General features: G+C 38.1%; 2 protein-coding genes across 4 annotated transcripts in view; one reads left to right on the top strand and one right to left on the bottom strand.

Annotated features, from left to right (window-relative positions):
* AP2A2 (adaptor related protein complex 2 subunit alpha 2) overlaps positions 1–41,645 on the bottom strand; it is a 44,632-nt gene extending 2,987 nt beyond the window's left edge. Inside the window, exons 1-21 of one of the 2 annotated variants that reach the window (XM_084208808.1) lie at positions 41,482–41,645; positions 27,956–28,024; positions 20,383–20,525; positions 19,582–19,775; positions 17,541–17,670; positions 16,447–16,548; positions 14,978–15,086; positions 14,336–14,486; positions 13,756–13,924; positions 12,527–12,664; positions 11,091–11,273; positions 10,666–10,763; positions 10,264–10,495; positions 9,346–9,519; positions 7,277–7,440; positions 4,523–4,605; positions 3,665–3,754; positions 2,889–3,012; positions 2,021–2,137; positions 1,773–1,842; positions 442–576 (exon numbers count right to left, since the gene is read on the bottom strand). In XM_084208808.1, coding sequence (XP_084064934.1) covers positions 442–576; positions 1,773–1,842; positions 2,021–2,137; positions 2,889–3,012; positions 3,665–3,754; positions 4,523–4,605; positions 7,277–7,440; positions 9,346–9,519; positions 10,264–10,495; positions 10,666–10,763; positions 11,091–11,273; positions 12,527–12,664; positions 13,756–13,924; positions 14,336–14,486; positions 14,978–15,086; positions 16,447–16,548; positions 17,541–17,670; positions 19,582–19,775; positions 20,383–20,525; positions 27,956–28,024; positions 41,482–41,548 — 2,742 coding nt within the window. In that variant the 5' untranslated portion in view covers positions 41,549–41,645. The remainder of the gene's footprint in view (positions 1–441; positions 577–1,772; positions 1,843–2,020; positions 2,138–2,888; positions 3,013–3,664; positions 3,755–4,522; positions 4,606–7,276; positions 7,441–9,345; positions 9,520–10,263; positions 10,496–10,665; positions 10,764–11,090; positions 11,274–12,526; positions 12,665–13,755; positions 13,925–14,335; positions 14,487–14,977; positions 15,087–16,446; positions 16,549–17,540; positions 17,671–19,581; positions 19,776–20,382; positions 20,526–27,955; positions 28,025–41,481) is intronic. The other variant, XM_084208809.1, reaches the window with a different exon arrangement.
* A 7,631-nt stretch (positions 41,646–49,276) lies between these two features.
* Positions 49,277–143,558, top strand: CHID1 (chitinase domain containing 1). Of its 2 annotated transcripts, XM_084208304.1 has the most exons (12): positions 49,277–49,420; positions 50,589–50,738; positions 52,089–52,221; positions 53,169–53,213; positions 54,546–54,652; positions 55,948–56,009; positions 65,318–65,410; positions 83,037–83,138; positions 84,364–84,519; positions 138,924–139,004; positions 141,321–141,363; positions 143,388–143,558. In XM_084208304.1, exons 1-12 carry the CDS (start codon positions 49,295–49,297, stop codon positions 143,484–143,486), a joined length of 1,197 nt encoding a protein of 398 aa, XP_084064430.1. In that variant the 5' UTR covers positions 49,277–49,294; the 3' UTR covers positions 143,487–143,558. The 2 variants fall into 2 exon arrangements, with proteins under 2 accessions (XP_084064430.1, XP_084064429.1); XM_084208303.1 differs by lacking the exon at positions 84,364–84,519 and having other exon boundaries at positions 49,283–49,420.
* The last annotated feature ends 621 nt before the right edge of the window (positions 143,559–144,179 follow it).

The raw sequence follows: 144,179 nt of genomic DNA, 5'->3' as shown, positions 1-144,179 counted from the left end.
CACTTCTTCAGGGAACAGAAGACACAACCACCCAAACCCTATTTTTAATCTTCAGTTTTGGTAACACCTCTGTCAAAAAAGCTTTAGTAAAAATACTCTTTAACATTGTACTTGCTTGTTTATGTTTCCTCTTTTAGCCAATTACTCTTTTAATCATTTAAAGTAGCAAAAGGAAGCATGCTTAAACTGGTCTGAAGTGTACAAGACAGTCTGAAATATTATAATGATCTCTTCCAAGAGGAAAAGAGAATTGCTCTGAAGAAGCAGCTTACCCAGCTGGGCCAGGACCAGCTGCTACCATTTAATTTCTTGTTGGAGTCTGCAGTCATAAGCAGCTATTGCAATAGTGATTTTTAAATATCTTAAAGGAGTTTCAGATACACAGAAGTATTTAGTTGAAACGAGAACTTTTATCTAAGCTGGAGATAGTTACACAGATACCTGTGCCTGGAGGTTGGGTTCAAGGCGCAGCAAGCATCCAATCTGAGTGGTTTTTGTGTGTATGATACCAGCACCAACAAAGTTAGCAGGATTGGGATCTACCTCCTCAAGCAGGGCTGATCCAAATCCAATTATCTGTGAAAGAAACCAAGAAGATTTAGATGTGAGGAGAGGAGGACACAAATACCAAGTACACCCAGTCACCATCAAACAGCAAAACAAGGAGGAAACTAATTTTGAAGTCTTCAAGACTACTTCAATACTACAAATTTTTGAAGGCTGACTCTGATAAATAAGCTATTCTGTAAATAAGGCTCTTTTCAAAAGCAACTGAGAAGCAAGTTAAGATTTAACATCAGTCACCCCTGGTTTTGATACAGCCATTCCTGTACACAGTCACTGTTCCTGTTACACATTCCTGTCACACAGTCACTTCTACTTTGCTTAACACAGCCAAAAGTCACTTCCTTTTCTAACCAATACCTCAAGTATAAATTAAGGTTTGAACTATCTACCAGTTCAGCTTTAAGCAGTGAATCAGTGCTTTCTTAAACAGCTTCAAGTCTCCAGCCGCTACTGAAGACTGCATCTAATTCAAACCACAGCTAGAAGCTGTCCATTCAACTCAGCAGTGCCATGACCTATCACATAGCATGGACTCACACCTTCACTGGATGATCCAACTGCCATATAAACAAAAATGCATAAAGTTTGCTTATAACGTGCTAATTTGGGCTGCCATAGAGATAATTTTCTTCTTAGCAGTGGTATGGGGCTGTGTTTTAGATTTCTGCTCGAAAGAGTTGATAACACAGGGATGTTTTAGTTATCACCGAGCAGGAGTTACACAGAGCCAAGGTCTTTTCTGCTCCTCACCCCATGAGTGAGGAAGATGGGATGCACAAAGAGCTGGGACAGGACACAGCCAAGACAGCTGAACATGGGATATCCTATACTGTAAGATGTCCTGGCACAGCATGTAAGGCTGGGAAAAGAAAGGAGCATGTTCACAGTGGTGTTGTTTTGCCTTCCCAAGCAACTGTTAAACCTGACAAAGGCCTGCTACCCTGGGGATGGCCAAACACCTCCCTGCCAATGGGAAGCACTGAATTAATTCTTTGCTTTGCTTGTCTGCATGGCTTTTCCTTTACCTACTGAACTCTCTTAACCTCCACCCACACGTTTTCTCACTTTTACCCTTATTCTCTGTACCATCCCAGTGGGGTAGAGTCAGCAAATGACTGTGTGGTGCTTAGGTGCCAGCTGGGGTGTAAACATGACCTGCCACTGCCCTGTACACTACGAATCAAAAATATCATACCACCACCCACCTTTGCTTTCGTGATCTCAGCATCCATCGGGTGCTTTGCTTTAAAGATATTCTGTACTTCCTGTTTGGGACTGCAAGACAAGGCAAGACAAAGACATTATGAACAGCATTTCCAATAGCAATTAATTCTACTGAGGGAGCTCATGGCTTACAGGATTGAGTATGGGATGAGGCACTGCACCAGCTACATTCACAAAATACCTTTCCCCTCCCTTGTCCACCACAACAGGCCCAAGTACAGAGTCTTACTTGCTCAGCTGCTTCCAACGCTGAAAAAAGTCTTGAGAAGACATCTCTGTTGGCTGGAAAAATTTATTCAGAGTGATAGGTAATTTTACTGAAAGATTTTGAAATGTTCCGCCATACCTGCAGATGGAAGAGAAAAACCACAGTGCATGTGGCAGCCTCAGCAGTAATCAACCAAGCAACTGAGGAACTATTTATGATCAACATCCATCAACTGCACATGACATTTCTAATACACAGTTTCAATCCACTGTTTAATAAATATATTTTCTCTCCTTAGATGGCAAGAGATGAATTGGTAGAATTGCTTATAAGGTTCTCTCAGTTTTAGCATAGGTTTATCCTTCAAGATAGCACCCTAAGGGGCAAAGATACATCCTTGTGAAAACATACCAATAAAAACCAGTTTAGGCTAGAAAAACAGCATGTAGCCCAGAACTCAGGATTTTATAGAGTTGAGCTGATGTTGAGTGGACAGAACAAGATTCTATTTCTGGTTGCATACACTCCAGGCCAAGTTATTTGCAGAAATGTTCTTGGTTTCCAGAAGGGAGAAGTTACTGCGTATATTCCTGTCAAGATTTCTTAAGCAAACAGGAAGACTGCTGTTTTATATAGATAGCAGAGAGAGAAGTCATGGAGACATTTTATCAGTAGCTGCTTCATGACTGTTTGGCTTGGCTGGGGTTTTAAACTACATTGTTCCAAGTGGATTCTCCCTAGCACCTTAAAGCTTAACTAGATCAGATTTTCAAGTTGTCTACCCAAGACAGCTTTTTGTGTCCATATTTTGCATTTCAGTCACAGAGCTATGCCAATTTTAACATCTTTCATGTAATTAATTCACTAACATTTGAATCCTTTGTTTTACCTGAACTGAATGTTCAGGATTGGAGCTTCCATGAAGTCTGACACACATTCGATGTTCACAACCTGCTGAACCTGTGCACCTCCATCCACTGTGGGGTCAACAGGTTTTGTCTGAAGATTCAGGCGTAGAAAAGTAGTTAAGGAAACAGATCAATGAACTGATAACATTAAAAATACAAATCTTCCAAGAAACTCTCTAAGAAATTAACATCATGTTTCCACTCATTCTCTGCGTGCTACTGAACATTTAAAGCTCAGGTTTTTTACCAGGAAAGAGTTTGTGGGGTTTTTTTTTCATTTGTTGGGGTTTTTCATATTGACACATATACAAGGAATAATTCTGAAAATTCTCAGTTACCTGGATATTCTTAAAGAAAGATGCCCGTAAAAAGGTGTGAAGGCAGAGACTTAATAATAAAAGCCACAGGACTATTTTGAACATGACAGAGATGCCTTGACTCAAACAAGCCTGATTACTTAATCTCCCAGAAATCCTTAATGGCAAAAGCTACAGTTCCAGTACATATTTATTCAGCTTAATTTCTTGTTATATCAGAAGTAAAATTTGTGTTTATAACCAGGGCTTTAAGGAAAGAATCTTTGATCCCTGCTCAAGACTTGATCTTCCTATGAGAACTTCAGAGAGCTATCAGCAAGTTTCTCATTTCTTCATGTTCAAGGACACTGTGCCTTGATCCAACAGATTTATTATATTGTGCAGCAATAAACCACAAAAATCTAATAAGAACAGACAACTGCTACTACATTTAAGGATATTTGACTGAAGGTCATCTGAGCAGATTACTGTTGGAGTAAAATTCAAGAACTGTGTTGATGTCTTATTACCATAGAATATGAACATACGACCTGGAAAGAGAAGAACGAGACATCGGAATTTTTAGGTCACGTAATTGCATTGAACTACTTGTGCTTCAATTCCCTAACACATTGTCTTTCTGCCTTTCTTTAAAACCCTTTTAAAGAACAAAAAGGGTTCACTTTTAAGAACAAAATACAGTTTACATGGTTTATCTCACCAAGACATTCACAGTTCAAAATGTAGCAATTTAACCAAGCCATTAGCTCTCTCCTACAGTAGCTGTCACACAGGCAGTTAAATCATCAGTGAAGTCTTTCAATTGCTGGAGAATTTTGTTAAGATGGCACTATGCCACCAAGATTTTTCTCAGAAAGGGAGAAACAAGAAATTCTATTGCTAGCCTGTGTTCAAATTCCATCTCCTTCCTAGATGGTTCCAGTATCTTGTGCATTCAATCTGATCTGAAATGTATTGTGTTTCATATCATAACAATAAGCTATACTGCAAGATACAAATTTTGAGAAGAATGGTCCTTTATAAACCTGGCTGCACCAGCCATACAAACAGGGAGCATGACCTGGAATGCTGGAGCGTAACATTCCTATTTTATATCAGCTATCAAAACAATAAAAAAATTCAGGGAAGCAAGAACCCACACAAAAGCCAGGGATGCACAACAGTGGGAGCTGTAAAACAGCTTAGACCTATAATGCTATTTCCCTCTTCAGCAGCTGAAAAGTGAGTCCTGTCTGGAATATCATGCTGGCATTGTGACTGATGATGCAGACAGCCAGCCACAGCACTACAGATCTTACCCAGGTTCTGTCGAAATTCAGATTTCAAGCCAATTTGTAGCAACTGATTTTCAAATAAGACTCCATTATTTTTACACACAAACCTAGGGGAAGAGAGGGAAAACATGTTTTAAATTGAGCCACATTAAACAATATTTAGAACCACAAAATTCAGGGTTTACACAGAGGATGAAGATTGATGCATTCTAGGTTAACCGCAATCTGTGAGAGAGGCCTTTGCAGAAAACTGCAGTTAGAAAAGACAGTTTTACATCCAGAACCACCACTTGTAGGACACTAAAAGAACTGACATTTTCATTTGATAGGCTGAGAAGCTATGAAGGAAACCACAGTATGCTATATGCACACACACTGTCTAATAAAGGACCAGGCAACAGGACTTTTCTTTTTACTCTTGAGAACTTCTGAAACTCATTAGGTTTGTGCAGAATTGAAAAGTTTGAAGCTTTGACTGTTTAAACCTGAAAGAAAGAAACCCTCCTTGTTTTATGACTTCTGTACCACCTAAGCCAACTAGAGATGTACTTTTTCCATTCTGAGAGAGGAAACCCATTCTCCAGTGATCTCAGTCCTTTCTATCACCCTTCACTTAAAAGTAGAAGAGGTGGTCAGCAAACATCTGCCTTTTGCATCCAAGGTACTTAAAACACACTCCCAAATATCAGTACTTTTGACAAGTACTCTAATTTTTATTTATTTCCAAATAGTTGTAAAAACTGAACATACAACTGGCATTGCCTCATTTTAGAGCAGTGTGTGATAGCACTGACTTGTAAAGAAGACTCTAACCTGTGTATTCATGAGCCTGTCACAAAATCCACAGCATCCACAGAGGTGTTCTAGTCACAAGTCTGACAGTACATGTTTCTCTAGTTTTGCTGGTATTAAGTTAATGAACAATATAGTTTTGCTTTATAACTATATTCTGGAAATTGCCCAGCCTTGCAAGGTTTTAGTATTGCTTACTTGTGAAAAAGCTCATCAGCATCATGCACAGTATCAGCTGGTTCCTCAGAAACTACCTCAGATGAAGCCAGGTCAGGGCTAGTTCAGGCAGCACAAAGGAAGAAAGGCAGTAGCGACAGAGACAGCAGGAGTTAGTAAAGACAGCTTAGAGCTTAGTTACTTCTTTTACCTCCTTCCTCAAAAATGGCACTGCTGAGCTTAATGCACAAGAAATTGATTAGCTGCCCTAGCTCAGTACCCTCGAAAGGTTTTAGGCATTAGGCAATGTTTTCCCCCACTTCTCTCCCCCATCCCACCCCAACTGTTAGAAAACAGTAATCCTTCACGAAGACAGCTGAAGGTGTTCAGTAAATGTAAACCTCTTACAGAACCAAGTCCTTTCAGGTGTTTAGCTGTGACAGCAAAAGTGTTTAAGTTCAAAATCAAAAAGGTAGCTGCATATTAACTACTACAAAGGTATGCTGAAAAGCAGAGGCCTCATCAACCTTAGACGCCCTTCTAATTACAGGTGCACAATCAATACCTAAAAACACACAAGTATTAAGCATAGGCAAGAGTACACAGGCACACAGAGAATGACTTACCCAAGCAACAGATTAGAAACAAAAGTGACAACAGCGTTAAGAAAAGGCAGGAAACTGTAAAAAGCAACTTCTCCCTATCATTAGAGAAGCATTTAATAATCTACAGATCAAGGATTGGGCAATGCTATACTTTCTTCTGCAGAGAGAAAAAACTCTTTTTATGTAACATTTGCTTATGAAACTACTAGCATTGGTTCCTCTTTGTACCCTCTTAAAAAAAAAGAAAAAAAGGCATGAACAAGCTTGTGTAGCTTCCGAAAGCCCTGGTTATTTATTGTATGATCAAGTATCACTTCTGACCTTACAGCAGAAACACAGAATCAAGTATTAATCACTGCAAACCTGCAACAAGGCATTGCCTGAAATAAAATTTTGATGAAAGTGCCAATGATCCAGGCAGATCAGTCCCCCTAATTATGTCTTTTATATTAAGATGCATTGAAAATTTGTTGTGCCAACACTCAAAATTTGCTCCTTGACAACAGTAATACTTTCTTGTCCAGTAAGACAACTAATTTTAAAGACATTCTGTGATTTTATGCCGTTCATTCCCAAAATTTAGCCAAATATTATTTGAGAGTACCCACAGGGACTTTTAACAATAATGGGCTAAATAACACATTGTATCTACACTACACTGGCTAATGTAATTGTAGTATCAAATCCCCTTTAAAAAAAAAAGAAAACCACTTGTTCTTTATCCCCCTTTTCAGACCCCTTTGTCAGACAGTAGCAGAACAATTGAAGTTTTACATTAAAATCTGGGAAGCAGTATCTCTGGATACAATCCATCTCACTGTTTCAGTAGCAGCTTGCCGTAAGTGGAGAGACAAGAATACTTTATGAAAAGAAAATAAGAATAAATGTATTCATATCAGGACAGATAAAACCCACTTCAAGATGTATGGAGATGCACAAGCAGCTTAATTTAACAAAGAAGCAACACCAGCATGAAAACCAGACACTACTGTGTGGCAGATATCCTCAGGTCGAGTACCACAGACTCAGTTCTCCCATTAGAAGAGATATTCAATAAAGACAGAACATCCAGCAGTGTCCAAGAACACCTCTCTTGCTGCAAAACTACCACCCAGGAATGCACTTAAAATGCTGGAACAAAACCAAAAGTTATGTGTGCTTTTTCTTCAATCCTGTTTCAACAGACAAATTCTCCTTCAAATTCCTTTCAGGGTGACTTAATTACCTCGCAAAGTTGTCATCAGAACCAGGAGCAAGAGGTGCAACTGCAGAAGCTGAATCTGAAAATACATCCACGAGCAGGCTACCACTAGAGGAAGGTGGGGGAGCTGAATTGGTGACAGGGGCAGCACCCAGACCCAGCAGATCCGCCGATGGAGAAGGAGTAGACTAAGGAAGACAAGACACTTCGGTGTTACACTGCAAGAAAACTACAACAAAGCTGTCTCATTTGCACAGACAACTAAGCTATGGCAAAGTGCCTCTCCCCACCCCAAATCAAGGTTTGAATGGATGTAAAAGGGTTCACAAATGCAGCAGTTGCCATGCTGAATTTCAACTTAAGGTCATTTACAGGTGTGGTTTTCTTTTTTTCATTTGAAGAGAGTTGTGTCCATCTAACTGTTAAATAAAAGTAAAACCAAAATTCATCTGTCTAAAATCTGGTTCTGCAGAAGAACAATGACAAAGATGACAGTTTTTCCCCCCTTCTCTTTTCCCATTAGTTTCAAGGGAAAGTAAGTACTGTAGGGAATAAAATTCCCATGCTGCTTTTCTTCCATGAAGAATCCATCAAGAAAGCAAGTGGCTTTTACACAAAGCTAAAACACAGGTCATCACAGCATATTTAAAATTGACTATCAGTTTAATCCTGGGTTTCTGAAGCCTAGCAAATCTTAGAAAGAATGCAAACCCAACCAGCAAAAATAGCAGAGCCTGTAGCCAGTTCAAGCTGCAAACAGTAGAGGAAGAGACAAGATGTTTAAAGTGTTTTTTCCTCAAATAGAACAAATCAAGCAGCCAGGACACAGAATCATGCAACAGAGGCTGCATATATCTGCCCAAGTCACATGCAAGTACAAAGCATAGACTGTTAATCAAAATGGCCATTATTAGACATTAGCAGCTTCCCCTATGCCAGATAATCTGAGGATGAGTCATGAGATGCATCTGGATGAATCTGAAATCTTGTTTTAGTAAGCCAACTCCAAGTTATCAGATACTCCATACAGTAAAACGAAAAATTCCCAGGCAAAAGACTTTAAGAAGCCAATCATTAGGACCAACTAAAAACAAAGTTTGGACCTCAAATTTTTAACATTTTTGGAATCCAAACCAGATAAAGCCACTAGTAAAGGTAACACTGTGGAGTTTGTTACATGGCCGCAACCCATAAAGTGAAGCTCGTAAAGCACAATGCAATATTAACTGCCAGTCACCTCAATTTGGCATTCAAAGAAAATTTTGCAACTTTTCTGCTGGAAAGAGATTTCTGTCCAGTCAAAACTGTTGCACTTGGAGTAGCTACTCTTATACACTGCAGTGACTAAGTAGTAAATTATTATGCTTTAACAAACTGAACAGGGAGCATGCTACAGTATTTCCGTCTCTAGGTAATCTTCTACAGCATCTTAAATCTATTTACAAGTTATTCTAGGCATTAAAACCAGAAAGAAATATTACATAATGGGAAAAATTGATCCTACCAGCTTTAACTGACAATAAAATAAGAAGTTCCAGCTCAGAAGAAAAAATCATGTAGACTTGTCAAGCATAACTGAACTCAAATAGTAGTGTCAAATAAAAAGTAACAACTGTATATTGATTTAAGGACATCCTGGTAAAGGTGAGTGTTGTCCACTTCTATTAAAAACAATAGCCCAAACCAAGATGCAAAACATGTTAGACAAAATAGAAAAAACAGCTGATACTCTGAAATTCAAGTTAACTCCTTTTAAATATGTTAATTTTACAATCCCACCCTCAGTGCGATTTCATCAACAAGGAAATTCACATCTCTAAAGTAACAACAACATTTTTCAAGTAACAATGTAAAAGGGATTTTTTTTAGGCTGCAGACAGTTCATCCCCACATACATAAGATTTCCAAAGGAAAACTGAATCAAACCATGCAGCAAGGGGAAAGCAGCTGTACGTCCCCTGCTTTAGAGCAAACACCCACAGCCTTAAGTTTCACATGGGAGATTTTAAATCCCCAAAAAGCCACTTTAGGAAACCAGTCTTTTCTCACTTGCACACCATCTAAATTAGTGAAATAACAGCTTTTAAACTCACAACAACACTGGCATTGACAGAGGCAGGTTCAGCACTTCCATTCATATCAGAGCTCCTCTCCTTTTTGATCTCTTCCAGGTCAGTAACTGTGCCTGGGCCTTTCTTCTTCTTCAGTTTAGCCAAAATGGAAGATTCCCTCTCTGGAAAGGGAGGCATTTCTTCCAACACTGTAGCCTTACCGCAGAATAAAAAAGCATTAGTTAAACTTCACACCCTTATAGACTGCATAAAGCAAAAGCAGAAGTAGTTACCCGCACAGAAAATTATTATGCAGTTTGCTGTAGTGAGGGATTGATCACTTTTTTGAAAGAAAAAATGCTTTAAAACTTTCTGAAGTCCTTCCAAAGCACATGGTTAAGAAAACAGGAGCGTATCACTTCTCTGAAACAGTGATATTAAATTTTTAAAAAAGAATAATTTAAGTAATTAGATCATAGCAGTCCTAATGGTCCTTAAGTAAGGCAGACCTTGACTTAAACCACAGAGAATGCTCATGTTTCTACCCAGATCTAAGCATTTATTAGATGTCAAATGTGCAATGCCCTGCTCAGACCTGAGAACACCAGGTTAAATAACTGAACTTCAAGAGACAAAAAATTACACTTTTCCTGCCCACCATCCTCAAAAGAAAGCCCCAGCCTTTTGGTATCTAAATCCTTTAGGACCCTCTATTGTGCCAGCTTTCCCTGGCTTCTCTGCTCCAGATTAACATGTCTTAATGGTCATATGTCCCACTACAGCAGTAACAACTTGGAACTTAGCTCTAAATTAAAGATGACTACAACAGAATTAAGAAGAATAAAAGAACCAGCATCCATATTGTAATCCTGAGACTTCTGAGCAATCAGGTAAGGTTTAGTTGAGTTTAACTTGCTGACAGAGTACTGCATGATAAAGAAAATAAACCTTTATACCTACCAATATATCAGTACTAGCAATAGTACTGAGCCTCAAATACTCAACAGCCCTCTGCTGCAGCTCAACATCAGCATTCTTTAGCTGACTGTCACTGCGCAGCACATCTTGAATTGTAGTTTTGATTTCTGGAAACAGGTTCACAAACTTGATGTAAGTAGACAGAAGCAGAGCTCGGGTAGGAACACTACAAAGATGAAACTTGGAATGTAGCAAGTTGAACTGGATGAGGGGACTTAAAAGAAGGAAAAAAAAGTTGTTTAGTTTTTGTAGATATGATAATCCTTATTATTGCATTATTAGCAAGAGCTGAATGATTTGTTAAATAGCCTTTAGGAATGCTAGGAATTAAATTCTTTACAAAAACATTACTACTTCAATTCAGTATTTTAGAAGGTGTTTTACCTTGATCTTGGATCACCTGCTATCAGATTTCCAAATTCTCCCAAGATGTAGCCACCTACTTTTACAAGATTCTCGTGGCATGCTGGAGCTTGAAGGGCCTGTAACACATTAATAATCATTGATATGCAATGTACAAAAAGAACCATTCCACTTCCATTCCCAGGTTTCTCATCTACCTTCCTCCAAGAGCAGACTGTGGATCTAGGCACTACAGAGTACTTATGAGAAAAACATCATGGGTGGTATGATTTCACAGAAGACCCTAATGTGAGTATTACTTGATTAAGAGCATTCTTAGACCCATCTAGCAGTACTGTGGACTTTTGATAACAGATAGAGCTCCTTACATTTCCCCTGCTATGTCACATGCTGCTTGCTTAATTCTTAGCTCATTTTGAAAGCGAATTGAAAACAGTTACTCTCACCTCAAAAACAGTCTTTGCTGCATATCCTTGCACATCATCCCTGTTGATGACAATCTGAATAACTCGGTACCACACTTCTTCGCTGACATAGTCACCAGCAATGCGAATCAGATTCAGGATTGTATCCACATACCAGGTATAATCCACTGCATACTTCTCAGCTAGAATTGCAACCTTCAGAACCTGAGCACACAAAAGAGAACACAGAAAGTTGATTAGCTCTTACTATGAGCTGTATACGCCTGGTGATGCCCTACACTGGCCCAGAAGCCACAGTTTCAGATGCATGAGCTTGTTCACTTGTTTCCACAGCCAAGGTGAAAGGTGAACATAGAAATGCTGTGCCAGAATACAGCAGGCACATATTGCTTTCCCCATAATGCATTCAAATATGTTGTATCTTTGTGACTTTCAAATTGTGTACCTAAGTGATCAAGAGCAATTTATAGAACATTTTTTTGCTTGCTATAAAAACACCATCTAAAATACCACTGAGACAGGATCAAATAGGAAATTGGAAACCTCTCAAAAAAAGGCAAAAGCAAACTCAAGATAGCAGAGGCAAATAGAGTCACCAAAGCACAGCTGACTTCTTCAGGTCATACTCATACTTTTGCATCCTGAAGCAAACAATCAGCTTCAGGGGAGACCCCACACAATTTATTATCAGCTGCATTTATTACTCTTAAAAGAACAGGTCAGTATAAGGGAATATAATGAAATTCTCACTATCTGCCAAGTCAGGGGAAATTGCCAACAGCCACCAGACAGCACAGGAGGTAAATCAACAAACACTGCATTCCACATTCACTTCTCCAACCAAGGGACTTCAGCACCTAACTAAGCTAAATAACTACTGTAAGTACAAGTTTTGTTTACAATCCTAAAAAAGTTGAAGTTGACTATTTCAACTTTTATTTTTCTGGTAGGAAGGGGATAAATATCAGGCCTCTTACAAGGCCTAATATTCTATGATTACAAGGTATTGGTTTTGGGAACCCTTAGACTGAACATTCTCAGAACATACAAAGTTCTACCTACAAATAAGTATTCACCACTAATTTTTGAAGCTACTGGACTAGAGTAGGACCTAACCCTCAGATGTAGAGAATGTGTTGGTGGCTCACGTATAAAACTCACTTCACTTTCTATATACACTGTCCTGAGACCAAGATCAGGTCTCAAAGTCTCAAATTTCCAAGGTTCCCTCCTGCCCCCTGGATTAAGTGAACCTAAATTCTTTGCTATTGGACTACTAAATTAGGAGTTTTTTGTTTGTTGGTTTTAGTAGTTTTCTCTAGTTTTTTTTTTTTTTTTAAGCCACCATGAAAAGCAATCTCTATCATAGACTATGCAGCATCATAATCCATAAATTATACTTATGGTACCAAATCCAGCTACAAAACAAGTATTTAAGAAAAACACCAATAGCTTACAATTTCTTCTCTAATGGAATAATCAGCAGTCTCCAGGTAATTGAGCATTTCAGCCACAATCTGCTGGGCATTGCTTCGGTCACACATTGCATACAGGAGATCTACAGCTCTTTGTCGTACACTCACATCTCTCTCAGTCTGCAAAAAGACAGAGAGTCAAAGGTCAAGATGATTTCATCTTTGTTTACATGCAACTTAAAAGATGAAACTTAGTATAATACACAGTTAAATTTTTAAAAAATGAATTTAAATAATTTTTCAGATGCAGAATGAACTCAGATATAACCTTTATTTAAGCTGTGAGTTTCTTATACCATTTCTCACTTTCAGTCACCTAGGAAAAGCTCGGTGGAGACTCAGACAGTTTCCTGCTTTTAAATACTATCACAAAAATTCAAATCGTCAGGTTTTGTTTCTGTAGCATACTTATTCAAATCTGTGCAGGTGCTGAAAAATGCAGGAGTTTGTACAGAACAGTGTTACAGAGAGTAGGGTGGGTGAATTTGTGGCCACTATGCACTAACTGGTACCAGTAACCATAAATGCACCAATAACTGGCTTAAATTGTTACCAGGCCAATGAGCATTTAGCTACCTGCAGGTTTAGTGTCAAGCATGCCTTGTAACAACTGAAGTCCAGCTAGAAAAAATACATATTTTGAACTTAGACAAATGTATTAATATGCTACAGCACAAACTTTGAAGAAAACAAAGCATTTAAACATCCAAGTATGCAAGTAAATTTAGATGCAAATCAGTCTTACTCTTTTGAATTCTGCTTTGTCACAAAAACATGTCATGGGATTGTGTCTTTCTGGTTTCTGGTCTTTACAATTCTGTAGTGCAAGCTGATCTGCTCTACCACTCCCCATAAGCTATTACAGCAAAGGAACAGTGTCCAATACCAGCAAGACAGTGATAAAACTGTTTTCTCAGCATTCTCAATTTTGAAATTCCACATTTTTAAACAATTATGCATCTTCAGCCTACACTTGAGCAGATACCAGCAAGGTGCAAAAATCAACAAAAGCTGACCATTGTAATTGTCAGCACAGCAAGATTTTGCTGCATTGAGGTAAAAAAACTAAGGTAGACTTCAAAGAATAACTTATTTGATTCCTAAGTATTATTAACTTAATTTGGGACAGGGAGCTTGGGGCAGTGGGGGAGAGGGCACTGAGGCAGGGGAGAAGACAACACTCAAACCAGACCACACACTTCAATATTTACCTTCAACGCATTGATAACTGTTTCTATGTGTGTTTTCACAGCCTCATGTGAGAATTCAGAGCTGGCAAGCGTGCACATGCTTTCCAGTGCTAGGTAACGCAAATTAGTTTCTCGGTGCTGCAAGAACTGACCTAGCTGGTTACAGGCACGGACTAGTAGGTTTGGCTCACTGCACAGAACAGGAGAGAAAGTGAAAGGGTTAAAAGCAACAGGTTTGAGAACACTCAATTCAGAATACTATTTCTGCAGTGGAGATTTCTTAAAATGCTTCAAAGTGTTTGCTAAAATGCTTTGCTAGTGAAATGCAAATTCAGATACTGTGAGCAAATAATCTCTGTTGGATTAGAGCAGTGGAGTCAATACAAAACATCAAATAAAGAAGCAGCAAAACCCAAAGCTACACAGCTCATCAACACTGTTCAGTTACATTGCTGTGGCTGTGTTCCAATCTAGCAAGCAATTTTGTGTTCTTTTCCCCTTCACTCCCTCCCCCATTAAAATCTGATTAACTGTTCAAGACACAGCCCCATCTTTTCACTTTAAAAGCCCCTCTGATAACAGAAGTGTTGTCCCAGCTCACCTGTCATGATGTATAATTAAGCTTATTGCCTCAAACAGGACAGCATTCTTTGCATTTGAGTGTTGCACTTTCTTTGACTTTGGTGGCTCCTGTGCTTTGTTGAGGATGGTTTCCAGGCATTCTGTCAGACGGCCACGTACCGCAGGGTCTTCTGGAGAAGAATGAGCCGTTGGACAACTTCGTTTTGCTCCAAACCCTAATCCCTACCTTAGGTTTTCCCCTGGCTAAATCTAAATTAACTAATTTATTCTGAGACATTAAAAACATTTACACTCCCCACCACACATGTGAGAAAAGAATTTTAAGTCACAGTTCTATTTGGGTGAGAACAAAAGGCAAATAATCTGTACTACAACATAGTTGGAGGCTTTAATACAGTTGATAGTATTAACGAATGTTTAAAATGGCAGCTGCCAATGATTTGTACGATGCACACTGTTAGACATTTTCTTAAACACAACATAACTCAAAAGGCCAAGTAGCTTAGAGCTACCAGAAACACTCAAGAGTACAAACTTCAGTTATCTTTGCCTTAAGACAATGTGCTTGCACTCCAAGCTTTGGTAACACTGCAGTGCAGTAGCTCTTTAGCACCAGTGTACTGCATAAGAGAGATGACCAGTGGTGTGATGTGTGCATTACCTGGAGGTGGATAGCACTGTAACAGCCTCAAAAGTTTCACAGATAGCCAGGGAGCAGGAACAAAGTAGTATGTGTAGTCCTGAAGGTCTGTTGATGCAGAAGTTACAATCTGTAAAACAAACAGCCAGCACATCAACTGCTAAAGTTAATTGATTCACAAACATGAAAAGGACCCAAAAGACACTGTAGGTCACCTCTGAGAGAAGCTAAAAAAACTGTGTCACTAGCAAAGTCTAGTTCAGTGGATTAACTAGGTGCAAGCTGCCATACTGTAAGTACACCACAGTAAATGCTACCAATGGAAATCCAGTTTTGTAGATACAGTAGCCTGGAAAGCCTCTTCTGAAAGCCTACTTGCTTTTTTAAAGAATGAAGACAACCATCCTGTAACATCAAAATGTTTAACCAAGTTTGACTTTCTCTGTTCTAACAATTCACAGATTCAGCCAACAGTCTGGTGGCTGCTGACAGGTGAGCCTGCAATTCAAGTACAAGATGCTATGACAGACTGACCTAAAGCAGAAGGATCAACTAACACCTTCAGTAACAAACATACAGCAAAGCGAAACAGAGACGGCATTCACAGAAGAGGTTTATATGCATAATGAAATGTGATAAGGATTAGATTAGATTGCCCCTCTTCATAGATTTATTTTACCCCTTTTATTCTAGGGTAACCATGAGTTTGGCACTAGCTTTGCTCAAAATAATTCTACCTAATTTTTACTGCTCCATTACAGAACAGCCTTTCACTTCCCTCAGCACCCCCTTGCTTTTAAGTATTAGAAAAAAATCTTCATATTTGAGAAGAAAGTAAACAAGTAATTTGGGTATAAGACTGCATAAAACTGGGTGTAAAACACTTTTGTGAAGTAGCAGCCTCCCTTGTCTTGCAAACCTTCCAAAAGGAGGGGGAAAACAAAATCAAACAGAATAGTGACATCAGTTTTCCAGCACAGAAATGTTAACTTACAGACATGTCTCCCCGCTCCTCCCTGCCCCTGCCTAACTCCCTACATCATTTACAGAATATCAGATGCTTATGATTATTAAGTTAGCAGCAGCTCAAAAGAAGGAATAGGAAGGCAATTACCCTTGTGAGAAGCTTAGATAAAGTTAAAGCTACAGTGTGTATTTTTGAGGGGTTTGTGTGAAGTCTGTAAAATCAGTCTTTGATCCAACTATTCTTTGGTATTACAGCAGCAAAGTGAGGATTACTGCTTGGAGCACAGCAGGGATTAAACCAAGAAAGTCTGGGCAAGCCAATACAGCTTTCTGTCCTGGTAAGCAACAAGCATTTAAAGAGGTTACCTGAAGCACCCACATGAAATGACACTGAATCATCTTCACATTTCATGGTACAGTAAACTAATCTGACCCTAGAAAGCTGAACAGGAAGTGAACCTGATCTAGAAAGCTGAGTAAATTAATCGACAGTGAAGTATTATCAGGGTCATCATTGGACTCACTCTGCTTAATCTAGACACTGCCAAGGAGACTGAAGTCTTAAACTCTTCTGGGTTCTTCTGTGCCAAAGTGGTGATCAGACTTGTAGCTGCAGTAACCACACCCTAGGAAAAAACAAAACAAACCACAAAAAAACTCATGTTCAATTTTAGATCAGTTTAGGACACTGCACATTAACACCTTTCAATTCAATTGTTTTTAATATACAAAAAAATGTTTATCCCCATTACAAAGCCCTACAATAAAACAACTCTTATTTGGCTAGCAGGTAGACTAATTACACACATGCAGAATCCAACAGAATTTTCAACAGCATGATACTGCCATGCTTGTAGAGCATTTTATGCTATTTTTTGTATTAGCTTTGTCTCATGTTTGGATAGTACATCTAAAATAAGAGAGCTGTATTAAAATTAAGCCTGGACACAAATTGTCTTATTATACAAGAGAAGCATGAGCAGAAGAAATTCAATGCAGCAGATCATTCAGGAAAGAATTCTTACAACCCAACATGAGGGGAGGGCTTTGTATAACACAAGCACTGGATATTACTACTGCAGACTAAAGCACTCATTACTGTTGAAGCACAGGTATTAACAGCTTTATTTTCATAAAGTAACTGGACTGAGGGAAAAAACCAGGGTATTCTTTTCTCAAGCAAGAGGGTTTTTAAGCATCAAAGTAAGAATGACACGGACGCCACAGGACAAGGATGTCTAAACAATGACAAATCAAGTCTTGAATCTGTAGTGCAGATCTATTCTTAAAAGGCCTAGGGCAATTAATATTACACCTATGCAATGTGACTTAGTGTAACAAGATGTAAGATTAATTAATTTACAGCCAGAGGAAAAGAAGAACTTTCCACTGTAGATATGAGAATAGTATGTAAAAGGTAAAAAAAAGCTTTATTAAAAATTAAAAAATACAGCAAATAAAAAGGGCAACTCTTTCCATTTTTTTTCTCAAAGTCTGAAGACAACAGCAAGCCACTTGCTTGAAAGACTCAAGAAGAAATAAATTGTGTATTTAATAGCAGAAGTCACTTCATTCTCTTTACACACTAGGCTCCAGAAGCATTAAGAGGCTGATTTACCAAGTGCTGGTCATTGAGGAGATGCACCACTCGAGATGTCCAGTCTCCCATGGGAACAAGGTCAGGAGAAGTTCTGTACAAACGCAGCAAGCACAAAGCAGCACTTTGCTTCACACTATCCATAGTGTCTCTGCAAGACATACATACTGATTTAAAATACAGTGGTTAAGGCACAGCAATACCTGCAGGACAGCTTTATGCCAGATTTCACACTGACTCAGCATCCCTGGCCAGGCTGCATCTTTTCAACAGAAGGTCACTGAAGTCTTCTTATGATGAAGTATTTGCTCTTAATTTTTCCAGTAAGTTTACTTAGTCAAGTTTTCAACTATTATAGAGGCTACAAGACATATGTAATGATTCTTTACAAATTGGAGTGACATTTCACATCTTATATGAGAATTGAAAGTTCATCTCTTCTGATCAAAAGAACAAGCTTCTTCCAGGCTGACTGAAATCAGACAGTTCAGATATACTACCTTGTGAATGTGACCAAAGCTGGATCTACTGATAGGTCCTGCATGTCAGATAGAAATCATGAACTACTCAACAGCTTCAGCACCTACAGCTAGAATGTAAGGTGGCTGTCAACAAGCACAAAACCCACACATCTATTCACCTTGCCATCCCTGCTGCTGGTACAGAAATGGACTATTTTAAGAGTGGCAAGCAACTATTCTAGTTCAGTGAACTCCTTTTCACAAAGTTGTTGATTAAGCATTTTGTGTGATGCACAGACAACAGCTATAAAATGTACAGAGCACTACCAGTAAGAGTTTTAAGAGGCAACTTATAAAGTGCAGTCTTGGTTAAATGTTCAGAAACCTCTGTATCCCCAGTAGAAATTCAGCCCAGCTATTCTTGATAAATGTATCAGTTTTCCATGAGATCAAGTTGTACCTCAGTTAAAAACCACAAACCTATTCCTCCCCTGGCTCTAATTTATATTTAAGCCAAGAGAGCTACACTGAACTGGCAAATGTAACCGACAATGCTCATTCTGCCCAGGTCACTTAGACAGGACAGGCACACAAACATGTTTCCTATATATTATCTTAGAAATGCAGAAGGAATGAGACCCTGAAGAGTGATCTCAGAAAACAAACGCAGCTCGAAGTTTAAACACTGACCTGCAGGTGCTGCTCTGTTTGCAATTAGTGACCCCAAATAAAATTTTCAGAATTTTTTAAGGCTATCTTATTAAAACCCCATGACTCATCACTGCAGTATTGTCTCCTCTATGCTACATGGAGAACAGCACCTGGCAATGGCAGTGGCCTGACATTTAGAATACAGTTCTTACACCATATGTCACTTTTTATATTAATGTAAGACAGTTACTTGTTATAAAAAGATCCATGCATATTTTAAAACATTTCATATCCCTAGAGTTTAAATACACTGTTTGCGCTTGGACATTTTAAGTTTCAAAATAAATTAGCCCTACAACCACAGGTCCAACTTTACATTGACTTAACTAGAGTTTCAGACATTTGCCAGGTCTGTTTAGAAACTTTCAGCAATACCAAAATAAGAAAGTTGGTGGTGACTATTTGCCATTTACATGAATTGCTCTTTACATGGTTAGTAGATGAAGAAAGAAAACTCACAAATCAATATTATCATGTTCCTTATGAAGTCAGTACATTTACATAAGAACTTCAGTTTATAACAAAATTTGTAGCATAAACATCTATTTAGGTTCACTTATTTCTTTTTTCATCAGGAGAGGTAAGAAAAGTAAAACATATTCATGTGGTATTCAATACCACAGATTTATCCAAAACAAAAATCAGATCACAACAAGGCTGTACAAGCCTATTCAAGACATGAAAACTCTTAATCTTCACTCTATAGTCTTAACACTCCTTACAAGCAACTCCACACGCAGGCAAGTGAAAGCACCTGCAGGTACTGGAACTGTCATTATCACTGCAAGCCCAGGGCTGCAGAGCCCAAGCACAGATTAAGGTGCTGCAATGGAACCGAGTTGCTGAAAAGTTTGTTGGTATTCTATTTGAAAGAGGCCTGTCACACCTACCCAGCCACAAGAATTTTGGGAATTTCTCCAGCAAATGCTTCTGCCATCTCCCGGCTGCCCACATTGGCAATGCAGTGCAGAGCGAGGCCCATGAAGGTGGGGTTCCGGCTGGCCAGGTCGTTCTTGATGGCATTGTTTATCAGGCGAATGAGCTCGCTGTTGGAGTTCACCAGCACGGAGATGAACAGATAGCCCTGTGAGTCACAACATGGAACATCTATTTGAGCTGACTTCATTTATTGTGGCATTAACAGGAAATATGTTTTCTTTGACACATACACTTCTCTCCAATACCATATGGGCATTTAGAGCGAAGGCTAGAAAGATTGAGTGAATTAAGCAAAACTAGTAAGTTCAAGTGTTACCCTAATTATCTGGTTTTAAGTGTTTTGTCAGTCTATTCTGGCATATACTCAAGATTGTTTTAGATGAATGGGGACCAATCAAGATTTTGGTTTATTATTCAAATACTAATAAGTTACATGCACCTGATAAAGACAGCTTTGCCTAGAGAGATGGAAAAAGAGACATTCAGAAAATTAAAAGGTTCCTTATCTTTTAATGCAAGACTCAAGGCAGTTTCTTAACAAGAGTAATAATTTTATGCAGAATGCACATTTTTTGCAACTAGTTCAAGACTCCCTGTGCACAAAGCTGTTTAGATTTCAGAATCATTCCTAGAGCCAAAATAAGGCTTTAAGCCAGGGCGGGGGGAATGAAGCAAAATTCTTTACAGACTCCACAACTGAGGCAGGATATTAGACAGACCAGTTTATCTTTTTTAGAGCTCAAGTTACTCACAATTTGTTTCTCTGTATATCTATTGGAACTGAGCAGGTTTACAGCCTCCATGTGACCAAAGTCAATGTCATGCCCCAGCAGAAAAATGAAGAGCAGTTTGCAGACATACTTTTTCTTACTGTAACCATCTAGAGCCTTGTCACCTGAAAAACAACGAAACAGACAACAATTAAGTCTATGTTGAGCTTTTACCTTGGTTCCTTAGTGATAATTCCATCTACCATTATCTATGTCCTAAAGGATAGTCAGGAAATAATGCTGTCAGCTAGTCCTTGAAGTATCCTGCAGTGTCTTTGGAGTATGTTTTTACTAAGAGGCAGCACATCCATGTTCGCTCCATTTTCATTTTGCTGTTTCAGTTAAGAACATTTCTGTCTTCCGTACACATTCTTCTCTTAAATCAATAATCAAACCTTTATCTCAGTAAAGGTGTTAACATACTTTTCCAAGTGCACCACTGTAGAGAACTCAGTAGCAACAAAAAAAAAAACCAGCAAGTTGTTTTACAAAGATCGGGTGACAATGGTCTATCCCAAGGACTCCAAGAAACACATGAAATGAGATTACCATGAGAATTTTCAATTTTTGTAAAATGAAAGTATTCACAAGTGTTCTAGTTTCAGAAGAAAAATGCACTTCAAATAGGTTTGGCCATATGTTCAGTACTGCTGATTTTAGAAGCTTGCAGAAGCAATATGGAGCAGTGCAGCTTCCAGTTCATCAGGAGACCATTGCTTTTCCTGAAGGGAAGAGCTACATATGAACATAACACTTTCTGTGTTACATTCCCTCCCTACCTCAAATCAGGAAATAAACAGGTATCCAGTAAATCAGGCAAATACTGACCACTGGGTAGCAAAATTCTGATATATACTGCTGCCTAAAAGACTATATAAGCTCCTTCACCTCAGCATTCTGGGCCTGGAAGAACTCATCTGTCACATCAAGTGTGTATTCCTTAGTGACAGGCAAGCTCAGCCAGAACAGCACTGCATATACTACAGCTTCAATAAGGTATCCCTTACTCATTGCTCTTGCCAATAAAAGCTCTAAACTACCTTTTAATTTGATATTTAGCTGCCTATTACATAAATCTGAAGTTAAAAAAGAATCTTAATAGTACAGAAGTTGCTCCTTCCTTCTCATGAACTGATACAGAGCATATTAAATTTACCAGGCTACATGAATCTACAGTTCCCCTGGATTTCACACTACATTGTACAGACTGGATAAAAACCAAGGAAACCTTATGACTACTAACTTATAGTTAGTGAAGGACTTAAGACTATCATCTGTGTGTGAAGACATGTAACAGTGAACCAACAGAAAGCATACTGGCCCACTGAAGTACACAATACTAAAAAGTTATGTTTACAGACTGCAAATATGCATTTTGGGGGTTGCTTTCTATTTTGACCCTAAAAAATACTTCTATTTAATCTTATTTCAACTGAGATCAATTTAAGCAAACCACTGCTATTTTAATGCAGACAATAATACCCTTCTAATTTGGGTTTTTAGGCACACGTTGATTTTAACCGGCACAGACACTGTTGGCATCAGTTGCCAACAAAAAGCTTCACCTTAAAAGCTATTTTTATGTTGTGCAAAGAGGAGTCATCTTCAGGTCCATACTACAGAAGGCAATATATGTCACATTTTACTTCCATACAGAAGGCAGCACTGAAGATACCCATGGCAGTGAAATTCTGCTGTACTGGGTCCTGTGAGCATCCTCTGACAACAGCCAGCTCTGCAGAAAGCTATGTAAAGACATGTTTTCTTCAAGTCACTTTTACAGTTTGCCATAAGGTTCTTTTCCTGCTGAGTCAGCAAACAAATATAGGGAATTTTGTTCTCCTAGACATCCAAATTACTGTCAAAAGAACCAGAGTAAAACATCCAGTGAGAAATATTTTTTTTCCCTTCTTTGGAAGCAATATAGCCAGAGGAAAGAGAAGATACTCAACTATGTCTGCTTATCTGCTGTGACCTCCAAACTATGATGTAAGCAACAATGGAATATTCTGCATAAATACTTCCTGTTATACTATTTTCCCAATGAAATGGCACTCAAGAGCATAAGCTTCTTCCTATCCCACCATATCCCAGATCAAAGATACCTTTCCTTAGGAGAGGCAAGGAAAAAAACCCCAGAAATAAAACACAGGAAAGGCAGTGACAGCTTTAGTTTTCTAGTATTTTTTCAGCTGCTTAGGAAGAGTTGTAGAAACTCAAGATTTTATTTTAATTGGTCATCTACATAAGATCCAGAAGGAAAAGAAATAATCAGTGAATAAACCAGTGGGTCTTTACATTACCTAGCAACAAAAACCACTCTAACTCCCAACAAGCCAGCTATTCTAGGGGACCAATGAAAGGAACAGGTGATGCTCATTACCATTAGCAGATACTATTGTGACTCACAGAAGGGGGCACTAAATAAGCTGAATCCATTTTAGTCAGTCTAACTCTAGTGGCCAAGCTCTACATAACTGGGGACTTACTATGGTATTGGATAGCATTAATAGCATGAGTTGCTTCTCTGAGACTCAGATACACCAAAAGACATCAGAAAGTAGCTTTCACATGAACTTCACCAGAAGTGAAGACACCCCAACCAATCTCCAACCCCAACTGAATTCCCAGCAGGCCAAGAGGCTGAACTGCAGCTGCCTGTTAGTGTACAATCCGTCAGCAATATACAAAAGTATTAAATCTAATCTCTTATATTCTCAAATGACTGGTGTTGACTTTGTGATACCAGAAAGGAAGGGGTAGTACAGAATGCTGCAACCCAATTGCTTAACGAAGTACACAAGGGATGAAAATATGTATACTTTGAAGCCCATCAACTTTCACAACAAACTATCTGTCAGAGTTTAGCAATTCCTTTTTTAGGTTTAGGACACAGCTATTTAAAACATTATATCCTTCCAGGATCCCAGTATTTAAAGAGCTAAAAGTAGCAAGGTCCTTGGATCTCAGGGTATTTGAAGAATTTTTGATAGAAGCTACGCTTTTGATAGATGCTACTAACAAGCAGCTTCCTTCTCCACCACGAGGTATCAAAGAAAAATATTGTAAAATCAGTACCTGAAACACCTTTTCCGAAGACAGAAAAATGCTACACTGACTGCTTTCAAAAGCACCTGTTCTTTGTATACAGAAGTGAAGGAAATGTGAGAGTTCTCAGGCAAAATTTATAAATTATAAGTTAGAGTTCCTACAGCTCTTCAAAATCTTATTAGATCCCAGCAATAACAGAATATCAGGGGTTTTAAAAATTTTTATTCTTTAATTATCTGAGCAATTTGAAAAAAGAGCACTTCAAAGGTCTCACAGTAGTTGTCTAACTCCAGCTGTGTTTTAAAGAAGTCTGTGACCCTGATTCTTATTGAAATTTTAACTATTCTACTCCCTTCCATGTCACATTTATGGAGAGTTCTGAAGGTTCTATTTTAAACATTACTTACAAGTCTCATTGCTTAAGTATGTGCCAAAATAGTACAGCTTCCCCCAGTCCCAAGCAAACATCCGAACAAGAGCAGAAGGAAATGTCACATGTTGTGTTATCTTTATTGCAATACACAATCATTTCTTTTAACTCAGCTCATTTTCAAATGCTTTTGGGAACATTTGCAAGTGCTGCAAATCAAGTCAGCAGAAACAGGAAGGATTCACAATACATGTCAGCAGGTTTTGAGCACAGTGGGCATTTCAAAGGCTACTTGCCTTTCCTGAAAAATTTATTAGTTATTTGGCTAAAAAAGAAATTAAGAGCTGATTAACAATGAGTACTATTAAGAAACAATTACTATTTCCAAATTTCTGTGTATCACCTCCCTAGCATTTGAACACAGAAGTTTTGGTTTTCCTCACTCATAGATAACTACCACACACCCCTCTGAAAAGAAATAAGGCAAGAAAGTAATTTAAGACCTTTTGGTTCTCAGGCAGCAGCTTCCAGCTCTAGACTGGAACATAAGTTAAAGAACAGCACTTGCTTTTCAATCTAACTCAGCGTACTTAAAAGCCAGTGTACTACACTGTTATTGAGCCCGCTACCAGCAAGAGGGGTCAGGAAAACAGTTTAGTCCTTGAGATGTTCACTGGGGGTAGATAAGGAAGCCTGACAAATCTAATCTCACTAGCTTTCACATGGCCTTAAAATCTTAGCTTTTAAAACCACAATAATGGCCTTTGCAAAATAGAATGCACAACACTGTTTCTTTGCTTCCTTCCTACACTGACCTCTGTTCATGCAGTTGGCAGCAATCCAGGGATACTGTATCAGAAGGCCACTACCAGCTTAGAGGCTGAGAGAACTGAATTTGAGTTTTATGAATGTAGCTACACTTTGAGACAAGATCTGCATTTTTGTAGGGGTGACAGTCCAAGCCCTCAACATCAAATGCTGAATAACTGTGGCAAACAACTCATACAAATCTATAAACTAGTATTTATTTACCATACTACTAGCACCAGAAAAAAGATCAGCCCTACAACTCATACTTGTCATATTTGAAGCCTGATTTTACTTCCAACAATTCAGTTTGTCACTGAAGACACTTTATGATTTTACTGTGTGATTATCTTCACACGTGATCAAAGACAGTGTGACTGTGCAGGCCCATCTTAAATATAAAGCCTATCCTTTCACAGCCTGCCAGGAAAGCAGTTTACTGAGTTCACAGTTACACAGCTTCTGTTTAAAACAGGTATTTAGAGCCTTAGCTTCCTCCAAAGGGCTACCATGTTCTTTGGGAAAATAGAGATAATTTGCTCAAATACAGCAAATCAAGTCAGCAAAAGAAAAAAAAAGAAAAAGAAAGAAAAAAAAAAAAGGCAACAATTAACAACTCACATTTGGCATTTGGGCACTTCTGCATGAGCTGAAAAGAAGATACACAAGCATGTCTGAAATCTAGCAGCCACTCTTGTAACACAAACTCTACTAAGCAATCAAACAAAAGTAAATTCTAATGCCAGAGTAGAAAAAAGGAACAAGTCTGAATCAGGCAGAGAACAAAGTTCCTCTGACCGCAGAAACAACTTACAGATTTGTAGGCAGCTTCATTAATACACAAATTCTGGTTTGAGAGAGCAAAGTGACACAACAATTTAATAAACTGGATATTTTTTCACTCCCAAAGCAGTTACTGCTCTGATGCTGAGACTTCCAGTTTGGTTCAAGCATGGGAGCAAAATCAGCTTACAGTTTGAACATGTAAAACAAAAGGAAAGCATCTCGGCACACTTTACTCCTACAGCTTCTCCTTTATCACACTGGTCTAGTTTCACTCTAGTACATTCTTATCTCAGTTGATGCAGAAGCATTTAAAGCAACTGTCAAGGACACAGTGACCTCAGCAATGGAGCTTCCTCATGCTTAGACAAGAGACACAGTCACCTTAAGTACAGAGATTCTAAATTCCTTCAGAGCTTGGTGCACAAAAGCTGGATCAGAACCCAAAGTCATAGTACAAATTCCATCAGTTGAAGGAAACTATTGCTTGTGCAGAGATGTGAAACTTTATCCCAACCTGTTAAATACAAGGGTACTTTCAACACCAAGTTACCCAAACATTAGGCAGACATCAGGCATGACAGCTACTTGAATGCTAAAACAAAGGTAGAAATATTGAGGCTCTGTCTGCAACAGTGTAAGAATACACCTTGTAAGTTACACAGGATGGGCATCCAGGTAATGCAACATTACTGAAGGCCCAGAGGTAGACCAGACTCCTACACCAGTGTCATGCAAGAGCCTCTCTGTCAAAAGGTCTTGTTTCTTGGACCTTTCCCTGACTACAGCCATGGAGCCAGTCCAAAAGCTGCATCTTTGGCCAAGAAGGGCCAGTAACTCAGGGCACCAGTATTCACCACAGTTATTTAACAAGGGACTTCATCTTAAGTTCATAATCACACATTTGTCTTAATCCAAACTATTTTAAAACATTTTAAGGTCAGAGCTACATGATAAGAGACTACGCTAAACTGAGTAATCTCCATTTAAACCAAGAAAAAAATGCATTTGAAGGTCTCTTAATTTTTATATAAATGTTCTGCAAGGAAGAACCACACAGCATCAAGTCCATGTGGGACTCCTGCAGCCGGAAGATAACACAGCTATCAGCTCCTCACGCTCTCAAGGCCTCAAGCAGTTACACAACAAGTTGTCTAAATACAACTTTTTCCAAATTGTGACATATATGTTTTTGCTCAGGCTTCATCAAGTTATTGTCTTCAGGTAATTAAAATTTTCCACTCAAAATCCATACAGATTTAGTAATAAACCATAATGAAGATCAGCTACAAGAAGGTTTAGCCATCTTCCACTCAAGCTACTGAATGAGCATATAATGACCTTTATTCAAAATTATTTAAATAGTGCTTAAAGGATGCTACACAAGGTATGCAGGCTAAAGTTATGACACTACTTTGCTGAAAGCACCTCTATTCTCTGATCACTGCCTAATTTATGGTTCTACATATCCAGTGATTCCAATGATAATTTCTCCCCTGCTTCACAAGTAAGCAGAGAAGAAACTGTTCATGTACTTTTACCTATTTTTCTAAGAAAAAACTGTAAACAAAGAGGCATGTGATGTCTTTTAATTTTGAAGAATTTCTTGAGTGCCTAGCACTGTGGTTAACTCTTCCCTTCTAAGCTGTTGATGACACCCAGGTTTTTAAGAGACATGCTGCTTAAAATGTAGCCACAGATCATTCGAAGTTCAGGAAAGTTATTTCTAAGCCAGGATAGCCAATTCATTAGTGGTAAATTAATTACTACAAGTCCAGCAGATTCTGAAGGCACATATACGATCTCCACATTACAATACCTTATCTAACTACACACACCACCCCATAACTAAACAAAACTTGCCACAGCCACTACTGTTATAATTTCAAAATGTCCCACCTACCCTCAGAATCTTTAAACTTTGAAACCACATGCACAACTTGAATACAGCTAACAGCATGAGTTTTACTTTGTGTTGTTTAAAAGTTAATTGCTGCCACTTGAAATTAGTTACTGTATATCCTTTGTTTCATATGAATAATTTGTACTGCTGTTGCTTGTGATCAAGATGTATAGCTTCAGCAACTACACATTTTAATTTAATTCTGCTAGAAGACATCCTAACCCATTACTGGCTCAGGGCTGAAGAGGGAGGAAGGAAGAAAAGTTTAAACAGATGCTGTTTTACTGGAAATAATCATGTCCACCCATCTTACTTCAAACTATTCATAGCCTCGCAGCTTTCTGAAAACAAACAAGCTGAGCAGTCACGTGGTTAAGAGGGCAAGTATTAGAAATAGTTTGTGACTAGTAGCCCAATTCTTTGATAGAGGAGGGAGTTCGCTTCTGTTATGGCCAAGAATGACAGGACTGTCACAAAGTTCTATAGTTAAGACAACATTTTCAACAGTAAGTCTAACAGACTGCTCTAGCATTTTGCTTGAGTCAGCAGTTGACAAAAGATGTCCAAGCATGTAAAAGCAAAACCCCATAAAAGGAAGTCATATGGAAATATAAATGGTACAGTATGATCAAGTCACTTACCTTTAAATTTTGACCGAATGTTTGCTAGTTCTTTATTTATCCTCTTTATCTCTGCCTCTTTACTTTTGCCTGAAATGAAAAGAACATGTATCAGGACACAATCCTTTGGACATCCCTCTGCCACCCGAAGCATCTTTTCACCCAAACAGAAACATACATTTGTGAACGTACAAACAACAGGAGTTATAACTCTCCATTTCCATCATTAGAACTAAAGGCAAACAGAGGTAACTTAAGCATCACTTCGTACAGGAATTTGAGAAGCTCTAAGGACCTCCCTGTTTCAAGAAGCTTTGCAGACTTTAGACAGTGTCACTTGCATATAACCTGAGATGCCATAGCTACTGACTTTCAGAAATGCTCCAGTCTTTCTGTTCCTGAAACTGCCCAGAGAAAAGTGAATTTTACTTCCTATGTGATTACTAAGTTGACAGTGCTTTGAAGAAGTGAGTCTCCTAAGCACAATCTTATAAACAAGTAGCTCAGGTTATTCCTCACCTTAAGGACAAGCCAATATATTACTTTTCTGTTGAACGGTCATCCAGCTCAACAGCTTTAAAAACTTTCTTAACAGACTGAAGAAGAAACGCAGTACACTCTCAAGGAGTTCAAAGGCTCAAGACCACACACAGTTAGGATACAAGTTCAGACTTTCAATGTACCTCATGAAAGTCATTTGAAAACCAGAAATATTTAAAATTTGCACTTCATTAGATTACTTGTCAACCTTATGCTTCTCAGCACCATCAGTATTTCATATCAACTTTTGATTCCAAGAATAGGTATTGGGATTTCTAGTACCAATTCAAGTTACATAGAGAAACAGCTGCAGTTTAAATTCTGATAATGCAAACTTATTCAAGTAATATTTGCATTGTCCAAACCAAAAGAGCTTATTACTCTTTAGCATTTTAGTTTTGGGTGACTTGAGATTGTACAGACATCTGGGTCCATTGTCTCCTACAGTAGTAGAAGCACAGAAGGGTAAAACAGCCAGCTCGGGCATTGTGACCAGGTGCCTGTCATTTGAGGGAAGCAAGTGAAGTACTTCCGCAATGCAGATCTGGCCATTTATTTCTGTAGTTAATTTAGACCTGTACCTATTCAAAATTTCAACAGGTCGAAAACTTTTGTCCATTTTCCAAAAGTTTCAAGCAGTTTCAAGTGTTCCAAACATCAACTAGCAGCAGAAAATGACAGCTTCCTTCCCTCTTCATCAAATATATTTGCTACAAGGTTATGAGTAAAAGTCTCCTAGCCCCAATTGAAAATGGTCCAGCCTTATGATCACATGTCCTGTGTTCACACCACACACTTCCCCCCACCACTGGGATCACAGCTACAGCTATGAATGTGCAAGTAGGGGACATGACAAGGCTTGAAGAGCAGATCATGACCAGCATTCCAAAGCACACCTCTCACACCTCTCACACCAATCTCACACCTTTCTTTAACAGAAACATCTCAAGTATTTAAATATCCCACTACATTTGCATATCGAAAAGCCTGTATCATCCTAGGATTGTTAATCCTCCCTTTACTACTCCTTTGGGGAATTTACAGCAGGCCCTATAAAAGGTGACTAAGTAACTCAAGGAAACAAGTGCCTTAGGATAGTTTAACAGCAAAGTATAAAGGAATCCCTTGCCAAGTAGGAATGAATCTAGATTTTGTAATTTCTTGACTTAGACTCAAAAAAAATAAACTGAAGTTAGGCACTTCTGAAACCAACTCTTGCATAAGATGCAGAAACTGCGTTTGTATTAATCTGCCTCTAACAATGGCCACAAAAGAACAGACACAGAGCAGCACACTGTACAAACAGAAATGTTAGGCCCACTACAGAAGCAACTACTTCAGTTTGCCTTGTCCTTTTAACAAAATACCTACAGACCCCACATATTCACTTGAAATGTAATTTTTCCATTCTACAACAGTGTTTTGTAAGCTGCTCAAAAGACTTAAGTGCAGGGTGCCTCAGCAGGCACTCCACAGGACAAAAAACAACCCATAACTTCAGAGCTTAATAATTTACAATACCCGTTCTGAAACAAATTGTAGTTGCTATCTGTATGCACCTTGATTTCCAGATAAAGCAGAAGATAATGTCCACAGTTTTACTTTGACCTAGAAATTCCAATTAATTTCTAGAATGACAAAGCTAGAGAACACAATATAGCTCCCTCCGTTTATAAAGATGCATCTGCTGGAATCACAGTCTAACAAATTTTCACTAATATATTCTGCAACACATGAGTTTTGTTCCAATTTAACTTGTCAATCTAAAGAAAGCTGGTTTTAAAGTAGTAACACTATTTATTGTGTAAATGAGCAGTAGGTTGTACAATCTAAGACCTGAAGTGTCTTCCTTTATAGATTTCAGATTTATCTTAATTGGATTATTTGTCCTGAGCACACAGCAGAGATACTCAAATGTTTGCTTCTAGGGCCCTTGCCAGCATTAGGAGTTCATTACTACACTGAAGCAAGTTGTTAGCTCTGGGGTCCCACTCTCTGACAACCGGGGCCACAGCAACACACCCCGAAAGAGTGCAAATGTTTATGTAAATAAACAATGCTCCAATTTTGTAAGGTATTTCTCTTCAAAGACTTGAAAACACTTCCCTTATTTTCAGCCATACATCTGCTTCTGATGAAAAATTTAATCTCCTAAAGCTATTAGTTTATTTTCCCTTTTACCATGGGAAAAGCACATCTCATTAAGACATAATCACAGAGTCTGGAGATTTTGTACTTCATTTACATTAACAGGGCAGAGAATATAGAGCTCAGTCTGGGACACTGCTAGCCTGAGTAGGATATTTAGTTTTTAAATTTAGAAACCAGGTCTTTACTCTGTATCTTTAACCTATGTTTGTAAGGGAAGTGATTTGCAATATTTACTTTGAATTATTAGCAATTGTTTCTCTAACCTCAGCAAGCGTGGTAATAATCACAATTTTAAAATGTTAAAAATAGGGTGAGGAAAGGGAAACAGTAATACATATCAGCCAGCTTTTCCTAACCTAAGATGACACCAAGGTCACCTTTTTACTTTTTTAAAACCACCAAAACCTCCTGGCAAACCATTCAAGCAGCATAATTTACCTGCTACACTCACAGATTATCATTTACTGCTAGAAATTGGGTTCTTTGTGTCCTAAGCAAGCAACAGAGCATTGAGCAAAGCCTGACTAAAATACTTCAGGAATTTGTGAAGTCAGCACCTTTCGTAGAAATAGTCTGCAGGCTCAGCAACACAAACATGGAAATCCCACCCCTATGCACACAGCTGTAGCAGTGAGATGACAGGAACACCCAGAGTCACATCTGAAGGTTTATCATCTCAACTTTTAAATCTTACTCAGCATATGAACAAAAGTACTTTTCAAATAATTCCTTCAGGCTGTTCTATTTTGAAGGCAGTGTATGTTCTCATCCAGACTATGACCAAACAAACAGCATAGCAATTAGCAGGTTTAACTCATATATTGGAGTTCACATTAAACAATTAAGTTTCCACCTTATTACTAATTACAGTCTATGCAAGCCTGAAATTGTAGTTTTAAAGAACAGCACCAGCACACCAAGTGTTAAATGTCACTGCAGGCAATCACACAATGCTGAGGACAAATGACAAGTTAAAACCAGGCTGAAGTATCTAACCCCCAAATTTCCTCAACTCCAGCAGTTTATATTGTATGGTAACCTTACTCAAACACGATTAACTGCTTATATTAGAGGATGACAAAGCAAAACAAAACCTCACAGTAGAAGGCAGCTTCCATTATAAAGGACAAAAGAAAACAGACGTATCATAAAACAAGAACCAATTTCTAGCTAGATCTGTCCCACTAAGTGTGGAAGGGCACTGTTAAAATGTGTTTGATTACCTGAAGTTTTCATCACATTACTCTGACTTGCCAACATTCACTGAATAATTTCTATAGGCATATTTTATTTTTACCATCACTAGAAACACTCAAGTAGTCTTTAGGACAGTAAAAAGAAAGATGATGATAGCTGAAGGAGTGCTATGCTGCAGGAAAAAAGGCAAACATTTCAGAGCTAACAAAGGCAATTGATCTGCCACACTTACAGGCTCTTACCCAGCCCCCAGTCTCATAAAATTATCAGAGCTGTATACCAACAAAATGTTCTGTAACCACACATCCAGCTTGGAGAGGCTTTAATAAAGGTCATGTCATGTATACAGACTGCTGGGTAGGACAGTGGTTAAGCCAGAGCACAAGAAGATTATGTTCCATATAAGTTCAGGCCGTATCCTTCTCACTTTCACTTACTCAGACTTACCCTTTTAACAGACTATCATTAAATATCTGTAAAAAGTTATTAAAAGAAGTGACTGCAAGTCAGTCAGCTTTGGTTGCTGTTTTGCAGTAAAGACATGTAGTGTTTGTCGCCTTATGGCCTTCCTGTACAAGTGCTGCTTATCATCTCCAAGATGGGTACTGAGCACACAGGTACCAGCCACAACACAGTCCAAGGTGCTTATGAGTGATTACTTCATATTTGGCAGTTTGTCAGACTTCAGACTCCATCATGCTGCCTACTGCCTTCATTAGAGAAGGTAAATTTAGTCTGTAGAGCAGTATTATCTTTAATTACCATCTTGTTTAACAAAGACAGAGTAGGGAACATCGTAAGTCACGCAGCTCATCAAAGAACCAACTACTATTCTTGTATTTCCTAGTAATCCAGGCTACAGTCAGCACTTCAGTACTGCACAAATACACCTCCATTCCTCCGCATTACAACCTAAAGAACGAGAAAATAGAGGTTACAGGAAAGGGGTTTGTTGAGTCCATTTATTTGAAAATAACACCTGACATATCTTAATAGTAACCTCGCAGCAGGGTTGCAAGGTTAAGTAAGTGCTTCAAGGTTAGAATTAGTGGGTTGCTTTGGCTCACTCAGACAGTGACCTGCTCCATCAGGATTAACTTGTTGCTATACTAACTGCAGATTGTTAAAGTCAAGTTTGAGGCATACAACCCCCCTGTGCTAACTAGAACTGCTAATAGTTCTTAATTTCATACAAACCACTTAATATACTTCTGACCAAGCCTACACATTTATTTCCCAGAGGAAGAGAGAAGCATTTTTTCTATCAGCAGCTACACAAATACTGAGCAGAGTAGACTTCTGAAGGAAGGCCTTGAGACACAGGCATACTGTCAACATTTAAAGCAACAAATAAATAAATCACTTTACAAAAGTTTAGATGTTCCCAGTACTCATCTGGCTCCAATCTGCTTAAGGCCAGCAGTCAGTGTAATTGAGCCCAGCCAATAAGTCATTATGAATTTACATACAGGTGAGAACTCATACACTCTTAGCCTTAGCTGTCCTATGGCCATCTGACAATTTATGATTACAGATGCACAACTGCTGGCATGAACTATAAAGCAGAGGATAGGAGCTCTGTTTGCACAAGGAAAAAGCCTGCCACAATTCTGTCATGCTTCTTGAAGGCCAGCAGTAGTGTGAATTTTTGTGGCTCTATCATAGGTCTAATATAATATGAACTCTATTCACATTCAATTATCAAACAGACCTTGAAGAGAGAGGACAAGTCTACTTTTTCTGTTTAGAAGAGAGAATACAAATGCCACCAAGGTTAAGAGCAGGAACTTCTTGGAATTCCTTAATGGCTAGGAAAACTTACTTAGAAAGAACACAGTTCTCACACAAAAGATAAATTCTCAATTTCAAAGGTGATGTTAGACATCTTCCCTGAGAGCTGTAAGTCATTGTTTTCCAAACATAAGAATGTTTCTTGTTATGTTTTCCTTGGCCTCTACATTAGGAGCATCCAAGCTGATTGGCCACTTCAGTGGGAGAGACAGCACAGCCAAACTGCTACCCAGCTTCCCTTGAGCAAACGTTGATAGTTTGAGAGTCAGTTTAATCAAGGCTATGCTTCTTAAGAGACAGCTACAGACAGTTCCTAAACACTGTTCTCATCCTGGCACACACATTTCTGCTACTACCTTGTATTGCTGCAGGTCAGTCTGGGAGCCTAACAACCAAAAGCAATATGGCAATGTCTAGGCTAAGGCTTCGGCTAAGGCTAAATCATGTCAGGTTCACCTCAAGTGATAATGTGCCAGCAGAAGACATGACCAGGTATAGAATAAGTTCACCCATTCACTGTCTAAACACACTTCAGTTGGCATAAAGCAATCAAATGACCCACTTGCCTTTTCTATTGCTAAAACAGCCTGCAAGCATGATGCAAAGACTACACTGCATTCTTGAACCCTGCTGTCAGGGAACAGAGAAAGAAACTGGTTGAAAGACAGGGAAAATCAAAACAAATAATAGTATCTCCACTGTAAAAATGGTAGAGATAAAGGAAAATATGCACATAAAGGTAATCAGTGCCTCCATTTTCGCCTCTGTGAAAGAGCTTTTTTACTTGTTCATATCAGTAAATTAAACCATTACTTTTACCTGCCAGCAGGACAGATACTCATGTTACAGCTCTAGAGGATAGATTAGCCATTTGCTATGCAGATCATGATCTTCATGAAGTAAACCACCAAATCCATCCTCCAGCTCTCCCTAATCGCTCAGATGGCTCTTTAGCACAGCAGGGAAGAGGGCAAAAGAAAGGCAAATGTGTTGCAAAGCAATACATTAGAATGGTCTGATTGCCCATCCTCACATTGTCAGTCTGTCTACATAAATTCCTTCATTTGGTTAAACTATCTAGGCTACTACAATAGAGGTGCAAGTTCCAGCTCCACCTGAGTCTGAGGAGCTTGTTGGTGCAATTGCCTACAAACTCTCTGCATTACTAATCCAGAAACACTACAATAAAATACTGAATACCTTTACAAAAAAAAAAAAGTTAGTTAGTATGGCTTCACTTTTGTTCACAAATCAACCTGTTCAAGTCTGCAGAACAAGAGGCTTTTTGTTTACTGATGTGCTAACATCCTGTTATGAACAAAAACAGGAGTGCATGCTGTCCTTCCACAAGATGTGTTTGATCAGAAGAAGAGAAATGCCTGTCATGTTGAAGATCACAAATGGCACAAAGGCAGTTTAGGAGTGTTGTGTCTTGGGACATCCTGCTGTGATTAGATAGCTAAAGAGAGAGACCAGTGACCTACCAATATTTTAGAACTTTATGCAGAGTACATTTTCTAATATTCTGCACAGTAAGTGAACTACTATCCACAGAACTGACTTCTTCCTCCACTATCTCACTAGAGATTTGCCCCTGTAACAACACTTCTCAGGAAACAGAAGGGAGTCAAAGGCTTTACTGTAATCCACTAATCCATTAACTCCTTGTCCTCATAAAAGAAGAGAAATAAGAACACAAAAGCAGCTTTCCAATCCAATGTAATAAACTGCAACAATTTAATACAAGTTTAATGATTTCAGATGCTTACCATGGCTATTTTTTTCTAACTAAGCACCACAAGTTAAGAGAACATTTGAGAAGTAACCGGGTAACAACATCTAACTTAAGACCAGATCTTTCCCTAGAAAAACTGAAAGTGTACTGGAAGTTCATATCCAAGTGACTTTGTGACTAACAGAATATCTATCTGGCAGTTTAGGTGGCAAAACAACATTGACTCCTATCAAAAGAGAAGCTTTAAGCGAAGAAGATATGCAAACAGTAAATGCAGGGTTAGGCTTGTACACAAAGCAGCTCTTCCTCCTTCCTTGATTGAGCAGCAACCAACCCGTCATTTCCTTGACCAGTCTTTTCACACTGTAGAGCTACACTCCCTTTAACAAGATACAGCAGTATCTGCTCTGATTTACTGCAAGTCACTGCGCACTCTCTCCTACCTTAGCTCATGTTCAAACAGAACAACTGTTTGAGGCCTATCCTAGTTTAGCTATCACTTCTAAACTACTGTTTCAGGGACCTTAAAATACTTTTGAACTCATTAATTAATGCAGATATGTAATAGTCTCTGCAATAGTCCTTAATTTCCTCTTATCAGTCCTTATGGGCAGTCTTTATGCAAAGGATTTCAAATTAAGCAGTCCAAGGTATCTAATAGAGAGGTTGGATGTCACATGAAAGATTCTAGCTCTTTACTATCTCTCCTCCATTACTCTCCCCTAAGCCAAACATGCACAAATTAAACAAGCATTTAAAAAAACAAACAAAATCCCAGCCCCTCAGAGCCCTTTGAAATGACCAGGAGCAAGCCAAGACAGAGAAGACATGGGAAGAACAGTTTTGTTTCAGAGATCCTCCTCAGACTAATCTCATGCTAATTGTGTTTTCCTTAAAGCACTCTCCTGCAAATAGTAGCAAGTGATGCAAGACTTAGTGCTTATTATAGCACGTTCTTAGAGCTGTTTTTTCAGGCCAGAAACCAACCATATTAGATGTGCTGCCACAGCCTTGAAGAAGCCATAGGAGAGCAAACCAAGATGTTTTGCCTTCAATTTCTTCAAAAAGGTAAGTAATCTAAGAATACATGTAAAAAATCTCTGAATGTCTAGAGAAGTATTTTAAGTCCCGCTTTAACACTACATGCAATGCAAACAAGAACTCACACTTCAGAGGAGCAATGCAGTAGCTTTAGCCTACACAGTGACAGCTTATTACTGACATATAATAATTACTTACAGATAACTAAATCCAGCTGTATGTGCTCAACTCGCTCTATGTGAAGTTTGTTTCACTGGGTGGCTGTTCTCACAGAGAAAAATAACTCTATACATACCCATGTAGTCATTTAATCCATGTACATGCCCCTTCTACCAACACCTGCAATGCACTTCCATAACTTATGGAATAACCTACCATCCATTCTAACAGGTGATCATCATACAATGAATTTAATGAACCATTTTTTTTCAATCCCCACTTGCTGATCTCTAACCTGATGCACCAGTCCCAATGCAGTGAAGCAAAGACACATTTTGGGTTCAGGTTCAGGACACTATCCCTTGTCCAGTACAATGAAAATTTAATGCATTAAGTTCTATGAGAAGAGATAGACCTTTGTTTATTGTATTTGTTGCATTTTATCTAAGGAAAAAAGTTGGCCTGGGGAAAAAGAAACAGTAACTTGGAAGAAAACATACAAAGAAACATTTGGAGAACAAACTCAGGAATCCTTCCTCTGTCTGTCCAACTTCTGGGGCAAAACTGAAAAGTTAAGACAGTTACCTAGCAAGGGAAATTAAGAACTGTCTTGTCCTCCAAACCTGTGACAAAAGCAGCTTTTGCCTCTATGTAGACACATGTCATCAACCTAAGAGAGGAACTGGCTTCCCACTTTTTATGTGGAGCAGGGGGTTACCAGTAATACACTTAATACAGTAATAGAAACAATTTCTACATTACAGGCTGCAAATGAAAGGAGAAAAGCAAGCTTTCCTGGTTTTCAGGGTGAATAGCAGAGCACTGCTGCTGCAGCAGAATAGGTTGAGTGACAAATAACTTAAAAGTATTTCATTGTGAGATGAGCATAAAGCTGTACTCAAAAAAATGAAAATAGACTCCTGATGATCTGTCTGTCAGCTAAGACAGCTGGAGAGTTTATAAAGCACCATCTTGCATAAGCCAATTCCTTCAGCAGCTCTGCAGTACGTACACAAGAAAAGACTTAACGTACTATTTAAGAATAAATATTTCTTGCAGGAGTCCATATGCATATAACACATGCAGATCTTGTTAGGTTTTAGTTCATGTGGCACATAATCAATGCAGTGACAAGGACTCCTCCTGACCTGAACTCCTAAGTTTGGATAGCACTTCATCAAACCACAGGATTCAGAACTTTCAGCTCCACTCCACTACAGTCTTTTGTACAGCACAGCCACATCTAACTATTTTCTCAGTCACACCAACCAACCACTCATTAACTGGGCTATCCTAATCAAGTACAGCAGTTTGGCTTTCAGCGTGTAGTTTTCTTGTCTCTTCTCTGGTGTCTATGAAAGATAAGCTAAAAACCTACTTACTGTAGTAATTCATATATGTTACAAAACAATCCAAATGAACAAGTCTCTAGAAAAGTTCATGCATCTGTTGGCAAACTGACAGACATCTAAAAGGGTTATTTTCTAAAAAATATTTTTATCTGCCATCTGCACTAGGACCTCCATATGCAAAATGCAGAGCCTACAATAAGAAGCTGTCCTGAAACTAAATTCTGGAGAGCAACAAGGAACTGCAGGATAATTCATTTTCTTGTATTATCATACTTTGAAAATTCACTTGATCTTTGTATGAATAAAGAACATTTCATTTTGAAAGAAGACACTCAATATGACAGCTTCAGAGAGACTAGAGCAAAGTCAAAGTGCTAAGAAGCCTCTCTCAGCCTTAAAATATTTTACAACTGCTGCTCCAAGTAGTATTCCAACTGTTTTTAATGAAAACATCACAGACTTTTGAGAAATCAGAGTACTTTAAAGTAGTCTGCTTTAAAAAGTACATCTGACATAGAAGTATTTAAGACAAAAATCAAGAAGTTTAATAGATAAGCCATGTGCCAAAAATATGTCTAAACAACACGGAAGTGACAACCAAGCTTTTTAGTATTAAAGACAGGCTGGTAGTGCGAGCTGCTTGTTCACAATCAGCTACAGTTGTAAACACTGAAAGCTGCTATCAAGTAAGACTTATGTGAAGCCTGTAACAGACCGGTATAAAGATAGGCAAGACAGGCATCACTCCCAAATCAGTAATATATCTAACCTCAGAGAATCCTACATTATTTAGTGCTGCAGAAATTGTTGATACGTCCAAAAAATAAATCTTGATGTAAGGAGATCAAGCATTTCCAAAGGTAAACAGTCAAAATTTACATAAGTATCCCGGAGAAGTTTAGGTTAGTTGAATTATTTGAAATCACATGCTGCGCATCCATCCGAGCGCAGTCAGCACACAACTGCATTTCCATTTTTCAGCAAGATCTAGAATGTATAATCCTTATCTGTGCATACACCCCCGCCATACACACCATGTTTCACCATTACTCATAATCTGGAAAGGCTATTGGCAAACTAAAAGTGCCAAGCCCTTGTGGCAGTATTCAAAATAGATACAGGAGTCCAGCAAAGCCAAAATTTGGATTGAAATTAAGCATACCAGCAGAACTTTCCATGTTACTGCAACTATCAGATATTTAGTCCAATTTTAAGGCTAGAAATAGAGGTCAAGAGCTGCACATGGTCTAGTTTCCTTCCTTAGAAAAGGAAGACTTGCTTTCTCTGCTTTGTCAAAAGATGCTGCTCACCTTAACAGCTGCTACTTTTTGTTCTTGACCACATCTAGCTCCTCACTGAAGAGGCAAAGAGGGAGCTTTAGCCAATAGCAGCACCTGCAAAGCCCAGAGTCTCCAGAGTACTTCTGTGAATACTCCAGGAAGCACTTTTGTGAATCTTACTCTGTGGACACTAGCCCAGGGTTAGCTGGCAGCACTCAGAGCTCCACTAGAGAAATGCTCAAATGCCATTCACAGCTATTTGGAAGCTTCATACATCACCTACTAGTGGGAATACCAGCTCTTCTGCAGTTGTTTAGAAGATGCTGCTACTTTTTTCATTATGAAGACCAGAAAGATACACAAGTAATTACAGCTTCCAAACATTTGTCTGGACAGAGACAAAACATTTGAAATATAACACTATTTGTTTGAAGAGTCAAAGTGTTAACAGTCTATTTGTACCACCAGTAGGTTATATCTTTGTGTCTCCTGCAGATAACTAGAGCATGAGAGGTTTGATGTCTCATCTGGACCAAGGCAGCTTCAGCTCTCTTCCCACATTGCCTCGTGGGGAAATAAGTACCTAATTTGTTACATCCTACCATGTTAAATTTTGTTATTTCACGCCCCTGAACACATGCTACAAACCTAAGAGCCTAAATGTTTCTCTTGTATTTACTTCCAGTGAATTCCACTGAAAACAAGCGTGGACAAATTCAACCAATTTCAAGACACAAAACACTGATGAATCAAGTCATACTGTTTCTAGCTAAATCAACGAAAACAATGATTAAAAAAATCATTGTGAATTATATTGGGTAGATACAACAGCTTAACAAGTCTTTACTGCTATGACACCAAGGGGAACTATGTTATACACATAGCTTGCACAGAACACCAGGACACTGGAAAATGCTCACTAAATAGCAAGGCCAACTAGACAAAACAGAAGAGCATTTGTGTAACCTGGAAATGTTACACTACACATTTAATAAGCCATCTTCTACACACACCAGAGTGAAGTCTAAAGCAACCTAAGGACCTGCAACTCTGCTTTGAAAAACAGAGTTTGAAAAACCTTATTCAAACACCTTCTGCTCTAGGGAAGATTATCAACCTTGAATTTGTTCACGTCTCAATGTCCAAATCACCTGATTATAAAGACAGTGCATTTAAATGCTCTCATTTTACCAGTATAATTTCTTTGCCAGGCTTTTTTTTATTAGAAGTCATCAATATGAAGTTTTTCAAGCCAGTGCGATTAAATAATTCCAACGCAAGCCCAGCCAGAACAACATCATTTGCATTAAAAATTCTCCAAACCTGTTTATATCTTAAGAGAGGAATGCCATTCCTCCATTGCTTTAAAATAGCCTCAAGTGATCTACAGAGACACACAGGTGGACAATATAGAGCTGTTTCATCACACCAACCGCAGCGACCTTAGCCCTTCCCCAGGCAATTCCTGCCACATCATACACTTAGATCTCTAACTCTGATTAATATTAAACTATTGTATGCAATTCTCGGACAAAAAGGAAGACTGAGCACTGAGGTGTGCCCCCACACATACCCCTTCCCCCCACACCAAGCAGCAGCAGATTTGTACTCCTCCTCTTCCACTGCACTCACAGACACGCTCCCCCACATCTCTCAGGGCGGGGGGGTCGCTTACTCGCATCTCCTTCCATCCCATTTTTAATTACACCGATCCCAAGCGCTGATTTCCATCAAAGAATCTTAAAGCCAATTTAAGCCAAGCCTAGGCACACGCACTGAGGGCCCTGCTCTCAGGCGCCTACAGAGGCCTGTTTTCCATCAGTGACGTGATGAACCGAGAGCCGCTCAGGGATCTGGAAGGAGCCCAGGACGCCTCTCCCTGCCCCGCCGCACACCCACCCGAGCCCCGGCACCGCTCCGGCGCATCGCGAACAACGGCGGCACCGACCCCCTGCACCCCCTCGGCCGGGGCGGCCACCGCGACACTCAAGGACGGGCGAGGGGGGTGACAGGGGCGGCGAGGGCGGAGGGAAACACCCCAACCCACCCACCCAAAACACACAAACCCATGGGCAAATGCTTTATGCTGCCCCCCCTCCCCCCCCGCCGCGCCGCCCCCCCGAGCGCGTCGCCATTTCGTGAGACAGGAGCGCTCCGAGCTGCCCGCTGAGGGGATTGGGGCAAGAGAGAAGCGATGGGAAGGGGATCGAGGGATGAAGCCCCGGCCCCATGGGGCACCAGCCCATGGCGACGGCCAGCGCGGCCCGGCCCAGCCCAGGCCCCAGCCCCGGCGCCACTCACAGTTGCGGATATCGGAGATGAAGACCGCCAGGCCTCGCATGCCATCGCCCTTCGACACCGCAGGCATCGTGGCGCACGATCACGGCCGCCCTGGGACGCGACACGCCGAACCCCCGCAGCCGCCGCCCGCTCTCCCCGCGGGCTGCTTCAGGCCGCTCCGCCGCCGCCGCCTCCGCAGCGCGCAGGCGCCGCCGGGGCTCCCGCGCCCCCGCAGCTGCCGAGCGGGCGCTGCTCGGGCGCCACCTGGCGTGCGGAGGCGGGAGCGCCGCGGGTGCGCCGGGCCCCCCGCGCCTCCCGGTGCCGCAGCCGCGGCGGGCGCGGTCCCCGCCCGTCCCCTGGGATGTGCCCCGAGATGTGCCCCCACTCCCGGGCATCCCCCGTGCGACCCGGCGACCCAAAAGGACTGGCTAGCTGGAGGCTGGGCCCCGGGAATCGGCCGTGCCCCGGCTGGGACGCGATTTCCAGTCACCGCCCGTGAGGGCAAACGGGCCCGGGCCGAGGTGAGGAGGCGGCAGGACGGCGTCAGCCGCTGTGTTCATGGGTGAAATCACTGCACGCTCCCTGCTCGGGAACAGGCTAATCCCTTCCTCTCATCGTAACCCAAATGGCGGAGAAGTTTGATGATTTTTGAAGGTGAAATACCAGGCTTCTCAGGCACCTCAGAGGATGTAACTGTTAAAGGAGAAGGAGAGGGACGGCCGATCAATATACCAGAAAATTTCACTCCGTCAGTTAAGCTTTGACCAGACTATTGATCTGGAATCTTATTTTTCAAATGTGAAGAGCAAGGTACAGACTCTCAGTGGTATAGTCTGTAACAACATGCTTTCCACAGGATGGACTGCAGGAGGCTGTGCCTTGGTCCTCCTCCTCACAAGTGCACGGGATCTACTGCACGTACCCTGCATAGTCCCTGTGAGCATTGACAAGGCCGGAGGATACTGTGTGCAGCTCCGTCCTTGGGCACATCCCTTTTGTGAGCCCGCCATCGGCTGTGCGAGTGGCGCAGTTGCTCTGTGTTCATGTAGCAATTCCCACTGCCTGACTCCCTGGGCATGCAGGCGTGCAAACCCAGGGCCACATTTCCTCCTGATGGCTGTAAACATGCAGAGTGACACAGTCCCACACCACATCTGCTCCTGAGACTGAAAACATTTCAAGGTTAAAGTGTCTTAAACATGCCAAAGAGGTGGGACTGTGTAGAGCATTTAATATCTTCAGCTGAAAATAGGTTCAAATGGTCTCCAAACCAGCCTAGACTGCGTAGCCAAAAGTGTGCTGGGGGCTTCAGTCATGATGCAAGGGATTAGTATGCTTAGTGGAGAATAATGACTTGCAGAATCATGGGGCTTATGGCTACTGGAGATCAATCAGTCATTTCACCTCCATTTCAGCATACTTCAAGCCATTTCATTTCATCTGTCGGTTTTTTGGGTTTTTTGGTTTTTTTGTTTGTTTTTTTTTTTTTTTACCCCAGTGAACTTAGCCCAATATCTAGCTTCTAGCTATGGTCTATCTTCCAGAAAGGCACTGAATCTCACTCTGATATAATCAAATTCACTGTTGCCCTGGATAGTTTGCTCCCATGGTTAATTCTCCTTGTTTAGAGCTTGCATCTTGTTTAGATTCATCAAGCTCCAGTTAATTTCATGATACATTTTTCTCTCATAAAGATCTACATAATACTTGATGCCATCTGTCTGACAGTGGCTGTATACCTCAAGGGTCTATTCTGGGTGTATTCAGAATACATTGTTACATGAGTACTTTTTAGTTGTGTAAGTATCTAGGAGAAAGGCAGGATGACAGCATGTGGCAGTCACGCAATTATCCCTTTGTCCCTGGATCCATTTTGTAGACCAAGTGCAACTACAGGCAGTTGTGCACAAATAGTCTATTATTCAACTCATTATTTGTAGGCTTTCATGAAGAACACTCTCCTTTTTCACAGCTTTACAAATAGATTTTGATGCTTAATAATAATTTCCATGCACCTTTGAAGATGAAATTTTCCCATGTCACCATATGAGGCTTTTTCTGTGATCAGAAAAAGAAAGAAATCTTTTTTGAGCTAGCCAAAATGTTGAGCTAATTTCTACTCCTAAGAGCACAGTGACACCTAAAGGCTCAGTCTATCAGTCCTGTCTGGCTGTATTCCTGTCAATACTGCAAGTCATGCAGGCATCCAACTGCCTTTTCAGCAGTGGCTTAAATATTGCCAGCAGAATAGCTGTAGCAGTACCAAGCTAAGCATGAGCTGCAAATTCTTCTTGAGAACTGGGAAAATATCCAAGTGGTTAACACATCTGGATGACTCTAGTTTTGCCTCATACAGCTAAATGGTTCATTTGAAGGGGCTCAGTATGCAGTACACATACCCTGATTATTTTATGTCAACCTCCTTTGACTGGCTTTTGAGGCTTCACTACGTTCACCCTGCCTCAACAAAGGCTTGTGCAATCAGGACAAACGTGTAGGCATGTCTGTCCTTACTGCCTCATAACTTAGTAGTGCATTTCAGATGTCTTGGTAAGGACAAGGTAGAAATTTTATGTGAATAACAGGTATCCAGAGGAAAGAGTTTGTAATGGTCTCTAGATGCATCCTGGCTGAAAGAAACATTGTAATGTGAACTCAGCTGTTACTCAGCACAGAGCTCACACCAGGCACAACCCTTTGCAAACACACTGAGTTGGTAATTCTGTAAAATTTTGGTTTGAGCCTAACGTCTATAAAGCACCAGGCTGCCTAAAAAAAAAAAAAAACATAAGTGGTTCTCTCCATCCCAAGTTGTTATGATTATTTAAGACATTTATAATTACTGTAAAATCAGCATTAAAGGGGAGATGGTACTAAGAAATATTTTCCTATTACATAAAACTTTTGGCATCACATTTGTTTGCCAACAAATCCACAATGTTTGTCCCCCCCTTCCCATTTTATATGGGAGTTACTTTATTTTTTTTTTCAGAATTTCAGTGCACTTTGGTATAAAGGCTTTAATAATTGCATTGACCTTCATAAAACTATCACCATTCATCTGAGTGTTTTCAGCTGGTGAGGATCCAGTTGTGGGAACTACAAAAAATGAATTGTTCCTTTCCTTTTGTTACTTCTCTCACATTTGTCTCCCAGTTATTGTTTTCTTCTGCTCCTCATGATCATTCCAGCCATTCCTGGAACCAAAAAGAACTCAGGACTAAAGAGAATCCCTGGCTCCACCATGCACACACAACCATGCTTCAACCATGAACATTCATTATCCCTTAACAGAGAGCACAATGCCTTCTGCCATGCCAGAGTATCAGATGGGCTGCTTTCAACACTAGAAAACACAAAGTTAGGCTACATGAAACTCTAAATTTACAGAAATTTGGAATGGATTTGGGCATAGAAGACCATGCATCACTGACAAGACTTTTGTTCAGAGGAAAAATATTTCCATTTTTCTTTTCAGTGCTGAAGAATGGTCATGAAGATCTTCATTACATAAGAGGGAGGGAAAGAAGAGGGCAGTTCAGCAGAATAAGGCAACCTTCCAGTTCAGCTTCTAGGAGGTTGCACCAAACTGTAACCAAGAGAAGGCAGGCCACAGGAAGGCTTCTTTTGGGAAGTGCGCTGCTAGGATATGCTGGCCTTGTCTCTACATCATGATAGAACACATCCATTTTTTTATCACGTCTTTTGATAGGGTATTTAGTCCCTGCAAGCAGCATTTAAAACAGGGTGAAATAACAGGGTTATACCAAAACTTCTGCTGCAGTAAATAGTGGTAACACAAGTCATGCTGCATGCAAAACCACAAACTATAGAAGGTCAAAGCAGAAGAAAATAAAAAAACTCAACTATAAACACAATCTTTTATTTTAGAGCCTGTTAAAAGCCATCTGAGATTTGACCCCTCTTTCCTGCATACCCAGAGTCAGCAGTACTGCCTACAGACTCTCTCTACAGCCTTACCTATATGATGATTTTGCCACCAAGTCAGTGGGTGCATTTTGGCCCAAGCTTCTAATTTACCTGCCCTACTTCTCAGAATCACAGAAACATTTTGATTTGAAAAGATCTTGGAGATCATAGAGTCCAACCTGTGATCAAACATCACACTGTCAACTAGACCATGGCTCTAAGTTTTTCTTAGACACCTCCTGCGATGGTGACTCTGCCACCCACCTGGACAGCCCCTCCCAATGTCTCATCACCTCCTGTGTAGGAATTCCTCCCGGTTGGACCTCCAGCTCCAACCTGAATCTCCCCTGGCATAGCTTAAGGCCATTTCCTCTTGAGTTGCCGGTGGCCTGTGAGAAGAGGCTGATCCCAACCTGGCTACAGCCTATTGGGCAGTGAGCTATAAGGTCGTCCCATAACTTCCTCCTCTCCAGGCTAGACCTGGAGCTGTAGCAATTTGCTATAGCTTGGGCTAAACCAAGAGGTTCTTTATGGGAATTTAGAATCACACAATTATTAACATTTCCTTTCTTCAGTAACTGATGAGCCCCAAAGCACCGCGTCCCGGGTCCCGCCGGGCCGGGCTGGCCCAGCCCAGCCCAGTGGCGGCTCTGGCGGTGGGGCCCGGCCGGGATGTGCCGCCGCTGGGCCGGCCCGGAGCGCCAGGGAGCCGGAGCGGGAGCCGCTGCCGCCCCGCCATGTTGGCGCAGCCCGGCGCCCTCCCGCCGCCCCGGCGCTGCCCGGAGCCGGCGGGGCGGGGCGCTGCCGCTCGCCCGCACTTCCGCGGCGGCGGCGGGCGGTACGTGGTATCCGCGGCCCGGCAGGGCTGGGAAGGGACGGAGAGCGGGGAAAGGGCGGGGGTGAGGCCGCGCTCCGGCGGGGCGGGGGCCTGGCCGCGCCGCGGTGGGGGTGACGCGGCAGCCCGGAGAGGCCGGGGCTGCCCCGCCGCTCCGAGCTCGGGGGCGGCCGCAGCGGCGCTGATGCCATAGCAGGCGTGCGGGCTCCCTGGTATCTCGAGAGTCGGGCGAGCGTGGGAGGGAATTCTGAACGTCAAAGTGGAGCACTTTACAAGAGGAGAGGGTTTAATGTTTACACAGGTTAGAAACGGATTTATTTTTGGGCAGTTGCATTTCACTCTTCGCTCCCCAGTATAGCTTTCATTTAAAAACCCGTCAGCAGTATGTTTCCTGGCCTTCCTTTGCTAAGTGAAGCAGGCTCTTTCTGCAAATGTAGTTAGAATCTAGTTTCTTATTTATAAATAAACTATAAACATTGACTCAGTGTTGTGTGCAAACTATAAACATTGACTCAGTGTTGTGTACCATCCATTTAGTTTCTTTGCTTGCTTATTTCGGACAGCCTAAATCTGTGCTAGCTTTACTCGCTTTTAAAAATTAAGATAAATTTAAAACGGCTTTCTAAAGTATGTTACCTCACGTGGAGGCAGGGTTAAGCAGCATATTGACCTGGCTAGGAGAGAACCCGGGGCTTCAGATCAGTTTGTCAGATGACGTTTTAAGCTTTAAGTTGTCCATAGTATCAGTTGGACAAGGGCATAACAGCAGTTTTAAATTCTGTTTGCAATTTGCAGTGACAGAGGAGATAAGCAAAGAGTGCCAAGCTCAGACAGTTCTTCTGAGTTCAGCTAATTTGAGAAGTGTTAAAAATGGCAGAGTTCGTAGAAGAAAAATTGGATGAGGGTTTAGTTTTGTAAAGCTTGCAAAATGCATGCTTATATTTCCATAAAGAGCATTTAAAGTTTGACCAATTCATCTTCTGTGTTACAGTGATCCCATCTACTTAATTTTCATTGATGTTGTTAAAGAACAAACTATTAAAATAAGTGTCCAACCAAGAGTTTATACTGGACTGTCAGTAGCAGAAACCAATTTGCCACAGGCTCAGTGCTTCTTATAAATCTAGGAGTGGATGTTGACTTAACAATAATTGACAGATGGATACTATCCTGTCAAGGAAATGAGCACATTTTGATGTTTAATTTGAGTTCAGGGATGGTTTTTTAAGCTTCTGTTCTTCAGCTGTTAGATATTATCTTCTTTTCAGGGAAGTGATGCTGTTGCTAATTGTTTCTGAAAGTGAAATCAAACACCTCCAAATCGATATATACGAGCTTCTGGGAGAATTGATATCCTGTCCAAATAGTTAAGACTCGTATTGACTGTTCAGGCTCTCAATTGTTCCTCTCTGCAATAGTTTATAGATCTTGCCGAGCTAGATGGAACATAGGAGATACTATCAAAAGCAACGTGCTTTGTCTCATTTTTTAGAATGTGGAAACAAGGGGGTTACCAGTGACCTTGAAGTCAAAGTAGAAGGGTATGACCTTAATTATTCATAATAGGAATTTCAAGCTGTATGTCAATTCAGCTTTTACCACACTGCCTGGATCCAAGAAATATTAGAAGGCTTTCTGCTTTTATTTTGCAGTTTATAAAAGACTTGACTAAAATATTCAAATAATTTTGTACAGGAGGTTTTTGATGTTCTCTGGTGATACTGGCATTGTTTTTTTCAAGCACTTCTGCCATCATCCTTCTACTTTGTTGCCTAATCAAATATTCCTCTCTTTTCCTGAAGAATCTCTAAATCCTATGATAAATATCTCTGGTTTTTAAAATCTGCTAAGCCAGACACATCCAAATACTAGCAAGTTTGTTGAGTTGTTGATTTCATGTCTGTTTCATTGAGTACATTTCCATTGAAGCTTTAAGGTTCCTTTTGCCACAGTACTCAGAGGCTCAGTCTGGTGTGGTGGGAATCTGCACCTGATGTTTTGAAAGTTTGAAACAAAGTACTCAAACTTTGAGCAGCACTTGTTATCAGTGCCAGTAGAGCAAATCTTATAAATATGATTTGTAGAAATGAGCTATTAAGTCTTCAAAATGAGTGGTAGAATGATATAAAAAGCAAGATAGTTTTTAAAGTTCAACAAAATTCAGAATACTGGAAAGAACCTATTTTATTCTCCATCAGGAGCTCATATTTATGAGAAGCAGCTTGATACAGATCTAGAGCCCTGGTTCCCCAAATGCCAAATTTTTTTTTCTGTTTTCTTCTGATTCACTACTGAGAGCTAGACTGGGAAACCAGTGCAACTTTTAATTGGGGAGAGATTGGAAAACAAACTCTGGCTGTATTTGGCTTTTTTTTTAAGACTTCCTACAGATACAAAGTGTGATAGATGAACACCCAACAGAACTGTTGTATACTAATTCTCAGTTCCTTTATCTGGAGCTAGGACAAATTGTCAAAGTTATTTTACTAGACAAAAAGGACATGCCCACCCTCCACCCTCTTTTTATTTTCCTTCAATTTCTGTATCAGTGACTTGGCAAGGAATTGAAAACAAAGGTCTCGCCTGTTACAGTAAAGGCACATAGCTGTAAGCATATAGCTAAAATTCTTTATATCTGTTAATTAATTTATGGCATACTGACTAGGCTAGGTAGGAGCAGAAAAAAATGTTTTCTCTTCTTTGCTATAGAGAAGGTAAGGTAGTACAATAATTGTTCTGTGCAGCAGACATCTTGATTTCAGCTCCAAACAGTTGTACTTCTTTAGGGGGATTCCTTAAAAAGGAAGCTGCAAGGGTCCAACCCACTTCATCTGCGATACAGCTACTAAAACAAGGGATAAAAAAGTTGTTTGAGACTAGAAGTAATGTCTCACAATGTACTGCTTTTGTTGCCAGAGCAGAAGCACTGCCTTAATAAGTCTGATTCTGAATGGGAGAAGATAAAAAAATGTCTTGACATTTTTAGACAAGAAAACCAAATGAAACTGTTATATTCCTCTGTTCACAGAGATTTGAACCCCTATATTTTCAGGAAAAGAGAAACTTGACATGGGGAAAAACACCATGAAGCTTCTCTGTGCTTCCCTTTCTCTTGCCATGATATGCTGGCTAGCTGAAGGTACCCTGTCAAAAACAGATGCCAAGAAAGGTGCTACAAAAAAACTGGAGGAAAAGGTAAGGAAAAGAACTGAAATTCTTGTCTTATCTAACATGTGTAGTAAATTAATTGAACTTTGGTAAATGGCCTCTACCTCTGTTAAAACAATGTTAATGCATTTCCACTGAAGCTGATCCTCACAGATAAAACTTGAAACTTTCGTTCAGCTTTTCTGTGTGTCACACATGATTCGCTTCTTGAAACATACGAAGTAGACTTCTGGAGCTTTATCCTCTATGCAGGTTGCAGAAACAGGAAGTTTTCGTCTCCTCAGGGAACATATTTCTATCCCTTTGGAAACCAGGGTGGGGAACAGTAGTTTCGGCCAAGAGGTCTAGGTCATTTACTGGTGGAATGGAGCCTTGCCAATGGGAAGGCTGTATCCTGATGAAAGAGTTTGAAGAGCCTTCTAATCAGTTGTTCTTTTGCAGGCAGAAGTGATTCAGAGTCCCACAGTAATCAGAGCAAGCAACGCCAGCATGCTGAAGTCTCTCTTCACTTGCCGAGCATGTTATTGTTTCCTGTCATTATGCATGTACATCTGTCACTGCTTGTATCACTTGCTCAACATCTACCAAATCTCATTTGCAGGTAGTGAGGGTAATACAAGGTGTTAAGGCAGGCCATATCCATAAATTCCTCACAATGAATCAATAGATGGCTTCTGCATACCCACCGTGCACATCTTATTAGATCTTCTCATTCTGTTTTTTACCTGCTGGATCAGTTGAAGCATCTTCCCCAAAGAAGAGTGTTTAAAATCTTAACCTCCACAGTGCAGCATTCTCAGACTAAAATATATCCAGTTTAAAAGCAGTCTTCAAATTCTTGGTTGAGAACTCCTAATCCCTTTTTATTATTTTGGGGTAGCATGACAGAAAGCATTGATTAGAAAACAGAGCACCATCAGCTGTCATAAATTATGTTCTTTACTCTTATAACGTCTTGGGCTTTGGTTTTTGTTTATGTGCTTTTCACCCTCCAAACAAACTAAGTATACTGATGATGACAAATAATTTCCGAGGACTTTTATGTTTCAGTTCCAAATCAAAGTGCTCTGCATCATTTAAAAGGAGTACTCCAAGTTTAATGAAGTGATTTGTTTTGCTGTTGTTTTTAAAGTCTGTTGCCACTGAAAGTGGCTGTTTCATATAACTGACTCTAATAACTTTCTTCTCTCCACAGAAACTGCATTCTGATAAAAATGTTCAGGACCGGGGATTGGTAGTTGTGGATCCAAAAGCAAAGGATATTATACTGGAACATAAAAGTTATTGCTCCAAGAATATGAAGGAACGACATTTCTCAGGAGATGTTCTGGGATATATTACTCCTGTAAGTTGATACAATGAATAAAATTTGTGCTTTGAATGAAAATGCAGCAGACTGGGCTAACCTGCAAGTTTGCATCCCTGTTTTAAAAGTATTTTTATAGTAATGTGGGCTGCTGGTCAAATACAATCAAATAGCCAGAGAAGTATTTGAGACTTGATTTGGGTTCAGGTGGTCTCAAACCCTTGTTCTCTGTCTCTTGGAGGATGTTTAGGTTCTCTAGGAAGATTGTATATTGTTTTTCCTCTCCCTGGTGTTGAGCAATGCACTTAGAGCAGGTACTGGATGTGCAGCTGCAGTAGGAGCTGTAGGTTGTGCCTGGGTGGGAGCCCCAGGCAAGGGGCTGTGATGACCTTTCAGACAGCAAAGGGCATGGGGACCTGTGGCAGTGGCCAGGTGACCAGACACTAGGACACAGCAGGAGCTCAACAGAAAGACCCCAGACTATCAGAGGCATGGAGGGTACAAAACCTGGGGATTCCTTTGTTGGGGGTCTCTCCCCAGAGGCACCAGCTCAAGCTGTTTGTGTTACTGCGCCACAATTAAATTGCTTTAGGGCTCCAGACATCTGGGACTCTGCCATGGGAAACCCAGGGCTGAGCCAAACCCTGTCTGACTGGGTGAGTGTGGGGTGTGCAGGGAGCCAAGAGGGACACCCCTAGGGTCACTGGAGTCGCCCTCCGCAGTGAAAGTTTAGAGTGGTGGGAGTGTGACTGCCAGAGTGGCTCCTAGATGGTCAGACAGAGAAGCTTCCTTAATGCTGGTTTTAACAGGGATGAGAGTATTCTCCTGTCAGTGGTGAGTCAGGGGAAGTTGCAGTGAAGTCAGAACTGGAGGGCTGCAACTCGAACCTACTAAATCAACAGTAACAATTGTATGCTGCCAAACTGATGTCAAACTGGATGTCTTTTGCTGTGCTGTCTCCTTCAAAGCATTCTTTCTTGAATGATAAATGTTTCATCCTTTTTTTTAGAGGATACTTTTCACTTGTTTTTGTCTTACACTGGTCAAAATACAAATAGGTGCCCTATAAATTTTCACCTTTCTCAAGTTCTCTTGAACATAAATTCAGAGTCTGTAAATTCAAAACTGTGTGGGAATATACAAGCCAGTTGCTGTAGTTCAGGTGAATTAGCACAATTTGAAGATTGCCTTTCATGTAGCTAGCAGAGCTTCCAGAGTACTTTCTTATTTAAATGAAAGCAGTATCCCAGCAGGTTTCCTCAAATGAACAAATAGGGATCTAGCAGATGATTACATTTCTATTAAAGAGTTTATATTGGTCAAGAGAGAAGTGAACTGTATATCTTACTTCTGAGTCTCTCACTTTTTTCCTCTCCTTTGTTTTTCAAGTGGAACAACCATGGCTATGACATTGCTAAAATATTTGGAAACAAATTTACACTAATCTCACCGGTTTGGTTACAAGTGAAGAGGAGAGGGAAGGAAAGGTTCCAGTTCACTGGGCTCCATGATGCTGATCAAGGTGTTGTTTTTTTTCCTTCAAATATGAATTGTAATATTGTTGCAGACTGGGTCGATTTGGCATAATAGGTGGGTTTTGCTCGCTCTGCCACATGGTGAAGTACTTTCATCCATTCAATTTTTTTGGGTTTTCTTCAGATCAAACTTCTTTCTGTCCTCATCTGCTTCCACATGTGTACATAGTTCATTTGTCAAAAAATGTAAGTAGAAAGATTGGCTTTTCCACCATGCTGTCCACAAAACCCCTCTTTAAAAAATGAAAGGGCAAAGAAAATCCTGTACAGGGAAAAATAGTCTTTATTGTTGCATTGTGCAGTTGTTTACCTGTTGTGGGTTTTGGTTTTTTTTCTTTGCAAAACCTTTAGGCAAATTTGTTTAGAAAGTGAAGATAAATTTAATTTGAAGAGAATTTTTTCCCTTCATTGCAAGGAAGGTGGCAGCAAGAGTAAATTTCAGTTAGTATATACTAGTTAATGGTTTTGAAGTTGATTGAATGTGAAATTTCATTTGAAATAGCTATAGTTCTTAGAATGTTAGTGCCTACTAACAAATTCATCCTAGCGCAGTGGCTGCCAAGAGGAGTGAATGGGACACTTTAAAGTATCATCTGAAAAAATCAGACATTCCTCCCAGGTGATGCCTCATGGCTGCAGAAGTGTTGTTCTGAGTAGGCGCTGGGATAGCTTCCATAGTGAGGCAGAAGTAATCAGGGAAGGGCTGGATGGGACTACTGTAAGGCTGTAGTGAATGCTGTGGTTCAGGTTCATGGCTTCAGATTATGTGCATTACAGGATGCCCTGTCTAGGTGGATTATGAACTGCTAGTCTGTGGCAGGAAGATGTGTATAATGAAGCTATGCTACATCATTTGAAGAATGCTTGAAAATATGTTATCATTGTCAACATCATTTATATTTTATCAGCTGTCTTACTTGATACTGTTTGACAGGCTGGATGAAAGATGTGAGAAAAACCTCCAAAAACATAAAAATAGGTGAGCCTCTGGTTTATGTTTGTTTGCTTGCTTTTTATCTTTTTTAGCTTTTAGGAAAGGAAAGTAAGGCTTTTTTCCAGGTCTGTATGGGAGGAAGGAAGATTACCTTTGAACAGCTGTATGAAGATGTCTGAAAAGAAAAATTAAAGCAGTTAACTTAGATAGTTAAGTAACTGAAGTGTTGGCCCAACTGATGCCTTTATGTTTTGCCCTAGCTTCTTGTCTCTGAATAAATCCTGGGTTACAGTGCCCTCCATGTAGCGATACTAGTATATAACACTGTGTGCCTCCCTGGGGAAAGAAGTCTGCAAACTTGTTGCTTGGGGTTCTGTGTAGTTGAAAAGAAAAAAGAAAAATCCAGATCTGAATCAGTCACTCAGACTTTCCTGCATGATAGAAAAGTCCTGCTTTGTCTCCTCTCCCCTTGAAGCTGGGAACTCTTGGGATGTGCTGAAGTGTGTGTCTTTAGGGAAAATGGCAAACATCGCCATAGAGATTCTGCTGTGCTAGACTTCTTACATTTGTCTATAGCAAGAATTCTGTGGAACTATGAAATGCTTCTTGATTCAGAAGGGAGTATGAAATTTGAAATGTATTAGAAAAATTGAATGCTCAGTCAGGTATTTTAACGTACTTCAGCTGCCAGAGGATAAAGCCTTTGAAATCTCTTTATACTCTTCTAAAACACTCTTTTACAACCAAGGTAGTTAGAAGGGGCTTACACATAGCTCCATAAAATCCATTGCCTTTTCCTGTGGGCATGGTTGTCGGTTGTTCCAACAGCAGTTTTCCTGTCTATTTTTTTGATGTTTTGTGATTTTAGGAAAAAAATTTACACAAGATCAAATGCTTTCCAAAAGTAAAAATATGTCTTAGGGCATTGAGTTGAGTAGAGAAGTGAAGTAATGTAGGGCTGTGTATGAAGTAAATTAGAGTTTGAGGTGAACTTTTCTACCTCATTATTGTGATAGAAGAGATCTTAAAGATTGGTGTCTTGTGTTGTTGCTGGTTTAAGACTCTACTTTAGGCCCTAAGTGGTAGTTCAGTTAAGATCATTCAATCAAGTGAAGGTATCTTCTCTTAAAACTTGCATCAATGCTGATTGTTAACTAAACTTAAAATGAACTGAAAAACTTAAAATGATGTTCTGAAGTGTCAATTTATCTATGCTGCTGAAGTTGGTCAGAGTGAAAAAGCAATTATCTCAGTCATGGGAGATGATTTTTAGCGGCATCTCTGCTTGTATCTGCTGTATTCTGTTTCTGCAGAAGCATTCCAGTGTAGATAATAAATTCCTTATTTTCTCTACTGATTGACAACTTTGCCTGATAGTGCCTCGAGTTTTGTTTGATGGCTGGACTTACCAAGATTTTGAGAGTGTTTTTGGCAGTGAAGATGAGATAGAGGAGCTTTCCAAGAACATGGTTCTGCTAGCCAAGGTAAAAAAAAAAATATTTAAGATGATTATAAAATAGTGTGAGGTGATACTTGATTCCTTTTGTAATAGATGCTTTCTCATTTCTCTTAATTTTGCATTCTATGAAATAAAATTTCCTCAAAGCAATAATGAGGCAGGATTCTTGATAGCGTGCCTTAGTATGTGTCCAATTCCTGTAAATATGAAATGTAGCATCACTTAAGTGCAGGTGACTGTGAGTCTAACATGGGACTACATCAGTCTTGTTGTCATTGGCAGCTGCACTCTTGATTTTTGCCTGCTTTAAATTTCTTTTATATTTCTATTAGAAATATAATTATTGAGCTGTGAGTATACTGCTTAGGGGTATTTTCTGATAGGCAGAGAAAGGGTCATGAGTGTAATGAATGCTGGTTTTTGTACAGGAATGCATTCAGGCCCAGTATGATAAAGCTAAGGAGCCACTTTTAATACCAAGAATTAGTCACTGGATATGTATTACTGAACAGTTTTGCTCAGGTCTGATCAACCAGTTTCCTCAAGATGTTAAGAGACTAGGGAGAGGAGAAGAGGAATTTTGCTAAGGTTTCTGGCCAACCGTTTTCCTAATGGCTTTAGAGCTATCCCATGTTTAAGAATAGACAAGCTACACCCAAAAGACATTCAGCATTAATGGTTGTTTCATGGCAGCCTGTTTATTTATTGTCAGAATAAGAGTTCTTACTTGCTACATGACATAAAGTAATCTTACTCTAGAGGAAGAGTGCTCTAGAGGAAGTTGGAGGTATGGTTAAACTGAGTAATTTCTTAGAATTTTTAACTGATATGTCAATTTTAGGTCCTCAGTAACACTTGACCTCTTAAGGATGTACACTCAAGTACAACAGTATCCTTGATCATGCTAAGAATAAATTATCAAAAGAGAGACTAATTGTGGGAGATACTTGGAATCATGTCTATGCCGAATTAGCATTTATGTCTTCAGACTCAAGAGATAATGAGTTTTTTCCCTGATATACAAGTAAAAGTGTGTCAAATTATTTGCTTAACAACCACCTTTCATTAGTATCTGAATTTTCCTAATACAATATTGGCTTTTTCTGTAAAAGTAGATATAATGGATAACTCATAGAGATGTTCAACTTCTGCATGTTTGTGTTTGTTAAATGATTTGAATTTCTCTTGGACTTCTCCATGAAGTGCTGTGTTAAAGATGAATCTGATGTAAGAATACAAAGCATGTTCAATCTGTAATAGTACAAGAAAAATAATGGCATGGTCATTAACTGTGTGTTGTTGACAATTCTCTTTATTTAGAATGAAAATTTTGATGGTTTTGTAATTGAAGTGTGGAGTCAACTGGGAAATCAAAAGCAAACGTGAGTATAAATCTCTAGGAAGCAATTCCTAAAAATCAGCTCCTTTAAAGCATCCTTTTAATTTCTCCATGTTGATTTGAGTATGTCTTTATAAATAAATACACGTAATTCTAGAATAACTAAAGGTTGTTCTGCTTGTCTTACAATGAAGTAGAGCAGTTTACCTCACTCTACGTGAGATCAAAGATTACATCATAATCTTCACAGTGGGTTTAGCAGGCTGTGTTAGTCTTTCATTCTTGAGTTTTGCATGGTGTAACCTGTACGAGGACATAGAGGGTACCTCAGTTGCACACTCACTCCCACATTGGCACTGGCCTTTACCATAACAGTGTTTAGTTTGGGTTGCTGGCTGAGGCTTGGAACTGTGTGATACTTTCAAGACCTAAGGCAAATGCCAATCTTCTGCTTCACGAAGAAAAGGCAGAATATGGTGATGAAATTAATGATTCAGTGCAGGAGTCTGAAGATTTTGTGATAGTTTCTCAGGAAATGCAGGCATCCATTTCTCTAAAGCACAGTGTTTCTTAGAGATCTCTTTTGCCTAAAATGTCTGGGGGAAAATAGCTTCAAGAAAGATGCACAGAATGCAGACTTCATTATGGAAGGTTTTCATCCTTTCAAAAAATGCTTACTTCAGGTTATTCTGGCTAGGGCAAATGCTGCTGACTGGTGGCATATATTAGTTACTTCTCAAACTGAGTTTACTGTTAGCAGTCCTACCTTTTCCCTATAAAATTAGTACTTGGGAACAAAAAAATTGAAACTGCAGAATCTTTTTATAAAAGGCTTTATAAAAGAAGCTTTATAAAGGGCTCCATCAATTGCCCTGCAATGAGTAATCATTCTGCTGTATGCTCTTGCTTATAATTAGGTAATTTGCCAGGTTGTTCTTAAGAGCTTATCTGTATCCTGTGCTCTGAACCTAGTGCAGTGTCTTAATAAAGTAGCCAAGAAGGTGACTGAAGCAATTAGTAACTGCCAGTCAGAAGTGGGTGGTAGTGGTCATTTTATTTACTGTGCTTACTATATTTAAGTAAAATCAATAGTGTTCCTATTAGTTAAAAACGAATATAAGACAGTGTAGCTGTCATTGTAAGACTCACTGAAGATCATTTTAAGCACACTGGCATGAAAGTGCTGTATTGCAAATGAAACCCATGAGCAAAGCATACTTTTCTGTTAGCTCCAGGGTGAGTTTATTTGTGGCATGGTAAAAATACTACTCTCTGCCAGGACTAATGTTGGTTTAAAACAGTGCTGTTTCACAGAATCACAGAATAAGCTGAGTTAGAAAGGATCTGCAATGATCATTTGGTCCAGCTCCTATCCCTGCACAGCACCATCCCCAGGAGTCACACCATGTGCCCCAGTGTGTTGTCCAAAGGCTTCCTGAGCTGTGTCAGGCTGATGCTCTGAGCACTTCCCTGGGGAGCCTGTTCCAGTGCCCAGGCACCCTCTGGGTGGAAAACCTTTTACTACTATCCAATCTAAAGCTCCCCTGATGCAACAACTGTTACCAGAGAAAAGAGATCAGTCTGCCCCTCCTCTTCCCTTCAGGAGGAAGTTGTAACTGCAATGAGGTCTCCCCTCAGTCTCCTCCATGCTGAACAGACCAAGTGACCTCAGCTGCTCCTCATACAGCTTCGCCTCAAGGCCCTTCACCATCCTCATGGCCCTCCATTGGACACTCTCTAATAGCTTTATGTCATTTTTATATTGTGGCACCCAAAACTGCCCCCAGCAGTCGAGGTGAGGCCGCCCCAGTGCAGAGCAGAGACAATCCCCTCCTTTTTCTGGCTGGTCGTGCTGTGCCTGATGCCTCCCGAGGAAGGGTTGGTCCTCCTGGCTGCCAGGGTCCTGCTGAGTCAGATTCAACTTCCCACAGACCAGGACCCCCAGGGCTCTTTCCACAGCACAGTTCATCTAACTGTGGGCTGGACATTTTGTCCAGAAGGGTACTATGAAAAACAGGTGTCATAAAAACTGTTAGTACTACAGGAGATGCTGCTGTTTAGTTGCCTCAGCCTTCAGTTACCTGAGTGTTCTTTAGGTGAAGCAACATCTCCATTCCCTATCTGTTTGTTACTCATAGAAAGGAGTGGGAAGTATTTTCCATAACTTCTGTAAATGAAAGGGTTATTCTCATGCTGTATAATGGTTACTGGATCCTTTTCTCTGAGTCAGTAATGAGTAGTCATATGTGGCCACTGTGAACAACACTCAGGGATTGTCCTAACTTAAATGTGAGATTGTTTGCCACAAAAGCATAAAGGGAAACAGAAGTTAGGAACTACAGGTTTTCTTCCATTTCAAGACCTGATCTAAGTGCTTCATTGGAAACTCATCAGTGGGTTTTTCCTCTTTTTATTGTTGTGTCCCTAGAAATGGTTAGGGTGTTTAAGTTGAACAGTGCCTTGGGTTGGGCTGGCAGCATTCTGAATTATGACAACTGAGACAGAAAACTGAAACTGGGCTCAGTGTGCAGTTACAGCTGTTTTGTGAATGTAGGAGACCCACATGGTAATTTTGTCTTATGATGCTTCTAAGTTGTGGGATCGTTGTCTTCATTTTGAGATTACGTTTTCTTATTGCTAGCTTTGGAACTCAATGGCTTGGCTATCCAGTGCCCAGGAGTTTTCCCTAATAAGGTTTTTAGGAGACCAAGTTCTTATAACAGTTCTTAAGGGGCAAAATGAAGTGAATTTATTACGTTGGCAAGCGTGTATTTTTATTGCACTTTGAGTGCTGTTACTTTGGAATCAGTTCATTCCATTTCGAGTAGCAGAGCAGAGTTTTTTCTGGGTAAGCATGGGTGGTCTTTTGCTTCCCTTGTTCCTGTCAGAAGAGTCGGAGCAGCGCAATGCCTCCTTTAGCCCACAGCGTGGCAATATTGTACCGTGAGTCACGCCTGATCTTCCCTCAGCTTGTGTCTTTCGAAAGTGGCAAACACCGGTAGTAAAGCAAGTTCTTAACCTTGGAAAGGTGGGGATTAGTTCGCAGGAGATGTCAGCACAGCGGTGAACCCCAATCCTTTGGAGAGGTGAAGTGCTTGTGGGATGGTATTTGTGCATGCTCCAAATAAAACGTCTGTCGTAACTGTTAGGTGAAGGGTAGGCTTTCCTGGTTCAGATCCTTCAAGGTCAAATGTTTGGAAGTAGCTTAATCTGCTTCTAGTTAAAGGGACAAAAGATCATAGTGATGCTCCTGGGAAAAAAGATATTTTTCCTTTTTGCTGCTTTCAGAGCAGTCTGACAATGCAAGGCGACCTGCCTAGCTAATACAGTTTATTCATGTTATTTAATGTGAACATATTTTAGTTTAAAATAAAATTTAAAAAAATCCCTGTTTTCCTGACGTACAAGGAATAATCTCACATAAACAGTTATCAACAGGTTATTGAAACTCAACACAGGTGCATAAAAATGTATGGGTATACCCTGCAGCTGCCAGCTTGCTTTATGCAATGTTAGAGCAGTGGTGCCGATCTAGGGAAAAATATTTCATAGAGAATCATTATGGTTTTCATTTTTCAAAACCCAAATTAAGTGCATACCTAGCCATTAAATTAATAAATGGCACTCAGTTATTCTATATATTTCATATATCTGTGTTGAGGGGAAAGCTATGGAAATTATTCCTGTGATGTTTTTAACTGTTATGGAAAAGATCTGAGATCCCATCCAACACGCTGCCTTAGTGGTGCAGGAAGACTTGATACAGCACAGGTTTCTTTATCCAGCTTAAAATGACAATGGGGGGATTTGTTTATGGAATATGCCTGATACAGTGTTTCAACTACAAAATCAACATCCACTCTCTGAAGACAATGTGCAGTGATACTTTCTAGCAGAGTGAACCCAGAAGCAGGTGAGCCTGCAAAAGAATCTGAAAACCTGATAATTAGTGTCCTAACTCACCAAGAAACTGGGCTATGATTGAAAAACTACTTCATATATCAGAAAGCTGGATTGATTGCAGCTGAAGGTCTCTTCTCAGTTGACCTGAGGTGAGTAAGTGTCCCCATGAGATACCTTTTTTCAATAGCTGAACCTGAATATTAGATGGGCATTTTCATAACACATGCTCTCCCTTGATGTTGGGGCTTAAAAATTGCCTAAAAGCTTTGTGATGATTAAATTATGTAAGAATCTTCACCTAACAGGGTAACAGTGCGTAAAACATAAATCCTGTGACCAGCCTCTTTAAGAACCTGTGATCACTGAGCACTTTTAAAATTAGGTAAACTTAGACACTTCTCTCTCAGCCCTTTGCATGTTTCTAGAAAACCTTTATTTTTTGGGGTACTCAACCCCAAAACTTTAGAAATAAAATGAGTGAAAATTTTTGGATTTAGAAATGAGTGAAAATTTTTCCTTTGAGGCCCAAGGAGTTATTTAAGAGTCTTCAGTTTCCTGTTTATTCTAGCTGGCATCACAGATGAGGTGAACGTTTGCTGAGAAGTTAGGTTGCTAGCGTCCACTAAAATATGAAATTCTGTGGTTTCAGGCTCACTAAATACCTTCTGTTTTATGTCTTCTTAAGCAGAAGTAACTCAAACTAGTTTGGGTTTTTTCCAGAACAAAAATTTTTTCAATCATTCTGGTTTGGGGTTATAGAATTGGTCTATAATGCTTAGCAGACTAAAGTCTTAAATTATATAAGTCCTTTGTGCTGCTTTATTTTGCATATTCATTAAATGTTGATTTATCAACATTATCAATGTTTATAAGAGAATTGTGTGCCTGAATGTATCTGCCTGCTTTCATGTTAGATATCCTAAATAGCCTCTTCTCTGTCAGTTCACATAGGAGCCTTGGTACCTCGAGTTCTACACAGCAATGCATAGTGTGTATACTTTCACATGTTTAAAATAGCATTATGGTCTTCTGTTTAGGTTCTTAATTTTAGAAATAACACCTGTTCCATCTGAAGAACCTGAATTGCTTTGATACATCTGTGTGGGCCTCTTTTGGGGGCTTTATAGTGACCACTTCAGGCTCTTGCAGATGTCTAATACAGATACTTTGAAGTACACTCTGTAGCACTGGTGCCTACTTCTTCCCCGTGTTTTCTGGGAATAGAATTATTAATATACAAATCACAGTGACATCAAATTTAATGGGAGATAAAAGACTGCATCTCACTGATGCTGCTTCCTTTCATGCTAGCAATCATTGCACAGTGAAAAAGGGTTCAGCTGCCCACATCTTACCCTAACACATAGGAATGTAGTCTTCTAATAGAAATCTAAATGAGCTGAGATATCCTATGCAGATGATACATCAATTTAATCTGTTTTGCAGTTTCTTATAGTTTAAACCTACTTCTTAAAGAACTTTTTTTTTCCTAAAAGTTTCTTGCTTAAGTTTGCAATAAGATATTCCAAGTTATTCATCTTATGGCATTTAAGTTTAGAAATGTGCATGGCAGAAATATTGAGAGATGTGAGCACGCAAAGGCTCTCCTCCTTATTTAGTTAACAGCTAGACAAGACCATGTCTCACTTACTAATCTCAATTGTGGGTTTACTGGGTGGGTTTATTTTTCTCCAGAGATCTGGATATGTTGTGAAAAAGGCATAATATACTCATAATACTCTCACAGGCTACATAAAAATGCACACAATATTCTGATCAGTCCAGCATTACTTGACAGATGGCACTGCCATCACACAGAATCAATCTGAAAAACGTGATTTTTTTGTCACTCTATGCAGAAGATGACCTTCAGGCATCTTATTAATGTTGGTAGGAGTATAGGAAGAAAAACTCTTCTGGTAGTTGTATCCTTCATGTTGGTCCCTGAAAAATTAATCTATTAATCAAAGATTTGCCATAATTCACTCCAGTTTCTTGGTATTAACTAGGCAGTGAAATGGCAGAAAAGGGCAATTTCTTTTTCAAGTAGACAGCTTTATTTTGTCCAATTTTCTTGACAAGGCATAAGTTTTAGGCAGCAGTGACTCCCAATTTGTGCAGAAAGGTGGCTGAAGTTGGAAAGCTGCAGAGCTTTGAAGGGTGGTGTAACTGAAGGGAAGGGTATGAAAACCTTTCATATCTTCTACAAGGCCTTTAAAATGCATTGACATCCCACTCTTGTGCACTGAAGTAAACTGTTCTACAAGGTGTTCAAAACACAGTAGACCAGCAATGCTGGAAAAAGTGATTTTTGGAAAAATAAGCTTGCCGCAGACTATGGGTGATGAAAATTTGGAGGTCTGCATATTTTATAGGGGACAAGATACTTTGAAATCATAAACACTTGGAAAATCACCTACCAAATAGTAGTGATAAGAGAAGGCCTGAAATAATGTAAATGAAGTACACCTTAGTTAGCTCATGATAGAATGTTAAAGCTGCCAATATTGCAGTAGCTGCTCTGAAGTTAAACTTGACTCTAGTGAAGTGTCTGGTAAATATTTAATGAAGCTTTTTTAGAAAGATTGGTTCTAGCCCTACTTTCCTGTACTTCATTATAATGTTTAAAATGTCAGTAGCTTTTCTTTCAAAATTGCCAATGGTAACATTGGAGAATACTGCTTTTAAAACACTGGAAAACACTGTTGGGACACAGTAAAGTTTTCATTTATAGCACAATACATGAATGTTCTGATATTGCTCTTTGGAGGAGAGGGAAAAGTGCACATTTGATTTACTTCATCTGTCTTGGCCAGCACATGGAAGTGAGCCTAAATTCAGTCTTTAGCCATTAATCCTGCCTGATTTGCCAGAAAGTTTTCAGGACCCAGAACCCTGACTTGACAGGTTAGTGAATAGATACTAATTTGGGTTTCTCGAGCAAAAATCTGCAATTGTCCGGCTGTCCTTTTTCTTCTTGACCTCCTTCAAGTTGAAGGTAATTATTTTTCAGCCAGATCAATACTGATTGAATTTTGTGGGGGGAGGGTATGAAATGGCTGTTAAGATGTAGCCTGTTTTAGAGTCCTGAGTTCACCAACAATGCATTCCCACTGCACTCAACAATGCATTCAAACTGCATTCCCACCCCTTTTTCAGTCCACAAATCTCTGTTCTGTGTTTACAGTTGTAGGTTATGGTTCACACTTACATGTTTCAAAATATGACTTTATTTGTGCAGTCAGTGGTTTTGTGGGTATGTCACTGCCTTTGTGGATCAGTTTTTGCCTGTGCAGAATGGGAGCAAGGACGTTAACCTTGTTTCTAAATGGAAAAGTTGTTATCTTATTCTGTACCTATGCTAGTTTTTTCATCCTATCCCGCCCTTCTTTTTTATGCCCTCATATTCTAAAGAGTTAAAGTCAGCAAATGTTTTGCATGGAGTAGAGCTCTCAAAGCTCCTACAGCTAACAAAGGCAGCCAGGCAGAGAAGATATCCCCACTGAGGAACACTGTAGAATAATCTCAAAGCAAGAGGAATTGATTCTTTGGTCAAATTTATCTTATATATAGCATCTCTGACATCTAATAAAGGTTGAGTTATACTGTAGTTCAGGCATAATTAGTTAAAAAGGTCACTAAGCCACGAGATACAAATCAGTGGAAAAGCTTACTTACCTAGTTTTAATATTGATTATAGTTTTTGATAAGATTATGTCATGTGGGAGTTGTGATAGATGTGTATGTTTGTGTCAATAAATGTCTGTTTAGCTTAGTGTTGTAATTTTTTAATGTGTTCCTATGGAAGAGGATTCTTCTTTGCTATAATTGATTTGTCTGAATAGTGACACTCCTAATGTGGAATGCATGTGGTAAAGTAACAGGGGAGGAAGCTGTTGGTTTCCCAGAGCAAGAATGGTAGAAGTATATGCTGCAGACAGACCAAAAGCTGATTCCTGTAATCCCATGTCTTCCCCCAGAGGAGAAATATAGGTGGCAGTGTGATAGCTCATTGTTAAGGGCTGTTCAGCACAGCCAGCTCTCAAAGTGTAAGCACAAAATATTGCTGGTATTGGAAAGGTGATAAAGCGTGCTTTGTTTCTTTGCCAGGATTTTGAGAGTAATGGCTTTTGTAGGCCCTAGGAAGTTTTCATCAGGTATCAAACCATTTCAGGGAAAATGGAAATACTTGGTTACCTTTGGATAGTGTTTCAAGCATAATCACTGTGATGGATAGTTATATAGGAAGAGCAATAGCTTCAGGAGAATATCTCTAGGATCATACTGCCTTGAAAGGCATGACAGTACCAAGATGTTGTTTCTGAGGGTTCAGGTCTAATTCAGTTTAAGTGGGGCGAACAGCTTGGATGGTGGCTTTGGTCTATTATGCCTTTCCTGCTTAAGCACTTTCAGCCTCCTGGAATGGATGGTGAAGTTGTTTTCTATGTGGTTCTGGTTTAAGTGTAGTCCTAAACCGATCTAGAGTTCTGTACTAATATCATCTGACTGTGTTTGTGGGTCCTCGTGATCAGGTGAAAAACAGGAAAGTTAACTTTGTTCTGAAAAATCAATTGACTTAAGCAAGGCACTCAGGAGGGCCCTGTTTGTAGTGCAAATTTAGGGTAATCTTGGATTCCTCTTAAGATGACATTAAACTTAGTTTCTGCAGATTAAAGGGTTTTCTATTAACATTAGCCTTCCAGTTAGGATGCTAAAACCAGTTTGCATAAGAATTTTAAAGTTTATTTTACTATTAAAATACCCAGAATATGGATATGAAAATCAGCTTTTGTGGAAGTCTTTCTTTAAATGATGCAGCCAGAAGATGATATTTCCAGATATGACTTTGTCAAATATGTATTTTGTAGTTATACACTGAAGTATGGCGAAACAAAAGGATTACTTATACAGGAAAAGAACCAGTAGAAGAAATGTTTCTAAACACAGGGCCTCAGAAATATCCTTTAAGGAGTGCATGTTCTGCTGTGAAAGTATCTTCACAAATTCTTGTGTGCAGCAGCACAGTGGCAACTTTCTTTTCTTCAAAAATTGCTTCTTTAGAACAGTGTTTGGTTCTTCTATTGATCTAATTCTTGTCACCAAAAATGACCTCAAGAAGCTATCTGCTCTGAAAAAGTATGCTGGCTTGTTTTACATACTAGCAATGCATAGTTAGAAAAATAAGATAAAACTAGGAAACACTTTAGAACCTCAGGGTGATCAGATCACCAGTTCCAATAAAACTGTCTCAAGCAGTGCAGTGTTCGTAGTCCTTAAAGAGAGTAAACCTAATCAGTTTCCTAATTGTTTTTTTCTGCTATGATAATTTGCAACAAGTTGTGGTTGTCTCTCTTGCCAGCTGCATCTTTTCAATTATTACAATTGTTCTTGTCAATATATAGCAGCAGTTTTCCTGCCTTTCCCTCTAATAGTATATTTCTATTTCAGGGAGTTGATTCACTTGATCACTCACCTTTCTGAAGCTCTGCATGAAGCACAACTTAAATTCATACTGGTCATCCCTCCTGCAGTTGCAGCAGGGTGAGTATTCCTGTTTAGATGGCAGTTTCCAGGTGAGAAATACTTGTCTGATAAACAGTAAGTTCAAAGCTTTGTTTAAAGCTGTGCAGTTTAAAAGAAGAAGAAATTATTTGTATTTGATTGGTAATCCTTTCTCCATGCATGTTGCACTGAATGGTCTTGGTAACTATGTGCATTCATACATACCTCTTATTTTTGATGTGATAGAGGAGCCAACAAGGAGAGGTGCTATGCTGGACCTTGTTCTCCCCCGCACTCCAGCTGGGGTGTCATGAGAACAGAGTAGAGGGGCAGAATTCCCTCCCTTGACCTGCTGGCCACCCTTCCCTTGGTGCAGCCCAGGATGTGGTTGGCTTTCCCAGCTGCAAGTGCACAGTTGGCTAACAATTGCATAGTTGGCAATGCAAGATTATTTTGTTTTTCCCCGCAAGTTTCCTTTCTTCCTTCAAGATGTTCAGCAACCCTATTGCCTGCATATTAAAAAAGCAGTAATGTAAGTCAAACAGAGAAGCATTTTTAGGTATACTTTTTCAAATGAGAGTCAGTAGACAGCTAATGAAAAATATGACAATTTCTTATTTTTCTTGCTTTGGGCTGTACAGTGGTATGGATAGGCTCACAGCCAGTACAATTTATGACAGTTCAACAGCACAGTTTCAGGACAGTATGGTACAGCCTCCTAAACTTCTTGTAGGCTGTCACATCTTTCAGAGTGCCAAAAAGGCAGAGAAAATTTAATGTCTGAGCAGTCTGGTAAATGTTTCTTCTGTGGCTGGACTTCTCTCTGCAATGACCTCAAGTTTTTGTTGAGTTTTACAAGGAGATCCTATAGCATGTTGGGGAAATCTAGCATTTCTGCTTACAGCTATCTGTGCAGACTTAAATGCATCTGGCTGAAAAGATTCAGGGATCCTGTAGCAGGTGACTGAAAGGTTGTCTGTGTGCTGAGGTCAATTGGCATCTGCCTTATAACTGTGGTGTACTTCTTCTGTAGGTTAGTAATGTAACCCCATCCAAACCAATTCCTGAATATACGTACTTCCTACCATCTTAAGACTGTAAGCCCAGAACAATACCTACCTAATTTGGTTCTTCAATAGCTGCCTGAAATCTGATTGCAGTTTATTTTCTGTAAAGTATGTACTTGAGGGTACTCCTTGTTTCTTTATGTTTTCCTCTGTTGCCTGCTATAACTGATTTATATGCTTACAAGAAGTAGCTAGTTTAGTGCAAAAATCCCTTTGCTTCCTGTGTGGAGCTGGCCACACAATTTTGATAGGCAGAGAGAGAGAAACAATGTGTTGAAGACTGTGGAAAAAGAAAACAATAAATTCCATGTAAATTGGTAAAGTAGATAGTTTTGTAAAATATTACCTGTGCGGAGTCCTTCACTTAAAGGACTGAAGCCCTAACTGCATTTTGAGGAGATTCCTTCATATCCCTTAAACACCTATGCTTTTACCTTGGCTCTGGATCATTAATCCTCTAATTTCTTGCAGATTTATCTGGAAAATTGTGTGTTGGTATGCCTTTGCATCACATGACTTTTCAGTGGTGCTAACAAGTACTTTGAGTTTCTTCTGATATGGTTAAATCAAAAATAATGCATAATTATTGTCTTATATCCTGGCTGTCATTTATTCCAGTCTTTCATGCTGCCCTCCTACATCCTACATCTCATCCAATTGATAGTTACTTTAAAAAGTAATTTTCTATTGCCATTAGTTTTAGTCTATTACAGGTAAAGCAAAATAGAACATTTCAAAACATTTTTCTAAAATGCCTTATCAGTCACTGCATCACACAGATGTTTTTTAAAGTGCTAATGCATGCTCTGGTAGAATTTAAGTAATTGCTATAAACAGTGTTCATGTTTGAAGTGCATTTCTGCTTTTGGTGGTAGGGAGAAAGTAGAGAATAGCATAAACCTCAACATTCCTGTTCATTGTGATACCTATTGACGTTACCAAGGTCAGCCAGAGGGACCTAAGTCTGTTTTATTTCTGTAAGTCATGTGGGGCTCTACAGTCTATTTTTAATAAGTCCCTAAACAAGAGTTGGAACCTCTATAAAACCTATAAAACCTGTATTCTTAAACACATTTTGCCTGGACCAGAATTTGCATTTTTTAAGATAACTGTCTTTCAGTACTGTTTCTCTGTTGAACACTACGCTGTAGTTTGGATCTTGTGTTGTCATTGCTGCCTCCTGCTGTCCTGAATATTGACACAATAGTGAGGTCACAGTTCTGAAACCTTTCTGTACTAGGATTTAGAGATGCACTATTAGATCTGGAAAGAGAGGCCTATCTAAAGTGCAATTTTTAACCTGAAATAAGTTTTACATGCCTGCTCCTAAGTGGCCTGTTTGTAGAGGAACTGTGAGAAATAACAGCTGTAGTTTATAGAAAAGAATCTGAAAGTCTCATTCCTCTAAACCAATTATATATATCTTTATGCATTCCTAAAGTCTTTGGGATTTTTCCATAAACTTTTGTGGCCCAGGAGAATTTCATTAATCACATTATTTTCAATCAATAATTTTACATAAGTCACCTGTCTGTGTCTTCCATGTGTGTGTTCTTATTGCATTAACTAGAAAAAACACAAAGTTTTTGAGTAAATAGGTTGTTGCAAATAGATTCATAACTTACAGAAACATCCTAAAACACTCACAATGGCCATGTGTACTTTAAAGCTTAGAGATATATTGGATTTAATGATATCAATAATCAGAATTCTGAAATTTTCTTTCTACCTTACTTGACTTTTTGAATGGCAGCTGTACTTGAAAATATCTGATTTATAGGACGCAAGGCTTGAACTGAAAAGCATCTCCTATTGTGTATTAAATATCTCGCGTCTTGAAATTCACTTTGGGTTTTAACACTTGGTTGAAAGTTTGCTTAATTGCATCTTACATTCTTTAGTTTTTGGAATCACTGTAGACTGTTAATCAAAAATACAGCAAAAGGCATGGAAATAAGTACCATCAAGAATCAAATAATATATCAGAGTTCAGCAGCTGGCAATAGACTGATAAAGGAGACATGAGCAGTATGTGGAATATCCTACCCAACTGGGATGTTAAGAGCTGAAACATTGTCCCTTTTGTGTTCTACCCTGATTAAAATTTAAAGAGAGCATAGTCAAATGTAAGCAGTTTATTTAGGAATTTGTAATTTAGACTCTTTTGATATGCATTAAGATCAAAGCAGTCTGTCAGCAAATGCTATCTGAAAGGAGACACTTAAGAGCTAAAAATACCAGTTTGCAGAGGGAAAACCCATCTGGAAAATTCATCACTGCACATGAGATAGAGTGTGGGATGCAGGAAGAAAACATGTTGGATCATCTGTTTAACTTCTCAAATTCAACTTTTGCAACAAACACTAAGTGAGATCGATCCTCTAATGATCCTTGCTTTAGTAACTGAAGGTTCCAGTGGTGCCTTTGGATTTTGGTTTCCTTGTAAAATGTTCTAGTCTAAAAGAAAACTTCTCTCTTTTTAAATCCACACATTTGATAGCTTTTCACAACATTAACCAGAGGCAGTTGAGCTGACATAATCAAGGGTAATCAAGAGTCAGGAATGTGTTCAGATGTTGATTCGGAGGCAGGAATCTCTCTAGCAAGCTTTACTGTCACAGAGAATGCATGTAGAGCTCTCATGGAAGAAAACAGATATTTGAGGTAGTGTTTTCATTCACCTGATGTCTAGGACCTGCATGATTTTCCTGCAAATGTTAATGATTTACAAGAGAGAGGAACAGCAGGAGCCAAAGCTATTCTTTATGAAGAGTGTGTGTGTAATTCTCCCTTGTGGATTGGAGTCTTGCAGTTGCAGATGTCTGAAGAGGCGTGCAAGAATTGCAGTGGTGTTTAAGTGGTTGCTAGAGCAGATGATTTGCTGAAGACTTCTACTCTGTCTTTCAACATAATGTCTCAAAAAGCTAGAATTCTCCTGCTTTGATGCATGTGTAAACTATGGGTACCATTTCTATAAGGTCAGTGGGTAGCCAGGCATATTCTGTCCATTGCTGATGGTGAGTAACTCCATTGGTCCTACTAATCCTGGGCTTGAATAAATTCCTGCTTTAAGTATATGGAATTCAGTGTTTTATTGTGCTGCAGAAATTATACTGGGAAAAGATGTGTGAATGTTTTTATACTGATTTCACAGGCCTCTTTCCAAATAGGATAGCTGTGCTGGAGTGAACTACCTTTATGCCTAAATATGCACTTGCATAACTATGTTGGGGGAAAAATAAATATGGCAAATGGACCTTGGGATTTGGTTGCACATGTTCTCATAAGTCGTAGGCATTGGGTTGGTTATTTTGTTTCTCTATACTTAAATTCTTTATAATATTAGGAATGTATTCTCAAAGCAAAAAGTGAGACTTTGTATAGTAACTCTTTTCTGTCTGCAAGTAAATTGAATTTTATCTGACTAATTATTGCATGTTTTGTCCCGGTTCAGCATTTTTCCACTGTGTTTCCCAATTACTGTCAAGAAAACAATGGGTAAAGGAAATAGCTTATGTTTATTTACATAAGCTATCATTGGAGGGAGCATCACTAATTTTTCTGTTTCTTGCTGACTTGTGGGAAAGAACTAAGACAAAAAGTTCCTGGAAGCTGTAGGTATGGTGTTTTCTTCACAGGGGTTCTCAGTCTGTCCATGGCTGCATAACCATTGTCTTCCTGGCATTTGTAGTTTATCGCAGACTTTAGACATATGATATAAATATGTTAAGTCTCAGTATACACTCATTAAAAGCTGTTCATTTTGTTAAACACAGTGTTAAATAACCCTGTATTTAGGTTGTAAGTGATTGCTTTCCTTGGGCTTTTTTCATCCCCTGAAGTATAATCCTTTGGGCAAAGTAGAAGTAAAAATGGCATTGGTTGTGTCACTTCATAATATAATACTATACTCTTTATTGACATTTTGATGGTTAGGATATGCACTAGGCAGTTTGCCCTGTGTGATGGATATCTTTTTAACACACCTCCCTTCAGGCTACAAGACAGTAGCTGTTCCTTGAATAACAGATGATTCTTTATCTCTTGATGTTGTACAGAATTCATAAATGAGAGAAAGTAAACTGTGAAGTAAACAAATAAACTCAGGTGCTGAGGTGAGAGGCTGCCCTGCCAGCATAATCTGTGGTGGGGCACTCTAGTGCTGCCCAGGGGGGTTTCCTGAACTGGAAAGCCTTCAGGGAGCTCCACAAGGAGGTGACTTGGTTGAGGAGTATCCAGGGGTCCAAGAGAGAAATGGATTACAGGAATCACACCCTACCTTCCCTAAAAGGTAGAAACCTTTTAGGCAAACAGGGCACATGACACAAAAAATTCCCTGTCATCTTTCCACCCGACTGAACATGTGACTTAATGGATAGAGGGCAGTGGTGACAAGTTCCTGCCTGTTACAGCAGTTGCATCTCCTCTGTCATTTCCCCACCTTCCTCACTTTGTCACTATTTAGAGTTTTAGAGTTACAGATGTAGCTACTGCTGCATTTCTGAAAAAAATATCAAAAATCTGCTGAAAAGTCTCTAAAACTTTGGAGCTTTGTATGTATCAATCATAATTAAAATTCATGAAAGACAGTGTTAGAAAGAGATTCTTTCAATTGTTTCAGAAGCCTCAGGTAGCACAAAGTAGCTTTGTACTTTTAGTAATTTTATCAAGTCTAGCATAATAATAACCAGATATGTCAAACCTTGATCCTTGATATAAGTAATTGTATGCAAAATAGCTGCTGTTCTTAGCTGTGTTTTAATAACATGCCTGCCAGTACAAAGCAGAGGTCAGTGAGCAAGATGGTTTCATTCAGCCTTGTGGGACACAGTGTTGGAGATTATTAGTTAAGGGTGAAGCACATTGTAAACAAACCACTGGAGCTGTCGCTGTCCTCGTGACATTCTGAAAAAATGCTGCTATTGGCAAATTGCATACAGTTTAGCTAGAATAATTTGTTATCTCCTGACTGGTTTCTGACGGCATATATCAAAGCAGTATTTAAATTAAAACCAAACATGTTTCTTCCTGATAAAAGGTACACTTAACCTCACAGCTTCTAGAAAAAAATTCTGTCTTTATTGACTTCTTGAGATGCACAGCTGTAGTGCAGCTGCTTTCATTTTAAAGCTACAGGAATCCAAACCTCTTTCTATCTTCAAGTACTTGAACATAATGTATGTTCTTGTCTCATCAAAATACACCAAGCATCCCCAACTTTGGATTTCATATTTGCATATGTAAGGAAAAAAAAAATCTACAGCTTCTCTTCCTGTTACTTAAAACTTCTATAGGTATGTATTATCATCAGTATTTTCCAGCACTAAACTGCCACTTCTTCAAAATTAACATTTTAGCTACTCAGTTTATTCTTTATTCTTGCTGCAAACACATTGTGGATGTGAAGTACTCTCTTAAGTATCTTTAGCCTTTTCTTTGTAGAGCTGCTGTGCAATGAGAATTACCAGAATCTATGCAGTCTTCATTACTCCTATCCAGTAGGAGTTGATACCAGCTTAGTTTTGCTACTCTGCCTCTTGGAAAGATTGGCAGGAGGGTAGACATGTTGTCCCTTCTCTTAGTGCTGTCATGCTCTTTTTCCACCTTTCTTATAAATATACTTACATATTTGACTGAAAAGTAGTAAGAGCACACAATGAATAGCTGCTCATCGACCTCACACTTCCTCAGCCTAATGGAATTCACAATTGACCAGTGTTTTGCATAAAGAAAATAGGTGCTTTGGCCTTCTAGAAACTGATTATAAACAGACACTTGTAATTACATTTTGTTTGATATCAGTAATCTGTCATCTTTAGAAGTTGCTGCAGATTCAATTGCCTTGGCATAACTTTGTGTATACAGAATGATATGTTTGTTGGTTTGCTATTCCAGTATATATACACACTGTTTTCCTTAGAAGTATTTCTGGCAAGTTGCAATTCTGATGTAGAATATACAAGTAAACAGCAGGGTAATTTTTATGGTAATGTATGGTAAACAAATTCAATGAAATTATAAGCAGCTTCTAACATGTGTCTGTTTTGGAGTGAAATGGGAACTGTCACTTACTTTTAGCATCATTCTCAGGAAGGACTCTGTGGGACAGAATGTAGAACATTGAAATTTTGGTAAGTAAATAATGCTGGATCAAATCAGCAGGAAACATATTGCTTGTTCCAGATGAAGTTTCCAATTACCAGATTACGTCAAATAACAGTATATTAGAAAACCAAATATGTAGAATACTGTTTATTAAGTAGGATTTTGCTTTACTGATACATACACTTAATATTATGAAAGGTTTAAATATTTGTGAGAAACCTGGTCATAATAATCTTATTTTGTTGGAATCACTAATATTGTTGCTGAATTTTTCTGAGCTTTTCACATGTCTAACTTTTCTTTCCAATTTTACAAATGAGGTCCCAGAAAAGTAGGCAGTTCTAAGAATGGTGTTTATTTGTTGTAGAGTTACTAAGTATATACAATATATTCTCTGCATTGGACAAGCAATATACAGAAAGTGGGATTTGGGAGGGAAAATCTGAAAGCTAAATATGCAAAGTTTCATATTTGTTGGGCCTAGTTGGTAATAACGCTTTGTCCTCTACTGTTCCCATAGTTGTCCATCTTCCTGTGAGTATCCTAAAAAAAAGGGACTGTCAGGAATATGGGGAGTACAGTTACATATCAAGAAATTTTGTAATCCGACCCCGTGCATAAAGTTCAGCACTCAAAAAGGCACAGAAATGACTCCTTAGAGGGCTGTCTAGGTTAACTGACTGGTGTAGTCATTTTTATTGCATGTTAGAGAACCTGTATAATATGTTTGATTTGGATCACAAGATACAGCTTGAGATATGAGTTTATACTGAGGGGAGCAGAAGACTCTGTGGGAAATTATTACTGATTGCTGAGTAACAGTTACTGGAGCAAGTTTAATAATGTCTTCAAATTATGGTAATACTATTAAATCCTACTCAGTCATGCTACTGGGCTCATGTATAAAGGCTCAAGGTATAGGTCTGGCAGTCACATCTCTTTTTACAGCGAATTCTGTTAGTGACAGTAAATCTGGATGCATGTTAATGGCTCTAAACTACATCTGTTTCCCATGCTGATGACTTCCCTGGTTTTGCTGCTGTTTGTTGGGCTGCCAGCTCAGTACAGCATGGCTCTGACTGCAGCCATGAGATGTTCCACATGCATTTTGCATAGGTTCAGAAAGGACTCCAGAGAAACAAATCTATTCTTAGAACTGCCTCTTTTAAAGATTGTACTTTACAATATAAAATCAATGCAACAAAGGTCTGACTGCTGACATCTTCTGAAGCAATGCATGCATCTGGTTTTGAATTCCCAGTGTGGAGAATCATTGAAATAATCTGTAGGTCAGCTAACCACAGCCAAAGAGAAAAAAGGGTGGAGTGCATTCCTCTGCATACCTGTCATTTGTAGCTCCACCAATTCTGAGCCAGCTGGTGTAGAGCAATTACTACATAAGTTTCAGTATTAAGTTGGAAAACTTTCCAAAAAACAAAGAGAAAAAAAATGGTGAGCATTTTATCCAAGGAGGAATTAAGGCTACATTTGGTGTGTTAGAGTTTTTAAATTAGGCTTGTTTGTTCCAGAGTACAAGCTTGTTTTGCGTGATGTTCTGCTCTTGGAGCATGGCTTGCCTGGGCATTAAGCCCTGGCACAAGAGGCACTAGAATAGTTTGGAAATTAGTAGAAGCAAATGGTGACACAGTGGATGTTCATTTGTGCATAGTCCTTCTTAAATGGCTCCTATGAAGATACTGAAGCAATGTAATGGAAACAGCATGAAAGGAGATGAGTTGACTTTCCCAAAAATGGAACTGGTAAATACAAGGGTCAAAATTAATTTTTTCTTATTTGGTAGTCAGATTATCTGGTTTTGTCAGATGTGTATTTCTTATGTCGACTTCAGAGTTTTAGATACACTGTATTTTTAAAGTTACATTGTAACTTAAGAATTTGTAAGTGACTGGTCTGCCAGTGTGCCTCAGCTCCGGGGACAGCAGTTTTCAGGCTTATTTGTCCCTGAATGTCTGCTGAGATTTCATGCTTTCTTTTCAGGGCATATATTGCTTGGCATGTTTCCCCTTCTTGACTTCTGTTACTGGTTTAAACCAGATGGGCCACAGGTAATTAGTCTGGCTTCATGAAAAGTGTGTAGGCTACTCCATGTCAAGAACAGATCCTGTGCTTCTCCCTATTTGGAGAGCAAGGACTGCAACAACAACGGCTGGGCTGGGATGTGTGTATTGAAGAAGAGTGCCAGTCCTTAATGTTCTGCAAAAAATTCATTAGGTACAGAGATACCATTATGCTTCCTGATAAAAATATAGCAAGTTTTCACTTGTCAGTCTGTTAAAATTCACAGTCCCCCAGTGATATGAAGCACACAGAGTGTATGAAGGAACCACTCCCAGAGCTTTTGTGTAGAGAATCTGTAGCACTCAGTTACTCTTTCCTTGCTCGTTGAGCTGTCTAGGTTTTGTTGGTTTTAAAACACCTATATTAATCTTCCCTATGTGAGAATTTGGTAAAGAGATTTTTGCTACTGAGAAAATTTGAACACAGTCAGTAATGTGATTTGTAGTCTTCAGTAGAGATGTTTGTTTATTTTAAATTATGATCTTTTCTGTGGGCAAGGGACCTTTTTCTCTGAAGGCAGAAAAAAGCCCTTTTGCTCTGAAGGCATTTGAGTGTCATCATTGATATTATGAAATAAGTGCTCCAGACAAGGACAGTGCACAACTAGGGTTGCAGGTTTTTAATTTTGAATTTAAGCTGCTATTCAGAATAGTAGTAGAGTGTAGTATTGGAAGGTGCAAATAATTTTTAAAAAGTCAAAAGAAACTATAACTACATTACATTACTTTTACTAGAAGTTTATCTAGCAAACTCTTAAAATCTACAGATGAATGGACGTCAGAACTCCTAGACTACCTACATCTTAAGAAGGTTCTCCCTAATGTCCAGCCCAGGTTTACTAAAGCAATTATTCTGGGATATTCAGACTGCTCCAACTCACTACAAATGAACTGCTAAACTGTTGTGTTTCCATTAAAAGTCTCCTTTCTCATTTGCTCATTCTTTTATAATTTTTGTCTCTTGGGATGATGTTTCTCTGACTTATTAACAATAAGATGTCCTTTCATACTATGTAAGCAAAATGAGATTTGGGGATGTTAAGCTGGGCTTTAAATGGGAGGGGAGGGAACCTCCTGCTTTTGTTTCTGCCCTCATCTGTTCCAGCACTTTAGTGTGTGAAACTGGCAGATTGTTCTCTGAGTAGAGCCAGATGAATAACCATGACTGGAAAAGTGTAGGTGACCAGAGGTGATCACACTGGTTTTATGGAAAAACTTTTCAGTTTCATTTTTAATTCTATTTTAAGAGGAATAAGACTTTTGTACAGGGATTGTTAAATACATTAAAAAGTTGGGAGGAGAAATTTATACTAACTTGGCATTTGTGTTATTAGTTTCTCCTGAAATGCACTGATCTTAACATTGTGGTTCAATGGACAGTTTGGGGTTTGAAATGTACAGTCCCTGATTTGTCATATTGATCTGGGTTTGTAGGCCACAGGATCAGATACTGTGTTTGGTTCATGCTTCACCTCTTGCAATGTTTTGTCCTTATTAAGGAATTAGAGAAAAAAAAATCTGTATTTCAAAGGCTAGTGAAGGTACTTGAATTTACAGTAAGCATGTGCATTTTCTGAAATGCCTGAGTATCATGAATCTCTGCAAAAGCCTTGATCTGTTGTCTGGGAGGATGTGCTTACTGAGGGAGAAAGGTCAGAGATGGAGAACATGCTGTGCTTTTTACAGTCTCCATTCAGCTGCATGGAATTCATCCCCCCCTATGTAGAAATCTCCTTTTGTCTACCTGAGGATCTCTTTTTTGTTGGTTAAACATTCAGTATGGTCATGTTCTTTTGACAGCAGGGATTACATCTGTAATTATTGTTCATGGCTTTGAAGAGTATTGTTTCAAGGTCCTGTTGCTGACTTGGCTGCTTCATACAGTGCTGTTGTAGACAGACCTTAATTCTGTTTTTAGCCTGATTTCTGAGGTAATAAGGTGTCTGTAAGCTTTCTCTCTTACATTTTTCATCTCTCTGCTAAAGCTTCTTTGGCATTTGACCAGTTTCAAGCCAAATAGAGATGGGCATAGAATTTTAATAGTCAGGTTCCTGTTACTTCATGAAAATATGTAGCTGGACAGATAAAGATAAAATTTTTTTTCCCCCTAGACCCAGCTGTAAGAGGGCATTGTAAGTGAAACATCTAGAGGACACCAGAAATCTAGTTGCAAAACATCCATGGAAACCACGATTCATGTAGAATTCTTTTGTAAGTGCTGATAGTGGAAAATTACTTCAGTGAGCTGTCATCCTGAGAGTTTTGAAAATGAGAAAGGGTAGTTACAAAATTGTCAAGAGGATTTTTTTAGAGAAGGAAATGGTTTCAGATTGAACTTGGTTACACACTTTACTGCTTAATTATCAATGCCTGTAATTGTGTGATGAACAGGGTAGTCATTTAGCTATTTCTTCTATTTGCTATAAAACAGACTTCATGCAGGAAGAAACTGAATTTTTATCCAGTGATTTTGCATTAACTGAATTCAGTGGTCTGTGTTCATAAAATGCAGTAGCATCTTGTAGTGCTCCTACCTGCAATGAGCTATGAAAACCAATAATATCTCAAGATGAAGAAAAATTTGCAAAAAGTTGCTCTACAGAAAATTATACATGACAAGAAAATTAAGTCATTACTGAGAGGCTGACTTCTCAAATAGAATCATAGAGGAAACAGAAGATCAATCAGTTTTCCATTATGAAGGCTATTCAAAGATGAGGAGACAGGAAATCTCTTTTATAAAGGAGGGTGAAGGTGAGGTAACCCTACAAGAATGCAGTTTGAACTTGTAGGGAATAGCAGTCAGTTAAAGGACCTTTTTTCTCCTTATTTCATTTTGAGAGTCATTGTAGTGAGACAAGAAGTAATTGAGAATGTAGATTCATTTGAAAGCAAATGAAAGCAGCTTTCATTGTTGAAGCATTTTTTTCCAGTCTTTCAATATGAAAGACTACAAACTCAAAACCTTACAAAAATACTTATCACTAAAGCATTACTGGGAATTTTGAGACATATGACTGTATGTAATTTGAAATATTCAGGTAATAAACATTCTAGGCTGTGAAACAAACCCCCCTGCAGTTATTTTCGACATTAAAAGATAGAATACTAAAAAGGGACTGTGGAATTCTAGGCTGTGTATATGGAAATACCAAGGCAAACAGGTGGTTTCTTCTAGATCTCTGATGTTGTCCCAATAATAGGGATTTTGTATATACATGTGGCAGTGTGCCATTGGGAAATGTTGACAGATTCTCAGGAATGTGTGCAAATAAGACTTATGCTCTCAGGGGAATCATCATTCTGTGAGTTCTCCCAGGTTGCCATTGCTCTCTTACTTGAAGGGAGAACTTGTAAAGATTATGTTGTATTCCTGAGGCTTTTTATGGGAAGGATTTCTGTGGTTGTTGTGAAAGGCAGCTTCTTTACTGTTTGTTAAAAGGAAAATACATAACAGAATAAAAAATGTCCACTTAAGGTTGAAACAGCAATGAACTGGAAAGGAGAACTCTCATTTTTTCTTTGCAGTGTCCTTTTATTCTTCCACCCCTTTCTGCACACCCAGCAGTCTCATGCTCTGTTTCCTATCCTTAGTGTTAATCATTTCCCTGCGCTGATAATTTCTACTTGTAGAAATTTTTGTAGAGATTTTGTAGAAAGCCACCTCTCTGAATTCCTGATGTATGGTGCCTTATCCTTTAAATGTTGAACAGGAGTGGCAGATACTTTTTAGATTAATTCCAGATATGTATTTTTACAGGGCTAAGTCCATATTTCTTACACATTTTAATAACTATTTAAAAATACCTAAAGAACAGATATTGTATCCATTAGCAAATCTTGTTGGTCCAAGGAGTTTAAGTGAGTGTTTACATTTGGCTGGTATTTTAGAAATAGAATCCAACAGATTTTTCTAGAAAACAGAAAATTGAAATATATGGGATAAATATAATTCCATATTAACAGTTTTTTCAAACCAGAAAGAAGAAAAAAATAAAGCTTCATTTCTTTGAGAGATGCTTTTTCTTTTCAATACTAAGGAAAACACATTCACCAAAAAGTGTTAGTTTAAAATATTAATTGTATAAGATAGAGGATACAATTTGATTTTTGTTTTGCTGTGGAATTTTATATCGTCATTACCAGTGTCTGAGCATTTTCAAGTCACTCTTTAAGTGACAGAACTGATACCTGTCACACTTTTCATGTCTTTTCTTATGGTGATCTGTTTATGCAATTCATACTTTGCACTGGTGTAGTCTTGCTTAGATATTTTCCCTGACTGAAATATGCTTGCCAGGCAAATAAACCACATGCCCTGTACTGAAAGTAGATGATGAACTGTAAGATGAATTTTTGGATCCTGAATTCTCAATCAGAAAAGTAGGTTGAGTGATGACTCAAGTTTAAACACTTCCTAGCTTTGCATCTGCTTTTCACCAGGGCATTTATCATTGCCAGAGAAGCTTTTTTATCAAAACAGGGATAGCTTATTGGGTAAAGAAGACATAAAAATGCAATATAATGCTTGGTTGCAGAGGTTGAGACATAATATTACACTGCCACATTGAAACTTCTTTGAAAGGAGCTAAAAACTCCAGTGCTTTCTCAATAATAGTGCGAACCAAACCTGTGACTATGAGGCCTGAGTAACTTTAAGGCCTATTTAATAGTAAAAAACCCTCAAGTATCTCAGATTTAAAAAAAAAAATTATGGTTCTTGTTAATAGTGTAAGGCAATGTTTTTCAACAATCCCAGAAAAATCAGTCTTGTCCTCTTTCCTTTCTTCCCAGTGTGTTTCATTGGGGTATGCACTGAGTAGCAGGCTTGATTGTAGATTCAACTTAAATAGTTCAGTTTTTCAGTTGATTATAATTCCCATTCATGTATTTTGTTCAATCCAGGTTACTGAAAACCTCCATGGATGTTGAATAGCAATAGTTGATACTAGCAGGAAAACTGGGGAACTTCAACCGTCTGAGGATATCCATAACTGAATCTGGTTTCATCCTGGTGCCCTGAGCTCCAGTAGGGTCAGGACAATGGCACCAGGCCCATTGCTCCTGTGGCCTCCCCGGTCCCCCTGCACCACAGAACAGTGCTGCCCCAGGGAGAGAGTCCTGGCATGTGACAATCCAGGGGGCTGGAATTCCAGGGCTGGGGATTGAGGGGCTGGGGGTACCAGCTGTGCCACCTGGGGCATCCTTTCTCCATCCTGTCTTCATTCCTTCTCCTCCCCTCCTGCATCATTATTCTTCTCCCAGGTGTGAGAGGGTTTCAGGATCTTAGGAGAGGAGTTTGGGTCTGGTTTTGCAAATGGGCTGAGAGAAGCCCTGGTTTGATCTAGACCAGGGGAAGTTTTAAGAGCAGATTTGCAGAGAAAACTCAATTGTTACACTTGTCTTTCTTTCTGCAGTGTCTCTTAATCTTCTTTATAAAGTTTTAAATTAAACAAACCATGTTAAAAAAAATAATCCCAAGTGAAAGTGGAGTCTGTCCTAGTTTAACAGACTGGAAATATTCAGCCGACTGGGTAAGTTATGCCAACGCAATGGGATTTAGGCTTGAATGTTTTAGCAAACAAGGGTAAATGCAAATACAAGATCTTTTTTTTTGTTTTTATGGAGGTTTCAGTTGGAACCTTAGGAGAGGAGTTCAAGATATGCTTGTACAATGCTCTCAGATATATGGAGAGATTGTTGGGGCTGTCCTGTGCAGGGCCAGGAGTTGGACTTCATGATCCTTGTGGGTCCCTTCCAACTTAGCATGTTTGATGATTCTGTGAGTCTATGTATATTGTACAGAGCTAATAAATGATGATGAAGCTTCTGTCACTTCAATGTCTATTTTGAAAATGGTATTAAAAGTTAAGAAGAATGACAGTCTTTTGAGTTAGACTTGGAAAGTATTACTTTCATTGACTTTGCATATTCTGTGACAAGTTTCCTGACTTTCCAGTCTCTTGCTGGATTTCTCAACAAAGTAGGCATTAGAACATACCTGCATTTTACTTAAGTTTACATAAATATCAGAATGATTGAAAAACCTCCAATTTGGACTATAATAGCTGTTGAAAAACTATCTGGGTTTTATTCTTGAGTGCCAGTTTTCTTGACTCAGATTAATTCTAAAGGCATGAGTCAAATAGTCCTGGTTTTGTTCCAGTGGAGTTTCCCAAAATGCTTGACTAGAGCAGAGTTGACTATTTATTGAATTGAGTGAGTGGTGCTTGTTTTTTGAATAGTGCTGCTCTTTTAACACTATATGTTAATGGACAAAGTATATTCATTGCTACTAGGTTTGTTCCAGTTGGAAATTTGTGCCCTTGCCACTCAGATGGAATTCCTTTGTAACAGAAGTAGTTGAGTTACAAAATTGCTTTGGAGAAAATGATGGCAATATCCATTTTAACCTGTGGGTTTCTTCTTAAGTTACACATGCAAATTTCATTAAAGTACTACCTGGCTGAATCTATAAAGCAATCCAACTTGCCCTAATAACTAATACACATTATAATTACTTTTTATGTTTTTCCCTTCAGGAGTAATCACAATCAATTTACTGAAAATGTGTTTTGCTGGAGTTTGCATTGGGAAATTGCTTTGCCCACAGACATCCAAGTTTCCATAACATCGTTTCAAAGATGTATTTATTATTTTAATTCTTGTAGAACAACTGTAGTTTGCAATTACAATACATCACAAGCAGATGACTATAAAAAAAGCCTGAGGTCCACCAGTAGGTTCCAGAAGTGAAGGTTTTTTAAAAATGTGTTACAACCCTTGAAGGAAAAGAGTGGAATTTCTCCTTCCTGTGACCAGTATGTCACTGGTTCTGAAAATCTGACAGGCATGTTATGTGATTTAATCTGCCCTAGTTTGTAACCTGCATTTTGTTCACCTCTTTCCTTATGAACTGGAACACAAAGTGTCCTTGTGAACTGATAAATGAACACTGTTATGCTCTGGTGATCCATGTAGAACATATTGTTGGATGTAGAATTTCCACACTGATCCAAAAGGGATAAAGGTCAAAATATGTGATTTTTCTGTTTATTACTTGCATCTGTCACTGAGCATCTTTTTTGTTTTTACATTTAAGCCGGAACGTGAGTGGTTTTAAAAGCATACTTTGCTTAGACAAGGCTTGGCTTCTAATTTCCAACTTAAGTAGCAGTTACTGCTACTATTGGAAAAGTCTGGATTCTCCAGTCTCACTCCTCTGCTCTCTAGAGTAATCTTGTACAATCCTATAAGTCTACCTCTTCAATAGCAGAGATGCACCACAGCGTTTTTAGCTGTTAAACTGCATTTTTTCCCCTTTTGTCTTATTTTGCAATGTCTCCCTATGTACACTGCTGTCCCAGATTATTTGGGACAATATCCTGTTTCTCTACCTGTTTGTCTCATATTAACATGCTTCAGAGCCCTCTGGTTGAGGACAGGCCTCTTCTGGCAGTAGCTCTTCTCCATTTTAGTCCAGTCCCATCTTTGCAATGTGATTAAGGTTGCCTTATGTTGCCTCTGTGCTGCTTGTGCTGCTATTTTGAAATTACAAATTCTCTTTGAAACAGATCCAATGTTTTCTGGCAACTTGTGTGAATTAATTGTTTCCATCTTGAATGATTGAAGGAAGACAATAGCCTCTCTGAATCCAAAACAGACAAAAATACACACCCCCTCACCCATGAAGATAAGGTAGATATTAATCCAGGTCTATATTTTGTAAATCAAGAGTAAGCAAGAAAGGGGGGGAAGAATGATTTTCCATATTTCATACCAAGATGTGCTGAAGGCATAACTAGACTTTTGTCTAGAAAAGGTCATAGAATGGATTTCTTCTTTCTTCTCCGCTGACCAAAGAAAGAAATGGACCTGCCTCTGTCTAAAGAAAACAGGTTTTCTTTCTTAAGTATGGTATAAACAGAAATTGTTCTTTTTGAGGTCAATAAAAAAATTGCATTTGATTTGTATTTTTCTATTAACAGCTGCACCCATCCATTTATTTAAGTATGCCTCAGTTTTGTAAGTCTCAAAACCAGTTCAACAGCCCAAGCAATTAAAGGTTTTGTAAAAGCTTTTAGAGCTCAATTGATTGCTACCTAAGGCAATTTGATTAGTCCACAGCCCTTATAATCACTGTTGCAGCCATTCTGGAAATACTTATTTGGTAAGTGTGCTGTGGAAGTATGATTCTTCCCACTGGCCACCTAGATAGCATTGAATTTTTTTTCTTTTTCTTAGCTGTTTATTACAAAAATGGCACTGAAATACATATTTTAATTTTTTTTGCCACCTCAGAATGAAATATTTTTCTCTTATGTGATCAAATGATATGAAACCCAAAGGAGAGAATAAGCCTGGTCATTGTTGTAATTTATCTCTTCCTGTTTCTGTTTTGCTTTGTTTTGAAAGGACCAACCAGCCAGGAATGTTCACAAAGAGAGAATTTGATCAGTTGGCCTCGGCAGTAGACAGCTTCAGTCTCATGACGTATGACTATTCAGCCCCACATCGGTAAGATTTCATCTGACATCAGAAAGATCATTGAAGGAGCTGATTCCTACTGGGGTCTGTTAAATCCACAGTCCAAGTCAATTTTTTTTCTAGTAAAGTGGATAGCACTTTGTACTTGTATGATACTAAAGTTCTAGATTAGTAATTATAATAGGCAATTTGTCCAGAAGCTGATAACTCAGTACAGTTTAAACAGCAATGTGTATCTGGGGTTTGGATATTATCAAAGACTTTGTACTCCAGCTAAAAAGGCATTCTTTAAAACGGATAACTTGCTCTTTTCCAGGCTAAATAATGCTTTTTGGGTTATTTAGCACAGTTCTGCAGTATGGGTACGTTAATACTCTACTAATAATAATAAGATTGTCAAACAAATTAGCTTTAAACAATCGATACTTTCTTTGCCTTTAAATATGAGCACAGTTCCCAGCAACTTTGCTCTGCTGTATTAGCATGTTGAGTTTTAATGGCACAGGTATCATGAACGCTTAGAGGCAGATAACTAGTAGGGAGTAGTAGATGTTGATATTTGTGAGACTGGGATATACTCTTCCTGTTACCATGCTAGTGAGTGCCTTTTGTCATGTTAATGTTTGAGGGAGAGCCTGCTCTGCTCTCCAGCGAGGTAGGAAGGGAATGAGCGCAATATCCTGATGTTACGTACGTGACAATTCAATTACTCTGTGTATTAAGGCTATATTCTTTTTCTTCCTGTAGGTTGTTGTTAGGTACTTTGTAGTATTACACAATCATTGAAATAAGTATTACACAATCATTGAAACTTGTCTTGCTTACCAGTCACTAATTTTATAGTTCCTTCTGCAAGTAAATGGTTGATTTTATCCCAGTATATTTTGCCAGATTGCTGTAAAAACATTGAGAAAAAACCTGAAGTCATACAGAGCATTGAATTATAGCATATGCACTGTGAAAGGCCCAGTAGCAATGGGCTAGGGGAAGCTTTTTCTTACCCCTAGGAAGGAATTCTGTGTCCCTTCATTTTGGAATTGAATCAAAAAGTCAAGAGTGGGGCAATCATGTTTTGTGTATCAGCACTTCAAGCTACAGAAGAATGTGCATTTAGCATTGATAGAATTATAGGCTCATCTTCACTGATTTTTGTGTGCCAAAATTTTCTTTTTACAATTACACTGGTCAAAAAGAGAAGGCTGAGTGTGAACATGTGCTTTTTTGACACCCTGTTTGATTTTTGCTAACTTGACAGACCTGGTCCAAATTCCCCCCTTCCCTGGGTACGAGCTTGTGTTGAAGTACTGGATCCTGATTCAAAATGGAGGAATAAAATACTTTTAGGACTGAATTTTTATGGCATGGACTATTCTGCTTTGGGAACCTCTGGGGAGCCAATCCTTGGCAGCAGGTATGACTTCTCTGGATAGTAAGTACTTCTGTATGATATATTCCCACAAAAATCAGAAATTCACAAGTATTCTTATTTAGAAATATGGATGAGCTAGCAACACAGAAATGGCAAAAGTGATAAATATGCACATGAAATAGTAGCTCACCAGTTAGGGTAAGACCTGTAACTTCTCTTCCCTGTACAGAAATGCAGATAGATGGCACAGTTATCCTGTCAGAACTCATATGCAAAAATGGTTTGTGTAGTTTTCCCTCTTTCCTCTATTCATGCTTGTACATGCAGGTTGCCATCTTTGTGTTAAAAATGTTCTGCAGTATTCTCTTATGCTCTGCATCATTTTTGGTTCCTGCAGTTGTCCTAATGATTCTCTCTGCTCCTGAAGTTGTTACTTGTTACTTTGAAATTTGATTCTGGTTTCCAACACCAATCTTTCAGTGCTGATCTCTGAATCTGACTGAATAACAGAAAAGGGGAAAATAAAGCCATTGTTTACAGTGAAAGGTATTTAGCAAGTATTCTAGAATTACTTCTGAAAAATTGATGGTGATGGTTAGGCAGGAAGAATACTCAATAGTCAAAGCATTGTTGATTTGCAGACCTAATTATACAAGCTCATCAAAATTATGTAGCTTCACTGTAATATTTACAGCTCCTTTTGCAAATGGAGTGTAGCACTATCTAGCAGAATAAAAGGTTCTTGCTTTTTTCTGAACTGCAGCTTTTGAAATTAAGTTTCCACTTGAAAAATGCTGTGCACTAGGATGGCATCTACTTTTTGTAGATTCTTCTGGACTATATTATAGTATTAATTCATGTTGCTTCTTAATTAATGGCAAAAATACCCTAGCCCAGAGTCATGTATAAAACTTTAAGCTTTATAAGTTTTACTTTTTAAAAAAAGTTTTAAGTTTTACTGAGAGGCTATTTACCTGTATGTAGGACACTGGTGTACAGTATGGTTCTATTAGTATATTCTTCACTGACAGATCATGAGATTGTAGTTTTCCAGGTATTTACCAGAATCAAGGTTCTGTTCAAAGTTTTTAAGAGGCTTTGAATTTATGCATAAAACACATCCATTTTCCCTTTGCTGTGTTACTGTTGGTCAGTGGTTATGTTTATTTTTCCAGAAATATAGTTCTAAGCATCCAGAATTGTGTATGTCATGTAGTAATGTAAAAGTAGAATAGACTCAAAGTAAAATAGCTTCAAAATAGGCCAAACTTCTGACATAAAGAGCAGAAAAAAGGGGGTTTTAGTGTAAAATGAGCTTTCTGCCACTTAATTGGTATCAGGCCATTTGTAAGGAAGTCCTTTGACCTGCAAAAAGTGCTGAAGGATTGATGCATTTCACCTTTAAGGCACTGTCCATATGTTGTAGTGATAGTGAAGCTGAGCTAAAGTACTGGTATTAAAATGAATTCAAAGTCTATTCATTTAAGTGCAGTCTGGTATGTGTCAACTTCTTTGTTGTAGACTTCTGCTCAAGTTTTTGCATATGAAATTTATTGCAAGTACAAATCTCCAGCATGTCAGTGCTCCTTGGCACACAGTAAGGTGCACCATTTCTTGTTGAAATATATTCATTGAAATCTGATCCTCTTTAAGAAGAGAGATGGATAATTGAAAGATTCAGTGGCAAACTGTGTATTCTCAGATTGTTTGATGTCAGTGTATTAAGCATCCTAATTATTATTAGCAAAGTGTGAAGAATTGCATGCAGAATGCAGAAATCTATGCTGCTCTCATGTTCATGTTTTTCTTTAGGATAGGAATTATGTGATGGAAAGAGATGCTGAACATAGATGGATTTTGTCCACTACATATTTTTTTCAGTCCAGAAATTCATAAAATAACTTACAATAGAACTCCTAGTTGCATAACATATTATTTGGCAGTGTTTTTTTATTGCAGACTGTAATATAAAGGTAGAAGGTATACTTGCAAAGATATACAGCCTTTTTGTGCAATATCCTGTTTCCTTCATACAAACAATAAGAAGTAATAGATATATATGTATTTGCTTGCATATGCATATATCTATATAGATATATCTCAAGATTAAATTAAATGAAAACAATTTCTCTCTTATAGCAGCATAATGTAGTTTGTCCTTGGGTGTTGTTACAATAGGAACTACAATTTTTATTTGCAGCAACAATTTGTTTCTTAAAGCTCAGTCACAACTATTACTTATTAATACAATGAGTCAATCACAGAGATTACAGCACTTTCTGGTGCTTTAATCAACCAAGTACTGTTTGGTTAGCTGCAGGGAAGCTGCATTCTTGTGTATATTTCATCGTGACATAATTTTTATGAAATCCTAAGCTGGAAATAAAGGTGTTCTGTTTGTGATTCTTCAAATCACCTGTAGTGTTTCTGGCAATGTTTTCTGCCCTCTGGCTGTCAAGAATCAGGTGTCTGAATTGTTAAGATGCAGAGATGCAGTCATTCTAACTTTCCACTGTATTAAAATCCTGTCAGAACATAACCACCTGGTGCTGCTTCCTTGGTTTTCTAGTGATCACCTTGTTCCCAGCTTGTCCTCTGTTGACACTGTGACCTGACAGTATTTCCTCTTCACCTGGAGTGTATGCCTTGGGTAAATTATTTTTCAGTATACTCTGAAGCTGAAGAAATGGGTTAGTCTTTCTGAGAGATCTTTACCTTTGAGTCCTTTTTGAGACCTGCAGTAGGTCAGCAAGCCTCTCAATCTCATGAACTTCTGACTTCCAATGCACTTTTTCTGCCTTTAGCTATCTGTTCTACAGAATCTCTCTTATTCATTGGGACATTACATTACTATGTCCATTATGACCTGGGCCAAAAGGGAATGGATAAACTTCGTTGTTGGCTGTGAATTAAAAGCAATATAAATCAAAGGCTGTCATGTAGCAATGGTGTCACTTAAGTTTAATAAATCAAAATTCTTTATTGAGCCCCTCCCTGCTGAGTTTAATGTGATTTTGTCCTTTTTTTTTTTTTTTTTTTTGTATAGTGTTGAAAGAGGGAAGATACAATCTCTGATGTTCCACCTGACTCGGTGTAACTTTTGAATATATTCTGCCTTCAAGCTGCTTTTGTTCCAAATGTTGCCATTGAAAATAGATATGTGAATAACTCTATTATTTTGAAACTTTTATGGTAATTTTAAACATTTAAGAAGATTGATATAGTAAATTGCCAGCTGAAGCAAGGGAGAAACTAATTTTACAATGCATTGTGCTGTTCAGAGATAGAAAATAAGATGACTTGCAAGCTGTGTGAGGATGTAGAGTTCTACTGAGAATTTCATTGGCTGCCTGCCATTCCGTAAATACCACATAAAATGTGGTACTTAGAAACAGTCAGAGGTGAACTTTTTCTCTGAATTATCATGGCAGTGTCTTTATAAGCAGTAGTTTAAGATTTGGGCCAACTGTGACTCATGATTTTGTATTATAGAAGTTAGCAATAAGCTTGTGCCAGGAACTCTACTCTTGAAGCAGCAAAGCTTTTACAACATTTATCTTCGTGCTGTAATTCTCTCAGGATTTCTATTACTTGCCTGTATGCCAGGATTCTGTATCCTGAATTAAGCTATTTTGTTCATAGTTCATGGGATTTTGGGGAGATCCTAATGTTTGAAATATACCAATGTATCCATTAGCTTTGTAGGACTGAACAGCTTGACCTTTGGTCCACCTCTCCTCTTTACTGAAAAAAATGCTAAGCTACTTCTTCTTAAATTGTAGTGCTGGGTCAGGTGGTAAAATCATGGCAGTGATAGATGGAAGTTACAATTGTGCCTGGAATCAGAAGTTATTTCTGTATTACAGATGTCTAAATATTTCAGGAGTGTTTGAAACATTTTATTCTATTAAATTCCCTCTAGAATATTCTAGTATGTGTCTCATCCATGGTATATCTGTCCCTCCCTCCCTTTAAGAATGGAAGGTGAAATTGAGCTGTTGGCTGAAAGTGTAAGACTAGTTAATTAGATGTAACGTAGATAGAGCGTCTTACAAAATAAAATTATGGATCATATTTCAGCTTATCCAAATTTACCTTGTGATGATAAATAAAAAAATATTACAATAGTTTTTATGTAAAACACATTCTTATTTCTTTTGAAATGAGGAAAAGGTGGCTTTTATTTATTAGACAAATGATTGGTTCCCAGGTTTGGTTGTACAATGGCATTGGCTGTGGGTTAGTGTGTATATCTCAGTGAACCTGCTTTAAAAAACTGGCCAGTTGTGATGTACATTTTAAAGAGTGGGCATCTTATTGTGAAATATGCTCTTCTCCATCTGCTATGGTGTTTTTAAATAGCAAGTTTGCTACAGGCAATATTTAGGCAGTTAAATATTGACAAAATAATTAGGATGTCGTTCTTTACTGTCTTGTTGTCTCCAGCCATTAGAAGATAGTGTGATAAAATTAGGAATAATACTTCTGTGGTTTAAAACTAAGAGCCAGAAACCTTTACTGTAAGATAAATTTACTTATGTCCTTAGAATTGAGTGTGGGCATTTGTGCATGATGTGAAGCGGAAGAAACTCGTTGCTTTGGTAGCCTTCTTTGGGCTTGTGAGATCACTAATGGTGAACCTAAAGGCAGTCCTAGCTCAGATTGAATCTCTTCAGATACATGATGATTAACAAAGATCATAGAACAGGTGGCACCATGTATGTATCCAGATCAGTATGAATCCCTTTGCTCCCATTGCCCCATCCTCTCTCATGCTCAGTGCTGAAAGGATAATCCTTAATTTTGCTTAGTGTTGGCTGTCCCTCACAAGATACTCCTCGTGTTCAGTTCCATTGCAGTTCTGTTGGGAATGAGTGTGAAAAGGATCTCCTGAAAATGCTGAGTGACTTTATACCTAGAGCTGGGTCAATGCACAGTGCTCACGTGTTGGATTGTGTGCAGGATAGATTCCTCTGGGAATCTATGGATTCTGAAGGCATGGCATCCTCTTTTGGAGCCAAAAGACAGCAGCCCAGGTGAAGCTTATCAGCTACACTGGCACCTAGTCACCACTGACATGGATGCATGGGCTAAGGTGTTGGCTCCAGACAGCTGGATATATTTCCCTCTTATTTCTAAACAGAGAGAGTTTTGGACCTTTTCCCAAAGTAAAAAAAACAAACAAACACAACAAAAGTCAAAACAAAAAAAAAAACAAACCCAATCCAAAACAAACAGATCCTGAAGTATTTAGATTGATTGCCTATTGTCTTTACTAGAGAACTGGCAGTAGTGAGATAATTTGTATTTGGTTCAAGTAGGTGCAGTTTTTGATGTGTAGGGTATACTTGGGGTTTTTTAGCAGATAAGCTTTTCTTTAAAAAGCAAGTAGCTTGGAGTTTTTCTGATCTTAAATGGATTTTTCAGTCCTCACTATCTAATTTTAAGATGAATTTGTTCAGTGAATTGAATTGCCATCATTGTTGGGAAGCAGTCAGAATTAAATTCAGGTTTCTATATAAATTTCTATAGGCCTTTTGAAACTGATCTAAATGTCATCAGCATAGATTTAAAAGTTGAAATTAACTTTCTTGGTAACTCAAATGTAATTTCTGTTGGTTGAATTTATAGGAAGACAACTATATACTCCTTCATTTGCTAAAGAGCACCCTTTCCAAAGCTTTATTTAGCAAGCTCTGAAACATAAAGTAGTCCCTGATAAAGCATGGCTCTTTGCTTTTCTTTTTTTTGTGTGTGAAGTTATGTCTTTATTACTTGGCTATATGTTTGCTGTCAAGCTGACTGCCACAAAAATGGTGCTGGGGACCCAGTGCTTACAATGAGTCTTTGGGGCTTTTCCCTTTGAGGTGACTCTGATCTGGTCCTATGAGCTGGAACTCATTAGCAGTTTGAGTGCTGCTCCAGTTGTTTCATCCCTTTTATGATTCTGAGACTGCTCCATAGTGCAAGCTAAAGCCTGGTGCTAGTTTTTATTGTAAAAGTTCCATCCTGATATGACCTGGGAGTTTAATATAGGCAGAATCACACAATCTAAATGCTTCCTTTCATTTTGACACAATGCTTTTAAACAGTACAATGAAAAAAGAAAATAAGGTAAAGTTACAAAATATTATTCTTTGCATATGGCAGTGAAAAAATTTCTCTAAAAATAATATTTCTCAAGATTTTTTTTTGTGCAGAGTTCTTTCAGAGGGCAAGAATAAATGTGCATGTTTATTGCAGTTACAGAGAAAAGTAGCAATCACAGCAGCAAAGTATTCAGAGTGATCAAATTACCAACAGAAGTACTCAATAACCAAGTGAAGAGCCAGTGTGGAAATATATAAGATTTAGGAATAGTTTTGAAGCCTTGAAGTAATACTTAGAGGAAATAGTAATGGAGCATATAGCTATACCGTCTTTGAAGTAATAGAAGTGCAAGTGTGTTCCACAACATTAACAGCTTTTGATTTGTGCAAACAGCTTGTTTATACTTGGTATTATACAGCAGATGATTGAATAAGGTTTCTGGTGATAACGTTCCGTAGTGGAACAATGTCCAATAAATTTTTTCTTTATGATTTTATGAGCTATTTCAGTACATTAGTAGTACCAGCAAACAGAGTGGGGTTTTTCCACCCCAAATTAATTCATGCCCACATTAGGAGAATGGATCTAAAAGTGTTGAGTAATAAATCTTACCTAAAATAAGTTTTTGGGTTTTGGGCTCTAAAAATAGGAGAGTTGCATTTCAGAATGTTGCTGGAATGCAGTGTTGTTCATGGCTAAAATGGAAATCCAGGCAGACTTTGATACTATGTCTACTAAAAATATAGTATAATGAAAATTATTACAAATTAGTTACTTGGCAATTCAGTGAAATTTAGAATATGCCCAAAATATATCTCTTAAATATGTATCTTAGTTAACATGTATACCCACATAGTTAGCCATTTCTTACAGTTTTATGTATGTAATTTTTGTGTTTAAACCAAATGTTTGTTTTGTTACACTATTTTAGAAAGAAATTGTATTTGAAAAAAATAAAAATCTCTCCATATACTGCATCTTTGTAAAACTTTTGCAAGTATTGTTTGTCTCTTTTTATTTAGCTGTCCTTAAGGTTTGGGAGGAAAAAGAAAATGCCTCTGGAGCGGTATTTCCTGCAAAGTTCAAGGCAACTGCTGGCTTAGAGCAGGTACATCCTCCTCATTGCTTGTGAATAAGGATATTGAGCAGGCAAGAGGGTTAAAGAGGAGACTAAGTTCTGTGACCCAGTTTGGGTGAGATTGGGGATAGTCCTACTGCCAGCCCCTAATATAGGATGGGGGTGTAGAAGGCAGAGGATGCCTGCAATTTTGACTATAAAATAATTTTCTACAATGGTTAAAACCTAAAGAAGATTGTCTTATCTTTAGGGTTTGTTTGTATTTACCAAATGTAGACACATTAGTATTAAACATTTTTTTTTCCCCTTTGAGTGTAAGCAAATATCCCTGAGTCCTGGGCTTTGAGCCCCAGAAAATAAGGTGTTTCCAGCTGAGAAGGAATTGTGTGTTAGAGATTGGTACACTGTTTCATACACTGTTCACTTGGAGTCATAAATCCAGAAATGTAAAAGTCAGTGAAGCTGTCACTTTCCATATTCATGCACATCTTTGAATGCATTTTAATGGATAAATGTGTAGCTACATTTCACTGGATTCTGCATTTTAGAATATAGAGACACTGGACAGTTCAGCAAACTCAGTATAGAAGTGGAATGTATTTTAGTGTTGACAGCAGAAGTGAAGGTGCCTGTTGACAATAATAATATATTGAATTGGTCCTAGGTTTTAGTATTTGTGGATTGTAAGCATATGGAGAGAAGTTAATGGGTCCTTCATCTTTAGGAAGCCCTTTATGTACAAAACCTGGGAAACCAATATGGTCATTGCAAACTGCTTTGCTGAGGCCAGTGAATACATGAGATCATTAGGGGAGCATGGTGTCTCTGCAGTCACCACTGTAATTTTGAGTTATATGATGTGAGGGTCTCATATCACCTTGATTGCTGCTTACACACAAATTAACAGTCTTGCTTTCCTCAGAATTTTAGTCTTTCTTTTTGTGAACACTAAGTCTTAGCCAAGTCCAAGCATTCTTGTTTAGTTTATCCTGGCTTTGTTTCTATATTTGAGTTTGTATATTGAAGGACTCCTGAACAATTCTGGTTTTTTTGATGCAGACATCCTTGGGAACGTGAATTAGGAGACAGGAGAATGGGTAGAATAATTAGAGATGAATGGGAAATTGTTTGTCATGTGTAATTTCTCTTACAGTTGACCCTGAAAACCAGAACTATAAGCATCTCTATGTGTAAAGTAGGTATCAGATTGCAACTGTTTAAATCTTAAGTGTCAGTGTCTCTGTAAGCCTTGCTTGAAGATGCCATTTTTAGGATTTCTAAAACTGTGAGTTGATAAGGGCAACAAACACAGTGCTTCCATTTAAAGACATAGCCAGTATGGCAGTGTCTGAGGGACACTTTTCTGATTTAAATTCAAGAGTATTTTAGCTGTTTTTTTATTCTTCCTCACAAACCTCATCATGGAAGAAATCTGATGAATGTGGTGATGAAAATTGTCCACCAAAAGCAGCATAGTCTTAAGAAAACCAAGTTAAATTTAAGTCAGGAGAAACTAAGGTGCTAAATATAGGTTGCTAAATATAATGTAAATTTAGTCTCTCCCCAGATTAAAAAAAAAAAAAAAGCCCTGTACTACTGATGGTAATTTATCAAGCTTACAGAGAACTCCACCAATACATTTCAATGTGATCTGAAAACCTCTTCCCAAAAATGAAGAGTTTTAATCTTGGTTCTTACCCCTAGAGTATTCCTTGAGAACATCTATAAAAGGGAATATTGAGAATAAGATGTGCCTGGAACTCTGTAGCTGACTGGCAGCATTTATTTAGCACATGTATTAAGAATAGTTGAAAGTCTGTGGGTTTTTAAAGCAAAAGTCTGATACTGAATCATGAGCTTGCCTAAGGTAAACCACTGTTAATTTGCAAAGAAACCATTTGCCATTAGTCTTTTGTGAAATGGTTGTTATCAAGCTGCTCAATAAAGGACTGATGGCATCCGTTGCTATGTATAGGATTGTCTTCCAGGATAAATAGTATTTTATTAGAATCTGGTTTATAGAACTGTGAGAAAGAGATGTTTAAATAGGAGTGGATTAGGAGCATAAAATCTTCAAGTGTATTAGTAGATAGATTTAAACAGTAGGGAGTCTGTGGCAACAGACAAATCAATTTGTTGTTTGGAAATCTTGTACTTGAGTAGGAAAATATGTGTTTTTTTAGTTGCAGTAAGGAAGAATAAATGTCATCAGAAATAGTTGTAGTTTTAGAGCTTGGAAAAAAATGACATGGAGAAAATTACCTGGAGCCATTTGATTCAAATGACGTTAGTGTGCATATTTTCACATATGCTGCTCAGATTTTCATTCCGAAGAATTTCCATTCACTTTCTCTAAGTTCACTGCACTTAGTTACTAGAATTCCTTTCTTTGCATTGGACACAATTTACAGTCACCTCTTCTGCTCTGCTACGTGTGGACAACTATCATTTGAAATTAGAGTGTTTCTATTTACATGGATTTGATGGGAAGTTGTCCTTAGAATTGTGGCACTGTTATTTATGTACATTCTGTGTAGAAAAACCACTGAAGCAGCCCACTCTGATACTTATGGAGGGTAATTCACTCTGATACTTATGGAGGGTTTAAAATTTTAAGAATGAGTTATTTCCAAAACTGTGTGTTCCATCTCTTTAGTGCCCAAATTCCAGAATGTGCTCACAGACCACTAGAGGAGCATTAGCTAATCTAGGGCATATTTGCTGCTTGATTGTTTATATTTTGGCCACTTTTCTGAGTATTTCTTGGATTCTGACATTAAATGACCTGCTGTTTTTCTCTTCCTCCCTCCATGAATTTGGAAATCTCTGCAATTAAAGCATTTTGGCAGCTTTAATTTTTGAGTATCTGAATTTTAGTAATAGAATGTTTCTTGAGCTGATTTCTTTTTTTTAAGATGCTGATTTACACAATGAAACTCTTTATTCACAGGATAATGAATTTATTCCAGAGCTAATTATTTTGACATTAAAGTTTCACCTTAGAATAATTTTTTAATTGTTATTAGGAATGAGAAACACGTTTGATATTTACCTATTTTAGCATATTTTACACATAAAGCCTGGATCCAATGAAAAGCTACTTTTTCATGAAAATAAGTCCTGGCACAAAATCACACATAATGACAAGAAGAGTGATCAGGGGACAGAAGGCCTTTGAAGTTAATCTGCCCTCATTTATATAAATGTATAATTTGAAAAATGCTGGTATATTTATTTATTCAGTACTATTACCTCAGTTTTGAAGCTGATTTTGCATTCCACAGTCTAATTGTATTCTCTGGTAGCCAGTTAGAGCTAAGTTTAACTAGCAATATTTGTAGAAATATGGGGAAAAATTCCTTGAGGAAATAAGTCTTAGTTGTATTCGATTTAAAAAAAAAAAGAGGTTGATGATTTCCACACAGGTCATGGACTATGAAGAAAAAAAAAACAACAACCCATGAAATAGAGGCATAAGTGATAGAATTATATACTTGTTTACTGCAAAATGCTCAAATTCTGAATTTAACTTCTTTATACAGCTGTTCATTCCAGTATGTGGCACAGTGATTCTCTGCATGTATCTGTCACAGCTGTTAAATTTTAGAACATGTTGCCATTTAATACATTTATCTTTTTAAGGATGCCTAAACCCCAGGTGGCTGTAGTATTAAGGTACTGGGTGTGAGGTACATTGTGGGTGACCATGTTATAATGCTCTGGTGCAATCACTCTAAATCTCCACATTTTCTCTTATTTTCTTTCCTTCAATTTTTTGCCACTTTTATAGTTGTAGTCTAGTGACTACTCTTCTGTGGTTGTGTCTCCAAGTTTAATACAATCATAAACAAATTACTTATCAATGGAATCCTTATCTGGAATTATTGTTCCACTATTTTCACAAAAAATAATGTCACCAGATACTCAGTTTGTCAAATTAAAGGGATGGATTTGAGACCTTTGACCAGAACTTCTGAATCTCATTGCCTGTAGCTATGCTTTTAACTAAATTATCTGCTTTGCCTTTTCTGCCTTCTTCAAGTAATATGTATTTATGTTTAAATACAGTTTTAATTATTCCAAATTGAAGCTGTTCTTTAAACAACCTGACCTTGGGACATGGGACTTTCCACCTTCAAAATGTTTTTTGCTGGGGCAGTCAGACTGAGTCCTGCAGTCTTTCACTACTGGCTACTGCCAACATGATATCTGAGGAGAGCAGTGCTGTCCAAATATTTCCCTTTCCTTTGTCAGTATTTTTATTAAATCTGTATAGAATATGCCTCAATATGCCTGACAACTAATGGTGCTATGTAAGGGGCAGCAAAACTTCCCATCACCTCCAAAGCAAAATGTTGTATGAGACTTAGGACTGTTCTAGAGTTTGGAAAGCAAATGATAGGAAAACCTATTCAGAAGAGGCATCCCTGGAGAGAGACCCCTCTTCTTTTAGCTAGTGAGGAAAAAAAGCAAAGTTATGTTTCTAAAGGGAAAGGAAAGGAGTATAATGGTAAAAAGGCAGAATTTTTAACAGATCTATACCTGCTCTTTTTTATTTACTTTCTCAATGCTGTTGACTTCAATGTGAAAACTTAGCAGCTTATTTAACCTCTTTCTCTTTATTTGAGCTGTTAGAAAAGCAAACATGCATGATTTTTACTTCCAGGAGTATTACTGGTAAGAGATCTACATTTGAACTTTGGCAACTGTTGAGATTTTTAATACAGATGGAACAGCTTGGCATTAATTTCAATATGCAGCTTGTGCTTTTGTAGTGATTCTATATCTAAAATGGAAAAGATAATACTTAAAATTAAAAAAACTGTGGTGCATTTTTCTGAGCTATGGCAAATATAAGTAATGCAAAATTCAAGAATACTCTGCAATAATAGGATAATAAATATTTGGCTGTCTGCTTGGTGACCTGAGCTGGGCTGTGCTTTTGTTCTGTTTTGTTGGTTTTGAGAAAGGAATATTTGATTTTTCCACTAAAGGAAAAAATGTGTTTCACCATACCCAGTTATAGCTTTCAATGATTTCCAGTTTCTTGAATTATTTTAATTGTGTACATGTAGTCAGTTAATTAATTAACTAACATTTTCTCTCATTCTTCCTGATTTCTGACTCCTCTGATTTCTCTTACAGGTTTTCTCTATTAACCTCACTTCCTGCCTTGTGACATAAAGCTCCAAATCCTTATTAATTGTTGATATTTAGCCATAAACTAAGACAGTCTTCATGAATGGAGTCACTTTGCTTTTCCTCTCCAGAAATTTGATTGGAGGTCAGATTTTTGACAGAGAGGAAAAAATGGCAATTATGGAGCCTGTTGAACAAGCAAAACCTCTACCAGGATTGCTGGGGGAAAACCAAAATTCACTCTCATGGAAAGTAAACTGAACTTTTGCTTCCTAAACACGTTTCATACTAACAGTGGTTCAGGTAAATTATTTTTATCATGCGAGTGACAATGCAAGAATCATCTCATGAAATGGGCCAGAGAACGCAGCCTTTCTCCAGCCTTCCAGTAGATAGCAATTCTGTCCCCTGATCTTTATGTTGCCAGAGTATAAATAAAGGGAAATCAGAACATTCTGCCTTACTTGATAGCTTACTGAAGGGGATATTTTATGACCTTTTAGAGTTTTGAAATGAATGAAATAAATTTAGAGTTTGTCAAGTGATTTTATTAAGAGTGATCCAGTAATACTGTGCAGCAAGGGATCTTGGTTTGGATTTGGAAAATGTGTTTCTGAAAATGTTGACATTTGATATTTTATCTTCCTTCACAGTATTAGTTGGCAGCATTTTCCTCCATTATAACTAAAGTCATTTTACGTTGTCCTCGTAGTAGAAGGAGCTGGTTATCTCAAAACTATGTGTTCAAGGATAACTTGAGATGTTATAATATTTTCACCTACTTTGAAATTATTTTGAGGAGATTCAAAGTAATTTGTCTTTTTTTTCCTCTTTTCTATCTTACTTTATAGAGTAAAAGTTTTGAATGTTGTCCATCCGAGAAAGAATAATCTTTATTGGAGAAGGATACATGATATTATCTTTTACCAGTACTGGAGGTCCATTTTAATGGGTTTCTTCTATTCTGGAAACAAATAACAGTCCAATATCATTACCAGTGCTGTAAATCTCATTACAAATTGTTCTACTTCGGCTAGCTATTTGAGCTGTGATTTTTCAGCAGTTTATTCAGAATCTCTAATACTTCTACTGCATATTTTAATTTATATGTTCATGTCATGGAAAGTTTGCCATACCCATGACACGTCTCTTACCCTACTTTGAGCTAAAGCATAGTTTAAAAAAGTGATTCTATTTGTAATTCTAATTTCCATCTATTTTTAACTCCGAAACATTGAAATAGAAACTTCTCAAATAAGAATTCTTCAAGCAGGTAGTGAGTGTGTTGCCTTCAGAGCCACTTAAACCTTCTCCCACTGTTCCAGCATCAAAAAGAAGGATTTCTGGTGCCAGAGTTGGAATTTACCTAATCCAAATTAAGAAACAGAATTCCCAAAGAAAGTGAATTAGATTAACATCCAATATTGAATCCAAGATCTCTTCGGGGAGAAGATGAGCATGTTAATGTTAAAATAAATTGGGGATACAGTTGGGATATAGTAATATGGTAATATTGGGACTGGATTTTTGATCACCCTGACCTGCTTGTATTGAAAAAAGGTCTATATTGTAGGCAGGAACAAACATATAAAAGGGAGCTAAACAGAGAGGGATGAAGGAGGGATGCTAATCATTCACAGTTGCGTAGAAATATTTCAGTATTTGAAGAAACTGCATGAAATGTATTTATTTATTTACCCATGCTATGGCACTGGTAAAGTGCAGGATTGTGCTTTCAATTGCTAGGAAATGTAAAATGTATGAAGACAAAATCCAAGTACTCATTAGAGTAAAAGGAAAAAAAAGGCTGTTCTGAGGACAGAATTTAAGTAAATTACGTATTGAGATGCTAAGGAGTGGTTTTTCAACTACCAGTGAAAAAAGTGCATGAAGTGCATGAAGTTTTACCGAGTTCTGTTTGCTTATACATGTTTCATATATGATAGTGTTCAAATACATGGTTTGGTTTTATTTGATAAATTTCATATCCTGAGTATTCTACACTTGGCCATCCAGATTTTTTTTTTTGTCCTAAATTGCGTAAGAAAATACATTTTTACTGCCTCTGTTGGTCAGCTTGTTCATTCAGTTGTTCTCTACAACCTTTTGGTGCCCTTTGCATATATGAACTACTTTAAACCATGTTTGATGAAGCTCTCAAAGATACAAAAACTGTTCTGAATATAGCAAAGCTAAGTTAGGGTTGTGAAGAGTGTAAGCCTCCCTACCTCGTTGCTGGTTGCCAGAGAATCATGTAAAGCTCAAGTTGTAGGAAACTTCATCGGCTCAAGGTGCCAGAAGCTTCACTTCTCCTCTCTGCTGGGCATTGTGTACTTATTTTTTTCAGACTAACTTATGCCTGTGCATTTCTCCCTTTGATTCTTTGGATGTGGATTGCCAGGAATGTTGCAGTAGCTTTTTGATGTGTAGACTTACCTGGTGGGATGCTTTCTCCTTGACCGTACATAATTGGGACCAAAAAAGATATTCTTGTCACATTCAAATGTGTCACATTCAGGTAGATGAGTTGTTGGGGAAGAATGGTGCTTAGCTTTGTTACATAATTTCTATTTATGAAAGATACTATTCTTGGAGAACTAAGTCTATTGATGTAAAAGGCAGTTTTCTGGTAAACAGGTAAAAAGTTGTGATTTTTCTCTCTCAGACTACTGTATTCACCCTTCTTTTTTTCTTCTTTCCTTCTTCCTTTCAAAACTCTTTGACAGATGCTAAGGTTAATGAATTTTAATTTTAATTTGGCCTTTTCCTTGGGTTGCTGACAGTTCCTTTACACCACAGAGACCTTTCTATTCCAGCTCACTTCATGTTTCAGTAAGAAGTAGAGTATCTGATGGAAGCTTCTTCATGAATAAGTGAACCCCACTGGAACACAGCCAAACACTGTCAGATCTGGCTCCCTGATTCCCAGTCTTGTGTTTTACCATGGTTTGAGAGATTAGATTCATTAACCTCTCATTAGAAACATGTCAGTGCTAAAATCCCACAGCATGCTAGACTCAGCTTATTAGAAATCCCAAAAGGCCAGTTAACATTAAAGAATTAACATTTTGTATCCAAGAAGTTAATAGTATATTCCCCATTTGGCTCCATTCCATTTCATTGATGCCATAACTTCTTAGGTGCTTTTCCCTTTAGTATTAGCAGAAATGTTATTTATAAAAAAAAATTTGTTTGATTAAAAAAAGCTTTCATGATTGTAGAAATAGAAGCACTTGCGATATAAAAATGTTTATTTTATTGTAACATTTTCTGCATATGTGTGTAGAGAGCACTGCATGTGTAGAATGTGGTGTATTTTTTGGCTATAAGTGCAATAATGCTTTCAATAGTTGTCTCTGTACCAGTGATAACTTATACAGAGTTTGCTATTTATAGAAGAATATTAAATCCTATTTGAGCAGGTCTAAATGCATCCAGATAGTCAAGCACTGGGTTTAGTTCCAGAGTTTGTAGTCTAAGGTAAAATGAAATATAATTGCCATTGTCTTTTGACCTCAGGAGCTTTCTTCTCTAATGAGAATAAAGACTGCAAAATAATTTAGTAAGATAGAATTCATTCTACATCAGTCATATTACATGGCTTCTGCTCAGGCTTCATGTGAATGCTGGTTAAAATCCATAAAACAAGAAGTAAATGACCCTTTACTAGCAATACATTTTTGTGTGTATTCGCCTGCTACTGTGAGCAAAAAAAGAAATTTCCATTTTGTGTGGCTATTATAAGAAGCATGAAATAATGCTTTTGAATCGCCTAATGTCATTACTTGAAATGGAAAACAGTATTTTCAAAGACATTGCACTTTGTTATTCAGAGCCACGCTTATCAGCCACCATTATTAGGACATTTGACTGCTATTTCTAAGTACAAGAGTGGAACACAGGGTCATTAGTAGGGAGATGAGAAAGAATTCAGCAGGCAAACCCGTGCTCTGCTCTCCCCGAGACAGTAACAAGAACAGCTACAAGAAAATAGCACAGGATCAGGGGGATCCCCTGCCATGCAGAAGGCAGTAACTTAAAAAGAGTGAACAAGGGTAAGTCCCTGTTTGGAGCAGCAAGCAAACTCCCTCTTTGCCCACCTTGCCTCCCCATAGGCCTGTACACAGCAGTGATGAGGTTCTGGATGTGAAAGGTCACTCAGAGGGTGATGTGGATGATGCCCATCTACACCAGAGATACTGCAGAACAGAAAGGACTGGCACCTGAATGATGACCTTCCTCCACGAGGAAGGAAAGATGGGCTATAGTGGTAGGTGACTCCCTCCTGAGGGGAAGAGGGTCCAGTGTGCTGAACAGACCCTCCTCGTAGGGAAGGCTGCTGCCTCCCTGTGGCCTGGCTTAAGCACATCACTAGGAAAGCTCTTAGGCTAGTGCAGCCCCCAGGCTGTTACCCATTACTGCTCTTCCATGTGGGCAATGACAAAGCTGCAACATGTTGTCCAAGGGCAATCAAATGAGATACCATGGTTTGTAAGGGAATTCAGGTCTCAGTTGTAGGCAGCAAAAAGGGAATGGTGTGAGATTATGTTGGTACTTCAGTATCTATGAGGAAAAGCTCATGGAATGCTGTGTACAAGCATTTCTACAACCCATGGCACACTTGGTACCTTGTGTGCTGTATCATTGTATGGCAGTAAGTCTTTTGGCCACTGGGACCTGGTTCCAGAGGTTGCATTGGTCTCCTTCTGAATGTCAGTCCTGCCAATGTCAGACCTGGCATCCTGCGCAGGAGGGTGCACAGAAGACCACTGCAGTATCCCCTGAGGAAGTTTTATCTTCACCCAATGGAACAGTCTGGAAATATCTTTTGGTGAGATTACTGAGTGGGGTGTCTTTGGAAGGGCAAGCCTGAATCAACTATCTGAATGAAAAACATAGAACTAATGGATTTACAGAAGTGTTTAAATAATTTTTTAAAATACAGATAGCCACCATAGTTTCTGTAAGAGTAAACTGTGACCTTTTGCTCCCAGGATTTGTTTGGAGGAGCTATGTTACAAGTAATAATTTCATTTAGATTTGGTTTTTTCTCCTTTTAGAAAGCACCTGAAAAATTGTCTCAAAAGATAAGTAAAAAAACACAGCTGTAGAGAAGTTAAACAGTCCAGCTATGTATAATAGTAGTCACTAAGGAAATAAGAACAAAACAGTCAGTGCACAAAATAAGTACTTAACAGCATGATTTCTTTAAAGTGCTTTTTCAAAAAAATGCTTGAGTGATTCCAGAATCACACTCAGTAGACAAGAAATATTCTATATGTATATTTTCCAGTTATACACTATTGTCAGAATAATTTCAGGGCTTTTTTGTCTATTTAAATGTTCTATTTTGAAGAGTTGGATGTGAGAATATTAAAGCTTTGGGCTATGATTGAGCTTAAGATATTAGAATAGCTTTCTTCAAAGACTATTCCTGACAGGAATTCAGGTTTTTTTACAGATTTAGTGAAGTAACATAGAGTTGATTTCTGCAACAGAAAGTTGTACATGTCTTGACAAAGCAAGTATGAAAATACCTCTCAGTTGCCTTGTTTGTTGAGACACATTTGGGTTCTGTTGTGCACAACCTGGAAAGTTCCTTGTTCAGTGGTCTGGTGTTTGTAGGGAGGGTCATTTTCAGGTTGTTTTTTTCTTAAGGATAGCTTTACTATTATTCTTTGCAAAAAGCCAAGAAACTTTTCCCTGGAATATTAAACTGAAGAGCAGCTGGTCAAAAGAGTAACTACAAGGGAACAGATCACTTCTGTGTACTGGTGGTTCTTAGTTGCATTTCTGCTTTTCAGTATGTGGAATTCCTGATATGCACAATTTGAAAGTCTCCTGTGAGATGTGCCTTTGTACAACCAATTGGAACTGCCATAAGATTTGTGAGGAGTTTTAATTTGAGAGGTTTTTGCTTTCTCTGGTGCTAAATACTGGAGGTAATACAGCATATTGCTTAAAAATAATGACATATAAAATTATACTTCTTCACAGTGTAATAATTCTTGTCTGCTTTATGTACAAGTAGAAACTTGGGTTCACTTTGGAAGTTTCTAGAGAATGTGTTTTACCAGGAACTTCCATCAAAACTGAAAAACAAAGTTTCTCTCCACTCACACAGATTATCCTGAGGCATTATGTAAGCTGTGTTTTTTTCCCAGCGTTGGCATGATTTTGTATTATTTTAATGTGTTCTTTTTGCACAAATGTGCTGCATTTCAGATTTTTTTTTTAAAGCTCCTTGAGATTTGATATTGAATGACATTATTGCTAATATTATTTTAAGGACCTTAAGTTTCAAAGGTCTTTAACTGTAAATACCTGCTGATGCTCTACTTCTGTAGGTTTGGAACTGAAGAATTCTTTGGAAGATGATGGGATTCTCTGTTGTGTTTTAGAGGTTTAGGGTTTTTTTTTCCTGTTTCATATGAAACAAACCAGTGTATCAGAGATGAATAAATGTTTTCTGAAATTGCAGTGAGTATTCTCACAAGGGGCAGCGTCTACTACTGATACACTTAGAAAGATGCTGTAAAAAGAGTTCTTTAATATATGCTGTAAAAAAATTTTGCCAGTTTTTTAGTGCATTGTCTTCAGGGGGTAAGGTCACCATTGCACACAGTATTTGGTTAAGAGGCCAGTTGAAAATGAAAGGCGGTTGTTTCCAATCTCTCTGTTCAGTCACAGTTTAGCTTTCATTTTATATTCTTTTATCTCCAGATAGATTGAACTCTGGGATACAGCACTGTTGGCAACACTTGCTGATTAAATTTGCCATGACCTCTTAATATCACAGGGCCACACAATTTTCTTTCTCCTTCTAGTTCCTCATTATTTTAGTGGCACTTTTTTGCAGTTAGGGAGGTTCTTTAATGGATGCTAGTGAAACAACAAGCACTGTAATTTGGTGAAAGCATGGAATGTTGATCATACATTGTGACTGCTATGAGAGCTGTGTCTGCTTTACACACGTGTGAGTGGGCATCATGACCTTCTGTATAACAAGTATTCGGGAAGGTTGGAGAAAAAAGAGTTTTCCTTTGGAAATGTTTTTTTAGTTTAAGTAATTGTTAGACCAGTGTTTTCTTTACACACATATTCTTGGAAGTATTAGACAAGCTTAGAACCTATCAATGTTAACAGGCATGGTGTTTAAACATGTTACAAAGAAAACTTTAAGTCCCTTTAAGCAATTCATACTATTGAAACCATATAAAGTACTGAACACTGAAAACACTTAATGCTAGAGAATGGTAGATGTTTCCTATGGCAAATTTTAGCACACTTCCTGAAATACACATTCTACCTGAAATAAGCACTTCCTTAAGGATACCTCGGTCAGGACTTGTGTGTTAGCTGTTTTTCTGTTGCCATTTCTAGTCTTAGTGAGTGATCCTTCTAAATATAATCTTCCTGTAGGAGAATTTGCTTCTAAAGTGTGTACTGGGTGATCTACTTGTGTATAAACTGTGATTGCACAGCAGGCCTCTGCAATGTGTTTTGCCTAGGTGAAAGTTGGAAATTACTGCCTAGTTTTTTACTGTCCTTTAGATCTGCAACTTTGGCAAAATAATTGTTGCAGCTTTGAGCTTCAAGACATCTAGTATTTCCATTAGTGATGTTTTCTGGTTGAATCATTCATAACCTGGCAATTTTTGCTAATCCAATGATTGTGTATGTTTTCTGAACAGCTCTTTTACTAAACCACATTCATATATGAATACAATAATTATCTCAGTAAGCATATCACATGCAGTGTTTATAAATTAATATGGATCAGCTGTATGTCCCTTACATTATCGTGTGTATTTAGAGCTAAGGCAACTCTAGCCTTCCAGTGTCTGCCTACAATCTCCTTTTCAATTACTTTTACATTCAGTAGTCATTATTCATAATAGGAGCTTTTGTAAGCTTTCTATTTTTGTCTCGTGCTAGCTGTGGCATATGAATAATGTTGAATACTCTCTAATAGCAGGGAAATTGCAAGTACATACTTCAGGGTATTTTCTTACTGGATTTGCTAATGTCTGCAATTCATAAAGACCTCAGTGGTCAAGCTGATTGTTCTGCTGTCATTCAGTTCTGTGCGGTGAATTGACATTCAGAAGCTGGTAGCTAATTACCCTGGATAATAAGTATACTTTCCTTAACAGTGGCTATTAGCAGAGGGTATGCTTCAATTTTTATGTATTCTTTCAAGATGATATAAGTTTGAAAGTGATATCCAGGGAAATGAGGTTAAATTATGTTAAGCAGATGTACCTTGGGTGGTGTCGAAGAGCCAGCCCTTGATAGAAAGGCATAATTCAAAACCAATAGCAGCATAACTTTCTTATATCAAGTATTTCAAGATCCAAAAGATATTGTTAAGGCATAATATTTTGACTTCTGTAAAATGAGAGCTAGGTTGCTTTCAGGTAATAAATGGTTTATCAGAGAGAGCAAGTTCTAGTACCTGAATCACTCTCTTGAATAACACTGGCCATAAATTGTATGTAAACATTGTATGTGCTAGGACATTTTGACTTTCTTTGTTCATGTGTCTAGGATGCTTATTCAATGTATTCTAAGTCCTGCAGTGTTTTTTGTTGAGTTAACCTATGTACCTGAATGTGTTCATAAAAAGATTCAGGAGAAAATTACCCGTTGCTTTATGATCTAAAGGTGATGCTTACTAGCAAAAAGAATTCCCATGTACTCTATCTCTGTACTTACTGCTGTCTGTCTGTATTCTCAGTGCCCTCTTGGCTGACTTGACAGCACTTGCGTAATGTGCTGATGCTTGGCTACTTTTCACCAGCCTCCCCACCTCTTCTGGGTCTTTTCTTTTTATATCATGGGCCTTTTTTCTTCTCTCTTTTTGTGTACAAATTTCATAGATTCAGTGAAAGATGTAGCAGTCATCTTGGGGCTGAGGACAAGTGGTAGAACAATTACACCTAGAAATTAAAACAGTCTTAAGCAGCCTTTCTTGCTGGAAGGTGATGAGTGTGCTGTACTATACTGACTATGCTGGCACATTATGTTCAAGGGCTAAAAAAACATCATTTACAGCCATTCTAAAAGTTGGACTGTTTTACACTTAATTTGAGCTGTTTCAGTGTTCAGTTGTAGTATCAGTGCTGGGTAAGAGCACATGGCTTCTTTCTTTTTTTTATTCTTCTCTTGCAGTGCTGAAATGTTGCTGTACTTCAGCTTTGTGGAGAGCTTTCTGTAATCTTAGGTCAATTTAGTGTTGCACTGTCTGGTTCTGTGAGCTATTGCAAGAGGCTGACTCAGTCCTGATTACTAAGCAGAAAACTGTAGTGAAATTCTTGACATCTCTTCAGCAAATTTGTCTTCTTCCATTATACAGATTTCCTGTACAATATCTCTCTTGTCCATCTTCCTTTATTCTAAGCACTGTCATAACCAGTCAGTTTCAGCAAACAAAGAATATGGAGAAGGACACCTCCTATCTAATAATACAAGAATGCCAGCTTGGGGATGGAGTGTTTAGTGACAAACCCCACTTGTGTTATACATCATATGCTTGATTTCAAAATAAGATTGCTGGGGAAGGGGAGCTTGGGTTCATTCCCCTCCTACTAGTTTAATGCCAGCGCCACTAATAAATGCCCTGAGCCTGGAGAGGGATTGCAGGTGGGAAGAGCATCTGCAGGGTTAAACAAAGGAATTCCAGACACTTCAGCCACTAAGTGGCCTCACTGGGGGCCCAGCTTCAATGCCTGTGTACAAATACACACACAGCATGGAGAATAACCAAGAGGAGGTAGGGAGGTGTGCATGCCTGCAGGGCTATGATCTTGCCATCAAGATGACCGGAGTGTTGGAATGGAAGAACAGGGGATCTTTAGGAAGCACAGGCAGGAGATGAAGAGTAGGTGTCACTCGCTGTGTTAATAAGTAGCTAGAGTCCATGGAGCTGGAGCTGTGCCTGGGGATGAATGAGAAGCAGAGAGCTTTTGGGTCAGGATTAAAGGAAGAGTGATGTTTAGGGAGGTAGTACAGTAGGGTTTTTCAACAATTTGTTGATATTTCAGTGTGCTTATTTTAGTATTCATGTGAGTGCCCCCATCCTCATGTCACTCGAAAACATTTAATGAAATGCACCATCTTGTACTGATGAGATACTATGGTATGGAAAATCTACTTGTATAGCAGTCTGCTTGTTTATGAATACGTAAGTCATTAACTTGCAAATTTATTGGCAGAAGCATCTTCTAGACTTCAGTGTTACACACTAACCTTTTCCTTTTAAGCTAGAGAAATAACAGTTTACTGTCTCATTCTCCACACAGAGACAAAAAAATAAGGGGATCAGCAGGAATAACTTAATTGCTTTTCTCCTTAGTTGCCTTTGAAAAAGGCTGTACTAAGTTATGGATAAAATATACTTTATTAATTATTTAGGATTAATTAATTTTTCACTTTTTAGATGTTCCTTATTCTGAGATGGTTTAATGAAACTGGTCGGGTTAGACCTTCCAATAAATTTGATTTCACACTTGGGAGTCTGTCTTACTGCTTTACATTAATTGGCTGCACTTTACCTTGTGTGCCAAAAGGATCACAGGGATTCATAGGAAGATGTATCCATTTCACTGGGAAGATATACACTGAGCTGGGGCACCCAGGGGGCCTGGTGGAGCCAGTGCTATCCTTTCTACTGTTTTGTGACAGCTATAACATTTTCCCTGAAGTGTGTGTATCCAGCTGGAGATTTTTGTTATTTATGTGTGGTCAAAAAAAAGAAAGGTTGTCTGGCAAGTAAAATAATTCCGAGGTAGTATGATATTTATTAAGAACGCACACACTAAGTTCTTCTGCTGTCTGGGGTTTAGATGATAGGATCCTATAAAGCAAAAAGGGGTGATCTTAAGAACACTCTGAAGCAGAACAGGTGACTGTGCAGTGTCTTTAAATAGAAAGTAAAATAACAATCCTCCTACTTTTACAAATTTTGATATCTGCTTTTTCAAGAAGCTTAAGGGACTGCAGTACTATCACACTGAGTATGATATATATATGTTTTTATATATTCTGTCAACATAATTTCTGAGCTTCTATTAGCGATATGTGTTGTTTCCCCTGACTTTAAAGACTTTACTGATGAGCAGTTTAATTTCAGAATTCAGCCAGGAACTGGACTCTGCTCATAATTCTCATATTGACTTGTGTTGCCTTTGGTAAATTGCCTAATATTTGCATTTCTAGTATTTGAAAAATGCTGGTACTTATTTCTGTACACTGCTTCTGGGGGAAGCTTGCTTTAGAGTGAAAAATTTCTGAATAAATTAATGTTTATTTCTATATTTTAAGCCCATCACTCTAGAATTTCTTCCATGTTTAGTTCCTCCAGCACATGTTCCATTCAACAATATTTTTTTTCTGGTACATTTCCCAAAATTACTTTCAGGGAACTGATTGTGGTGTTAAAAGTACAGAGGGTGGAGAAGGCAAGAGAGAAACAATGGATGAAATCTCTCTGAAACACTCAGTTTATTTCATACTTTCTGTACTAAATACGTAGATAAATGATATATTTTTGTATCATGAAAATTAGTGGGTCTGTAGTAGCAATAATGCTATTACTTCTCAGTGTTTTTACCATAATGTTGTGATCTTGGTTTCACTGGAGATATACAGAACTGTAAAAAATAATCTTATTTGAGAATATTTTCCATAGCTATTTCATTTAAAGAAAGAAAGAAAGTATAATGTGCATAAATGAAGATGAAGATATAAATGAGAGATCAGAGTAGTTCCAAGTGCAGCACAATGCCAATTATATTTTAATGTTATGATGGATGCATATGTGTGAGCCGTACATGCATAAAATCTACTAAATTTGACATTTCTTTAAGAGCCTTCCTTCTAAAATTTACTGATGCTTGTCTGTTTAAAATCTATTTAAAATCTCATGCCTATTGAGAAACTGCGACACCAGTTCAATTTCATTTGTGCTAAGAAACATAATACTATGGTTTCTTTTGTGCATGATCTTGTAAAAAAAAACCAATGAAATTCTATCCAATATATGATGGAATAAAGAGGTTTAATGTAGTTTAATCAGAATTACCAGAATAAAAGTATCTTGCATAGAAAGTTGTTTATAATCAAGTACAGTAACACATAGTTTATACTGTTTAAGAAAGACTTAAATGGCTACAATGAGAATGATGTCCTGCAAATTTGAGTCTGTAGTAAAAAGTGAGGAAGAACAGTTCTTTTCTACAAATTCCACAAGTGTGTTATGAGCAGCTGTCTGAAGGCTTGCCAGCCTCTGCATTCTCATGGGGGCTTGTGAGGACAGGCTGCTATAGCTTTGTGTTTACAGAAATACAGATGCACAAAGTGTGGTGCAGCTCTGGATTCAGACTTGAGTGTTTGTGTGCACTTGTAAGCACCCACACCTGACCTGCCTGCCTGATGTGCCACTTCAGTAAGGGAAGCCCAGAGGTGCACAGCAGGACTTCTGGTAAGATCAGTAGACCCCTGGCTGCCTTCCTTCTCCTGCAAGCTGTCCTGGGGCAGATATGGTGCCAGTATGCAAGGATGTTTGGCTCTTCATCTTTCTAAAGCTGCCTTGTGCCCATGAACCAAATTCCTTCAAAATGTACTATGACAATTGATTGATTAATTACTATATGTGAGCAAAATCTAACAGACTAGTTATAACCAGTTTATTAGTGAAGCAAAGCAATAATGCTTAGTGAAAGATTAATTTCAACAGTGAGAAGATCAAATAGTAGGAGAGACACTCAGACATATATCACTCATACAGGACTAATTACAGAAATGTGCTGTGACTAACAAATGCTGTGGTACACCAGAGAAGTTGTATTTCCATGCACCTTCCATTCCAGCTGACTCATGGAGGGCACCTATCTGATGAGAATGGGATTGTTATGACCATTCAGCATAAATTGTTTTAAAACAATCAGTAATTATAAAATTACTTCAATTTAGGTCCAGCAACAAGGGTGAGATTTCAGTGCTCTTTTTCTTTTGGATTTTTGTGCTGCCTCCTTTGAGAGGTTTTGTTTCTGCACATAAGTTGTGCCTGTTGGTGGTTTTTCTCTAGGGGTTTTTTGAAGTGTCTTGGCAAAAAAATACAAAAATTTTGCTGAGATTAAACAATTCATCTGTCCATATTTCATTCAGGTTTTTGTTACTGCACATTTTGATGCCTTCTGATAAGAAGGCATATTTATCTTCCTGCAAAAAATAAAGCTGTACATGGCTGATATAGACAGGAGCCATAACCTCAATTAGCAGCAAAATAAATTTTCAAATATTCTCAATCACCTGTTTCCATTAAAACCAGCTGCTATTTCTAAGAAAAGATAGCATTCTCCAGGTTTTGGGTTGTTGTTTTGTGTATTTTTTTTTTAATACACAAATCTCATTGCATTCAGATAATTAAAATGCCGTAACAGTTTTCACATTTCATTGCCTAATTAACAGCAATAAAGGCCACACTAAATCAGGATGAATCTGTAATTTCATCACTAATCGCACAAGTGTGAGTGTCAGAATCATAATGAGGTGCACAAATCTGGAGGTAATGAGGCTGTGGCTGTCTGGGAAATTAGAGCAAGTGCTGGCACAAATTGTACAGCAAGGTTTATTCCCATTTTATTAATAATATGCTTGCACAGGGAATTGTAACCAACTCAAATTACTTTAATTTGTGAAATTCATGCTCTAGCTATGAACCTGACATCTGAGCATGAAGTTGGGTTCCCCATCCCTCCCTCAGTGCAAAAATTGTGAAACATGTCAGTGCCCTAAAATGTTTGTTTAGATGTGAAGATTTTGGCATTCTAACATGGAAGGATATTACAGTGCTGATGGCAGCACTGTTGCATAGTGACCATTTAGTGCTGGTGGGACCATCCTACTACATAGGACACCAAGGCTTTCTCAGGTGGAAGGGAGTTTCAGTAATACAAAAACTTAGAGTATGGCAAATAAAAATATTTGGGGCACACATAACGATTGGTATAATTTAATTTATTGTGTTAACTGATATAATACTTCTTTGATAAACTGAAAAATATCAGCTTGACTGTTGCAGTCAGGTAGAAGTATAGTTTTGCACTCTAAGAAAAACCTGTTGTAGTGCTACAGACTAATAACTACTGATTGAAACTTGGTTCCTGTGAGGTTGGTTGATTTTATGAACAGATTGTGCAAGTTAACCTGTGTTTTAGACCAAAATGATTTAATGATTTGTGCTGATTCTGTCCTGATGTTGTATGATAAACGGTTGAGTAATTTGGGTGTTTATACCTCAGAATTGACTTTTTTTGAATACATGCACATTTTATGTTCATAACCAAGGGTGACAGTGATCTTTCTCACACAGAAGTATAATTTGGTAGTACTTAGTACCCAAATATCATACTATAGGCTTTTCTTCTAAATGCTACTAAAGTAGTACATGGAAAATCTTCTGTAACATGCTCATAACATCAGAATTCATTGTATCTATATTCAGTTTCTATATTGTGGTAATGTTTCTCACCAAACAGTTAATATCTTACCTGCTGTGATTGCCAAAAGGGTTGTTCAGAAGGGATTGAGTGAATTATGTTTCCTCGGTTATGTTTGTTATGATGTTGTAAAGTTGTAAAGGTGCCAGTCAGTTCAATGATTATCAACATTTTAGAAGAAGCACATTGACAATCCCGTAGTGCGAAATGCTTTATTTATTCTTTCCCTAGATAAATGTTGTTACTAGCAGGTAACTCTTTGTATTAGGAGTTAATAGCTAAAAAGTCTATTCCAAAACCCTTCTGTAGTAATACTGAATGCAGCATTAGCTGTTGTAGCAGCCAACAGTGCTGATTTCTTTAAATCTGAGGGAGATACTGTTTCCAGTTTCTGGTAGTCACCATGAAGAGCTTGTGTGTATTACCATATAATGGATGAAGTTCCTGGTAGAGGATTGTATGAAACATGTATTGCTTGGTATGAGAACTATCTTTCAATCAATCAAAACAAAACCTTGTTGCATTTCATTGCATCTTTGCTCCAGACTAGTGTGTGGTTTTGCTCATGTTTCCAATCTTGTTAGGACTTTTAGGTCTTTGCATTAAAGGAAAACAGTAGTAGCCTTGTCAAACCTACAATAGCACAAAAAGTTTTTCCTCTATTTGGTTTTTCTTAATCAGCCCAGTTGGACTTGCTCAGTGCTCTGCAGATAGGCTGTGTCCTTAACCAGCACGTGGGGTTTACCAAGGTACCAATGAAGCCATGCTAAACACTGCCAGCATAGACCCAGTGGTCACATCTTCATCTTTTATTAATGGTATTAGAAGAAGTTCAGTGTTGTTTTTCAAATGACTTACTGATTGCTACTTCAGGAAAAAATTTTATCTATATCCTTTCCTATTTGGCACCACTTGCTCTTAAGAAATTTGATTTAAAAGTTGAAGTTTGACAAAACCATGGTTCTGACACCTCCCATAAGGCTGGTTGTTCCATCTCAAGATTCTGTCTGTCAGATCCTTGTTTTTAGATTCCTGTTCACTAGTAAAACATTTAGGAAATCACAAAGCTCTAGGAGTTTTTGCCCTAGTAGGAGAGGTGACAGACTGCAGTGTAATCCTTAGGGTGAGTGAGTGGTTGTGTGCGCTGACCTGAGTTTGTCCCCAGTCTTTGATGCATAGCAGGCATGTCCTCTCAACTCTGTTTTAGCAGAAAAACTGTCAATGGCAATTACATTCTTTTTTCTCAATTTTTGTTCCTGAGATTTCCCTACAAAGCATTAGATATTGTTTTAATACACCCTTGCCATGTATCTGTAAATATTCTGTGACCTTTGATTTAATTTTAAGAAAATTATGTTGTCCATCATCTTGGTTCAGAATGTATTTGTAATTTGCATCCCAGTACTGATGTGCTATAATCAGGAGCTAACATTCAAATTTCTTTTTAGAGCTTTTGCATGTCTGTGAATATCAAGACTATGAGGTTTGGGAGCAAAGAATAAGGAGAAAGGAAGCTACATGTTTTATCTTAGTATTTATTTTCTAGACCAATTAATTTTTTTTGGTACAACCTCCTTTTTTCAGTTATTTTGGTTGGATAGAACAGAGGATGCCTTTTGGCAGTCCAAAAATCCCAAAAGGTGCGCCATGACATTGGTACCATGCACAGGATGAATTCTGTCTAGCCATCATCACAGCTTCTTGGAGCTTCCAGAGTTTCTACTTATCTCAAACGTGGAACTGAGATGCAGGATAGTGAGTTTTCTCAAATTGAGAGGTGAAACTGTAGACAATATTCTCTTCCCAGGTTCTCAGAAATTGCCTCTATGTAGATTTAGTATTGTAAAGATCTTTGTGAATTTATACACTGAACTGCTGGAGTTATAGGAAATTATCAGAAAGCAATTGAATGTATAAGAGGGTCTGGAGTAGAAGCAGCAGCTCAGCACTGAGGAATGAATGGGGTTTTTATCTAAAACTTAGAGGTGGCAGTGCTAATCAGATATCTATCAGATAGCTACATCTTTCTTTCTCTTCCCTTTCTTTTCTATGTAAGTCGGTTTAGCAGATCCCTTTTAGAAAGGTAAGAAATACGGAAACATGATTGAGAATTGAATACCTAAATTTATCGGTAGAGATGATCTGAAAGAATATGTGTAAAACTCTGTAAAGCAGCAGTATGAATTGCAGTTGACCTAGTTTTTTGTGACTTGATGAGCTCATACTGGCTTTGAAGGTTCTTAAGCTTTTGTAGCATAAACTATTATTCTGAAATGCGATTATCCTGTTGAACTGTGGTTAGAACTCATTGTAACTTCATTCATTATTCAGAAGTCTAGCCTTAATAGTAGCTTAAGATACATGTCATGTATTTGTAATGAATTAATTTGCTTTCAGCATTGATCAACACTTAATGTATAATTAGTGAGCAGATTTAACAATCTGCTGGGATGATACTCTCTGCTACATAACCATTGTGCTCATATCTCACAAAATCCAGGGCAGAGAGAGGCTGCAAGAGAAAGGTTTTCACAGCAGCACTGCTGTTGTTCAACAAGCAGTGATAATATGTTGTGTGTTGCTGCATTTCAGGGCGTAATATTTGTGTGCTGTATTAACATTGAGTTGGTACTGGAAAGCAAAGTAAGATGGAATATGCTGTGTCTAATACTGGCTTTAGAATTTGAATGTCAGGAATGCATAGCTGTGCTGCCTTAGGTTGTAGTGAGCTGGAGTCGGTTTCTTCTCCCAGGTAACAAGAGACAGAATGAGAGAAAATGGTCTCAAGTTGCAGCAGGGGAGGTTTATCACAAAAAATTTCTTTACTGGAAGGGTGGTCAGTCATTGGAATAAGTTGCCCAGAGAAGGGGTGGGATCATCATCCCCATGAGTGTTCAGAATACATCTACATGCAGCACTTGGGGACATGCTTTTGGGCTGAAGATGGCAGCTTTAGGTTAGATCAAGTTGGACTTGATGCTCTTAAAGGTCTTTTTGAACCTTAAAAATTCCATTATAAGGAACGTACAGTTTTAAAATTAACCTAGGATGACTATAACAATATCTGGAATTAGATCCCTCTTCTGTGTGTGTTTGTATGTTTTGCTATCTTGCATTACCCTTAGACAGCAGGGTAATTGGAAGGTCTAGAGGTACTTGTTGCTAAGAACACTCTCCCTCCCTTTACTGAGCTTGCACAGTTGCAGATAAAGAAATTCCCAGGCATAACAAGCTGTTCTCAGCTATTGTACTGCTGCTTTCCACTTAGAGCTATACAGAGGTGTCCTGTAGTAATACTTTAGAGCACTGTTTGTGGGCTTCTATCTATTCAGGCATAGAGTGTTTGAATATCTACAGAAGGAATTTATGAATGAATGGATGAATAAATAAGTAAACAGTGTATGCATTTGATTTTTAGGAATTTCTGCAAGTATAGCCCCATTTCAGAAGAACACTTAGCCTGTGCTCTTCGGTGGTGAAAGCCTGAGCACATGCTGCCCCAAATGCTTATTGGTGAATGGCTGTTCTTGCTTAGTGTAGGTCTGAAACCCTGAAATATACACAGTATTCAACAGGTTCTAACAAGAAAAATTCAGATGATATTCCTTATGTTGCACTGACTTTCTGGGTTGCTCTGAGAACATTGGAAGAGCTTGTAATGTCATATAGACAGCTATAGTACAGCTTGGCAGTCAGCTGTTCCCAGGCAGCAGCTAAGAGCTGTTTTAGGGAGCACCCATGATGTATTTAAACACAATTTTCATATTACAAGCAATTAGAATAAGTGGTTTATGGAGAAAATGAAGTTTCTGCACATTAAATATGATAATTTTATCCCTTGAAATAGAATTCATATAAAGTTACACTGCATCTAATAATAATTATGAAATAGCATCATTCTTCTAGTTCCAGCTGGCCAAATGTTTGGTTGCTGAATGTTTTTCAGTGCAAATACTTGCTGAGCCATGTGAGATGGTGAAATGGCTTGAACAAAAAATAGTAATCCTTAGTCAGCCCATCAGAGCACTGACTTTATGGAGTTACTACTTATCAAACCAAGACACTTGAAAGGCTTTAAATTTGTTGATTTTCCACACATTTAAAAAATATTCTTCTGACTGCAGCTGTAACTTAATCTAGTGCTCCTCATAGGAACTGTTAAGATGTAAAAACTGGTGTGTTACCACTAAGCACAAAACTGCAATAAGTCTCCTGTAAAAGGAATATCAGACAGGCAGAATTCGGGAGAACACACTGCTCTAAACATGGGAAGAATCGCAAGCATTGCTCACTGCAGCAGCTGTAGCAATTGGCCAATTAAACAGGTTTTATTGATGATCTGCAATAGCTAATAAACTTTTAACAAGCTATAAAACATCCCACGGATCAATCTTGCTATTAACAGGCTGGATCATAACCAATACTTGTTAATTCTAACTGGCTTTATTGTTGGGATCTGGAAGGGGTAAGTGGACTATATGCCAAATGTAAAAGTGGAGACAGCATTCCAAATAAATTCTGATAGTTTAGGGAATATTTATAATTTACGTTGGCAGATAAAACCAGCATTTAAAAAATGAAGGCCTGGGAGGATCTTTTTAGCTTTCCATGTCATTAAGGCAGGGATGAGACTTCCAGCCATCAGACTATAGCACAATCACAGAAAAGCTGATAAAGAAAACCAGGAAGGTTTTAGGGGATTAGGGATTTTCTATAGTTCTATGTAATACAAAACCATCTCTAGGGAATAGCTGTTCCCAAACACAGGACTTAAGTAACTATAGTAACTACTTGCCTGGTACTGTATTTTTTATCTGATTGGCTGAATGTTATTTTTCTCAACCAAAGTGGTTATTTAATCTTACACACTGGCAGCTTGAGGTTTTTTTTAAGATAAAACATAGAAGGCTAATAGGGAGATAGTTAAGGATTAAGAAGTTGTAGAAAGTAAAATGTCAACAGATAAGATATTCCTAAAAGTTTTAAAATGCCAAACATAGTAAAGAACTCAAGAAGTATTTAATCAGTATTACTGTTACAGGATAAATTCATTTGGATTCCTAGGATTTCGAGTGAGTGACTGATGTAAGCTGGAACTGTGAATTTATGGGAAGCTCTTACCAAATTTTCAAGCAGTGTCAATGTTAGCAGTTTGCACTTTTTAATTTCTGATGTCACATTTTCTTGTGGTTAATCCAGTACTGTTATTTCCATTATACTATTACAAAAATACCAATTCAGCTGAAGATTCAGATTGTTGTTCAAGGAAATTGCCATGATCCATGTACATGCATCCAATTGTGGACTTAAAAACAGAAAATAATATTGCCTAACATAGGTCCTCTTTCTAGCTCCATGCATGAAAAGCACTTACCTCAGTGTAACATAAAGTCCATACATTAAAATTTCAAATACTAAATTTTTGCACAAAAATGTAGGCTTCAACTCTCTAAAAAAAGAATTGTTTCATGTCCTGGAGTCTTCCTTTGTCTTCCTCTTTGGTACAGCATTGTAAAAGAAATTTTCTGCACCTAAAGTCAGAGATTTTGTAAATATTTGCTTGAGCACTTTATAAGGATCTGTTAGAGTTTGCAAATGTTTGGAGTTGGCAATAAAAATATTTGCAGGTATTGCTACCAGAGAAAACATTTCCAGTGTAAAGTGTGTGAAAAAAATTGTCGCACAAAAAAACCCCCTCTCTTAGTAGATGAGATATATTGCAACAAGAATCAGGCCTATAACCATAGAGGCTGTCCCAGCAAAAACTGCAGTTACACTGCAATTGTTGCTCAAAAATTACCCTTGGTTTCTTGGCTGTGAGTTAATTCAAAGTATAAGTAAATATAAATAAAAGCCACTCTACTAAGTAACATTTTGAGTGAAATCCGTCACTGCAACAACTTAAGATTTATCTGCTACAGGTAAATAAACAAGAACCAATACAAGGTCTGTAGGTAGACCAGTAAAGTGTTGGCTGCAGCTGACTTCAGCAGCTCTTTCTTGTTCCAGAGCCGCTACAAAAACAATATAAATTCAAAACAGTATAGTGTGTAAAATGCCCCTTGGTGGCCATTTGATTTACATCTACTGTGCAGTCAAGTACTTAAACTTTTTCATGTGGACTGTAGCCAAATCTTTTATCAGGGGTATGGGGGTCTTTGAAGTATCACCAAAATATATCTGTTATCCTGTTCCTATGGTGTGGAAGCAGTACACAGGAAAGTTCTCCAGAACAGCTCGCCCAGCTTTCTGAGATCAGTTGAAATGTTTACTTTCAACTTGCAGCACTTCTAATTAATGTGCTGAGATTTCTCCAGGGATTTCACAGAAAAATTAAATTCCTCTAGTTGGGTCTTACCTAGAACAGTCTTTGCAGGAGCTGCAGAAAAATGTCTGGGCAAGCAATGAAAGTGTGGCACAGGCACCTCTTGGTTCCATTGCTGCATGTACAGGTTGCTGGGTTTGAAGTTCACCATCATCCTTGATGGTGAACTTTGGTGGGTCTTGGTTGGTTACAGTGCTGTCACTTGGTTCCCTGATGGTTTCCTTGGGGGCAGATCATTAACGGATTATACTTTGCAACTAAGTTCCTAGATGTGTATGAATCCTGCAAATTCATTCTTAGCATAAACTCTTCCTGAGCCCCTGCTGTGCAGTTTCATTTTGCATTTTGTCTTGTTGGATATTTATGTTTATTTAGAGGAAAAATGAACAAATAAACACTCACTGGGTTTTGCTAATGGGTCCAGGAAAACAAACACCCATCCTCTTTAGCTAGAAAAGGAAACATATACAGAGAGCATAATAATAAATGTGTATTTCTTATGGGTTTATTTTCCTCAGTAAAGTATTGTTTGAAGATAATGTCAGAGCCTCTAGAAATTCATATTCCCCTCCTGCACAAAATGTTTGCCCTTCTGCTTAGGAAACAAAATACTGTCCGCCTGCTATTTTCTCACCAAAGAGCCGTTGTGTGACCCCTCCTTTTATAATCCTTTGTCTCTCTTTGCCAGGCAGCCTTGTCTGAGGATCCCAGTTCAACTGTACATTTAGAGTTAAAAGTGAAGTCAGTTTTGTCTTATGCAGCAAGCCCTCATCCAAGGTTGCTCCCTCTGAGTAGCTGGTCACCAAATGGTTGTTTATTGCAGCTGGCCTTGGAGAGCAGATGCTGCTCTGACAGAGAACTGCAGAGTTGTGCCCTGAGGCCATAACTGCTGCCACCTTTTTATAACCTTAAGCAAAATTCATAACTTAGTGACATTCTCAGAATTGTCAGAGGTAGTTGATGGAAATGTCTCTTGAAGAAATGATATTTAAAAGATTTATTGTGGGCTACATTGTATGATCTGTACTGCAGAAAAAGTTGTGAAAAGCTCATTGTGATGTTGCTTTTGGATAGAACATGGATGGAATGGCAATGCAAAGTCTTGTTAGTGCGAGAGACAGTGACACTGTATTTGCTAAGACATGGATGTGGAAGAAGCAAGGACTTTGTGAGTTTTACAAAATGTATTTGGTCAATGCTAGGATTCTAGAATCTGTTTTTGCTTAAGTCTTTAAAAATTATGAGGAGACAGACTGCATACATCTTTTTTTTTAAGTTGCTGTAAGCAGAAAAGAAATTAGGTGTACTGGATTGCCCAAGTTCAGGTTTTCATTTGGATTACATTTGTAAATTCTATTTCTCTATTTTGAAAATTTTAACTTTCTATATTTACATAGTTAACTATTTTGTTACTCTGCTCACTTGCACAAAATCTAAAGGGTCTTCAAAGTACTGGGCTTTTTTTACACCTCTATAATGAAATGGAGAAAGGGAATGGCATTGTAGTATTTCAGTTTTACACTTAGGATACAGTTTGATTTTGATCCTTTTTCTATTCTATCTAAATTGCATAATTTGCCCAGATTCGATAATACTGATGCAAAAATTGTTACTTCAGGGGGCATGAAGACATAGAATCTTTTGGCTGGTAGTTGCCTAAAATACTAGAAAAGTGATGAAAGTTATTTTCTTAACTAGTAAAGCTTTATGCTGACAAAACCCTAGTGCAGATTCATTTATCTTTTTGTCCATTTTACTTATCCTGATGAAGTAGCTGATTCAGGTGCTGCCAATAAAATCTTGGTCAGTCCTATAGGTGTGTTTTAGAGGCATCAAAAGTGGGGTTAAATTGTGATGTACCAAATGACTGTTTAAATAAGAACTGTTTCACAGATTAGCCTGGTCTTCTTCACAGGGAAAACAGTTTCATTCTTTTGGGGGTTTATGTCTTATCCTGAAATATTGTTTTGTTAATTATTACTGTAAGATGAAACTTTGAGGGATTTTGCACTTACAGGAAGACCAAGATTATCCTATGTTATAGCCAAAACCTGCAAACTGGCAAGAAATATGTGTGCTTTGTAATCTCTGAAATACTTGTTATTTATGGAGTTTTTGTTATTTTCATTACAAAAGTAAAGATTTCTCATCTTTCACTTTCCCTTGCAAGTTTCCAGAACGTTTATCAGTCTGCACTTCTTTCACAGCATGAAGTGTTATCTTTCATGCTCATGACTTGCACTTATGAAATCTCTGAAGCAAATCTTAATGAACTTCCAACCATAATATTCAACCATGGTACCATTGTGGTACTACCTACATTTATGATATTGGGTTGCTTGAGTAAGGTTTTAGAATGCCACAGTGTGTTAGTATGTTCTTCATGTTATGATTAGAGTTTTGCAAATAATGTGTTTGCTTCCGTTTTATCACAGTGATTGAAAAATAATTCTGAGGTAACTGTTTTTTTTAAAGAAAAGTTAAAATCATTGTAACAAATCCATTTATGTATTAACTGACATTACATTGGCAGAGCCAGTTGGTATGCAGTCTACTTTGAAAATTAATGTGCTTTCAATAGGACAAGGGAAAAAATAACAAATTACTAGAAAATATACCTTATCTCTGTTGACTTGCTGAAATACCATAGCAGTGATTAAAAATAACAGCCATTTTATCAATGTTCTTAAATTCCAAGGTTTAACAGACTTGAATTCAGAAAAAAAATATTATCATATTTAGTGGCTAGTTGAATGGCTAGTTAGTATTACAGAAACCATATATAAATTATAAATCATGCCTTACTCTCTTATTAAGGCATTTCTCAGTATACATGCATTGTATATATTTCTAAAAAACTAATGTTATACCAAATTTCAGAACCTGTGATCCTTTAAGTACGTTGTGCAATTATGTGAGCAAATTAGAGCAGTAAGATGCCAGATCTGCTGCAATTGACATTAAGAATGTGGTTCTATTTTTAATGCTTTCCTAAACACTTAAAATTAATACACTTACTTAGATTCACCTTGGAGTTTTGTATGTTCCCAGGCAACCCTTATGCACCAAACCACTTGTTGGACTCAGTATCTCATCTGCTCTTTTCCGATTCCTCCTGAGCCACAAACTTTGCTGGTGATTGACACATTCTGTTAATGCTTGTTCCTGTATGGAGCTTAAACCATGACTGATGGAATTGTCCCAGACTTTTTCATTTACCTCAATTTCTCCCTCATCTACTGCACATGCTTGCCCTGTGGGAAAACAAAATTGAAATAGGTGCTAAAGCCGCGATAAGTTTTACATTCACCTCACTGATTACAGTACTTATAGGCAAAGTGATACAAATGATTTCTGGTTTGGTATTTATTTTCTGGTTCAAAGGAATGTGTAGCACACAATGGTGTTGGTTGGAAATTGGCAAAGGCTGGTTAAACGTGACCCTTAGCTGAATGTTGCTGTATGATTAGTTGAAATGTTCTTGATATCATGAGCTTCCAAACACCAGAACTGAGAACTGCATTCAGAATACTTTATGTAGTTATTTAAACAGTTTATCACTTGTAGTTCCTGTTTCTGTGGTCCTTCCTTATTAATTTCTTTTTTTTTTTTTTTGACTTCTTGGCAATTTTTGAGTGCTAGACTGATGTTGATAGAGGGCAACTTATAAAACACCAAGGTCATTTTTCTCGGTGATGGAAACTTATTCAGAACCCATATATTTTTCTCATACTTATTGTTTTGTGTTTATTGGCATCCAACTTTAGTTGCCATTTTATTGTGACATAATTTGTTTCTCTGAGATTCTGTGACTCATTTCAGTCAAGTCTGGTTTTTAATTGGCTCTGAGAATTTTCATATCATCAGCAAATTTTGCAGCCTTGCTAATTTTTACAGATTTTTCTGTATATGGAGTGAACTACAGAGGTCACAACACAGATATTTGTGAAATGCTGTGCTTTCTTTCTGTTGTGAAAACAACCACTTACTGTTGCCAGATAAACAGTCCATATGTCTAGTAATTTGATGAAAAAGCCTTATTCAGTGCAGAACTATGGATTCCTACAAGTATCTTCTTTCCCTCTTGAGAGGGTTTGAAATCAGAGAAAGCCAGGCTTCTGAGACATCAGAAATAGAAAATTATGGGAAAAAAAATCATGTAACAGCTGTTCTCTCTTTAAGGGATGCATCTGTATGCCCAATTTACTTCCAGTCTGCCTTTGCACTGCCCTTGGTAGGAAATACATGCCTACATCCTTTGGTCACACAGAGTAGTCCCCTTGCACCAGAGCAGTTGTTGTCTTCCAACGCTGTCATTTCACTTGCTCACACTTTAATCTGCAGCCACGCTCTGCTCCCACTTACCCACTGGCAGAGAGTGGATAACAGAAACTTGCAGGCTGATGCACCCGTGTGACGCTGTTGAGTCAAGGACGGAATGAAAGACTCCAGTCTTCAAAGGGTGAATTAGAAGGTTAGTTTAATGAAAGTAGTGGGTCTTTTTGTAATGTGACTCACTACGGTGAGACTTGATTGGTCTCAAAGTTAAAACTTCTCACACTATTGGTGAACTATGAATAGCACAGTCTGGAGAACTGTATCTATAAAAAACGGTTACAGAAAGAGAGATAATAATTGTTTTAATTTATTTCTTTAAGTTTCCCACAGCTTCTCACAGCTTCCCAGGATTTTCCTGGACAGCTGTCTCACTCTCTTCAGAGGATATGTGATTACCACACCCCTGCACTGTCATTCTCTGGAAGTGACCCTGCCTGGGGCTGAATGTGGAAATGCTCAGAACATGCCAAATGCTTGTGCAGCACTTTCCCATGTATGGGCTGGGCTGGTAAGGAGAAGCACTGCCTGCAGTCATAGCTTTGCCATATTCTTTCAGTTGATCCCTCTGTAGGCTGCAGGTCAATGAGTAACTGGCAGTGACTGGATGCTGTGCCAGTATTTCCCAGAGTTGCACTGCCAGCAAAACCACATGACACACAAGTTTTGGGTTTGAAATACCTTCACTCCCCTTTGGGCTTAGTGTTGCAGAAGGGCATGAACACCATCAGACAGTCTTTGAATTAATGAATATTTTCAGGAGTGAATAATGCATAAATCCAGCTCTTACTGCCACCAACAATCCATGTTGTTTTATAATGAAATATGCATTTCTTTTATATTTGAGAAACATAAAGTACATTCATTTGTGGCTAGTGCAAAATTTATGATCTTCTTAATTATTCATTTCAATGCTTTTTAAAGTTTGTAGATATATTTAAGTGACATGACAGATGACCATTCTGTCCCTTACCAGCTCTTGAAAGAAGATATGATAGATTTGGAACTCCTAAGGCCTGAGCCTTCTCTTTTCCCCATCAGTTTAGATATGATCTCTGCAGTCTGCAACCCAGGTTGCCCAAAGCATTTGAGCGTTTGGTTCTTCCTGAAGTCTTCTGTAGCACAGGATCTTAATAGAAAGAAAATGTGTGAAAATGTTTGAGGCTCTGTGCTTGACCACCTGCAAGGCAATACTCAGTGGGTTAGAGGGTGAGACCTAGAATGCAGGTTTTGTGTTACTGTGCTATGTGCAAATTTGAGATGGAAGCATTCAATCTGTGTTCATGGCCTTGTGACTTTACCTTTATAGTCAGGATTTTTATAAAAGAGCATTTATCTTTGTAATTGACATGAAGGAATAGAAATTTAGACTTAAGAAACACCAGTAATAAATCATAATTTGTCAGGTCTGGTTGTTATATCCAAATGGCAAACAAGAGCAGCTGTGTACTGCTTTTGAGTTTCATTCATGTCTCTTGTATGAGCACAGCTCTAGGTTTTCTAACTTTGTTTTGTGCAATTTATATGCTTTACCATTGCATTTGTTGATAAACAAGACACTAGGAGAAGATTTTTATAGAGTACCATTCTGAGTAATCAAAAAGTGAGATGAATATTTGGTTTTGAGAAGTTTTCCCATTTTCCCTGTGAGAAATCCCCAAGTACGTCTTTCAGACGCTGTTTTCTAAATGCTGCTCTTTGGAAAACTTGATATTTTGTCACTTCTTTGAATACTGTGAGCATGGTTTTGAAACAGGCAATTGCAAACCATAGGATCCAGTTCTTTCAGCTTGCTGAGCTGTCATTGCAGCCGCCTCCAACTGCTCTGTTTTTCCTAACATGAATTACCTTGATCATGTGTACACTTCATCCACTGCCCGTTTGAGACTTACCATGATGATTTGCCTGAAATAACTCAGCAAGACATTTTGCTGAATTTACAGGTATAAGACTGCTTTAACTTTATCACTTACTGCTTTTAACATGGTTATGTTCTTCTCTGATTCAAAATTGTGGACTATACACTCCTTCAATTATCAGGGTTCTTCCAGTGCTATTCTCTCCTGCATTAAACTGCTCTCTCTAGGCTTTGAGAATTTTACAGTTGTAGATGTGGTGCTTCACTTACTCTTGTACATCTGATTTTATGACATAAATTAGAAAAACTTTTTTTGTTTTGTTTTGTTATTAAAAACACTAGTAATATTCCTTACAGTCACTGTACTCTCATTGTAGCAAGGAAACTGCCCAGTATTTTGATTTACAGATACTTCAAATGCAGCAACTGATGCTGTCGCAGAATGAGTGTTTAACACAGTGTAACCTTTAGACTATGGTGTGTCCTCCCAAGAAATTTCTTATTTCTCCCGAAATTACATTTAAATTCAGCCATTGTCCTGTCTGACACATCAGTCTTAGCAGACCATGTACTTCCCTTTACAAAGTCCTCTTCTGCTGGTTCAGCAGGGGAGCATTCCACAAATTACTTAATTCTCTTTGCTGACATGCCTCACCGGGACAGCCAATACCAGAACGACGCTCATCAGCATTTTCTTTGATGTATTTAATTTTCTGTTAGTGAACTAAAGCTGATTTTCACATTCAGTGCATATTGAATATCTCGGGGCCAACTCTGAGGTACTGTAAGAAGGGTTTTGCTGTCTGATTCTGTTTTGCATCATCTGGGGCTGAGGGCCTGATTTCTTTTCCTCTGCTGTGCAAATGCACTAAACCAGGTCCCTTTACTGTTCAACTCCAGCTGTGAAAGGCTTGATCAACAACTGGTAGCTTTTTCTTGAATGCTAATTTTAGAGATTCTCTAGTTAGCTAATTGTGGCCAAAGGGAAACTGAAAAGCATTACACCCATCAAGTATTTCACCATAAAGATTACCTTAGGCATTAATCATTGCCCTTTTTTCCTGAGGAATTTAACCTATTCAACCAGTGCCTGGACATAACCCTGAGTAATGTACTGTAGAATTTGAAAAGGGAGGTTGGACAAGATGACCTCCTGTGGTTCCTTCCAACTTTAGCCATTCTGTGATTCTTAATGCTTTTGAAAAGAAAAAAGGAAGTAGCAGAGAGCAAGCAGATAAATTGTTATGTCTAATTTCTGTTTTTTGCTCAACCTTCTGTACTGGCATTCTGTTTCAGAAATTTGTCTCATAAACCACCACAAGGTTCTCCCTGAACCTCCTTTTTCTGTGGGCTAAACACCCCTGGCTCCTTCAGCTGTTTCACATCAGACCTGTGCTCCAGATCCTTCCCCAGCTTCATTGCTTAGCTGAGTGTTTTCTAGAGGTTGCTAGCTTGTCATTTACATAATGCAGGGAGATTTAAATTATTTGGCTCATACAGAGAAACATGGTGAAATCAGGCTTCCACCAAGCAAGGATTGTTGCTGAATCCTCCATGGCCCTTTCCTATGTGAACTAAAATTTAGACCTGAGTCTCTTTATGTAAGGCTTTAAAATAATGTTAGAAGTAATTCATGTAGGCATGATATTCAGTGTGAAGTTTCAATGTATCTAGTAAAAGCAAGTACAGCCTTGTTTTATGTTGAGGATATTCTATATTGATAAATTACTTGCCTGTCACCATAAAAGAGAGGTAGGAGTAGCAAACCAGCAGCAGAACATTTAACTCATAACTGGTCTATGAGTTAATCCCTAGGTCCTGCTCCCTCATTACTAAATCCCTTAGATTTACTAAACTGGTGGGAGCAAAACTTGCTCTCGGCATCTACTTCAGCCTTGTAAAATCATCATGAACTTCAGCAAATTTCAGCACACAATCTACATATTAATTTTTCTTATGTCTAGAGAAATTAAAAAGGTATTTTATTCTTCTGTCTCTACAAACGTAATCCATTATGTAAATTGAGTAGTTTTTGTTCACATCTGATATACTGAGTGATGTTGTTTTCTATTCTGTTTTTAATATGTGTGGGTAAGTATATTGACTTTTTTAGTACTGATATTTTAGTAATCAGGCTTATTGCTATTTTAATTATTTTTCAGTCCTATTGTTTCTATGTTTGTCCTTAAATTTTATGTACAGTTCATCTTTCTTCAATCTATCCTGAGTTCTGAACATTGAGAGAAGTGCTTCTGAAGTTACTCAATCCTGTCATGTAATATAGTTATGTAGCTATGATATTTTCTGAAAAATCCTTTCCTTAAGATTTTTTCTCCTGAGAAGCTGAGAGGCCTCAGGAACCAAATGTAAACAGTGATTATCTGTTGCTGTAGAATGCGACAAGTAGATCTGTGATTGGTCTCATGTAGTTGTTTCTAATTAATGGCCAATCACGGTCAGCTGACTCGGACTCTCTGTCCGAGACACAAGCTTTTGTTATTCATTCCTTTTTCTATTCTTACCTAGCCTTTTGATGAAATTTTTTCTTCTTTTAGTATAGTTTTTAATAGAATATATATAATAAAATAATAAATCAAGCCTTCTGAAACATAGAGTCAAGATTCTTGTCTCTTCCCTCGTCCTGGGACCCCTGTGAACACCGTCACAAGTTAGGCCAACTTGATCATTTCTCAGCCTCCCTTTCCCTCTATGATCTTTTGGGGAATACAGTGAAGATTATCTGGAATCACATAAAGAAATTTAGAGAGTTATTTTAATTTTTGGATATCTGACTTGATTTTTTTTAATCAATTTTTTTTAATGATGTTGCAGTATTTTTGAAGAAACAATTATACATCATTGCATCTTTAGTTGCCCATGTAGGGATAAGTCACTGTTTTATCATAAAAAAATCCCCATCATTATTGACCGGGTGGGTATTGTTTCTGTCTAGTTTAATTTATAACATTATCCCAGACTTCTGTCCTCAGAAGACCTTGTTTCCACATAGGTTTTTTATTTTAATCCATGGTCTTCCCACCTCTGTCATAATTGCTTAATATTTATGCATGGTGTGAAATGCTGTAACAATGAGATGGTTTTGTGAATTCTTCCAGCACTCTTCTATTCAAAATCTTCTTATTTTATTGTAGGTACAAATTAGAGCAAAGATGATACATTTGAAAGTGAAGGTGCAGAACAAAACTGTTCTGCCATAGGAGAAGAATATGTAGTACCTGCCAGTCAAGTTCATTAAATTATGTTGTTATAGCAACTGGTTAGCCTCTTCCATACTTAAAATATCTTGTGTCAAATAATTAGTGCTGCTTAATTGTATTTTATTGCAAAAAAGGCAAGTAATATAAGAGGTTCTTGCAATGGCTGTGGGGCCAGAAAGGGTCAGAAACTAGTTGTAATTGGAATATGTTTCGTGAATGTAAATTAATAGATCTAGTAATCTATCTCTTCATTCCCCAGGATCTAAAAAAAAAGTATCCAGCATACTTGAATTGCTGTTCCTTGCTTGGAAATATTAATGGATAAAAATTACCTCTTATCCTCAATATTTTTTTTTCTTTTGTTCTCTTCCTCTTAGGAAGTCTGTAACGTGTGATGTATGTGGTAGCCCTTTCCACATAGACAAATGGCCTAATAAAATGCATTTTGGGCTTCTCAGGGCATTTCTCTGTATTCTGGCTGTCAGTCATGTGTTGCAGCAGGTTCTTTTCGTCTGAGTTTGGTTTTCTGCTTGAAAACTTTCTGAGCATTTGATCAAAGACAGCAGCCATCGTAATCCACAAATATAGAGCTTTATGGGAGAGAAAAGATTTCTAACAACATAATATTTGAGATTTCAAATCAGCAAGTGCCCAAATCAGTCAGCCAAACAAGTTCAAACAATGTCAGTTATGGAATTAGAGCCTATTGTTAAGACAAGAACCTGCACTTTTTTCATGGTGTGAGGAGGTAATTTTTATTTATCTTCAGGACTTCTGGAATTGATCACCAAGCATTTTTGATGCTGAGTACAGAATCCATTTTCTGCCAGTAATGGTTCTTTACTTACAGAGAAAACTGTACCATACTGATGGGGTGGGGGATTGAAATTAAAGAGCTTCTGAAGTGGTGCATTAGTTGTGTGTAGACTACAATGTGTATAAAGCAGTACTGGCACTTACAGGAGTAGCTGCAATGCAGAGTGAGAGAGGAACAGATTACAGCCCTCCACTTCATGTAAAAGTCAGTACAACTAAAATATCACGCAGCAAAAGCCTTACCGATCCCAAATGTAGGTCAGTAAGTCTTCCTATGCCTGCAGTTGGAACTGTTTTGCCTAATCCAGGCAATATTCCCCATGTTATCCATGCTCATGCATTGTAGGGCTTTGCAGTTCTACAGCTGACAGTCCCATCTGTTTCTCTTCATCTCAAAGTCTTGCTCTCATCCTTTTTTTACGTGTCTTCACCTAACAAGGTCATTCATTCTTCTTCTCCGTGCATACCACTGTAGCAAGAGCTCGTGTTAATTAGGTATGTAGGGCACAGGGAGTTATTCCCAGGTGGCACGTCTGCCATATGGTTTGGAAATAGCTCTTTGCACTGAAAAGTAGAGCTTTACTTCTCCCCTCAGGCCTGCCTTAAGGTAGAAAAGTTGACTTGTTTGTGGGTACGAACCTTTCAGAATCTTGTCAGACATAATTCACCAGTAACAATTTTTTTTAAATTAAAGCAATCAAATGCTTTTTCTGGGCCTCTGAAAGAAGCAATGTTCACTGATTAAATCAGATAAAAAAGGAAAATGAAAGCTTCTTTCCCCAACAGTTGTTTCTGAATTGTGCTTTAATAAAAAAAGAAAAAAAGATGTTTCTTCATTCCGCATTGTATCCATCTCTCAGCCACTATGCTTTTAGAAATTGATCCTTTGGAGTATTTTTTGCTCTTTAATCTTGCTTTTGACTCTCTGGATTTGCCTTTCTTACATGCATATCATAATCTTAATAACTTGCTTAGCTTTACAGCTAATAAGTGTTTAAAGGACATTCTTCTTTTATTGATTGCACAGCTGTACTGGTTATTGCTCCATGTATTGGATGACTTGTGTAGGTAGTGCAGAGTGAAAGTGTTTTGAAAGTGTTATTGCAATTTAATATTTTTGCATATGGAACAACTTGGGGACAGAAATGCCTGACTGTTTTAACTTTAACAGTGTATTAGGATAATTTGTCAACACTTACTGTCTGAATTTGTTCAAATAATTGCAAAAAGCAAACTTCTGTCATACAAGCATGGCAAAAGAATTTATTTTCTAACTTCCCCAGATATTAATAAAATTTAGATGTACACAGATCCCACATATGCTGAGTATAATGCCCTTTTCGTTCTTCCTTTAAACCAAAAATTTCTTGAGCCAACCAAAGATCTTTTGAGAGGTTAATGCTATAAGTGCTGTTTAATTAAAGATTTAAAAAATTTATTGACATGTGCCTGTTGGAGGTAAATAGTATTGCATTTTGAAATTTAAAGGGGGCAAAAAAGTCGTGGCCATCATTTTGTCCCTTGATTTGCAATCCAAGTGTTACTGTTTAAGTAACAGCTCTTTTGGAAATAATTTTAAATAAGTTCATGCATATTTCTTTTTGCTTTAAAATTCAGTATTAATCTTAGCAGATTTTTTCAGAAGGAAGATATGTGTGTTCAGCAGAAACTAAATAGATAAGAATGTACAAATAGTTTTTGGAGTTACGGCAAAGATACGGAAGATGTTCTGCTGTTTTTTCATGATGAAAAGTGCCCAGGCTTTTCTTTAAAGCTGAACACTGTCACATGAATATGCATTAGTTTAACTAAATATCAAGAGATTTAAAATTCATGTTCTCAAATATTTACTTAACTGCCCTGATGAAGATAGTTGCTTAAAAGGGCATAAACTTCCGCTCTCATTGGTTAAAAGATAGTTTATGACTTCATAGCCTGTCTTCAATTCAAGTCATGCCAAAAATTGAGGAATTATAAGATATCTAGATTTATTTTAAGGCATGTTAAAAATGTATTAACCTTCTGAGATTTGCATTTTTTATGAGAGATTAATACTCATTTGCATGAATTTGTCATCATTCTGTCTTTTCAAAAAACAAAGTCTGAAAGTCTTACATTGGTTCTGTTGGTGTACACAGTCAATTGAGAGGAGAAAGATCCCTCTGCCAAGTATGAAAAATTAGCTCAAATCAGCAGCAGTGTTCTTTGTTCTTCACTTCATCTGGTCCCAATAGATGGAAAAGAGTATATAGTTCATATCTTTATGGGACACTGGAGGTTTGGAAAATTTACTGCTCTGCCATAGATTTTCCTTTAGGATAGTTAATTTCTCTAGTTCCAATCCTTCCTGCCAAGGATGGAATTTATGATTTCATTCATATGAAACTATCTGCTGTATTGGACTTCATAACCTTAACATATTACTGTGCTTCTATAACTACTCCATGCCAAAAAAACTATTCCTGAATTGTGTTTCTTTTATTTTATAGAAGGTGTTTGGTGTTTAGCTCCTCCTTCTTCCAATACCTTTGATAGTGTTTCTTTACGCAGCCAAACCACTCATTCATGACAGTAGTGGAAATTGTAGGCCTGATGTGATGGTCAGCTAAGGAACTTGAACATTCTTCTGAGGCTGCTTGGAAGTGCAGGTACTTTTCTGTGTCCTGGTCTCAGAAGCAAAGGGAATCCAAATAGTAGTTAGCTTTTTCAGGGTACAGTGTCCTACTGTAGTTTAATTTAATTGTCTGAAGTCCTGTTTCCTTGCAGACAGCTCTGCTTCAGTGTGACCTCCTATATTGGGAGAGACAACAGAGGCAGCATTTCATTCCTAAGGCACTTGCTGACCGGGGTCAGTTTTACATTTCAGAGTCCTGCAGCCTGCAAATTTTGTGCTCTGCCTGACTTAAGTCACTTGGGAGCAGATCCTCCTCTTCACTCGTGTCCTTGTCCCACGCTTGGTGCCTTCGGCTGCTTGTTCCCTTGCATGTTCCCCAATGCATGTTCCCTTCATTTCTCCTTTGCTACCAAGTGTGTCCTTGCCCCTGCATGGGACTCAACCAGGGAATTTTAGCAGCCCTCTGGAAACAGGGCATGAGCACCTGCCTGGCTGAGGTGGAGGCTTGGAGGAAGAACTGCACTGCTCCTTTCCTGACACAGGGCGAGGAAAAGATGCTCCTGCTGGCTTTTGTGTTTCTTAAATCCACTGGATGACATTGCTATTGACCTTGTGTTGTGTTGGGATGATTTAAATTCAGGAATGGTTGAAGAGAGATACAAGAAGCAACTGGGAGAGCTAGGAGTGATATTTGATTGAATTAAGATATCTGACCTTTTAGAAGTGGATGGAAAAGAAATGTGATTTTTTAATATGTACCTTTTTTAATGAAGGAGGTATAGAAGAATTAAGAATATCAAAGTAGATGAGTTTGCACTCAAAATTTATTTTCATACTGGTGGGGATCAAACTCCACCTCCAGTACACTGAATTAAGATTAACTGAATCTGATCAGGCTACAAATCCAGTACCAGGCTCCAAATCCAGTGTAACAGTTTTCATTGCTAATCTGTGTAGCACTTTGTAAATAGAGCTGATTTGTGTACTTTGAGCAAGAAGAAAATCTGTAAAGTTTTTGTGATGGGAGTAAAAGAAATCCCAGCAAACCCAATGTGACACACAACAGAAGTAGCATAGTTTTTTAGTTTTTTTTATTTACAGCTGAAGCTGAGCAGCAGATATATAAGTGGATCTGAACTTTGTTCAGCCTCACATCCAAAGATGAATAGCCCCACTTTTTCAGATGCAGTGCTTATTATGTCAGTTCTTAGAAGAATGGAGCTCAGTATTTTATTTGGAGTAATGGATCTGAAAATGCTTCAACCTCAATTGAGTGTTACCTAAACATTTCAGGAAATGGGCCCTTAAACTAGCAATTTTATCTTCAGAGATTTTATTTTTAGGATGAACCTGCTGGTTCTTGAAACAAGCCTGTAGGGATAAACAAACATTAGTTTTCATCATGTTGAGAAGTATTTTTAAGCAGAAACACTCTGTCTTGTCTGAGACTTTAAGACAGAAACTAAGGCAGATTATTGGGTGAGCTGGAGCGGAATGTAAGTTTTTATGTATGGTCTAGGAAGCACTAATACTTCCACTGTTTCTTGATGATACATTGCCTTATAGGAACCTATTAGGACCTGTGTTTCTTCTATGAAGGATGGGCATTAAGCTTCTGTAATGTCAGTGCAGTGGTTTGACCCCAGCTGAGGAAAGAATCACATTGACTTCTCAACAATACATATTTTCAATTTTCCTTTAGAAACAGTCATGCTGCTGAACAGCAATGTGTTACTGAAGGCACACAAACAGATAAGCAAAACTCCTGCCTCAGTCTAGTTATGTCCTCATTGTCTAAGAAATAGCTTTTGACTTAAAAATCAAAGTCTTGTTTTCTTTAAGGAGATTTTTGTATGTTCCTCCTATATCCATCACTCTGAGTTAAAATCTTAAATTTATAGAAAAATGCTCACACCTTTCTGCCTTGTGTGTGATTGATTCTATTAATAGATCAATATCTAACTGTAACTTTGTGGGGTCTTTTTTTGGTAAAGAACCACCATTTTGGTTATATTGAGAATTGCAGCATGCACTGTACTGCTTTCAGCTGTACTTGACATTCCCATGGATAATTTGCAGTGTACCACTGTGCAAACTCTCAGGTGGGTCTCCCTATAAAACCTCTGTGAAGTTGATAATAAGGGGCACTACTAACATATAAAGCTCTATACATAGAAATAAGTATTTTTTAATGTTTTCTTCTGTTGCCACAGTAAAACTCCAGAAGGTTTTGATGCTTATTGTTTCTTGAGACAGGAATGCTTCTGAAAAGCTTGACATTGTCTACTGTGTCTCCTGAGATCTGTAAATTAGGAATAATTTTCTGTCTCTCCGCAGTTGTGTCCAGCAAAGTATTATTGTTTCCAAATTACTTTGGGAATGGTGAACAAGATGCTCTTTTGAAGAGCCCAGAGTAATGATAGGAATGTCACTGAGGTTCTGCTTGTTTTCATTGGGCTGGTGCATCATGGCAGAAGTACTAGGTCAGTGGGTTTGTGTGAGGTTGCTGTGGAAGTGCTGAAAAGTGTCATCTATCAAGTTTGTAATGAAGTATTGTGAAGAAATCAGTGAGAATGATTTTATAAAACTTACTGAAAGCAATACACCCTAAAAAACTACTATGTTGGAAACCTGTTACTATTAAAATAGTAAAAATATTCCTATTGAATTTTAAAACTGACAGAGCAAGGTTCAGGAAGCAAGAGAGAGAGATCTAGAGAAAGATGATGCTTGCTTAGAGATTTTTCATTTCTAGGCTGCTACTTGGATATTATAACAGCTAACTGATTGATGTCTCTCTTCAAACTGTGTTTATTAACTCTTTTACATTAAATAATCTAAAGACTTAACAATTATTTTTGAATAATATACCCCATAGGCAGGCTAGCAGTGTGCTCTCCACTCCTCTTAGATGCATAAATCTTCAGAGTAAAAATTATTTCAATGTTGGTTCATACTTTTGATTCTCTAGAACATACATAGTAGCTGTCTTTTTTCTGGATAACCTATTTGCATTTGAAAGAACTTGTGGGATTTGTGTTAATAAAATCTGAATTCTTTAATGTGCAAGCAAGGGATACAGTGCTATGCAACGTTACCACCTTTTAAAGTTGGAAGCATATAAATTGTAAATATGGTGTTATTGAGTGGAGAGAGGAGGTAAGTAAAAGGTGCTTAAGTGATCCTGATGGAACCAGTGTGGTGAAAGCTTAATTGTTCAGTCTGATTTTGACCTTTTTTACTGCCCTGTGTAATGCTGTGTATATATACATATACACACACACAGAGACATAAATAACATGATGCGGTTAATGATGCTGCTAGGGTTTTCATAAATTAATGCATGCTTTCAAAAGTATTTTAAAGGCTAATATATTAAGATGGTTAAATTGTAGGGCATCTCTGCCTTTTGCAAGGTGCAATTTTAGGGACTGAGTGATTGAGAGCTCAAACTCTGCATAAAATCATTTTTCTTTTTCAAAATTTTTCCTTTTGTGGTTTTATTTATTACCATTGAAAGCATCTTTTATCAAAAATTCATTTCATGACTAAATCATTCAGTAGCTTATAGGATATTTAGAATCTTTGTATTTGTTTTTTAGAAATTATCTTCTAAGAACCTTAGGCCAAAAAATACCCACTTCTAAAACCTTTTTTTTAAAAAAAATGTCTCCAGATTGACAAATGTTTCTTGGCATTTTATCTCAACTAAAAGGAAATAATTTAAGAAAAACCTTAAATAGTAAGTGTCAAGGTAGCTAAATTTAAGCATTAAATAAAAAGGGGTTTGACTTACAGGTTATATATACAACCCCTTTGAAAAATCTTGTTTTGAAGATGGGTATCTTGCCATTCACAGAGTGTCCTGATGTACACAGAGCAGTAGGGAAACGGACTGGTACTGTTTTCGAAGATATGTACTGAGAATGTTCTTAGGAGTACTCCTGTGAAAACTGTTTTGGAGCTATTTCTGTCTGTTTGTTTTGCATCAGAAATTGGAACTCTTGAGCTCTAGAGTACAGCCTTTCATGTGACTTCTCTTACTTTCATTAAGAGATACAGCTCCCTATGAAGGGGGAAGATGGGCCCTGTCCATCTGAGTCTAAAACTTGCCATGCATAAGCACTGTTGATAGTTATGGAGATACGATTCCTGGTAGGCTCACATTTTAATAACTGAGCCTATTGAAACTGAAGAAAACAGAAAAGAAAATGCGTGGTATAGATTTTCAAGCTGGGTAGTATTTTTGTTATTTGACTGAATCTCTTAAATTTGTTACAGTGGAAGATAAACTCAACTTTCTGTAGCAGGAGAAAATGATCCTTCATTCTGATTAGAGACCTATTGCTTCTTATAAGAGTTTTGTTCATGTGAGAACTGGGGGGAAAATATAAAGTCTTAGAAAAGAGCATTAAAATGCAATGTATGCTCAGCAGTGGTTTCCTTTGCACTAAAGTTTTTTTGGTTGAGAGTGATTCAGGACTAGTAAAGCAAAACACCTGAAGATTAAAAAGTTTAACTTCATAAATAAATCCTAGTCTAAGAATTAAATACAAAGCTATCTCTTCCTAGAATGTAAATTTTTGTTGCAAAAGATATACTAGAGATTGGTTTCTTTATATTCTCAGTGAAAAAAGCATTTTCCAGGAAGATAAATACCTTCTTCGGGGGGACTAAAGATTGTGGGTTTTACCTTAACATATTCCAGCTCCATGCCATTTTTCATGTTTTGGAAGAAAAGCATCTAGGAAAAGGAACACCAGGCATAAATCCTGAGAAACTTTCATCTGGTTCCTTTATTTATTCATTGTATAAGCAGTAAAGTGCAATACTGTGTAGGTGTAGCCACATTATGGTTGTTCATAGGTACACATCTTTGGCAGGACTGACTTCACAGCAACTCCATAATGTGTATGTTTTGGCTTCTCCTTTACTTTGCAGAAGGGAGTGTTTGTTTTAACCCAGAGTGTTTGTAACCACGAGTAACTGTCACACAAATAATTGTTCTCTGAATACCAGGAAGTGCCCATTTTGACAAAGGCATGGCAATTTAAGCGAGCCAGAATGGCACTTATCTGTGTCAGAACATACTGTGTCAGTATTTGCAAGGTGGACATGCAGGTGACATCTGCCTTTTGTTACCATTGCTGATGATCCATGCAGATCTTGTCATTTCTATATGTTGCAGTGGTGCTTCAATAGAGGCTGGCATCAATAATCCAGATACTTCATCCTTGCTGACCTTGTTTCAGGTTAGCACCTCAGAAACAGCATGACTTGCTCTGCAAATGGTCACAAACTTCCCAGGAAATATGTAGTGCAAGGCTGTGAAGCTGAGTTTTCAGTGTTTTTCATTCTCTTAACTGCTGAGGCAGCTTGGTAAAAGAAGAAAGGTAGTAAGTTAGGAGCTGATGGATGAGGAATTAGTCTGGATAGCAGTATAAAAGCAAAAGGGAACTGGCACAGAGGCAGTGGAAAGAGGAATAAATTAGAAAGAGAGGATGAAAAAATAGCAATAAATATGAGTTGAAAGGTATAGAGTGAATTGAGGGGTAAAAAAAAAAAGCTGGCTGTGGTGACCTTCTTGCCCTTTTCTTTTCCTCTTTGAGAACCTGAAAATTTATCTAGAATTCTGCTATCCCAGACACATTGGCGGCCCTTGTCTTGTTCAGTGTGATGGCAGATTTTGCTTTTCAGTTTATTTATTTACTTATTTATTTTAACCAGTGCATGTCAAATATTTGTTGAGTCAAGTACTGCCTCAGCTAGGAGATACTATACTTAGAGTGCCTGGTAAGCATTAGTTTAAGTCAAGCAAGTGTGTTGTGATAGAGCTGCTGCAGTGTTATGCAGGAACCTTTCCACTTTTGATGAACATGGTAGGATACTACAGAGATAATAGGATAATATGGCATCTCTTGGAGTTCTTACCTTCTTTCTTTTGCTGAAAGAAAAGGAATCAAGTAAAGGGGAAATGACTACATGGGTTATTCCCAAGTTAGGGCAAAAGAAAACCCATGGGAAACAGATGTGGTTTGCTGATGCACCTGTTCCCAACTCTTCACAGCAACTTCGTGTCTGGTTGAAAAAGATAAAGCTTGATTTTCATAGGCATTGAGCATGCAGTTGCAACTGAAGTAAATGAGAGCTTGTTGTTTTGAACATTGTGCTTGGAATTTTTGTAGTCCTTATCAGAGAAACAAAAAAACCAAGTTCATATGTTTCAAGTAGGCTCCCTAAGATTAATGGATAGCAATGACAGTTTGGGGGCTAATACTTCTTTTTTCCCCCAACTCAAGCTTGTAGCTAGTCTCCTCACTGTAGATGTGATTTCAAGATGAACTTTTTCATTTTTGCTGTTACATACTGTGGGGATAAATGCCTAGAGACTGAAGAAACGGAAATAAATTCTCTGTGCGTGGTCAGGATCGGTGCTCATTAAATGTGGTATATGCCTTAACAGGTTTAAAATAATAATATACCTCTAATAGAAAAGGGTATAATAATTGGTTCCACTTGCAATTCTATTTTTAAAACTTGTTCATAAGTATTTCAAGCACTCTTTAATTGTGTTGGGAATTTTAGCAAGCAAAATTAAGATTTCCCATCTAAAGTCACACATTCAGGAACAAAGCTATGTGCCAGGATGTCTTGGCTGGTAATTTTGGTTTTCTGCTCTGGAACATCTTGGTACCATATTCTATATGAGTATAGATTCCTGTCATTACTGAAATGGGGCAGGTTGTTAAAATCTGTCCTTAAATTTTAAAAATACAAAACTAGGTTTCTTTGCATATGTTTCTAGTAGGGCAACTTAAAATTTGTCTTAAAAAGGGATGAGACGGTTCCAAAGGTCTAACCCCATTGGAAAAGGTCCATTATTCCAGGGCATGTGTGTGTGAGGGAGTGCAAGAGCTTTTCATGTTTCCATGTGCTCATGTGTTCCTGTGTGTTTGCTTATGTAGATAAATCCATGCCTGGTGTGGGTTCATTTGACATAAATACAATAGAAGATCTTTTCTAAACCCACTAGCAGTAGTAAACAATTAGCCAATATATGAATGAGCAAGGCACAGCAAAAGGGAGAAGATGATCCTGGCAATGCTGAATGTTGTAATTGCATTTAGAATAATACCAAATGACAGAACAAATCTTTTTCAAACTGAGCAATACAAAACTTTTCTCTGTGTCTTGATGTATAATAGTGAGGTGGAGTTCCAGCACTGATGCAGTCAGGATAGTGGCTGAAGGAAATTTCTTAATAAGAAGGTGGTTTGAAGGAAATGTTTCCAACCAAATCTTGTCATAAACAGAGAAATTATTGCAAGAATGAGACCAGTTGTGGGATATGGCTTTGCTAGACCTTTCAAAAAGAGATGGCCAAAGATGCAAGTTAAAAAATGCAGAAGAGACAGGAGAATGAGTTCTCATTTTTGTGTGACACCTGTGTGGCCTCTATCACTGGCAGTAGCTTGCCATCTTCTGGTCCTCTGACACGTGGCAGCCAGCAGCTTTGTTTCTGTTTTGCTGTCAGAATTACAGACACTGTCTCTGCACTGAGAGGATACTATGAGCTATAAATTTGCAACATACCAGCTCTTCTGTCCTAGTTTCCCTTGCAGGGTTTTGGGTCCAAGTAGTACTCTATCCTCAGTTTGTGGCAGGGGAGATAGGTCATTCCATGTTCAAAATGTCCATGCAAGAAAATAATACCAAAAAGCCAGTGATGGGGAAAATCCATATGCAGAATAATAATTTAGCAGTGAACTTTCCTTGACAATTTCAGTTTTAGAAGATTAGCTAAGCCCCTTACCTAGAAGAACTTGCCTCATAGTGGAGGACACAGCTGTGTAAAGCCTAGGGAAGACTTCAGTTCCTGTGCTTTGGCATATGGATTTCAGACTGTAGAAATATTAAAACAGTTCCTTCATGTATCCTTGCAGATTTGTCAATCAATGAACATTAATCAATTCACAGAGTCACACAAATCACAGAATGAAAAAGGGGCCACTGGAGGCCATCTGGTCCAAGTTCCCTGCTCCAGGGACCATATTACTGAGGCTGGTGCCCTGATGCCTTTTGAATATCTGCAGGGGAGGAGACTCCACAGCCTCTCTGGGCAATCTGTTCTAGTGCTTGGTCACCCACATAGTAAAGTGTTTCCTCATATTCAGGTGGAAGTTTCTGTGCATCAGTTTCTGCCCACTGCCGCTTGTCCTCCTGCTTGGCACCACCTCCTGGCACCGTCCCTTCAGATATTTATATGCAACACTTTAGAAAAAAAATAGCCTAAAAATGCAAACATAAATTGTAAAGTGGTTTAGGAAATTAGTTGTCGACAAGAAGATATTTTTGATACTGTGCTCAACATCTAAACATGGTAAAACAGCTCTTTTGAAATTTCTGCAATGTAATTTCATAACTGCTTCTTAAAAAAGTTAATTCGTTATCTATGTTTTTAATTTGTAGGTACATTGAAACCTTGAAGGAACACAAGCCAAAAATTGTCTGGGATGAACAAATTGCTGAACACTACTTTGAATACAAAAAGTGAGTTACATTTATACATTCTGCAAATATTTTTGGGCATGGGCCAATGACTGTAGTATGCAACTGAATTCAGCAAATGGAAATTCTGCTGATTGTGATCTGTGTCAACAATGAACTGCAGAATAAAAGAGTGTTTTGGATGAGAGGAAAAAATCGGAGAAGGATTAATGAAATTACGTAAACTAGGACAATCTTTAGAAGAGAAGTCTGATGGGTGGTATCCTTCGAAATTATCCATCAAAGTTATCTGTTGAGTGCCAGTTAATCAGAGGCTCTGAGAGGAGTACTGGGAGCTGTCAGGTGATTACCAATAACTCAGACAAAAATAGTTTTGAAAAAAATCTATGGTACAGGAGGCTGGTTTCACAAGTCCTAGTGCTAAGATTGTTTAAGTGACAAACTTTCACTAGATGGAATGGACTGTAGAGAAATGTAATAGAAGTAAAACTAAGTGACTTCCAGATAAAGTTTTTGAAAGAACTGAGAGCGTTAAGGGTAATAGTGTCCTTTGTCCTCCCTTGTTCATTGTGAAATGACAAGAGGATTCCTGATCTAGAAGAATCCATTTAAAATAGATTCAAATAAATAAACCCAGCAACATCTTATTAATATTTGGATAATTTGCTATTTTTATGCAAAAATATCAAAATATGCAAACTTATACAATCAAATACTATTACTTCTGCAAAGGTGTATCTTGTATTTTACTCAATGCATTGTTAATGTGAAGACACACAACTGAAAGGAAGAGTAAAACACATTTTAGAAGCTTTTAATAAAAACAATCAAAACTTCTTTATTTCCAAAACAATCTGGTCTAAAACATTTTTCAATATTACAAAAACCCAACCAAAAAACAAAAATTAAAACTAAACCTACAAATCATCTACCTTTGTATTTTTAGTTTAATTTTCAAGGTATTTCTCAGCCTGTAATTTTCTTCTGACTTTTATTTATCAGGAAAAAAATCTGTTGTTGAGCAGTGTTTAAATTTGTTTTTGTTTCATGTGTTTGTATGAAAAGACTGGGATCTCTATGCCTTCATTTTTAATTGTTTGGTATCCTTTTGCAAAATTACTTTGTACAAGCAATTACAGTTTTTTGTGTTAACTAAAAAGGAATAAATCAGAAGCTCTGTTTAACTGATCTTTAATGTCCAATCCTGTTGGAGACACGAGCACTAAATGAAAACCTATGCTCTCAAAAGTGTGTGTCTGAGGACTCTGTTTGAATGGCATGCTTCTGGGATTCATGTTTGAATCACATTTCTTACATGGCAAAATGAACTTATGGCAAAGGGATAGCTTGTCAGTAGTACTTCCTCTTTTTTCTTTGAAGCCAAACTTTGGAGGTTCTTATGTGGGGCTTCCTGGAGGAATTTTTGATGCATGAAGCCCACTCTATCTGAAAATCACTCTAAACTTCACTTGTGCTGTGCTTGGCAGTCAGCTGAGCAGTTCAGCTGGCAGCAGGGGAGGGTTATTTAAAGAAATGTTTTTCAGTTACCACTTTGTTTTGCAAAGGTTCAGTTATCTTGGATAGGGATGGCAGCCAGGCTGAAATATGTATGCTTCCCTGGTGAAGCCTCTCACCTGGAAATCTTGCAGGTCTGCAGCAGCTGAGAAGTGAAATCATGAATCTTTAAGCAAAGCGCAGCTAATGATTTCATGTTGCAGGAAGAGACTGTCTATTACAAATAGTTGCAGAAATCTGAGTGCTTGTCCCAGTGCACAGGCAGGTATTCACTTATGTAAGTTGTGAGATTTTAGGAGCAATTCCTTCTTGGTCTTTCCCTGCACTCTACTTTTTCTCCTGGCCTAAGTGGTAAAGTGGTGCTGTGAGACCCCTTGTAACTCATCCTTCTCATTACTAGGGGTTTAAAATGCCACCTTGGTATTTGTGCCCTGTATAGCTTGCCCTGACTGTATATTTTATACTGCTGGCAGTTAATTTAGCCTGAAAGAGAGTAATTGAGGGAATTGGAGAAAATATTTCACAGTTTGCATCAGAAAACCAAATGTCTTCATCTTTTTCAGATGCACATTTACCAGGCACAACTGCCTGTTACAATCTGACAGTTTTGTCATCCAGTTGCAACAAAAGATCTCAGTGTTTACTATGATATGGTATCAAACCAGCTCTGTTGTGAGATCTCTTCTTGGATCTTCTGTTTTCACTGTCAGCCTTTTCACAGTATCACAGAATCTCAGAATAGTTAAGTTTGGAAGAGACAAACCTGAATTTTTTTGTAGCCTTAGTTTAAAATCCTGTTATCTATCAAAGCTACTGTGACTATTTGGTTTTCTTGTTTTGCAGAAATAAGGGAGGAAAACATGCCGTCTTCTACCCAACACTGAAGGTAGGTGCCACTTTCTCAGGTCAGAGGGCTGTAAGAGGACAGAGATGTTTACTTGACCTGTTTCATTATTGGGACATTTCAGAAAATGTTGAACTGGCTTTAGGTTTTTGTGAAAGAAGTTTGCCGTCATGTAAATGTTATGTAAATTGTTATGATTCAAAGATTCAGCTGCTTGTGCAAGAAGGTTGGTTTTTTTCTCTCATGCATAATGAGGTTTTGGGATCTCTGAAGATAAAGCATGTCTAGAGATAAGACACACTAGGACAAACTGGTGCTGTAGAGGATCTGTTCAAGTGCACAGCTCATGTAAAATCAGAGATGTTGTTAGCAGATTCTCAGACAAGATACCAAAGGAATTTTCCTTCTCATCATGGTGGCTGGAGAACTTTTGCCTTCCTTTGTAACAGGGTCCTGATTCTCCCTGACAGCCTGCATCAACCTGTTTTCTTCAGTTCTGTGGAACAGAACTTCAGTATGTGGGACATGCTTTAATGTTTTGAAAATTTCTACACAGTAGTCTGCAGCAGAGCAGAATACCGGATAAAACGGTTAATTACAGCCGTAGTTCCTAGGAAGTTATCTTTGGAGTTTCTCAAAATAAACTGAAAAAAAAACTGGAAAAGCCAGTGTGTTAAACTTCGGCTGGCTTTCAGTATTGGAAGGGAATTGCTTCTGTAGTGAAGCTACATTGTATTTACACAGACCAGAGACTTTTCTTATGGTCAAAGTAGTATGAAATTATCTAAGGCTCTGTTTTCCTGGATTGTTATCTTAAGTACCATGAGTAAAAGTATTTCCAGTATGGGTGGAAGTACTATCACATATGGGATATTAACTACCACATCTATGTTCTTGCTGGTGCTGCGTGTCTGAAAGTGTTAGAAAGTTTCATTGTGTAGGTATCAGAGAAAAGATAGCTTGTGCTGTTAATGCTGTTTTCTTCAGCCTCAGGGAAGGATTTCACCCTGCCATTCTCACTACTAACCAGGTTAAGAAAACTCATTTCTGTACATTTCTTTCATTATTTCCTCTCTAACAGATGACCAATCAACTGTGGTGATTGGTGAATGCATGGAAATGGGTTTTCTTTCAATTTTCAACATTCTTGTAATTATATAGTTTGAGATTTGTTTGCTGGTGAAGATGGTTGGGAAACGCTGAATGTTATTACCTCATGAAAAATGTGTTTCTTTCCCCTTATAATGTTATACTCATAGACAGGTTTCTCAAAATTAGTTTGTTTGTGACTGGTTAAAAGCAGTCATGAATGCCAGGCCCAGTGGATCTGTTAATGATGCTGTGGTACTTTATTCTGTTTCCCATGGAAATTATTTTTAAACACATCCCTAGTGTGAGTAGCTTAAACATTGCAGTGCTGTAGTTCAAAGTAAGAAAACCTGAGAGCAAAAAATTGAAAAATAATTATTTTTGTTTGAATTTTTTAAAAAAAGGCAGTATTTGAATTGTGGCATTGCTTCCCAATGGCTAAACTGACTCTTCTAAATCAATGGCTGGAGCTCAGAGATACTTTGAATTACTATCTCCAAGAATCTCTCTAAAATAGAATTTTTGTAATGTAAATTGTGACTCTGTCCTGGGAAAAGGCAAGGGTAGGCAAGAGATATTGATGGTATTTGACAAATTGTTCTGATCGTCTTCAGTGATAAAGTTTTATTTTACCCCTGAGATATTTCTGGGAAGAGTTAGAATTTCTGTACATTGTGAAATGATAGCCTAAATTAGAATAGTCCTTTGCATAGTTCATAAATCTGATTTATTTCTGTGGCATTTTGTCAATTTAGCTGGTAATCTTTTATTAGGTCATTGAATTAACTGGTACGATTAACTGTCTTTGACTGAATGATTGCTTGCTAACCAGAGAGTATTTGAAATACAGACAAGGTTTTTCAGTAGCTGGTTCAAGGGTAGATGTTTTTAAAAGGTCTGGTAGGGGCATGAAGAGATGGCAGTATGGTGTGTCTGATATCTCTGACTGAGACATGATTGCTTTATCTTTCTCTTAGTCCATCCAGTTGCGCTTGGAACTTGCAAAAGAATTGGGCACTGGAATATCCATCTGGGAACTGGGACAAGGCCTGGACTATTTTTATGATCTGCTTTAAAATGAGAGATGATCTTAGAAAGACTTTTATTTGCTTCACTGAGGCTCCACCTTCAATTAATCTGAGTATCCTGGAGAGGTGATTTTTAAAACATTTTTTGTAATTTATATCATATCTGTATTAAACTTGCATTTTTTTCCCAATAAAGAATCCTTTTTGATTTGCTACACAGACATAATTGTTGGTATCTGATAAAATTCTGATAAAAACCCACAGAAATTTCTCTTAAAGCACCTGAATTCCTAGTCATTGAAAACAGACCAACATAGCTGTATGGAGCCAGAGTGGAAAATATTTTCTGAAATGTTTTCTACAAGAAGTAAAATGGGAAAGTTGATGCCACCTGATCATAGTTTAAGATGGAGACTTTTCAAAGAGCAACTGGTAATAACCAAAGGAAGAGAACAAATAAATCCATCATATTACACCCAGCAAATTTAAAATCTGCTGGACTCTGCATCCTGCTGTCTTCTGGTGAGGTAAGTGAACATAAAATGTCAGGAGGGGAGACCAATTAGAAGACTTTCCCTCAAGCTGGTAGAAAATCAAGCACTGACAAGCTAAGCTGTTGGCTCTGTTTGTTTTGTCATGTTAGTAAATTCCTTAAGTAGTTCAGTCACAGTAATTTCAATTTATGACATGTTTCTAAATCATTCTGGTACAAGAGATACTCTGTGATTTCTCTACTTTGCT

The sequence above is a fragment of the Fringilla coelebs genome (genome assembly GCF_963513975.1).
Source record: "Fringilla coelebs genome assembly, chromosome: 6".
NCBI classification, from domain to species: Eukaryota; Metazoa; Chordata; class Aves; order Passeriformes; family Fringillidae; genus Fringilla; species Fringilla coelebs.
Note: the sequence above shows the minus strand (reverse complement) of the source record. Positions and strands in the feature narration are given on the sequence as shown.

Bases quoted from the DNA above. Each gene is read 5' to 3' on its own strand.
- CHID1 (XM_084208304.1), top strand. From the start codon at position 49,295: ATGGGGAAAAACACCATGAAGCTTCTCTGTGCTTCCCTTTCTCTTGCC. The intron at 52,222-53,168 runs GTGTTGTTTTTT...ACTGTTTGACAG, and splicing joins GCTCCATGATGCTGATCAAG to GCTGGATGAAAGATGTGAGA. The intron at 139,005-141,320 runs GTGAGTTACATT...CTTGTTTTGCAG, and splicing joins CACTACTTTGAATACAAAAA to AAATAAGGGAGGAAAACATG.